The sequence below is a fragment of the Hesperophylax consimilis genome, chromosome 27 (assembly GCF_061612785.1).
Source record: "Hesperophylax consimilis isolate HC1 chromosome 27, BYU_Hcon_1.0, whole genome shotgun sequence".
Classification (NCBI taxonomy): domain Eukaryota; kingdom Metazoa; phylum Arthropoda; class Insecta; order Trichoptera; family Limnephilidae; genus Hesperophylax; species Hesperophylax consimilis.
Genome location: NC_142862.1, coordinates 27,491,734 through 27,608,531, shown reverse-complemented (window position 1 = coordinate 27,608,531; position 116,798 = coordinate 27,491,734). Strand labels below are relative to the sequence as shown.

Genomic DNA, 116,798 nt, shown 5'->3' with positions numbered 1-116,798 from the left:
TTTTTTTTAATAATAATAATGGTAAATACACAGTTCACAAAAAATAACCATTTGGCAAGCGATTTCAAAAACTTAAGCTGTGTTTGGGTTGAAATTTTTATTTGCATAATGTCCCTTTATACATCAAAATCTGAAGTAGTCTTTCTTCTGCTTGCAAAAACAGTATTTCATTTTGAGATATGTTAAAAAACAGCAATTCTAGTTAAAATTGAATATTTGGTGACATGATATTACTTCATCTATGCCCAAGGGGTCAGTACCAATCACTCCCATGGGTGAACCAATCCTATGTAATTTAAATGGCAACAAAAGCTCGTTATTTATAAAAACCAACCAAAATATGCTTTCCATCTATTTATCATTTATTATTTACATATTAAATTAACAATTTAAAATAACACATCGATTGAAAATACACAAGCCTAAATAATACTAACACAAAGATTTTAGTATTTCGCCGATCACAACTCATTGCTCACATAACTCCCTCATTCCGGCACATCGGAACGGTTGCAAGAACAAGAATTAATGATAATAATAGAATGAACTTATAACCAGAACAGTAAACAAATAAATCTTGCGTTTGTTATTCAGAATTATGCGGACAAAAGGTGTATAATATTTATCGTCGTTTTATTATTGCTTATTGGGTCTTCTTCCCCGGGATCCAGGGCTGTATCTTGGGTGCGGTGGTGCTGTAAGGTACGTATTGCGCCGTGGTTCCGGAGAAGTTCTCCGTGTGATCCGCCATCCACTTGTATTTGGGACGAGATCCATCCTGGAAAAAAAAAACATTGTAAAATCTCATCTTAACCTTACCTACGTGACTGGCACATGTGATCCATCGGTGGCTACGCCGGTAGACGGGTGTCACATGTGTGATCCACGTTGTTACGATATAATACATACATTGTGTCAAAACATGCCCCATGATGAAAATGCCAGCGTTGTAAAGGAATTGGAATAATCAAAATGATGGATTTTTTTCTTTTAACCACTCTGGCAACGTAGGACTATATCCGTCACTAAATGACACATCCTCATAAATCTCCTTATCTATAATGGTTAGACATATAACCAGTTGAACCATAGCTACCGATACGTAAGTTTCAAATTTAGATAGACGATTATTTTGAATTTATTTCGAAATTCCCTCAAACAGCTTAATTATGAAACCTAGAAATATGGGAAAAACGATGAAATATAGGTGGATTTATTGTTTCCATATTAACACACTTTGATCGGGATCGCTATATCTTCGGAAATAATGGAAATATTATAGTAAAAAATTTTAAATATAAACTAGGTTTCAATTTTATAAAATTATTATATTTTCACCAACCCCAAATCATTACAAAAACAAAAACAATTGCCACATCTCTAGTATCGTCAGAGTAACACATTATTACCCATTCAAATCCTACGTGTGCAATTGCCCCTCGCACGGTACAGCGGACCAAAACCATCGGAACGTGCTAATAATATTGGTTATTTTTTAAATAAAATAATCACTTAGCGTAGAATACTTCTCGTATTGCTCACGTAATATTGTTTATTGTTTTTCACCATACACTATGAGGTTTAAGTTTCTAATCACCTTTATATAATCAGTTACAGTTCACGTCTAAAACAAACATCTAATATTTCATTGTTCTTCCTCCATATCACTTTCTTCAGAATCACTGAACTGTAATGGCATCACTGACATTCTTCTCCTACAAGGAATTTCTTCACTTTCACTATGGAATTCAGGCAAATAATTACTAGAACAGGCAGATAAATTATCTGCGACGATTTCGTCATCACTTTTGTAATTTTCAGAATCCATTTTGAAAGGTTTGAAAAAGCAAATATAAATATTATCTCCTCGGAACACAACCGTAGGACAATTTGCTTTTTAAAAACTGGCATGCACTTGTAAATATTTATTGTGGTCCGCCTAACTGTGTTTGCCGATACCTACCTGCTTTTGTTAAATGCGCCCGACACTCTCCACTCGCTCGCACCTAGGAGTTGAGTGGGTGCGGAACAGAGATAGAGAGATTTGTTTCGGGTTTCATGGTCATAAAAACCCTCATTCCAGGAATTGAATTATTAGAATAACAGAATATGTTATCTAAATTACTTATTTCGTTGATCTTCAAACGCAATACTTATCAAGTGTCAGGGGTTCAATAATATAGGTCATTTTAGTTGAAATATCGATGTACACAAAAGACTCCAAGATAAATACAAAAAAAGACTTGCATTGCAATTTGATAATTATGTACATATAGTTGGGACCTTTACAGAGAGATTGGTATATAATATTCATATAAAAACATCGGATAATTTCTTCTTTTCTTTTTTTTTTTTTATTTTTATAGTGAATACCTCACAAGAGTCCCAACTGCTCCCGTCTGGAGCCAGTGAGACTATGGCATCCCCAATTGGGGGATGTTGTGAGGCTGAAGGCAAGTGGGGAAGGGAAAGAGGAAGGTGGGGAAGTACCTGGCTATTCAGATCTAGTCACTAAACACGGCTAAAGCCATTTGGAGCAACGTTTCAATTCTGAATGGTGGTCTTACACCAGGGCGATACTGGTAGTATCTTCCACTCTGGAACGTGCCGCAAATATACTAGTTGCGCGTTAGGTTTTAAAATTGAATAGCCTTAAATGTGTACCCTTCACCCCCCTTTGCCCCTTGTCCCCTTTCCGTGATCCGGGCCAGAGACAAGGAGTATTGTTATCAGTGTTATCGTTGCATCTTACCCGCGAACATTTTTGTGTCATTGAAACCCGCATATGTTGAACTCGGCTGTGATCATTTTGGAGCACAATCGTCCAGTGAAACGGTTTTACCCGCCGCAGTGAATTTCACTGTGTTTTTTTGTTTTGTGTTAAGTGTTAATGTTAATTGTATGCAAACTGATAAGAGAGCAGAACCAGCGGCTTAAGGAGAACGAGACCAGGGTAAGTCTTTGGCCTTTCCCACTCATTTTCCTCTTGCAAACACTAAGGCAATTCAATTCGTTTTTATTTGTCTTAGTCTATATCGCATCCGCAATACCGCAACCCCCCGCACAATTGCGTACGAAAGAGTTGCGCACAACCATATACTATATATTATTTTAATTAATTAATTGTGAAATAACACAAATTAATCAAATAAAATTTATTTGCGCACGCCGGGTTCGAACCCGCGACCTTCGGAATGGCAGTCCAATGCCTTACCACTGAACTATGCCGGCAGTCAAAACCATTTTCTGCCATTGAAATGAGGCTGGCGCAGAAGGTAGAAATACCCTTCCCGACGTTAAGCATCAATCGACCAAACGGGTAGAAATACCCTTCCCGATTGTGTTAATATTTCGAGGTATGATTTTTTGAATGAGCGTGGCCGTAACCGAATGAAACTCGCCACCGCTCAAAAGGCATTATTTTGTAAATAAATTTGAAATTCATCAGTGAGCGATTTTAAAAACTTTACCTGAATTGCAAATGTCCATTTGTAAAATCAAAATTTGGTTGTAAACACAAAAACCCTGATTAATGTTTATAATGTTACATAGTGAGGATGCAGAATTTCAAAGGCCTTTATCTCAGTTATATTTATTGAAAAATGGCAGTTTTTTACAATTTCTTTTTTTTACATGAACAAACTAAGTGGCCAAACGTAGCTTGCCACTTGGAGTGACCTATGACAGTGGTGTTGGTTATCCAATAAGTGGTTTCCGGGGTAATGTAAGTAGTAATGAATAGAAAATGTGTAGTTTACCTGATGTGGTAGTAAATCTGTCTTGTAGTGCATCCACCCGTACCATTCAGCGGGGATCTGCAAACAAACAAATGAACAACATGTTACAATAATAAATTAGGATATAACAGTGAGGTGATAAAGCTGGAAGGAATGGGAAAAAACACACCCAATGAGACAATCCAAGTGAATAAAACCCTAAAATTGAAATTCGACTCACTTCAACAGAATGTAATTTTCATGTATATACGAAGTGGCGGTTAGTGGTCATTCTCAATGGGGGTTCAATCAAAATTTATATAAATAATAATAAATGTAAATCTCATTTATATAATCTATTCAATATATTTTATCAATTTTATCAAATATTTGATGTCAAAATTGGGAAAAATTATAAAAACAGCAACAATATTCTTTTACTTAGAATGATAATGCAAAATTATTTTTTATATTCAGGCCGTGCTGTAGAAAATGAATTGACTGTTAAAGAGACCTGTTCTCGAACTTCTGCATTGGATTTAGTAGAGTTTGGTACTCCCTGCTATTAACCTATACTGCTATATGTATATTCTAATGCAGTGCAAAAGTCTGAAAACAGGTCTCTTTAACTGTTACTTCATTTTCTACAGCACGGCCTATATTAAAGATGGCTGTGGTTTTGTGCATCCAAAAATAATCTCTTTTTTTATTGTGTTTTGATTTTATCCGAGCTGCACACAAATATGACATTATTCCAAGGGTGACAGCTGGCTTATTTTATAAAAGCTTGGACAAGTAAATTTTATTTGATAGATTTGTTTTATTAAACGATTTAATCATTTAAAATAAACTGACTGCCTGAAGAGAACTGCTGTCTTTGGATGGGTGAAAGGCTCATGAAGAAGAAGACTGTTAGCTTACCTGACTGCCGTCGTAGCTCATGCCAACCTTAGGGGCGTACTCCACCCATCTGCTGCGTGCCACGAAGTACCGCGGGTTCTCAAAGTACTTGTTGCCGTACTTGTCCTCGCCCACGCAAACGCCGTCCTTCAGGTCGTCTTGCCTACAAACACACAACAATCAATGATACTAGTTATTTACCCGGCTCAGAACAGATATTGTCTAGTGAGTCGGGTAGCGCACATGATTTGTAAATAACCATTGATGTCAATAAACGACCGGGTTACCGGCAATAAAAAAATAAAAAAGTTCCTTGGAGCATCAATCAAATACCAGTAAAACCAAAGGCAGCATTACCATCAGATGAATGTTCTCTAAATATTGCAATATGTTTATTAAACTAAGGGAATGTATGAAACGGACAGTGTTATTCAAACAGTGTATTACTAAATAAAGAAAATTTTGCTACTTTGATTTAAGATTCTGATTATCAATAGCCAAACTTAGACTTTTAGAGCACAGGCGTATATAAAGGGGGGTATAGGGCTTCAACCCCCCCCCCCCCCCCCAGTATCAATTTAATCAATGTGATGTTAATAATAAGTTGTGGTAAGTAGAAGTCCCAAAAAAGTAATAAATTTTCCGATCCCCCCATATATATGCGTAGCTTAAAAAAATGCGCATTGTGAAGACTAAAGCTTAATAAAGATGAAAGCAATTAATTGGCATATTATTACTTGCATGAACTGTTAAAACCATGGCAATAGGTTTATGACTATTGAGTTGTACCTTGTTACACAAAGTTAACCTCTTTATAAAGAAGAATAATTTTCACTATTCATAACAAAGGTGACGTTATTTTGGAGATAATATCACGTATGAATGGTGGAATCCATTCCTCGTGACCGATAGCTTTGCATGGAACGAAGATCTGACAGTAAATACGCAAAATAAAATTATGTAATTGTCAAAAAGTGAACAAAATACTAACCTGTACAATTTGTACAGAGAGGCTCGGATACCTCCATGTTGCTTTATGATGTTAAATAATCGTACCCATTTATCGAGGGCCAGGTATTTAGCCATTTTTAGGATTTATTGTAATTTTCGGCAGTAATATGCCTGGTACAAAAACGTAATTTGACAGAAAAAATTAGGTGTTACCAGTGTAAAAAAACATTTCGTCCCATTTTTATCATATTTCTTTGGTTTTTAAAGCATTAAATATTTTTAATCCAAAACTATATATTTTATTATAAAAAAATCTATAATATTTTTTCTTATCAAAAGAGTATTAATGTAATGCTAGATAATTATCAAGCTTTTAAAAGTTCTTGTTTGTTTATTTGGTGGTCATGCTTTTGGCCACACCGAACATCTGCTCCTTATTTTTCAAAGGCCTTTTTGTTTTTTATCTTTCTACGCGTGCGGCATGCGTGTTCAACTTTAACTAAGGAGGGGTCGTTAAACTTTAATGGAATATTTATAATAACTCTTCTCAACTTAAAATTGTCTTATTTTACGGGTTTAAAAAGAGAGAAAAATAACATTATTCGACTTCCTCGATTTTTCCACAGTGCCACAACAACAAAAACGTAAATAAGTTGATAAGAGCGCCCATCGTATTCAATTTTCCGGTAGTATTTAATAGTTTTTTTATCGTACTATATTCTCGGTGTGACGGAAACTTAATAAATCACGGTTGATTTGGTAAATACTTTCTAAACTGCACTATTTACCATGATGCAACTAATTAATATGATCGGATGGAGTTTTAAGCTCTTAAATTAGTTCTAGTAAATTATTATTTTAATATCAGAGCGAATGAACGAAGAAAGGAGTGTAAGGAGAATATCTGAGACAAATGTGAATGGTAGAAGAAGTCAGGGACGCCCGAGGAAGACATGGCACAATCAAGTGAATCAAATACTTGAGTCGGGCCATATCAGGGTCAGAATAATAGAAGAGTATCTATGAGATGATGTATGAATGTGGATGAGGCAAGTTGTTTGGAGGTCCGTCCTCTCTGCCTACCCCTGCGGGGAAACGGCGTGATGGTTAGTTAGTTAGTTACTCTAGGGCATGCCTTCATTCCTGCAGGTCTCTCCCGTTTATATAGAGTATCCGGGGGTGCACCAATTTCTGGGGTGATTCTACATGATTTTAGAAGTAAAAAATAATTATAAAAAAAATTCTAAATTCCAATGTTTGAAGGTAGCTTTTAGGTAATAATAGTTGAATTGTTTGTAAGGGAAAATAAATATTCTTATATGGAAAATTATTTTTGTATAGGAAAACAAACATTGAATTTTCTAAAAATTTTTTTAATCTTTTTTACTTTTACCATCATGTAGAATCACCTCCCTAAGTTAGCGAAATTTACCCCCGGACACCCTGTATTTTAAGTTTACTGTTCGCCTCGACGTTCAGCCACGACAGCTTTCAAAGACGAAACTAATTTTAATTATTTCTTACAAATACAATGAATGAATGTGAATAAATCAACGAGTGTATGCCAAGAAGTTATGTTTAATTTTATTTACCTTCCTCTGCGGGAAGCGGCGTAGTGATTAGTGGTTTAGTTATAAAACTGTTGATAATTATTTTTTACTCTTCGGGCCCCGATGATGTCACGGGTAGCATTGTAATTGTAAGTAGTTACTATAAAATACAACTATTTAGGTCCGGGGAGACGGTAGAAGATGCAGTAAAGTTAAATTTTGCTGTCGATAAAAGTTTAAAAATTTCACGTGTTTTGGCTGTTTCAGCCATGTTTTTTTTCTTGTTTGAATTATTCGTACGCGTGTCCAGCTACTATAAAATTTTACCGAAATACCAATACGTAGGTACTTATTAATATTTATTATCATTTATTATCATTTTTAATTGCCCCCGGTTCCTAGATTTAATACCCGTTTTCTAATGTTAACAACAACTGCTCGTCATTTACTCAACCTGGGGCAGCAAAAAAGGAATAAATGGCCTTTATCCAACGCTTCACACAATATTAATACTTAAAAACACAACCATAAAGCCTATTTTAGCAAATCGATGTTGAGCGTAAACTGTTTTCAAAAATATTGTTATACTCAACATTATTTTGCCAAAAAAATCTTTATATTAATTACGTTTAAAGCTTAAGGTAGCAAGATCATTATTAGGCGTTTATGTCTTTTTTGAAATGAGTGCCTCATAGACATATTCGAAGCCAGGTAGATCGTCTTAGGGTGGTCTTCATTTAGACAAGTTTTTTTTCCAGTCGTAGAACACTTAGAAACAAATGATTATAAAGAAGTAAAAAGGTTAAGTCATTAAACAGAATGGTTGATACTTTTTTACTGTTGGTGTACAAAATTAACTGCCGTTTTGTGTAAATTTAGTTTGGCGTAGCTTAGGATCTGTAGTTTTGAAAGGAGCCGTATTTCTTTGCCTTCGCCAACTTCATTGTGTTCGACGTTTGAAATTTTTTCACACGAAATAAAATGTCAGTTTCTTCATTTCGCGAGCGGATCGAGTTCATTTCAGCGACAAATTAAACAGTAAACATTGTTATTTGGTTTAAAACGTGTTTGATTACAGTCGGATACAGTTAAAATATAATTAAAGTGCAATTTAAGTTTGTTTTGTGCCGTAATATTGCGAGACAGCCGCTGCAACAGGATGCTGTGTGTGTTGTTATGAAGTTGTTTCTTGAACTTTTGAAGAAAGTTTTTCAGCTTCCACAATACACAATGTTTTTGTGATAAAATCCTACTTAATTCAACTTTAAACTTGTTACTAAAACCTATCCACGTAATATTCACAAAATTTAGAGTGTAATTAGTGATTTTTTGTAGTGTAAAATTAAAAGATAAAACTCGCATTGATATTTGAGTTAGTTTTTCTTTTGAGATAGTACAATAGTTTTCAATTGTGTATTTTAAAGTTTTAGTTGAAAAATTGGTTTTAAAGTGTTTACTGGATATCTAATTACTGGATCATCAGTTATCTAAAGGGAGGAGTAACCCCGCGCTAGAAAACAGGTTTGTTTTGAAGTTTTATTGAAATATCTTCTAGCGATGAAACAGTTCAAACGACTCCCAAATATATTTGAATATTTGGGTACCTACATATCGACTTCTGGGAATGTGCAGTGTGCACGTGGTATTTGGATCAATAGGGTTTTACGTACTCCCATTATTGCTCTGGTGAAAGACCAACATTCAGAATGTAAACGTTGCGTTAAATGGCTTTAACCGTGTTTGGTGACCAAACCTAAATAGCTAGGTACTTTCTAACCAGCGTCTTTCAATCCGAATCACTTTTTATTATAAGGTAATAAAAATGAGAACCTGGCCGTTCCGATATAGTCACTGTCCCCTCAGTCACACATAAACATTTCATGCGGAAGATCAAACTAGGAAGTGAGAATGGGCTGGCTGTTCCGCTCTAGCCACTAAATGAATACAACTGCAATATGCAATTCAAACGACGTTAACTGTGTTTTTTAATGTTTTATTTATATTTCTCATGGCACTGTCTAGTGTCTAGTCGCAGCCAATACTTTCGCTAGACACAATAAAATTATAAATGACAGAAAAGGGTTGCTATGCGTAGATATCCCATGGTGAGCTATCACGTATGTACATAATGTTTTGTATAAGTACAAAATGCATTGATTTTAAATAGCCATTCATTCATCGATATCAGGACATTGAACTGTGGCGCTTGTAAATCTCTGAATTCCCCTTTAAACATACATAAGAATCCTTTAATCATTCCAATGCTTATCCCCAGGGGTAGATACGGAGGATAAACCACAATACACTCATGACTTTTTACCTATTCCTTGATTTATATTGGCAGGCAGTCAAAATAAGAAATGACAAAAGATATTTTGTTCGTTTAATCGGATGTCAGGGTCGGCACTGCCTAAATTGTACACAACTATTTATTTTGCTTGATGTACGGGCGCTAACAAATAAGTCGTCTTAATATTTTAAAGCATAACTTACAAAATGTGCATTTAAGTGAAAACATTAACTTAGAGCCATCTATGCGAGAGCAGATTATGAATTCTTTTATGTTTACCCTTGGCGAAGCACTACGACGTGGAACATTTGGAATCGGGCCACTAACAATAACACTCCTTGTGTAGAAGGCAATTAGGTTTAAATTCCCGCTCAGCACCAGCCACCTGTTTTGATTTTTGCAAGAAAAAAACATCGCCAAAAAGTACATTTTATTTTGCAAAGTTCAGGCACAAATATTTATATAATTTCGCAAAAGAACGGTGCTATATAAATTACGAAAAGGCTCAAGGGCTCTACATATTATTTGTATATATCGTGAAACTAATCAATGTATTCGGTTAACAATGTTACTTTCTAGGTAGGTACTTTAATGTTTCTATTAATATTCAGTAGCTATTCAAAAAATGTATTCCATTCGAATTCCATTCCAGAGTGAAATAGTTTAGCTGGCAACACTGTATAACAAAAAAATGGATTATGTGAAATATAAAAAAAGAACGATCCAATATAAATAAAACGTGTTTGAATTTGCAAGCGAGTACCATAGAAAATCTCCACCTGCGTAATAAAATACAAGAGCCACTAAATAGCGCCAATCACTGAAGTCAATATTAGCGACACAAACGCAAAATTTGAAACAGAAAAATCATATAACGATTCGGTCATTGCCGAGGCTTTGGTCTAGCCAGTCTAGCACTGAGCTGATCCGACCCTGTTCCCTTCGGTCATATTTTTAACTGTACTTCGACTAATAAACTATCTACATAATCTTAATTTTATTGCCTGCTATCTTGTATGATTGCAAGAGTCGCTTAGTAAAAGATCACCATTCAGAATCGAAACATAGCTTGACATGGCTTTACCCGTATTCGGAGACGAGATCTGAGTACTGGAGGTTATTCACAGCTTACCCGCCCTGGTATAAGTAACATATGGTTACTCCTTCAGGGCTCTCATAAGGACTCTTGTTTTTTTGGTTAAACGACTCTAAATTTATTATAAAAATAATCTAGACCCCCAATGTCCCTGCCTTTGATTATATAAATGTCTAGATTGAGCGTTCGAGAGACGAAACGCCAAAAAAAATATCAGCCAACTGTTGGCTGATAAGCTCGTTCAGTCCGCTCAGTTGCGAAACTATCGCTGTGCGGTAAACACGTGTTGTGTGACATTTGAAAATGACGATTTGCGCTATAACAGTGTGCAGAAATTACAAAGGACAATTGAAAATAACTAAAAATGTTACCTATCATAGGTAAGTTACCTTTTCAAAGCCATATAATAACCATTTAGTTAAAGAAACAATTCAGTTTTAATAGTTTAATTTAGTCTTACCATCGTCTTGACAACGCCATATTTTGACGCATTGTTTACAGGGTTGCCTGTTCTTCAAATTAAAATACCCACATAAGGTAAAAATTGCAAGGCGCAAATGACGCCGTTCTATTTATAAAGAACATTAACTTAAAATTCAGTAAATTTAAATGATTCATCTCTTTAAGAAATATAAGAATCTAGTAAATAAAAAAAAATCCCATGAGTGCGTTGTTAATTTTAATATAGGTTTTAATTAATAATTACCCAAAGTACACTATATATAATAATATTATAAATGTGAAAGTTGAAAATTTAAATTTAGACACAGCGATACCTGCCGGCCATTTGACAGCGTCTAGGAATGTATGTTTCTTATTTTCCGTATTTCTTGTTTATTTGTTAAAAATAATCAAATAAAAATAAATCTCTTTTAACAATGATTTTCTTTTCATTTATATCATTATATTTATGTAGAAAACTATCTTACTTAAATGAATTCAAAATTAAACGAATTATAGGTCCCGCAAAATCGAAACATATTTTTTCCCAACTTTTTTGGGAAATACTAGGGAGCTGGTATCACTCAATACGCCTACAGTGACGTTAAGCGCTTACGTCAACGATATAAGTTGCGTATACTTGTGTGCGTGACACGCACACAAATATTTCAAATCTGGCCTGTTCTTTCTGTCGGAATAACAGTGCGACACTCTATCTAGACATTTATATAATCAAAGGTCCCTGCATAGTGGTTAGGATGCATGATGCCTACAATCTGAATAGTCAGGTGCTTCCCTACCTACCTCTTTCTCCTCCCTACTCCATTCACGGAGAAAAATTACTAATATTGAATATTGCTAATTTATTAAGAATCTCTTCAATTTATTCGTAATCCGGTTAAAACGGGATTTCAGGTCCTTAACGAATGAATTTACAGGTTTCCTAATAAACTTTTATTAAAATACGAATATACTATCACGATTTCGGAACACGTGTTCATAAAAATCCTAATAATTTTACTACCCGCATTTCGTCATTGTGTATTATCAAGGCAAATGCAGGTGCATGAACAGGTGTTGCAAAATATTTGGAATTTATTAAAAGTTTATTAGGAAACGGCCTAAAATCCCGTTTTAAACCTGACTACCAATAATTTGAAGAGAAATTTAATTAACAATACTCATTTTTCTCCGTGTAATCTCACTGGTTCCAGACGGTTGGGAGCAGTTGGGACTCTTGTGCGATACTCACATTCATACTATTATATATTTACTTGAGTCGGGCAATGCCAAGAGTTACACGAACAGAAGAGCATGTATGACACAATGCATGAATGCGAATGAAATAAAAGAGTATGTTTCAAATCAGACAAGGAAACAACGTGAGGGTTAGTTTTTTTTGTGCTGATTTCAAAATTTTGAAAAAAAACTATTGCATTGCAGGTAGGTAGGTACCTTAAACTAATGCTCAGGTAGGATTTTTGTTCCTAGATACCTATTTTTACCTTTTATTGTTATCCTATGTTAGCCTTTCTTTTGTCTGGAATCATACCTGCTCGTTTCATATAAAATATATTGTTATCATTTTAACCTGCCAATGTCCTATTGTATTTATTTCTTTTATACAAATACTTACGATTTATTTTTTGCTGACAAATAAATACAATAAAAGATGCACCCTCGACAGTGCACAACTCGACCTTCGATTTAGTTAGTAAATAAAGTAAGATGTTAGTGAAGCTAGCGGGCCTAACGAAATACCTGCCCTAGTATTGCAGAGGTGCGCTGTAGAAATTGCTCCAATTTTGACGGAGCTTTTCAACATGTCCCTGAAATCTGGCTCTGTACCCTCTGGATGGAAAGAAGCGTTCATTCATCCTATTCCGAAGGGTGACCGCTCCGATCCGGCCAACTACCGCCCCATAGCGAACCCATCTATTATATGGAAGTGTGCTCAGCGACAAACTGCTCACATATCTCGAGAAGAACAAAATTATTATCGACCGTCAGTACGGATTCAGGCGGAACCGCTCGTGCGGTGATCTTCTCGCGTATACGGCCCATGTTTGGGAGCGGTGTCTGGAACGTTACGGTGAGACCCAAACGGTTGCACCTGACATTTCCAAGGCCTATGGCCGGGCTTGGCACCGAGGACTTTTCAACAAACTGCCTTCTTACGGACTTCCCGCATCCTTGTGTACGTGGATTGCTGACTTTTTGAGGGAAAGGTCGATTCAGACGGTTGCCGATGGCTCATACTCAATAAATGCTGGCGTCCCACAGGGATCGATTCTATCTCCGACTTTGTTTTTGTTGGTCATCAATGACCTTTTGTCATGTGCACCAATTCACTGTTACGCGGATGACAGTACAGTCGATGATAGCATTTGTTTGACAAGCCCCCAAAGGATACACAAACTCCAACAGCTCGGAGAGCTTTGAAGCAGACAATGGACGGTTACCTCGAGAGGGTTTCCTCTTGGGGTAAGAATAACCTAGTCGAATTTAATGTTCCAAAGACCCAATTATGTCTGATTACGTCTAAAAGGGATCGAAATGTATGTATGTATGGCGAGCCATATGCTGAAATAGGCGAAGCCATGATGCGTGTAGCGTAATGTATCGCCTACCTAACTCTAAGTGATCAGCTCAGGCAAGGAGGCTCCATCGAGGCCAGAGTCAAGCTAGCTTCACATAAGATGGGTGTACTGTACAGATACTTTAAAAGTATACAACCGCTGACCCTGTACAAATCGCGAGTGCGCCCCATTGTTGAATTTGGCAACCACCTCTGGTCCGAAGCCCCAAAATACCTGAAAAATTGACGTGCAGAAACGGGCGGTCCGTTTGATAGATTACTCTATCTCAACAGACGGATTGCTATCTTTAGAGCACAGGCGTCAGGTATTACAATGGATAGTCGCTTTTACGATTCGTTCTTGAGTTCAACAGCTCGACTGTGGAACGATTTGCCGGCTTTTGTATTTCCTCCCTCCTACAACATTGGTCTCTTCAAAATCCATTTTTACTCTTTCCTCTCCTCAAAAAGACCCTCCACACGGCATCCGAAATATGTACGGAAATTCTACCAGTATATTTAGAGTCGATATATTTTTGAAAGAAAAAAACGGAAAAAGCCTTTATATAATATTTTCATAGAAAAACGTGTGATGTGAATGAAAACTGAAGTCGCAAGTCTTTTGACTCCTAGGTCCTAGACAGATCAGTAAAATTAATCATTTGTTCAAGAAAGAGTTTCGGTATTTATAATATTTTCTTATCCATAGGGGATGAAGGTGGCTAGGGAATTTCGGGAAGAATAATTACCGACAATATTTTCAAACCCATGGGGGATAGAGGTGACTAGGGAATTTCAGGAAGAATAATTTCCCACAATATTTTCATATCCATGGGGGATGAAGGTGGCTAGGGAATTTCGGAAAGAATAATTCCCGACGATATTTTCAAACCCATGGGGGATAGAGGTGACTAGGGAATTTCAGGAAGAATAATTTCCCACAATATTTTCATATCCATGGGGGATGAAGATTGAAGGTGGCTAGGGAATTTCGGAAAGAATAATTCCCGACGATATTTTCAAACCCATGGGGGATAGAGGTGACTAGGGAATTTCAGGAAGAATAATTTCCCACAATATTTTCATATCCATGGGGGATGAAGGTGGCTAGGGAATTTCGGGAAGTTTAATACCCACAATATTTTCCAATCCATGGGGATGAAGGTGGCTAGGGAATTTACGGAAGAATAATTCCCCACAATATTTTCTAATCCATTGGGGATGAAGGTGGCTAGGGAATTTCGAGAAGAACAATTCCCCAAAATATGTTAAAATCCATTGGGGGTGAATGTGGCTAGGGAATTTCGGGAAGAACAATTCCCCAAAATATGTTAAAATCCATTGGGGGTGAATGTGGCTAGGGAATTTTGGGAAGAATAATTCCCCATAATATTTTCAGATCCATTGGGGTAATGAAGGTGGCTAGGGAATTTCGGGAATAATAATTCACCCGAAGACTTTCAAATCCATAGGGGATGAAGGTGGCTAGGGAATTTCGGGAAGAACAATTCCCCACAATATTTTCAAACCCGGGGTATAGAGGTGGCTAGGGAATTTTGGGAAGAATAATTCCCTACAATATCTTAATATCCATGGGGGATGAAGGTGAAGGTAAAAAAAACTTTTTTTACAACACAGAAAACACAATATCTTAGTAATTTATTAAATAACACGAAAAATGCGTCTTCTTTTATTTTATTTTATTACATTTACTCTGTGCCAGAGAATTTCGGGAAGAATGATTCCCCACAATATTTTCAAACCCATGGGGGATAGAGGTGGCTAGGGTATTTTGGGAAGAATAATTCCCCACAATATCTTAAAATCCATGGGGGATGAAGGTGGCTAGGGAATTTCGGGAATAATAATTCCCCAGAAGATTTTCGTATCCTTTACTACATTTCGGGCAATTTGTCAACATATCAGAAATTCCTTACGAAGCTCTGGTACAAGTTTGTTGCTACTGGTATCAATGTGCAAGTTCCACTATCGTGGATCCTATTTACATCTCATGGACCCCCAATTGTTTATTTCATAAACTGTGGGTTTCGATATAGACCACTTTGGGAATGACCGACCTAGGTATTTGATTTTGTTTTCGGGAATGAATGAATGCACATCTCGGAAGCGGAATGAACCCACCGACATCCGACAGCTGAAACTCGACAGAAAGTCTCCTTGTCGATGACGATTCATTCTATCTATTTAGTGGCAATCACACACACACACACGCGGACATATACGCATTTCTCTGAAATCGGATGACATTACAGCAGTTAATATACAAAATAAATGTCTGTCCTAAATAATCGGCATTTGGCGAGATCGGTAGAGTTATCCACTCCAGTTCTTGGGTAAGAAGGTTCAGTCATCAGTCAAACCATTTTTTTTAGTTTTCAAAAACATTATAAAAAAGGTACCTAAAGTATAAAAAGCTTACTTTTTATGTTTTTGCGGGTTATTTTTTTATATTTTTGAAGATGTATTTTGTGTTGAATCTCGACCAATTTTTATTCCTTGTTTTTTTTTGTGATATAAGTTTTGAAGTATTTTTACAATGTTTAATTTATATTCTTTTTTGCCATTTTCCATTTTCCATTTCTGCCATTCCGAAGGTCGCGGGTTCGAACCCGGCGTGCGCAAATAAATTTTATTTGATTAATTTGTGTTATTTCACAATTAATTAATTAAAATAATATATAGTATATTTGCGGCACGTTCCAGAGTGGAAGATACTACCAGTATCGCCCTGGTGTAAGACCACCATTCAGAATTGAAACGTTGCTCCAAATGGCTTTAGCCGTGTTTAGTGACTAGATCTGAATAGCCAGGTACTTCCCCACCTTCCTCTTTCCCTTCCCCACTTACCTTCAGCCTCACAACATCCCCCAATTGGGGATGCCATAGTCTCACTGGCTCCAGACGGGAGCAGTTGGGACTCTTGTGAGGTATTCACTATAAAAAAAAAAAATGTTTTTTTTTTAAATTTAATAAAACCTTTTGTTTAACAGAACTTTTGAGGCCCAATTTTCTTTCAAATGAAAATAACAATAACTATTGAAAAAATAACAAAAAACAATTTTTATTTCAAATAACTCTACCAAATCTAATTCAGGTATGAAAGGGTTAAATAAAACGAAAAAAGTGAGGTTTGTTTTGTAAAATTAAAAAATAATTTCAAATGGGAATATTCGATGATGTGATTTTTTTTTGTCTAGACTTGAGGGGTTAAATCATCATTTTACTCTCATTTCATCCTCATTTTCATCAATAAATTTATAAAGTTTTGACCAAAACCGCTTCCACGCCTTCACCTCTTCCTCGATTTTTTTCACTTGTCCAGTCTATTGCAGTCTTTGAAACCTACAGAATCCTACTATCTATCTATATAAATAAAAATGTTCGTTTGTTCAAAATCTTAAATCACCGAAGGTATGTCACCGATTGTTTTGAAATTTTGACACAACGTTGCATTCGAATACGCGTGTGTTTTTATATACCTATATTTTATATATTTCACCTGTGACTGGTAAAACCCCATGGCCCCATCTGTTCAAATATACTTTTTTTTAAAACAGCGCCATCTATTGGACGTTTAAGCAATACGCGTCAGACTGAGTCACAGCAACGGGTGGCGGGGTACAGCTAGTAATTTATTCACATTCACACGTAACCGTGTGAAAATACTGCATGATTACACCATTTCTGGATCGATTTTAACAAATAAAGACTATGTACGTGATCTCTGGGTTTTCTTGGACTCTAAACTTACCTTTGATAAACACGTTGATAACATTGTTATCAAAAAGTCTAGGTTTTGTACTGAGAACATGCAAAATTTTCAAAAATACTGAGACATATCTGACTCTCTACAATTCACATGTTCGTCCTCACCTGTTCACCGGTTTGGAACCCGCTCTATATTGTTTATGTTAACAGGTTAGAAAGAGTTCAGGAACGATTTTTCAAATTCCTCAATTTTAAATCATTTAACATATACAACTCTTACGACGAAATCGAGAGAAACATTTTCGAATCACGAAACTACTCAACAGGAGGATTGTCGCTGATCAGATGCTCTTGTATAAAATTATTAACTCTAAAGTTGACTGCCCAGAGTTGCTGAACAAAATAAATTTCCATGCGCCAATTCGATACAGCAGACAAAATACCCTTTTCTACATTGATAGATGCAATACCAATTCCAATCGAAATGAATTTATGCAAAGGACATGTAACTACTATAATAATAAATTTGCAAATATAGAAACTCGTGCTGACATATTCGCTGCTAGTTACTATCACTACAGAATTTCATTGTATCACATTCTAACTCATATTCACGACTGTTAAATTGATTGTACCTAATATTTTAATATTACTTGCGTGGCTTTTCCTTATCCCTCTCCTTCCCTTTCCCGTTCCAACCCAAGTCTATTTAAGTATAGTTATAATCACATTTATTTTATTGCTGTTTATTGTAGAATTTTCTTATTTGCTGCTTTATTCTGTTTTTTTTTTTCTATTTTTATTAAATATTCTAGTTTACAGGTTAGTTTTATGTTTCTGAATATCTATCTGTGAACATTAATAATTGGTCTGTTTTTTTGTTATCCTCTTATGCATATTGTATTGCTAAGACTGCTTATGTTCCTCAAATAAATAAATAAATAAGATTCTCGAGTTCATAGTTATTTTAATAATTTAGCGCATTCAATGAGTCAATTAGATTAATAATAGATAATGTATTGTGTTGTTGTTCAGCACCAGCATCAGCACCAGCGACGGCAGATATGATGGCAATGGCTGTCAAGTGATGGATGGTGCGCAGCTAACGGTAGCGAGAGCAGACAGCGGGAGCGGGAGCAGGGCGAGATGTCGCGCCGCGGGCCCTGCGCTGACTGCGACCCCTCCACCGCCTCCACCGCCAGCGTCTCCAGTGACCTGCACAAGGTACCCACCCACACATCCTTCATTCTTTTTTTTACATTCATTCTTTCTTTAATTCTTGTTCTATTAGTTTTTTGTCTTTCGTTCATTCGTTATTTAATTCATTCATTCATTCCTTCTCTCATTCTTGCTTTAGTTTTTTTTTTATTTTTTTTATTTTTTTTATTACAAGATAATACATTACAAAATGATAACAAAGTAATAATGTATTATTCCCAATGAGTTTATAAAACTCATTACGGGAAAGACAACATTAGAAAGGACAAGGCAAATAAATAAAATACATTAAAATAAATAAACGCAGATGTTATTATGGAGTTCCAGAGAAAGATTGTGTTAGTCATTTATGAAACTGCTAAAGAAATAGCTTTTAAGAGCTTTTGTCAATGTTTTTTTGTTCGTTGCCGGAAGTTTTAAGTTACTAGGTAATGCGTTATATTGTTTATGTGCAATGTATTGTAAGGAGTTAATTCCAAATTTGGTTGTGTAAGTAGATGACGATAAATGTATTTGATTTTGTGATTGTGTTTTGTGCTGGTGTATGTCAGAATTAAAGACTGGTTTAGTGTTGGTGTGTGAGGAGTGTTGAATTATTTGTAGAATGGCAGTTGTGATGTTATACTTTGGCAGGACTGTAAAAGGAAGTATTTGTGTCTGTGAGTATATATCTTTGACATGTGTATCCCATGGCAGATTATATATATTACGTACGGCTCTATTTTGAATTACTTGTATTTCGGAACTTTTTTTTTTGTTTTGGTTCCCCAGATACTAACTAGATAACTCAGGTGGGAGTGGATCATAGCATAATATGTTGCACGCAGTAAAGATGTGGGGAGTACACCTTGGAGTCGATAGAGTACACCGGTTATCGGGGAAATTTTGGATTTTACATTCTCGACATGGGAGTTCCACGAGTTCACAAGTTCTTTCTTTAATTTTCTTTCTTATTTTATTTTATTAATTCAGTCTTTCTTTCATTATTTGTTTAATTCACTATTTCTTTCTTTCATCATTAATTCATTTTTTTTTCATGCATTCTTTTTTTTTAAGGTTTTTTTATGTATTCAATAATATTATGATTCAATTGTCAAAAAAACAGTTAATTTAAAAACAAGTGCTGCTGTGTAATTAGCTACTATGATAAAGCCTTTAGATGGCGAAACAGCTGTCACGCATGATAATAACTACGCATCAGAACTTGTTTATAAATAAACTGTTTCTTTGGAAATTGAATAATAATATTAGAGAATATATATAAGAAATACTTAAGATTTCTATGTAAAACCTTTTCATAATAGAGATTTGTAAATAACTTGAATATTCAAATGCTAACGCAGTGTTTTACCATGGGAGCAGATGGAGTATTCATTGTCCGTATTGTGAAATATTATTGTTTTGGCCAGTTGTGTGATGATATATGTCCGTTCCAGTACCATGTGGCCTGCTCGTGCGGGGGCGCCCAGTACGCGGAGTGCGCCTCTGTCGGGGGGCCTCCGTCCCCGCAGCCTCCAGGGCCCGCCGCCGCCGGCAAGGAGCAGCGGCCCCCTGCTCTGCCTCCCCGGCCCCCACCACGCCCCCGCCCAAGACATGCCACTCAAGGTGACGGATTTATTTATTATTCTTAACAATCAAGTGATTTTTGTAAGTTTCAGAGAACTTCACTATCTAAAATGGAACATTTGGACAGCTTCCAAATTTTAACAATACTAACTATAATTTACTATTGTAACCCTTTCGCTTTATTGTTCCTCTTTCTCATAAAATGACACATTGATTTATTCAATGACATAGTCCAATTTACAAAAATCAGTTATACGAATCTTTACTTTCTACGCTGTCATCAGCTCGGAGAATTTGTGTGTATTTCCGCTTAGCAATAATATCCAAATAAATGGAATATATCTTTATTTTTTAGTGATAAACTAATGTTTACGAGACAAGGTTTTATGCATAGCATAAAGCATAACAAATAATTATAAGCAATAATTAGTTGCCTGAAATATCAATACAAATTCGACGCCATCTAGTGAGAAATTTATCACTAACAAAGCCTTTCCTACAAAAATAAAGTTGGTTGTTTAGAGGTGGAAAAAATATAATAAGCAGCAATTGTTGATTAAGGTACTAGTACATATTGAATCATTTGGCGGGTTGGAAATAAGCCGACATAGCTCAGTGGTTTCAGAGCACCTGACCGGACATCAGAAGGCACGGGTTCAATTCCCGTTGGCGGCATTTATTTTTACTGGGGGAATATATCTGAACGTAACCGAAAACTAAAAGCCCGTTTTTGAAAGGTTATGAAATTGTGTTATCTTGCCTTGAATTTCCTTGTTCTCTTAGATGACATAACTGTGTCCTTTCCGTATGAATTAATATCATTCTTTCCATTACTTTTGTCCGTTCAGGCGGCTCCACGCGCTCTGACCCCCCGGCCCCGTCGAGTGGCGCGGTGACGGCCGCCCCGGGCCCCCGCAAGTACGTGTGGTGGTGCCTGGGCATGGGCGCGACGGCGTGCCTGCTCGGGGGGCTGCTGCTGGCCGCTGCCATGCTGCTGAGGGCGCACACCGACAGTCTCCACCACCTGGAGACCATTCCCACACCGGTGCCGGCCGCTATGGTGAGACAGTGATAATTAATGTCCATTTTATGTTTCACCCAATGAAAAAGAGTATGAGTCTGTCTTACAATGGTTGGTATCTGTCTATCTACCTATCTATCTAACCATCACGCCTTTCTTCTTGGCCTACACTCCTTGCTTCATTCATATTCATACATTGTCTCTTACACTGACATCGCAATTAATAGACCCGCCCTATAGCCAAATTTGCATTCCATATTGACTGAAAAAAAAGGGATGGCTTGGAATTAGCTCACCATTGTAAAAAAGTTTGCTTTTTTCGCAAGATTCAGATTTCATTATCAAATACAAAAATTCTTGCAAATAACTAACTGCAATGTGAGATGCCTGCAGACTGACTAGATATATTTATTAGCAAATCACTGAAAGGTAGATATAATATATAATAAGTGTTTTATCATCTTATATTTCTGTAACAAATGTATGTAATGATATACCTCACTGGGATCTCCCGTGCTGAGGATTTCATTTGCATATTATTAAAATTTAGTAGTATTGATAATATATAAAAGTATTTATTAATACACTAGCTGACATTACTTAACTTACTATAAATATAATATCCATGTATTATTGTATATAAACCTTCCGTAAGAAATTCTCTAAATGATAGTGAAAATCCTATCAAACTCCGTTGCATAGTTCTTGTGCAGGGGCGCGCTTGGGGAAAAGTTTAGAAGAACTAAGCGCACAAACAGACAGATGCGGATAGTGACTTTGTTTTATTCCATTTATAGATTAAATAGTGTTTTTTCTGAAATAATTATAAATATATTACATGGTGTTTTTTTTGTTCAGTTGAGTGTTGGTTTGTTTGTTTGTTCATGCCCACAACCAACCCAGCGTCCTGCTCATGTTAGTTTGTTCCTGTCACCCCTATTGCATATCATACTTACTACCCGTGGCTATATCCCACTGACTTTCTTTTGGGTATGCTCGGAATGAACTATCTACGGGTCAGGAGAGATGGGCGCATTGCTACACATTTCTTTAGACTGATTCGTGGATGGTTTGAAAACTCGCCCATCATGGAGAGCATTCATTTCTATGTTCCCGATGGTTATCTACGTCACCGACAACATAGACTATTTTATCTCCCGGCCTGCAGAACTAACTTGCCTGCAGGTCATGCCTGTGGGGAGAGCAATCTTGCTGTTGAACAGAATCAGTTCGAATATCGACATGTTTAGCATCAATGAAGCTTCCTTTAAAAGGCAAGCTCTATTATCACTGGTATAGTTGATATACACACTGTTAATATTATTAATCTAAGAATTCTTATTACAATAATATTTTAAAAACGCATTGAAATTAACAATTTTGTAATGTTTTTGAAATGAATAATCAAAATTAAATTGAATTGAATTTGTTGTTTATTTAATCTGTAACCTACCCCATATGCCTTGCGCTATTACACCATGTGTATTTATATATTTATATATATGTATACATTTCAGTTGGTGGCTACCGGTCTTTGTATAATGAGTCTGGCAAGGAGGAGAAATCGCTACAGTTATTTGGTATGTACAAATCATTTTTCTGCTTCCCTTTTTCACTATAAGTTTAATTTCCAGGCAATGAATTGTTACAATATTACTGAATCGCCAGTGAGAAGATATCTGCAACATAATTATATTTCATTATTTAACTCCATATTTTCACGTCGGAAATCGTCATGGATCGCTGTGCTTTAAATCTTTTTTTTTAATGTCAACTCCACAAAGGAAGCCTTGAGAAAAGTAATTTCCCTCAGAGCCTACGATATCTTTGGCGATGTTGTGTGGAGAGTCTTTTTGTAGAAAGGAAGGAGTGAACCTGGGTCTTGAAGAGACCCATGTTATAGGAGGGAGGAAATATAGAGTTGACGAGTCGTAGAAAAGCCCGTTCTCATCTGACAAATGTCAACTGTGTACAAATGTTGGGCGTGCCTTTGACGGGTTTCCCGACTATGCACCGGTGCCGGATGATGTGATTCTAAAACATATATTTGATTATAAAAGATATATTTGATAATAAAACATAATATTTGATTATAAAAGATATATTTGATTATAAAATATATATTTGATTATAAACATATATTTGATTTTGAAAAATATATTTGATTATAAAAATATATTTGATTTTAAAAATATATTTGATTATAAACATATATTTGATTAAACAACATGTATTTGATTATAAAACATATATTTGATTATAAAACATATTTGATTTTGAAAAATATATTTGATTATAAACATATATTTGATTATAAAATATATGTTTGATTATAAATATATATTAGATTTTGAAAAATATATTTGATTATAAACATATATTTGATTTTGAAAAATATATATGTTTATAAACATATATTTGATTAAACAACATGTATTTGATTATAAAAAATATTTTTGATTATAAAACATATATTTGATTATAAACATATATTTGATTTTGAAAAATATATTTGATTATAAACATATATTTGATTAAACAACATGTATTTGATTATAAAACATATATTTGATTATTAAACACGTAATTTGAGATTTTCACGGCCAAAAGTATTTTAGTGATTAATTTTTGGGTTATTTTGCCATGTTGCCCTTCCTCATTCTTTAGCCAACTTTTCACTCAGCATTACAATGTTCCGAGGCAGATGTCTAGATTGTGGTGAAGTGTGTGTTTATGTATGTAGAAATGATACCATATTTCACGCGTCAATCAGATATTTCAGTATAATAACTAGTTAATGTGGTTTTCATCATTTAGTTTTAGCGTAGCCGTCAAGTACCGCATACCGAGAACTATTAAGCTAGCCTAATCATCTCTATTATGTACAAAATTTATATTTTTATTTTTATGATTGTGAATATCAAACATACTAATTTCGGTTGCGTGTCTGCCTGCCTGTTTAATTCTAGTTCAATGAACTCGGATTTGCTTTGAATTAATGTGTCATTTTCAAAATTTAAACTGATTGTGTACCTGTAATATAATATTTTAAGGGAAAATTATTTTATTTGTCATTTTTAAAATTGGAACTGATTTGTCAAGAATGTGTTTTTCACGGGTCTGCTCTGGTATGTAATAATGTAATATGTGTGATTTTCGTAAGTCCTGTAGTATAATGTGGCCATTGTGGATTGAGCAGGTTGAAACGTTGCAGATTAAGGTGGTCGGAGCGTGCTGCCTGGTGTGTGCACTCACCTGCGTCCTGGTCACCATCACCACCACCGTCATACACATGAACAGGTAACAGCGCTAATTATAATAATAAAAATTGGATTATTTATATAGCGCCGTTTTCGTGGAAAAATCACCTCAAGGGTACTTTTTGAATTAATTTAACCTTATTACTTAGATTTATAACTAATAACTTACAGCTAAGATTTATTACTAGTGACTTACATACAACTAAGATTTATAACTGGTGACTTACATACAACTAAGATTTATAACTGGTGACTTACATACAACTAAGATTTATAACTATGTAGTGACATAAAACTAATACATATTAATTTATGACCAAGGAGGTCTTAATACATACTACTATATATGACTTACTAAACTAACATACATACATATTGATATTCAACTGGTCAGTGGATTAGTTGTCATCGCTTTTGGGTTCCACCCTGGTGTGTTCAATTCCTCGGCTGGCTAAGCCTCCATCACAATACAAGCAAGATTTTCTGTTTATTGTGGTGGTAGTAGGAGATTTTCAAATATTGTCAGGTATTCGTAACCTATTGTTATGAATGTTGTTAAATATTTTTGTGTTACAGATTGCAGACACTGAGGAAGTGTGTGTACACAGAAAAGACCAGAACTTGCACCTGCTACTCCGCCCTCACAGATGGACAGAATCCCGCTGAAGATGAAGAAGGTATTCAATTTAATTTTACTAATACTAATATCGGAGCTATGACTGACTACTGCTGCTGCTTGCTATTTGGCAGTTAGGTATTACAATTAATTAAGAACATGACCAGTTGTTTTGGTTTGTATAAATAATATACTATACCTTAATAACTATATCTTCTTAAAATTTTCGGGGTCAGTGAACAACTGATCTAAGGGTTCAGCCACCCCTGTGGCATGTCATCTTTAGGGATGCTGTGCAGATGGTTTCATCTGTTTTATTACAAAATTAATGGTAAATTTTTACTGTTCAGACTCATTCTTAGTAACCTATTTTAGTTTTCTTTAAAATTACTTGCTGTACCCTGCCACGCGTTGCTTGGCTCGTTTTGTTTTTAAGTTAAACAGAAGGCGCTGTTTTTAAAAAAAGTCTGTTTTTACCTGTCACAGAAGACATCTACATAATTAATATAGGTATATAAAATGATACGCGTATTCGAACGCAACATTGTGTCAAAATTTCAAAGCTATCGGCGTAGAACTTTCAGAGATTTAAGATTTTGAAAAAAAAAATTCATTATTATTTATAAAATGAGCCTAAAAACAATATTTTAGGCTGGATAATTAAAAAAAAATAGATAAGGTTATGAGAATTCCGATACATTAGTACCTACTTAAAATGCATAAATCGTATACGATAGGCAACATGGCCGCAAACTGAAAACAGAAAATTATGTTTATATTAATTTTGAGAAAATTGGAGGTTAAATGCATTATTTTCCATTTCCTCCAACAAATAGTTTGTTACAGTAATTAAGTTGAAAGGAAGTGTTGTTTTAGGTAATTAGTATCCATATTAAGAATGAGTCTGAACAATAAAATTTAATTATGATTTCATGTTATGTAATGTACTTTTAATTTGCAGGCGTTAAGTGCGTGTTTGAGGCAGTAGTTGACTGTGGAACGGTACACGGGGCTCTCTACAAGTGCCTGGGCGCGGTATTCGGGCTCTCGGTGGCCGGGGTGCTGGTCTGCATATGCTCGGCAATGCTGGCCTATCAGCTTCTGAGGTACGTCATCATAACTCTTAGCATGACTGTTCACATGGCCTTGTCTTTATCTGAAGACCATTTTAATTTCAATCCTCCATTTGCACGGACCTAAAAATCCCTGGACAGAGCATTAGTACGGTTTTGTATGAATGGCATTGAAGCCAAATCAAGGGTGAGGGAAATTACCTGGCAGCCATCTTGTATGACTAACTTTTGAACTGATTTATATGCAAAGTGGTGCATAATGAGCTATTATTATTTTATTTTTGTATTGTTAATGAGTTATAACGGCTTATGATTTTTTTGGGGTATTTGATGAGACGAGGAATGGGATATGTAATTAAAAAAAAACATAGGTTTTGGTTTTTTCCAAACACTCCCTCTCCCTGTGGCTTCATATTTTTGTTGTTTCGATAGCTCTTGGAAATAACCGGATATATTTCCGGCCGCGAGTTTCTTCCTAAAGTATTGAATAGGAAAAGGGGAACGAAATGGATTGTTGAGAGGATGCCACCAGAATAATGAAAGTCCTACCTTGGTCCTGGTTTCCTCAATGCTCCTCTTTCTGCCAGCACGTAAAGAAACTCCACGGCGTATTGCGCTGAACTCGGAGTGCAACCTTTCAGAGACGGTGACAACTTTACCCTCCTGGTGACAACTTTACAAGGACGGCAAGGCAGGTATAATTATTGAAAATAACCATTGGTTATATGCCCGAACAGTTGACGAATTGCTCGGTCCAGGGTTTTTTAGATCCATGTCCATTTGGGAGGTTAGTGTTCTAGATCTATTACATTCACTGTAAAGAATTCCATTCTCTTGATTTTAAATATGCATAACTTTACTCTTTATTTGGTTTTCAAGAACATCAATGTGTCTAACTTACCCCTTACGTTCTATCGTATGTACGAAGGGATTTATATACTTGGAGGAATGGAAACATTTTGTTTTATATTAATATTGTTTGAATTTTTAGCCATGAACGAAAGAAAATGTACTGGGAACAATTGGAGCTAAGGTGCCGTTCTCTGTACCGCCCCGCCGGCACTGGCACCACCACCACCACCCAGGGGGGCACTACCCGGCCACATTCACAGCAACCACAGGTAATTGGTAACTGGTGACTTCCCGTTCGGGGGGGAGGCAAGCAGACATCTGATGTGCCTCCACTGCAAGTTTGAACTTGCTCAAAATATCACTGAACTGGTTTTTTTAGTTCTGAAAAAGAGTGAAGAGCAGCGTTTTGTGTCAGACTTAGGAAGAGTGTAACAGGCAACAGAAACTTTTGCAAATCTTCATCATGCCTATGGAGACGGAGATATTAGGAGACAGTCTAATACGGAATTAGTTTTGTTGTTCGCCATTGTAATGTATGGTAAAAAGTTGGGTATTCAAGCGATAGATGACACCAGTCAGAAAGCTTACTCCAGAGTCCGACAGATGTCGCTAGAGTGTAGCAATTGCCTGTGGGGTATCCTTGTCAGACCTCAAGCTTACAGAAACTGTTTAAATTAGGCTTAAGAACAAAAGGGTAGATTCCTCTTTAAATAAAACACTTTGTGGAAGTTGAAATTACACCGAATTTATTGTTGTTTTTTCCAAAGTTTATATTGCTACCGACACTCTGTGGAAATCACTCCACCAACGGAGAGCGAAATATATTTGTCACTTTGGGTTCCTTTAGCTAGAAACTATCCAAGAGAAGTGACTTCCCTAATCAAAATTGGGACTTAAATAACATAATTTGGCTGCCTTTAAAGAAGGTGTAAACTAGCGCCATCTGTATTCTAAATCAGTTACTTTATATAAATTATAATTGGTTTGAAACTCGGAGCAAATTCGAACAGAAACAGAGAAAATCCAGACTTATAATTATTGTAACGTAAATAAACAAATTATTGTAAAGAACCTTTTACTTAATCAAGAGTTCCCAACACACTAAATCTGCAAGTAAAGGCAGAGATATAACAGCCATGAAGTTGGGCTTGATGAAATTTGAGTGTAATATGGATTTTAACCTTAATGTTACTGTTTTTTATTATTTAAGTTTATTAAAACAAATTTCACTGGCGAACAACAAAACTAATTCCATATTAGACTGTCTCCTAATACAGGGCTTCCCAAACTTTTTTAAACTGTGACGCCCTTGGGAAGTTGCCATATTTTTGCGACGCCCCCCCCCCCACAATTTGTCAGAAAAACTCCAAATAGTATCTAAATTTTTTATTAGAAAATAAAGAACACAACATAAAAACAAAAATGGAAGCAAACAAAAAAGATAAATAAGCAATTTTTTTCTTTGGTATTAATGAGAACGATGTGCTTGCTTTTCCGAGCATAGTTTCTCAAAACGAGGCTGAAATCGCCACTCTCGTCTCTGTCTTTAAATTTATTTTTGATCTGTACTTATTCTTAATTACTGCAACTGCAGAGAAACCTGTCTCACACAAGTATGATGTCGCAAACGGTAATAAAACCGATGTGCTGATGGAACGATATTCTTGATAAACTGAGCTCCAAAATTCAAGTGGCTTATCCTTATTATATTGCAGCTTAAGGCTGGAGTCACAGGACAATTCTATTAACTGTTCTTCTTCTGCTGTCGAAAGTGTTGATGGTGAGGTCGACTGGAAAGGGTTTCTAACCCAGTCATATTGCTCCAGATTTTCGGGAAAATATTTTTCAAAATGTTCGCTCAATGATGACAAGTGCTGTGTAAATATTATTTTAAAAGAAGGATCGAGAATTTCTGTCGATTTTTCTTGTAGAATGTCTTGTAAAGCAGGGAACTTACTTGATCTTCTTCTAATTTTCGCTATAAAGATTGACTCACGACGCCCCTGAGATGATCCCGCGGCGCCCCGGGGCGTCGCGACTCACAGTTAGGGAAGCCCTGTCCTAATATAAATCTCCTTGTCTCCTGGGCATGATGAAAATTTGCAAAAGTTTATTTTGCTTGTTACACTCTGCCTAAGTCTGAAACAAAACGTTGCACCAAATTGCTCACTCTTTTGCAGAACTAGAAAAAACCGGTTCATGTAAATAAACAATATGGACCACGAAGTGGTTAATATGTACGCAACAGACAGCGGTTAACATAAATTATATTAAAAAATTACATAGAATGAATATCAACTGTTCAATAACGGTGTACAACAATATTTATATATTTACACATAAAACAATAAGCATGAATAATAAAACAAGTTGCAATAAAGTTTGAGTCAAGTGAAAATGAGAAAGATTCGTGAATTTTTTAAAGTTCTGAGTTCTGGGGGCTGTCGTTAAAATGTCCAGAATTTTGCCACTACAGTGGATATTGTATAGTCGACACAATCGCACAAGAGGTTGGGAGTTTGTTAAGTTGGTTCTTTGGAAAGGAATATGGAAAGTTGCGGTATTTCTTTGGCATAGGATAAGGCAAAATGAATTTGAATATGCACGTTAATACATACATTTTCCTATATTCAGGTTTGTGGTGAATGCTGTGCCGAGTGCAGAGCTGCTGCAGCCGTGTCTTGGGATCTGCAGCACCGGATTTGGGCATCAGGTAAGTTTATATAAATAGTCAAACCGTTGATAGCTATATTGTAACCCACTCCCTCTTTCAAGAATAGGAGAGGTTATTGAAAGTGAAATAGCACAAAAACGTGCTAAAATGAGATAATAACAGCTCTCAGCGACCATTTGCATTACTGAGAGCTAATTGAAATTTTTTATTTCTGTTTATATTATTAACCTTTCCGTTGCCAACAGGGGTGACTTGCAAGATCTCCAAAACTCAAAAAAAAAATCATCCTCCGAAGAAATCTTATGGTTTTGGTATTTTTTGTATTCTCACTTAACTTATAGACACATAATCTACCTTAAAAAAAATCACTGTCACAAATAATTTTTTTTGCACTCTGGAACCATACCACGATTGTTTCCACCATTATACACACACGGTGACTGCCTCGTGGGGGATGGGAGCCATCTCACTCGCTCGTGCTATTACCTAAGCTGCGTAAGAGGTAAGGTAACATCATCCATCGTCCATGGCCGGCCGTCAATGCTATAAATCAGTCCAACCCTGGCTATTGACCATTGGTGAATGAAGAGAATAAAAAATATTCATTGGTGAATATTTTTTATAAAACTATCTATATTATGCACCCTTGAGGTGATTTTTCACAAAAACGGCGCTATATAAATCAGCCAAATGTTAATGCACATTAAATGTGTAAAATGCATTGTTTAACGTGGAGTCACCCTTCATGGCAATACAAGTTTTGTTTTGCGTCTCGTCATGCCGAAGTTTAATAATTATTTATTTCTCTCCAGGTCGTGTTGGCAACTTGTATTCTCCGAACCCTGGCACCGGGAGACGAGTCTCACCCTGGAGCTGGTTTCCTTGGCCCAGGAATTCTAACCAAAGGTCAGTTCCTGTCTACTAACATCTGATACGATAATATATTTTGTATTTTCTTTGCCAACAAAAGACTATATGGTAGTCTATTGCATTCCCTGGTAATTAAATTTATAAACCATAAAATTAATATTGTCATGTATAATTTCAATGAAATAACCACTCGAGAGATTCATACCCAAGTTTGTGTAGGTGATTTTAATTAATTAAAATGTATTTATTTTGAACTTCTCGCAATAATCTAAAATATTAAGTCACTAGCTTGATTAAGCTTCTATCGAATGCCAAAAGATGTCACTTATGTTCCTCTCATGAAATGCATATTTTAGATAATGTCTTATATTACTATTATTGTTTTCTAAAAATTTAACATCTGTTTACATAATAAAAATTGCGTTGTCTGTGACTACATATAGACATTTCCAGTAGGCCATAGACAATATACGGAAATAGTAATACAGTAGAACCTCGTTAATTCGAAATCCACGGGACATCAAAAATCAAATTTCGAATTAACGAATTCCCACGTAATTCGAAATTTTATGAAAAAAAAAAAAAAAAAAAATGCCGAAAATCGATTTTCTCGGCCGCCTCTTCAAATCCGGGTGGTATTTTAGTTGTAAATTCGTATTAATACCAATTATTTCTTTATTTTCGCGGCCGATTACCGTAGCGGCGGGCACTTTAAATTCAGATATTCGCAATAAATTCGTAAAAATGCTAAATATTTACGCGTAAATCGAGATTTCGCTGCCGATTTCGGTCGCGGCCTACCCTTTAAATTAAGATATTCGTAAAAATACGATGTATTTCTGCGCAAATCGAGATTTCGCAGTAATTTTCCGTTGAGGCCGGCCCTTTATTTCAAATATCTGAATTTAAATTCGTAAAAATACGATATATTTCCGCATAAAATGAGAATTTACGGCCGTATTCCGTCGCAGTCGGCTCTTTTAATTCAGATATTCGAAATAAATTCGCAAAAATGCGATATATTTCCGTGTAAATCGAGAATGCGTGGCCGATTTCCGTCGTGGCCGACCCTTTAAATTCAGATATTTGATGTAAATTCGTAAAAATATGATATATTTCGGCGTAAATCGAATTTTATCGGCAGTTTTTCGTCGCGGCCGGCCCTTTTAAGTTCAGATATTTGAAGAAAATTCGTAAAAATATGTCATATTTCGGCGTGAATCGTAATTTTTCGGCCGATTTCCGTCGCGCCGTATTTTTTAACTCGGATATTTGAAGTAAAGTTAATAAAAATACGATATATTTCCGCGTAAATTGAAATTTCGCGTCTGATTTCCGTCGCAACGGGCCCTTTAAAATTCAGATATTCTAAATAAATTCGTAAAAATACGATATATTTACGCGTAAATCGAGATTTCGCCGCCGATTTCCGTCGCAGCGGGCCATTTAAATTCTAATATTCGAAATAAATTCATAAATATACTATACATTTACGCGTAAATCGAAATTTCGCATCGAGTTTCGTCGCGGCCGACCCTTTAAATTCAGATATTTGGTGTAAACTCGTAAAAATACGACATATATCCGCGTAAAACGTATTTTCTGGGCCCTTCAAACTCGGATATTCGAAATAAATTTGAAAAAGTACGACATTCCAGTGTAAATCGATTCAGATTTACAAAATAATAATACTTATTAGGACGATGTATAACCACGTAAAAATACATTTTTCGGCGTTTTACCGCCACGGCTGACTTTTAGATTCAGATTTACAAAACAATATGATTTATTTTCGCAAATATCAAATTTTTTCGAATTACATGAACAAATTTTCGTGCGCGGACAAAAATAAATTTCGAATTACGAATTAACGAATTTCGAATTAAAAAAAATTTTGTATGAAAAATTTTTTCAGCGGAAATTTTTTTGGCGAAAATTTCGAATTACGCGTTTTTTCGAATTATCGGGGTTCGAATTAACGGGGTTCTACTGTATTCAATATTGCCCCAAACAAGTACAAGGTAAGTAACATGCAGAATTCTCGTGTTTATAAATTTTATGATTTTTGAACTTTTTATAAAACCTATAAATATGGGATAGGCAGTGAAATATAGGTGGATTAATTGGCTTTAAACCACCACTGTGATCAGTTCATAATTTGTTTCTGTATTAATATTCGGAGGTATGATTTCTGGAATGATCGCGGATGAATCCAAAACCGAACATTCTAAAATCTCACAAATTATTTTTTTTAACACATTATGACTCGAGTGGTTATTTAAACAATATGTTCAGTTTCTTCAGTGCTAATATTTCATTTTTATATAAAAGTCTTAAATTATGGTTTTCCAAGTTGTAAAATTCAAATGTAACATTGTCATCAAATAGCCAATCAGCGCCATTTTAGTAAAACACAACTGTAACGTTGTTGCGCTTGTTAGCTGATCACTATTTGATATAAAGTTGAATTTGGCATTTAATAGAGACCTTTCAAATGTCTAAAAAACAAAATGGCGCTGATTGACCATTTGATGAGAATGTTACCTTTGAATTTCTGCAAAATACCAAAAACTTAATAATTTTTAGTTTTATTTCTTTAATCTATTAGAAAATCTCTTTATATGCTAAGATTTATTTATGTATGTATTTATTGGAAGTATGTATACATATTTATATGCATTATCTTTGCTTTATATTCTAGGGTGGGTGGTAGTTCTTCAGGTGATAGTGCTTACGGGTTTGGTGCCAATTCACCGGGGGGATACTGGCAGCTAGGGCCACCTCCCCCTTACACTCCTCACCACAGGTAAACAAACTAAATAATATACATTATTACACATTACACATTGTCTGTTATTGTATGTAATTAAATATCTACGTAGTTGTTATTCTTGGAGTTCTGTTTAAAGAACAAAAATCGTGGTGGCTACAACCCTTTGAAAAAATTGGCCGCTTCCTGTAAACACCTGCTTTTTATCTTCAGTTGTTTATGCCTGATGCTGCGGTATAAATACCGCAGTATCAGATGGTGTGGAGATAAATCTCCACACCATCCAGCCATCTAAGGCCTGTATAAGGTACAGGGATACGCAAGTATCTGATACTCGACAATTCAAGGATTTTGTCGACTACTGCCATACATCAGTCTGTCTCTCAGTGGGGTATTTACGGCGTGTACGAGATGGGCATTTTAATGTCAGTCACCTATCTTCTGGAGTAAGAGCTACCCGGAGCCGCCTCTCTCCTTCCACCCAGAATGGTTTTCGCGACTTTAGGCGGCATCCAGGGTGACCAATGGCATCATCATGCAAAGGAGATTGCGCTATTTTGTAGTGCTTTCTTGTATTCCCTCAGTGTTGCTGTGGCGTTGAGAGAACAATCCAGAATTGTCTCATTAATAATAAACAGCTCGACCTACTTAGGTACTTGCAAATTACTACCGAAAACGAATCGTAAACAACGCGACCTACCTACGACAATACGTCGCTGGTCGATCTGGCACATTACACCAACTCGCTAGAAGGTTCTAGCCAATCGCCTATGCGTAACAGCAGCGCCGCCGAAAGTTCCAGTAAGGCCCAGACTGAGCGAGTGTCTCCGTTTTATTTGCGATTCCGCCTACCTACTGTTGCCGTCGGCTGTACCGTATAAATAAGCTCGACGCAGCAAGCTGTCAGTCAGTTATCAATCAGCCGTCAACAATTTACAAGTCTCGCGAGTGATAACCCGCGCACCTTATTTGCGCGAAGGACGATATTCCCGGCTCCGCCCGGCTCAATCATGGACTCCATCGGGACATCATCATAGCGCCTTGGCCCCGGCCGCCGTCCCTGGCCAGCGCTACAACGGATCATAGCGCCCTGGTTCCAGCGCATCTGACCAGCGCTTCATCCATGCACCATGACCACCACGAGGACACGCAGCATCCTCACTGGTCTACGCACCTCCCGCTCAACCGCCTACAAGGTCCACCGCACCTTCGGCCTTCCCGTCAGCACTGGAGTACCTGAAGACCCACGTTCTTCGCCAGTGTCTGACCGTCATCGAGTTCCGGTCACCAGCGCCCGGCGTCGACTCACTGACCCGCGCTTGACCAGCCATCACAGCCTGCATCCGGAGAATACAACATCAGTCCTACGTCATCTCTCAACACGGCTACCTTAACTCACCAATAAACACTGTGACCTTCACGACACGTCTTTCATTTCGTGCCTCTCACTAGATCCCCAAATTGCAATATCTCGTCTGATATTTGGCGGGGTCATATTAGCAAGTACGGGTAGCCAAGGGAGAGGCGTAGATTTTAGAGTCTAGCTGATAGTCTGCATGGTAGCATTATGCTGAAAGTCGACCATGGAAGTACGGGAAAGTACTGGACAGGGACGCCTGGAGTCGCCTTGCTGAAGCGATGTTTAATTGAATTTTCTCCAACTGGAATAGGAGAAGAAGGTGATGAGGTCTGTTGAGCGAGGTGATGATATATTCTGTATGTTTTTTTGCAGATATCTCCACCACCACATGCAGCAGATGAGCCATCATCACCACTCCAGCCAACCCAACAGTGCCAGCACCACCACCCAGCAGAGGAGAGCTTGCCAACACGCACATAGGCCCACCGGTAAATATTATTCTCTTTAAATTCTTATTGGGCTTCATATTTCAACACTTCATCACAACTTGTTCAAGATACCACACGGCAGAACAGATGTTTTAGCACAGCCATAGCATGTTAAGAATATTTCCTATAAAATTTTTATCACAAAATATTTTAAAGATTATCATTTTAGTATTTACGTTTCTAATTGTAATTTTTAATGGTACCATCAATTGATAGGGACTGGAAAATTTCGCATTATTTTTTGGCGAATTTCAGGTAACTTTTTAGAAAAGCAGTGTTATTATTTATGAAAAGTGGTGGTATTTTGAAACAAAAGTGATGTTATGTAAATTTTTTGGTATTTTGGACCAAGAAAAGTGGTGGCTGGCTGTTTTTTTTTCTCCAAATTGAAAAAAGAATAATTTAGGTTCTTATTTTATAAAACCAGAAAATCGGTGATCAGATAACTCATTAAAATGACAATTCAACACACCTATAAAAAGTGTTATAAAGTTATGAAAAGTGATAAAACAAAAACTAGGTTAAATAGTTACATATGTAACCTTTTAATGACTTTAAATCACCTTTTAAAGGTGCGTGGAATTGTCATTTTGAGGAAAAATTACGAATTTCACTAGTTTACAAAGTAAATTTTATTTGATTGAGTTATAATATTTCACAATTTACTAATTTAAAATAATAACTAGTACATTTGGGGCACATTCCAAGGTGGAAGGTGGCATCATTCAGAGTTAAAAGGTTGCTTGAAATGACTTTAGCCGTGTTTAGTGAACATATCTGAATAGCCAGGTACTTCCTCACCTTCCTACTCCCCATCTCATCCAGATGCCATAGTCTCACTGGCTCCAGATGGTTGGTAGCAGTTGAGACTCTTGTGCAGTATTCACACATAAAAATAAAAATTTGATCATCTAAAAATTTCCAATATTTTTCTTAATATTATATTATACAGTAATGTCAAACCTTTTGTCCAGTTTCAGAAGACTTCTCCGAAGAATTGGAGGAAGTCCATCAGCACACTTGCCAGAAATATCAACATCCAGGTAAATGACACATTCTCACTTTATGTTGTATCGGTTGGTGCGGTTAGGCTTTGTATGCTAACATGGTATGTTTATATTAGTTCCAGAAGGAGTGGAAGAAACTGTGCTGCAGGGGGAGGAGAACCTGGCCTTCCAGTGCGAGAAACAGTCACCACAAAGGTAAGCACACATCAATACACCTTGTTATGTTTCTTTTACTGTAGAACCCCGTTAATCCATATTTCTAATCACGTATTTTTTTTATTTTTATGGTCGTAAAATTGTGTTCTGCGGCTGCCCCTTCAAATTCAGGTAGGTATTCTAAGGACGGGTTGTTTCGCAGAAATTGAATAATTCATAAAATTTCAACGTTGATTTTCAAGTTCTGTGAAAGATTTTTTCAAGTTCTGTTTTAATTTCAGTTTTGTCAATCAACTAGCCTATAATGATATAAAAACAGAACTTGAATAGGACTTTCACAGAACCCGGAAATGAACGTTGAAATTTGATGAATTGTTCAAATTCTCCAAAACAACCCGTCCTAAGTAAAATCGTAAAAAATTCAATATATTTCCGTGCAGATTGGAAAATCTTGGCCAATTACCGGCGCGGCCAGCCTGTGAAATTCAGAATTACGAAATAATAATACGAATTAGGATGATGTATAACCGCATAACTAGAAATTTTTTATCTCCACGGCCAGCCTGTCAGATTTAGATTTTCTAAATTTATATAATTAGTACAAAGTTTTCGTGCATGGGCCAAAATAAATTTCGAATTACGAATTCATAATTATTGTAAACTAGCTAATGAGTACCCGGCATTTCATTTTAGACTTTTCTCCACTTTCCATGAATATAATATGTATGTATTATATATATAAGCCTTCCAGATGAATTTCTCTAAATAATAGTGAAAACCCTATCAAAATCTGTTGCGTAGTTAAAAAGAACTAAGCGCACAAACAGACAGACGTGGATAGCGACTTTATTTTATACTATTTAGAGATTTTTGTTATTTGTTTTTGGGGTGTTATGGCGTGTTGCGCTAACTCCTTCTTTAGCCAACGTTTCAGACATAGAGAGTGGGAGAGATAACACATCTGCTCTGATGATGGACACTGCAATGTTGTCCGAAACGTTGGCTAAAGAAGGAGTTAGCGCAACACGCCATAACACCCCAAAAACAAATAACCAAATACTTTTGGCCGTGGAAATCTTAAATCATATTTATTTAAAGATGTTTAGATTATCAACAAATTTTAAATAAAATGAAAATATAAGAATTTATTGTTATGTTAACTTACAGGATATTGTTATTATTAACTTGCATGATATTCAATTTAAATATTTATTTATTTTGTAGACAACAACAGGCCAGGAGTGGAGAATCGGAGCTCTACTTTGCCGACGTATCCAGTTGCTGCAATGTTTCATTGAAGGTACACTAACTTATGAATTATCTTACAAAAACTCAAATCAAAGGCTGAAACTAGCCGAGTTGTGGTGCTCAAAGGTGGTGGGATTGAAACACCCTACCCACAATCGCAATCAAATATTAGTTCTTCAATGCGAGTTGCTTGTGGACCGTTGTATTAATTTATTAGCCAATCTCTGAAGGGGGGATGCACAAGTCCACCCCTCGCTCCTCATGTTGGTTTGTTCCACTCGTTCGTAACGGCACCTCTGGTATTTTTTACTCTTTGAATAGAACCCATTTCCAATCCCATTTTCTAAACATGATTTACTGTATTTTTTACACGGTATTCTGTGAGACGCATTTTCAGATGAACAGAATGAGGTGTATATAGATAGTGCAAGGGATTTGTGAATAAGTTTTCTTTTTATTGAACAGGCTCTGGAGTACTGCGGAGGAGGCATGGGTATCACCATGGACTCCCAGGGTGACTCCTCGTCGGACGAGTCGGAGGGAGTGGCGCAGGCCCAGGCTCGGAGCCACCGACACAAGCATCGACACAACATCAACGCAGAAGGTAACACATTTTACATTTAATCCAATAATATGTTAGAATTTTAATCCCTGCCCATTAATTGAATAACCAACACCCCTGCCATAGATCACCCCAAGTGATTCGCTAAGTTTTGTGACTTATCAAGGGTGCCCGGGTTTGTGGGGTGAGGTTTGTCCTCCATCGATTGCCTTGCACTGCAGTGGGAGGCATGGATTCATACCCGTCCCTCATCTTTTTCCTTTCCTTAAAAATACCCTGGTAAGGAAATAAAAAAGTTCTGGTATTTGCTACATTTTATAAAAGTTATGTTCAAAGATGCCATCTAAATTAACTTAACTCAACAGAACCTAAGGCCATGCGTACACAGAAAAATTTTGTCTGGCAATAGTTTCGTCGCTGTTTCAAAATCCATTGAAATCCGTATAAAGTCACCTTGTGTGCGTGCATACCTACATAATATATACTGCAATGGATTTTAAAGCAGAGACGAAACTGTTGCCGTAACAAAAGTCAACCGTGTGCGCCTGGGTTAAACTAACTAACGAAACATAAATTAAAAGTGACCTGGTTTTTTAAACTACTGAATTTAACATAAAAATTTATTTTATATTTTTAACTATCCTTATAGAGCTTTATGCTTTCAACCAGTAAAAATAACGGCAGGTAAAGTAGTTGTTGGATAATCAACCAACGGATTACCGAGAGAAGAAGTACTGTACATGCATACATTACGATCTGCATACAATTTAACAGCTTGGTAGAAATTGAACGATCTGTGACGTAAGTATTCATTCATCTGTACATAGCTGATTAAATTGTCTATTGTACCTATGTGGGTATTGGTAGAGAGAGGGAATGAGAGAATAGATGTTGATTCACTGTGTCTTTATTATGATCGGTAATAATGTTGTGGGAATAGATGACAAATAAAACAAGATATGAGATTCGATAAATAGACGGGCGCGGATCCGAGACGCGGTGTTTCGGCGCGTGGTCATTGTTGTTCTTCTTTTCATTTTTAACTATCGTACGTCGATACTTTCATATTGTCACAGCCAGTAGGCACACTGCTATATTAAATATCTGTTACTGTTTCAATTTTTAAAAAATGATCTCGATCACGTTAGCTATTCTGTTTGTGCAAACTTGCTGGTTTTTTTTTGCTCCATTTAAAAAAAATTTGCTTCCGCAATTTTTTGACTACGAGATAATACACTTTTTTTTGATAAATGTTTTCGGAATCCAATTTATTTTGGAGATACCAAACACGATCCAATACACGACAATACACGATGATCTGAACAGATATTGTTTGTCGATGCTTGGAAGTATTCTGGCTGCCCCTAGAAAACACTTACCTTCTTGTTGTGTCAATGTTTTAATTTTTTAATAATTTTACAGGAATGGCAGCTTGCAGTCAGAGTCCTCAGAGTAGGGGAAGGCAGAGAAACCCAAACAACACAGCTCACCAATCCAGAGAGGCCAACAACAGAGGAAGCAACATCAGAAGTTGCGACAATCCCGGAGTCAGCGGGAACAACGTTTGCCGATCCAACATCAGGAATAATCCCAACACCAGGAGTGACCTGCAATACTCCGAAAACGAGGAAGAAATGTGCCAGAACAATTCTGGAAACTTTTCACATTGCACTAATCCAGAGTGCACGCGGTTGCAAGACGAAAACTTAATACGAGGCAGCGAAATACTCAGACGCATCAGCGAAGATAACGGCGAGAATATCGCCGGTGTTTGCCATATGGGCGGCGGCGGCATGTGCCAAAACAGTGGGAACTTCAACAGTTGTAGTGGAAACATGGACCGGGCTAGCATGCGGGTCAGACAGAGCCCTAATCGCAGCAGCTTCATATGCCGGAGCCCCGTCAACCTGAGGGCAAACTGTGTCGGCTTGCCCAACAGTGACGAGGACTTTGTAGGCAACCTGAGACGGAGAGATGAACCCATTAACTATGGAGGCGCAACTTCGTCTCTTGCGCAGATTCGACGCCGAAATCTAGATGAACTGCAAGAAGAACAGTTTAACAGACGGCACACAATCGAAGAAGAGATTTTCAACGCCGCATTAGATAATGCGTGCGTCTCGTACAAGCGTAAAGCTATCGACGAAAACATGTTGAATGAAAATGCTATTGAGAATCATTTAACAATGCGTCGTCAAGTCATTGAAGATGCTATATTGAATAACTCTTTAGAAATGGTTGATGAAGCAACTTTAGCGTCCATGCGAAGAAACGCTTTAGAAGAATCAATTCTTAATTGTTCTGTCAATCAAACTATCGCCAGTTTGCGTATGAAAGATGAGAAGAATGAACAGATCATGAAGCGCAAAGCTATCGACGAATCAATGATCGATGAAAACATGTCATTTTCACCTATTAGACGGAAAAATTTAGACGACAGTAAGGATCAGAATAATGTTTCAATGTCGCCTTTGCGAAGACGCGTATTGGAAGACTCGTTAAACAATGAATTAAATTCTTCTTTTGCGTCCATGCGACGTAAAAACCTCGACGATTCAATTAATGATTCTCCGAATGCGTCAAGTTCTCCGATGCGACGTAAACGCATGGAAGATAACAACCTGGCGGAGCAAGCTGTTTCTTTATCGCAGCTGCGTAAAAAGGGACGTGAAGATTCAATAAGTTCCGACGAACAAAATGTCTCGTTGACTACACGCCGGAAAGTTAACAATGAAGATGTAGATCAAAACATGTCAATGTCGCCGTTGCGTAGAAAAATATTAGATGATAAAATTAACCAGGATGTATTAAACGTCTCGCTCACAAAAAAAGCCATCGAAGATTCAATGCTGACTAACGAAATCTTGCGTACGAAAGCATTAGAGGAATTGATAAGTGAACAAAACAACATTTCACGACGCGGCAATAAAAACATTGAGGAGATTTTAAACAATCACGGAGATCTTTCGTCAATTTCCAAATCGAATATAGCTCAAATGGTGCAAAATGGTAATTTCACCATCAATTTCAATAACAGCATCCACGAGAGTTTGGAGGAATCGTTAGCGGGAGAACTGGGCGGATCCCGTCGCGGGATTATCGAAGGAGTTTGCCTCGGACCGGATCTGCGGTACGAACCGGTGCAAGGGTTCGGAGAAGGCATGAATGCCGAAGAATCCAACGGAGAAGCAGGCACCAACAACCCGGTGCATCTCCGGTGCTGCAGCGATAGCAATACCATGGACTCTGGATGGCAGTCGGGGTCCGAGAAACACATTACCGATTAAAGCAATATTTAAACATAATAATTTAGAAGAATTTTAACCTAACCTGCATGTTATCTCTGTCAATACTCAATTTACCTAATTAAGATGCACAAAAGTATTCAAACTCGAGCGAGCGAACAATTTGAGATTATTTTCATTGTAACGAAGACGAATTTTTTAATTTTAAGCTTAGCAATAGAATAAAATTCTACGATTTAGAATAATTATCTTTTTAGTGATAATTTTTTCTTCTCAATACGAACAGTGTGATCACAGACTGGGAAACGTTACAAAATTTGATTTAACTGGAAATTGTTCAAAAGAATTTCATTAAACTGAGAAGTATGTATCGTGATTCATTTTGGGTTATTATACATTGTCGTGCTTCATGCTTCAGCCTATGTTTCGGACAGCATTACAGTGTCCATCATCAGAGCAGATGAGCAGATACAGTGTCGAGCGCGTTATTCTTCTTAGGGCTGGTATTTCAGTATAATAATTAGTTTTTGTTTAATCTTGCGGTGGTCTACATAGCAATGCGGTAAAATCCTGGGCACTGTGTCTACAAGTCGGTGGTTCTAAGCCCAGCGAAGTGCGAATAAAGATCCTTTTATGGGTTTGTTAAGTATTATGATTCATTTTTGAGTTATTATGCCGTGTAGCGCTTCATTCTTATTATGATAATATTTCGGACAGTGTTACAGTTTTCATCATTAGGGCTTATATATATATATATATATATATATATATTGGGGTGAAGTGATACAGTGTTCCACACGTTAATTGTGTGTCGGTATTTTAATATAATAATTAGTTAAATTACTGTGGTTTTGGGCTTTTAATTTTGTCTTACCCGTAAGTACCAGATACCAAGAACTGTTAAACTTAGCCCCGTCATCTCTACTAGTATTAATGGGGTTTTTGTGGACCACATCTACACATCTGCCCTAATAATGGACACTGTGCAAGCTGTGTAACACCGTGCAAGCATTGACTACAGTAGGTGGAACATGGCATAATGCCGTGGATACACATGCCAGTCAAAAAGCATGCTTATAAGGTCAGTATACACACGCTAGGTACTGGCATACTAGCTGACTGAAATGGAGGTCCCAGAAGAAATATGAAACGAACCGCAATTTTATTTTTGTAAAACAGTGAACCTGTATTCCACAAGCACAATAGTGCATATAAGAGTCTTAGTATCGCCCTATTGCGAGAATATCAGTTAGCTTTTTTGTAAAACAGTGCACGCACGTGTTCACTGGCAGAGACGTTCAGACGTGCCGCGCGTCCCCTCCATTCATCCCACCTCACACCGTGTGCCACTGGCACACGAAAAATCAATCACCATGAGATTGAATGGCATACGAGCTACTACCATGTGAGTTACTAGCTGCAACACAATACACATGCCACTGGCATGCTGAAGACCGCTACTGGCTTGCTTTTAAGTGAGTTACTTGCATTTTTTACGACTTAATAACCCAAAAATGATTCGCGTTTTATGTAAAAAAAAATTTCTCTTTTAATACTCTTGACCGTGAAAATCTCAAATCATATCGAACTGAGAATTGTCAGGGATTGTGATCACTCTGTAAACTAGTCCCAGTGATAGCTTGTCACCATCATCGACGTTCGCCCTTTTCCTTCTCACGCCTCTTGTTTGAAAGACATGTTCCAAAACGATGACGTCACATACAATCTCTCGCTGGCATTAGCATATCTCTGCTCCTTTCATAATAAATTATTTTTGTAAACATTTTTTTTACCTTTCTTCTTTATATTTACCATGACTGCATTGCTCACAATGGTAGGCAGATAATAAATAATGTCGCAAACCGCTGTATTTGATTTATGTAAACGAATGATATGTTTTTAGTAATTAAACTGTATAATTTTTTGATATATACAACATTATTTGATAAATCAATGGTATTTATATAATTTTAAATGTTGACAAATAATCTAACCTTATTCTTATGTTCATAAAATTTACTTTTTTGTTTAAAAGTAATGTCTTATCGACTGTTTACTTGATATTATAAAACTAACATGACAATATGTATTATTATGTAGTCATAAGTTGTAGCTATTTTATTTTTATTATTTAAGAAGCATTTCTGAAAATATTATTCAAATTTGTTGTAGGAAAGTGTTATTTTAATTGCCCTGTAAAAAAACTGCCATTATCATACGTATTTATATAACTGACAACATTTTTAGATTTTGCCGCTCAGCAAATTTCTACATTTAACACTTGGAATGTCAAGACATCTGTAGCGGATTTTTGACGATTGTAACTATTGCGTGCCAGCGTATCTAGGCTTACCTCGATTTTATGGTATCTTAAAAAATGCTCCTAGCAAACTAAAATATATTTTATTTGCTTGACAATGTATCTTAATATGTATTATTATAGCTTGTCTTTTCGTCACTTATTTTAACTGTCATAAATCCGATTTTCAATAGTAATAATACCTAGTACTGTATTATTTATTTACAGGAAAGCCTCATGGGATTATTTTTTGTGACAAATGCCTATTTATCTGGAAAATATAATGAAACTAGAGAAAGTTTTCGTATTTCTTCAAAATATTATAACATTAGAGAGAATTTTATTTGTCTCTGAATATAAGTAGTCTTTCTGGGAAAACTATACAGGATAGATGTATACAATTTTTATAAACGTTTAAGTATTATACTAGAGATGCAAGACATCTATCTATAGATAAACTGTGAAACTACTAAGTCAACTTTGTGAATATCAAAGTTACAAGCGGGAACTTTTGAAGTAATTCTTAAAAATGTTTTAATATATCTCATCAAATTGGCCACATTTTAGCCAACGTGCGCTTACAGGTGTTCGCAAATTGTGGCCAAAAATGATCCAGTGGATAACCACATTATCTGGTAAGGCGGTACAATTAAAAAAAACATAATTTTGTAAAAAACAAGTAAATTATTACGAAAACAGTGTCAGCCGGCGCACGGCGGGTAGCATTAGGTCGCGAAAGTCTGACATTCCAAGCGTTAATCAACTGACGAAATTGAGTTTAGCGTACGGTGCTCTACAAGGTGTAGTGCTAGGATTTATAAACTTTTCACCACTGAACAAAAAAATTTCTAGAAGTGTGATCTCCACCAATTTGTAAGAAAACTAGCATTGCTAATTTACTTAAGTCCTTTTGACTTCCAAGTTGCAGACGGTCAATAACAATTTCACCAAAGTAAGGAAAAATTGAGCTTATTCGGTCACACAGACACTCAACACACTTCTATCGGTTTATTCTTCAATGGTTTTCACATATTATTTTTTCAACAAACAAAAAAGTTAGTATGTATAATGTTATTTTTGAAAATTATTATTGTCAGGTTTTCTCATCTTATTGTTCCTTTCAAGATACAGATTCTTATTTATACATCATAGTTAATTTACGATGTGAAAAAATGAACATGATCATTCAAATTATGTTTTCCGTGGTAGTTATTTTTATTATAATTTTTTTTTTTTTTCTTCCTATTTTTATATTATTATTCCTAATTATGCATTTATAAGTAAATGAATTATTTACACAAATACAAATCTCTAGTTTAGGTATAATTATTGTCTATGCATGTAATGATACGCATGTGTTTATTGTGGGTCCAATACTTGCCAATATGTAAAATAAACTTTTTTATTTAGCATGTTTTTTCTTTTCTTCTTTGATTATATTTGATTACTCCAATCACTGCTATCTTTACTAATACAGGTCTAAACCCAGTGCAAGAAGTCCAAAAACAGGTCTCTTTAAAATGGTCAGTGCGTTTTCTACAGCACGGCTTGTATTAATAAAGATGGCGGTGCTCCAATCCATCAGTGATTTTCCACTGTACATCCTGTCTCCCACTTTGTCAGTGACCAGGAGTCTCTCCAAGTTTGAGTTCTCAGTTTGCCGAGCAACTTGTCCTAAATGGGAACCGCATATCGCTTGGATCGTCGAAAGAGTAAATTCAACATACTTAACCAGGAAAGCCTTCCTCGATCTAACACTCTCCTGTAAAATGCTTTCTAAACATGGAGTCCGTGTTTGCTAAGAATATAGATAGGTACAGAGATGATTCACATAAATACCAAGAGCTTCGAAAGACCAGCAATATGAAGATTGAAGAACTCAAGGCACTAAAATTACCAACATCAAAAAAAAGAAGAGAAGGAGATTAATTGAGGCTTTTAAATTTTATCTGGACATTATAGTCGAGTTAATTTCCGTGGACACAAAACAAAAATGAACAAAACACCTTTTGCATTCAATCCTAGAAAACTCTTCCTTGCAAACAGAGTAGTGTAAACATGGAACAAACTTCCACAACATATTCAAAACTCGATTGGATTCTCATTTGGAGAGAAGGAAGGATTGACTTATTGTGAAATTAGACATGCAACTAATAATAAAAATCTTAGGATATGTTGTACGTAGAGAGTTCTTAGTTAAGCCTATTGTGGATGTCTAGCTCTTCCAGAATGGATGGCAAAGACCATCTCAAATTCTATAGAATGTAAAACATCATCAACACCTGGATAATCCTGGAGCTACTTAATCCCGGGATTTGGTTTTATCCACAAATGCTGGCGGCGGTTCCTCGAAATTCGTCTCTGTCCTTCCCGTCTTGACCCGACCATCTCCCACGTAGTCTATTCACCTCTTCATCACTCGCTCAATCCAAAATTGGAATCGAAATATTCTGACGTCATATGATTGCCTAACTATATCCACCAATAAAAAACTCTGAAAGTCTATGGAATAAACTTTCAGAGTTTTTCATTGGTGTATAGCAAGGCTGCCCAACCCCAGGCCCGCGGGCCACATTGTGGCCCGTGAACGAATTATAAGTGGCCCGTGTGAACCATTTTCAAAATACCCGGGTTTTAAAATTACTTGGATCGAAAAATACTTTCGTATCATTGCATCGTCTACCAGGAGGCGTTGTGTGCAAAGGACATAAAGTTGAATGATATTGTGGTTATCGTGGTGTATAAATGAAAGATCTCTCCAACTCAGGTATAGCGTTTATTGATAAGTTGAAAGCTGATTTACAATCGCAATATTTCACGTTTATTTATGCACAATACTATGGAATGCTCGCGAAACTGGGTCAGAGTTACGGTAGGTAGTAGTGGTCGGCGATAGTAAATACTGAATACTAATAATATGCTCGCTGCGTCGGGGTTATTTATATTGTTCGGCTGGTGGCAGCAGTAGGTAGATAAATGGCAACTAAATCGAGGCCACTCGCTCGGTCTGGACCTTTCGTGAAGTTTCGGCGGCGCGGCAATTATGCCTATGCGGTAGACTCGAACCTTCTGGCGAGTTCTCGTAATGTGAAAGACGGCCTGTGACGTATTGTCGCCGGTAGACAAGTAGGTGCTTGTTTTGTTTACGATTCCGGTTGAGTAGCTCAGGAGTAGGTACTAAGTAGGTCGAGCGGTTTATTATTAATTATTCAATGGATTCTTTTCGACGCTACAATTTAATGGAGCTGGTAGTACGCTGCATAAATTACACACGTTCAAAAGCTCTTCACAGACGTCAATTCGTTTGAAGAAGAAATCAGCGAATTTGGAGAGTAACAACTGTATTGCGCTGTGTGATGGCTTTCAAGGGGCAACATGTTAAAACATTTCTTCATCTTGAGAGAGCAGGTGTTGGAATTTTTAGAAGAAAAAGTGGAAAAAGTGATTTACTCAAGAATAAGTACTGGTTGAGTGATCTTGCATTTCTTGTTGACATAACCAATTAACTTAATATTTTAAATCTCAAATTACAAGACAAAGATTGTTTACTTCCGACTATGTGTAGCCAACGAAAATATTGATTTGTTTCCCATACACAAAGATTTGAAAGAGAAGCTTGCCACCATAAACTGTACTAAGTACGAAGCTAAAATTAGATGCTTATTACAGTTGTTTGAAAACAGATTCCAGGACTTAGAAAGTACAAAACAAAATTTACAATTTTTTTCTTAATCCTTTCACAATCAGTGAAATAATTAGTTATACTGCCAAAATCCAATTAGAACTCACTGAAATGTAAAATCATTCTGCACTGAAAAACCTTATTGCAGAAAAAATATTTTCAAGAATTTGGCGATTTCTGGAAATTGGTGCCAAAGGAAGACTGGCGTTTCAATTTTGAAGTAGTTTTGGATCTCTGTATGTTTGTGAAAAGTTCTTTCTAATCTTTTATTAGATATTATTATTAATCAATTTAGTAAAAAATAAATACCGCACATCTCTAACTGAGCAACATAGGTATGTCTGATTTGTTGCTACTGTCAAGTGTAGAGTGGTTTATTTATGACTACAAACATAGGAGAATTATTAAAACAAAAACAATGTCAGAAATCACATTGATTGTACCAATAACTTGGATTTAGATTTTTGCTCCATAAAATGTTGTTTCGTTATTTGGCAGTAGATGCTATTTATTTTATTATTTTCATAAAAGACAATAAAATTTCAGTATTCTGGAGGAGGCCCACCACTTCCCCGCTCTGTTTTAGGTACTGATGGTACCCCTTCAGAGCTCTCGCAAGGACGCTAATTTTTTTGATATAACGAGTCTACATTTAAAGTTTCAAAACAAGACCTTGAAAATGTCCATGCATACAATGTTATTCGCAGTATCCAAGTGCTGCGTATTAGTAACTTGTTAGTAAGATCTATTCTATTTGATTAGTTTAACAGGTCATATATACAAGGTATCAACAATAAGAGGAAAAAATAATAATTTACAGCCACCTGCAAAAATGAAAAATTATGATACCAAAGAAAATGTTGAAATGTGCACCTCATTGTGTGGTGGGGGGAGAACAAAAATAGGAACTGTCAGTAGTCAGTGGCCCGCCAGTGACTTTTAAATCGTCAATTTTGCCCAACTGTTAAAAAGGTTGGGCAGCCTTGGTGTATAGTATAATAAGTAAGCTCCGAATGAGAATTGTACTGTCTATATATTGGAATATCTATGGTTTTTAGGACCAGTTTGTTTCATACATAAAGCCCGAGTGGTTTATTTATGGGGTCGCTTCTGCTGGGACACTCAAACATTTGTAATAATTGGTAGGGTAGAGGTAATAAAAACACACTTGAATAATAATATTTGATTTTATTGCATTGTAAAAAATGGACGGAATTATTTATATCACCTTTAAAATATATAAAAATATGTGATGATTGGTAAAATAATAGAATTATTTAGTTTTATCACAAATAAGCACTAATTATTGGGTACCTACTTAAAGTATTGAATTCATTCTAGAAAATTCCAATTTTAAAATAATATCATAGATGAAAATATTCATTGTAATTCAAAATATATATTATGGTATTTTTAATAAAATTGCACATTGGTACGGAATTTCTTACATTCTTAACTATTTTGGGTTTTTTTTTTACATTTTTAAAAGTTTATTGTAATATCTAAAATTATTCAAATAGTTTGTTTCGGTGTTGTTCCAGAATTTCATTGATTTATATATATATTTAAAGAATTATAATGGCTTCATTTCGTAAAAGACCTACCTAAAATAATACTAAAAATTATAATAAATATACTCGATGCCTCAAAAGTAGAAAAATGGCACATATTTTTAAAATTTGTTGCATATTATTTATTTAAGTAGAGAAAATGTATTGTAAGATCAATGAAATAATTATGAAACACACACCGACAACCATTTTGAATAATTATTCGTAAACCTAGCATAGTAATCAAATAGATATTCATATAAAAATAAAGAAGTTAAAAAATCATTATTTAAAATTTGGAGGTAAAAAGTTGTAGTCCATAGAAAAATATTTTCAATCTTCAAAAAGTCTATGGTCTGTTTTTTTTTTTAAATAAAAAATTGCTGTAAGTTATAAAACATACCAAGAAGTAAAATGTATAAGCACCCTCACCTTTTCAGATTTGAAAAGAAATAAAATAATAATTGATTGCTCTTTTGGCTAGTCGTAATTTAAACCCATTTAAATAGAATTTCCAACGAAAGATGCAATATTCATCTAACAAAATGGACAGTTGTCTTGTTGAGGGACGAACCATATATTTATGCGATGTAAATATGGCATCAAAACTAGAGCATTATTATAAGAAAAGTACAAAATAAATAATCCGCTAAACTTGAATGCCTATAATCCAACCTCTAATTAACCAACGCATTTTGTCAGCGGATAGGTTATGTTGAGGAAAATTTATCAAATTTATAGTTTGTCCCTCAAAACATCTGTGCCCCTGTGACATTTCTAGCTCTAGGGAACAGATATTGTCAATTTGAAACTCCCGTTTAACTCCAAATTACTACCCCCTTTCAATTCAACTCTCCACTCTTTCAATTTTTCCATCATCCAACTCTCTACTCTTTCAATTGTTCTATCTTTCAACTCCCCACTCTTTCTAATGATTTATCGTTCAACTCTACACTCTTTCAATTGTTCCATCGTTCAACTCCCGACTCTTTCAACACGTCCATCATTCAACTCTCCACTCTATTGCGTCGTCTAACTGTCATGAGAGTATCCCGTGTTGGTGTAGGGCCCGCTATAGATGGAGCTGCCCGTGTTGCTGACAGACTTGGTGCCTCTCCTTCTGGCCAGAATCACCAAGATGGCTGTTACCACGGCGAGCATGAGGATAAGACCGGCGATGCAAATGGCAATGGCGAAATTGCGCTGGGAAATGCAGATAGCATCCTCGGGATTCTTGAAACAAGGTTTTATTATTTAGGTAATACAAACTTAGAGAGTTTGGAGAAATGCCTCCTATTCTATTGATCTCCTAAACATATAATTCACTTAAATTTTGTTCAACATACCTTCTCCTTTGTAACAAAATCAGTGTCAGGCGTAGAGTCGGTGGCCTCGTTCACATACAGTCCAGAGAATACTTCTATCTTTGCGGGAGTCTCTTTCTCGTCAGCCTGGCGACGGGCTCGGATCTGGTTCTTGCCGCCGCATGCTGGCTCCTGGAATTAGATAAGGTTTTGAAGATATCATTAATTAGGAGTGAGGTTATGTTTTCATACACGAGGCAAACATGTGTTTTATTGCCATGATATAATTTACATATACATACATACATAATATTCTGAGAAGCCGGTAAGAGAAGATGAAAGACCTTCTGATTGCCTTAAACACTACCGAGTTAGTACTCATTCTACTGAACATGCGCGTAATCTTTGCGTCCAGTGTACAGCTAAGTATATAGACATATGGTGAGATTAGAAAGACACAGTTGTCTTACATAGTATAGAGTGAGACTACAATAGATGAGCCTTCATATAGAGAAACATAATCTCGCTCAGCCTCGTTCTATCCAAGTTAGACGTTAGTCCGCCATAATAGTATTTTTAAATCAGTGTATCAATCCAATAGAGAGGAAAGCGTGTAAAAATTGAAGAACTGTTTATATACCATACTACCTTACACTAAATAGTAAATAATATTGGCGCAGCCGGTATGACGCGTTACGATGACACACTTACACACTGCTTGGCATCCTTGGCGCCGCACAGCTTGACAGCGCACTGGTAGTACACGCTGGCCGTGTAAGGGAACTTGTGCGCCTGGAAAGTGACTGAGGCCTGGGAGCCATCCGCTGAGTAGTAGAACTTGCCCATGATCTCCGTGTCCAGCGGGCAGCTAAACAGAAGATAAAAAGTTTTTTAAATGCTCCTACGAGAGAAGCTAACAGAGTAACGCAGGTGTTTTTCTTTCATATTTTACCTCTGACCTCTTGTGTTTCACGAGGCGGATTGCTGTTCTTTATCCCTAGTTAAGGAATAGAGGTATAATCCTTAGCCAAGGATAAATAACGGGAATTATAAATTTATAGTTTAATTATTAGGGAAAATAAACGCCTGTTTAAGCATCTATTTGCAATGCACAAAGCTCCAAAGTAGTGAGGATTGCAGAACTGATAAACGCCAGGCGCTTTTTTAAATTTTACCTCATAATAATAATATTTGGATGGTCTACCAAACATATAATGTAACAAATTTTTAATTTCTCACTGTAATGAACTTTCTACAACACGTAATGCCTATCATATTATTAATTACTCATAAATAACCACAATAATGTACTGTGCACTCCTCTTCCAAACACAAGCTAACGCTTCTATGGAAGAGTAGCATTCAAATCTCTATGTAAAAACCCAATTAAATAAGATTTTGTATGAAATACTTTATTTCTTTATTAAAAAAAATAAATAATAATAATTCGTATAGTTCCGTTTTTGTGCAAAATCACCACAAGGGCGCTTCTTCGAGCTCTTGTGCTACTGGTGTAGTAAGTGTGATCTTGGGAATTTTAATAATAATTTTGTGTTTGCTTACCACTTCAGCATTATGTGCTTCTGGTATATTTTATTCTAAAATGTATCTAAGTGGGGGTCAAAAATTATTTTAAAAAGTACGAATTCAGTGGCATTTTGTGCTCCACAAAAAGCTTTCAGAGGTAGAGTTTTGTTCTTTGAAATTTGTGCTTTGAGCTTCTAGCTTTGAGTTTGGAGTTCAGAGCTCAAAAGAGCCACCAGTAGAAAACGTTCCAGAAGGAGTTATTTATTCGCGATTCTCGGATGAGCTGCATCTCTTCAACTCGTTTGCCTACTCGCATATCGTGTATCAAATATCTAAATTTATAACTTTGTTAATGCTAAATTTCCCACTAGATGGAAATTTCACAAACAAATGTAGATATAACATGTGTCGACGCCATCTAGTGGGAAATTTAGCACTAACAAAGCCTTTCCTACAAAAATAAAGTTGGTTGTTTACAGGTGAAAAAATATAATAAGCAGTAATTGTTGATTGAAGTACTAGTACATATTGAATTATTTGGCGGGTTGGAAATAAGCCGAGGTAGCTCAGTGGTCCAGAGCAGATATCAGAACTGATGTCCAAACCGGACATCAGAAGGTACAGATTCAATTCCCGTCGGCGGCATTTACCTTTACTCGGGAGATATTTTCAATTTGTATTGATATTTCAGGTGACTAATTATTGCTTATAATAATTTATTATCCTTTGTGTGCTATGCATAAAACCTTGTCTTATAAACATTAATTTATCATTAAAAATAATAATTTAATTTATCTCGATCTTAAAAATAAAACAAACTATAAATAACAATAAACCACCTTCTGAATTAGGGTTAATTTATTTTCACATTCCTCAGATACTATAATATTAAAGGTTTAACTATAAATAAATCCCTATAATTTTAGCCTCTGTTTCTCACCCATCATCATTGAGGAGATTCTGCGACGCCCACCCCAGTCCATCCTTGACTGTGCAGTCAGTAACCCTGATGCCGTGCTTGCCCAGTTCCTTATCAATGGAGATCACCAGGGTCAGAGGATCACCGATCTTCACGTTGGTGGCAATCTGCAATATCACTCAAACTTTTAGTCAGTCACTATGCATTGGTGCATCTATGCTGTATGGAGAGTTTGCACTTCGCATTCTGCAATTTCACAAACGTGTTGTATGAAACACTAACTGGTGACTTGCTGTGGTGTTTGCATGCATTGCACGGTTATGACAATATTTTATTTGTAATGTTCACAACAGTCAAAGGGTTTACATAACAAAATACAAATAATAAATATCAACCGTCCAAAATAATAGGTTTATAATATAACAGCAAGAATATAAAACAACAAAGACAAGAAACAATAAAGTTTGGGTAAAGTCAAGTCAATTGAAAACAAGAGATTTGAGAAATTTAGTAAAGTTCTGGGGGCTATTGCTAAATCATGTCCGGAATCTTGTCACTACAGTGAATGTTATTTAGTGGACACATTAGCACAAAAAGGTTACTTTGGTAAAGTTCGGAGTTTGTCAGTAGACGACGAATGATATTGATTTTGATTGGCACCAAGAGGGACGATTCTACATGGTTCATAATTTGGAAAATAATTTTGTTGTCATGTTTGTCACGATATTCGTATCATGTTTATAATTTCAAATATTCTAGGCGTTTCTTATGGTCGCTAGTGTGGACAATTAGCAGATCACATGATTGTTTTTACCTCTTTGAGAGCTGGATCTCCCTTGAAAATCTTCATGGAGTAAGCAGGTCGACCATCAGTGGACTGCGAGGAAACGCTGCAAAATAATCAGTAACATTAATCGCAATCATAATTATTTATTTACACAAAAATGTGTACAGAATTTCGAGTATACAACAGACAAAGTCAAGATCTCATAAAACTATAGACGCTTGAAATAAAAACACGGTTCTATCATAGCTACAACATCAAAAAATATAATTCCAACAAAGGGCTATGAAAATATACCCACAGTTGTTGCATTCAGCATAGGTTATGTACAGAGATGTGCAAAATGGGTAACCAAAACCATTTGAAATGCAAAATGGAAATGGGTCAAAACTTTTCCATTTGAAAATGCAAAATGCAAAATGGTTTTTAGAAAAGCATTTCAAATGCAAAATGCAAAATACCTATTTTCAAAATGGTTTCTCAGGTCAAACAATTAAAATAATTATAGAATTTTTAAACAACTTGGTCATTTAATAATGGACATCAATGTAGAACAAACATATTACATGATGGTAAATACAAAAAAACCACGACTACAGATTATGAAACCACAAAAAATTTGCACGGGACTAATGATGCCAACGTAAAAACATAGAAACTGCTATCTAACATTTAATATTACAGCGTCACACAGTGGGCTGAAAATCGCCTTTCATAGACATAGAGACTTGAATTTTCAAGGGTATTTTTTTTTTGGCTAGAAATGGATTCTGCTTATCATTACTATTCTATAAAATTTTGTATGAAGCAATTGCGTGTACAAATGAAGGCGTTATCATTTTTTTAAGATAAATTTGTATGGCACTGACATTAAAAGTGAGGCTATCTCTGGAATCATAAGGTTGGCCACTATATCCTTATTTATATTCTTATCCAAATTTTTCTTAAAATAATTATAACTCCTTCATTGCTTCATACGAAATTTTATAGCATAGTAATGATCAGCAGAATCCATTTCTAGTCAAAAAAGACCCTTGAAAATTCAAGTCTCTATGTCTATGAAAGGCGATTTTCAGCCCACTGTGCGTCATGACCCCGTGTTCAGTATTTGAATTAGTATTTTTTGTAATATTATCACTCAATTGCCAGGGCTCCTACCAGGGAGCAACTTGACAATTGTAAATTATCTCTCATAGCGAGGTTGAGGACCGACTGATATTTGGGGCTTATGAAAAAAAGATGAGTGGAGATAGTAGGAAGAATGTTGCAAAAAGCATTTAAAATGGAAAATGCATTGAGAAAAGCATTTAAAATGCAAAATGCAAAATGGTTTTTAGAAAAGCATTTAAAATGCAAAATGGAAATTACCCATTTTGCATTTCCATTTGAAATGGATTTATTTGAAATAAAGCACATCTCTGGTTATGTATCTCCTCCAAGAATTTGTTATTTTGGGTGTGCTATTTTATGAAAACAGTTATTTGAAAAAAATTATAGATGGCAGCACTTCCGTTTGTAGCTTGCACGTGGAGCGAGTGTGTTCGACAGACGTTAGCGTATGAATACCATCAGATGTCACATGTACATCTGCGTTACTTACTCAATGTCGTGGTGGTACTCCCTGACGTCGCTGAGGCGGGCCGCCTTGGGCTGGGAGTCCAGGGCGAGGGAGTGGGGAGGAGGGCGGCAAGTCACGTGGTGCGCGCGGCCCAGCCCCGTCACGAGGCGCGGGTGGGGCTGCACCATCAGGACGTTGCGGTATTCCACAGAGCCGTCGTCCTGGGGGCACAGAGGGACCAACGGTTCATTTGTTTATTGATCCTCAACCTTTATATGTACATGTCAGAGAAGCATGGAACCGACAGAGGAAGGAAGAAAGTAGACTGAATGCTGTACAAATGAAAACCCTGTGGCGTATGACAATGATGCAAATATGGAGATTCGGAAAGAATTTAAGGTTGATATATACGTAATGAATTAGTTCAAGTAAAGGACGCTTAGAAGGTTTGGGGATGTAGAGCGAATGATGGAAGAAATGGGTGTGAGGAGAATATATCATGACGCGAAAGCGAATGGCAGAAGAAGTCGGGGACGTGCCAGGAAGACCAAATTAATAAAATACTGGAGTCGGCCACGTCAAAGTCAATAGCCAGAATAACATAGTACTTAGTTAGAATAACAGAAAAGTTAGAATAGCAGAAGAGTCAAAATTACAGAAGAGTTAGAATAACAGAAGAGTCAAAATAACGGAAGAGTCAGAATACCAGAAGAGTCAGAATAACAAAAGAGTCAGAATAACATACGAATTAGAATAACAGAAGAGTCAGAAAAACAGAAGAGTCAAAAGTCAGAAGGTTTTATTTTACCATGTAATACTTATGTACATACTGATTAAATATAAACTGTCGATTTCCCAAAAATGAATAAATAAATAAATTAAAATGATTGGGTTCCTTTAAAAAAAATAACAGAAGAGACAGTATAACAGACAAATTAGAATAACTGAAGAGTCAGAATAACAGGAAAGAAAAAAATTTCAGAATAACATAAGAGTCGGATTAACAGAAGAGTCAGAATAACAGATTAATCAAAATAACAGAAGAGTCAGAATAACAGAATAGTCAAAATAATAGAAGTGACAAAATAACAGAAGAGTTAGAATAACAGAAGAGTCAAAATAACAGAAGAGTCAGAATAACACAAGAGTACAGAAGAGTAGTATGTGACGATGTGTGAATGAAGCAGGCAGTGTGTGATAAGTGACATATCCTCTCTGCCTACCATATTTATTATATTATGCAATATTATATTTACATTGTAACAAATCACCTTCAGAACAATTAGGGTAGGTCTGACACAAATTCATCACATGTTCCAAGGTAGCCATAACAACAAAAGTTCTACAGATAGGTACCATAAATCATTAAACTACCAATAAAATATCGACTCTTTTATTAGAACGGCAACCCTGTGTGCCTCAATTACAGAATATGGTACAAGACTACTAATGTCTGAATGCATTAATATATTTTTTAGTGGAAAATTATAAAACACATGGCTATTAACCTCCATAAACATAGGCGCTTTTCAACCGTAGAAATAGTCCATGAAGTGGAAATATATATATTTGCTGTAAGGTACCTACCCGTTCATATGGGTTTTATCGATGATTAAATAAAATACCCACATATTTATATGTGCAATGGGTTTAGTAAACTCCAGTCTATTTTAAATAGGAAATCAAGTAATAAATAACAATATATTTTTTTATAATTGATGAAGAAGATAATATAGGGTTTTCCAATAAGAGGTGTTATTTAGATATTCAAAGAAACTTTTCCCGTAAAAGATCAATGGTTTCGTTGCTTGTGTGGCACGTAGCGCCGTCTTGTTGAAAGTAAACGTTGTCCAGATCAATACCATTCAATTCCAACCATAAAAAATCATTAATCATCTCTCGATAGCGCAATCCATTCACCGTAACTGTTGCTCCAGCTTCATTTTAGAAAAAGTAAGGTCCAATGACTCCGCCGGACCATAAACCGCACAAAACAGTAACACGTTGAAGATAGAGAGACTTTTCAACAATAACTCTTGGGTTTTCCGAGCCCCAGATGCGACAATTTTGCTTGTTGACGAAGCCACCGAGGTGGAAATGGGCCTCATCACTCAAGATGATTTGCATTTGATTCACTCAAGTGAATTTTAATAATTTCAATGCGTTGTTGAAGCGTGTATCGTTCCATTTTTATTAATAACGTAGTTTCTACTTGTCAAATGTCAAAAAATAACAGCTTCAAAAGTAACATCTACCGAAATAGCGGGCTATTCAAAATAACACCTCTTATTGGAAAACCCTGTACCATTAAATCTAAACTAAACATAAAACAGAACAAGAAACAGAAAAATAAATAGATAGTCTCACCTGGGAATCGAACCCAAGATCTCTGTCTTACCGGGAAAATGCCCCTAACCACCCGGCCATTGAGACCTAATCATCTCATATTTAAAATTTAGAATTAACAGTATTATTCTTTACAATTTTTTGGCTGCTATTTTTGAATGATTAAAAAGTTCTAAAGATTTTTATTTGTTACCTAAATAGTGTCTCGGATAAACATATCCGATTTTTATTGTACACCTATTGACTTTTGCATTGTACCGGTAAGATAGAGATCGGGTTCGATTCCAAGTTGAGACCGTCACCTTTTAATGTTTCTGTATCTTGTGTTCTTATATCTCTATCTTCTTCAATGATATATTACATTGAAGTTATTCCAATACAATTTTTAAACTAATACCATTTGTTAAATATACAAAATACGAATGCGTAAAGGAGTCTGATGGCCCCGAAGATCCGCACCTGAACCAATATGACTATTAAATTTATTTCAGCTGCATCTGCTTCTATGTCTACATTTCCTAATGGTGAATCTATCAAATATTTCGTAATGTCTAACGTACTGTCGACAGTGAGATATAAAATTGTGAAGTCTTTTTTTCAAGGTCAATCATAAATATCGATTCGGGATATTATAAATACAACGCATTACCTAGTAACCTAAAACTTCCAGTAACAAACACAAAAAAACATTGGCAAAAGCTCCTTGCAGCTTTATTAGCCAATCTTTAAACAATCTTTCTTTGGGAACTCTCTAATTTATGTATGTATTTCTTAATAGGAAGCTACAAGCCAAAAATATGTATATTCTTGGTATACCTTATATTGTAGGTAATAGGCATTAAAATCGCTTGACAAACGGAGTCTAGAAACGTTTAATTTCAAGCAAAAAACTGGTTTTTATTTATTTTGTAAATAATTTTATAAGAAAGTAAAAAAGTTAATCACGTGAAACTGTTACAGATAATCTTAGCTATAATAATGTATTTTTTAAAAGTTGTTTCCTTTACGCGTTCATACATTTCTATTGGAAAAATATATTTTTTTAGTAGTTTATTTTTTTATTTGTATTCTACTCAAGCGAAGCGATAGAAAAACCTTCAATTTATCTAAAACATATTTTTTGGTATTCATAATGTACACCAACTCGTTATAAAGATTAATCAAAATAGTGATTTAGCATTAAACTTCGCCTTAAGGCCCGCATTCCCAATTTCTACCGATTTATAACAAGATTCCCTTAAACTCTAAGTTTTTAAGTTCTAAAAAAAATATTTGCTATTTCTGGAGATTATATCTATACACTTGTAATGCATTACCTTAATTATGTTATCAAGATCGAAAAATTACAAAAAAAATTATATACACCTAAACTAGGTTTAGGAAAAATGCAATGATTTAAAAAAAGCAAGAAATATGTTGAATTCGCAAAACATAATAAAGATTAAAGAAATTTTTTAAAATGATTTTTATATTAGGAATAATCATTGAGTTTTATCAAAGGTGATTTAAATAAATGGAAAAAATAATTGCATTTTAAGGCTAGTTTATTGACATAACAAACATGGTAAAAAAAATTAACACCTTTAATTTAAATTACGCCTTACCTTATAAAACATTTGACTAAGGCCCAATTGTTTCGCAGAATTTCAAACGTAAAATAGTAGATCTAATTCTATGCGCGTTTCAGCCTTCTATCAAATTGTAATAAGCTGACTAACTTAATAACACGATAGTTGTCCTCTTCTGCTGATCACAATTTTTTCAAAAGCTTAAACGTAATTAGAATCGGCATCTTTCAACTGTTAAAAAAAAACTAAATGGCACTGATTGACAATTTTACATTTGAATTTCTGCGAAACAACAACAAAATTTATTTATTAATTAATTGGTCATTTGGCGACCTTCATTGATTGATTCACACCGGCGATGTTAACCTTAGACCACACAGATTGTTAAAATCTCCTGCACGTCATATATTTCCAACTAAAAACAATTTTCAATGCAGTTGTGTTGCAACGTCAAATACATTTATCGTAAAATAAATGATTAGAACTAAAACGTGAATGCAACAGACTCCTACTCGATGAACTTTGCCGGTGTATTTTTAAACCAGTTTGATGGCCATCGCATCCCACTGGCAAATCAAATTTCAAATTTCAACAAAGAAAGATGTTTTCCACCAGGCGTTATTATTGAAATCGAATATCAGAAGGCCCTGAGAGTGTTTATACTTGTAAAATGTTTATTCTGTTTGTTTGGATCCGATGTTAGAGGTCAAATTGATTATAATTTCTGCTAAGTAAATTATTGAACAACCAAGTTATGACCTCAGCATCATTCAAGGCATCTTTACTGCGTACGAAACAAAGCCATTAGCTTTACAAATCTATGATTTCTTTACCTGTCTATTAGTACTGTTAATGTTTGTTTTTAAGGTCTCTTCAGTAAAAAAAACTCTCCTTTAAAATTCACTACTATGGAACAATCACACGATGATTTAAATCAGAGGATCCCAAAGTGGTCTATATGGACCCCCAGGGGTCGATATCGGCATGCCACGAAGTTCAAATGGGGGTACATACGAGCGGACCCCCATTTACCTCAAGTCAACATTTAGGAGTTCCGTAAATGACACAATAGACCTAACATAAATATAATAGACTGAAGAAATTAATTATTTCATATTTCGTAAAGTTGTTAACTGAGGTATATAAATAGAGTCTACCTTCCTTTTCTCGTTAGAATTAATATATTCAAACAAAACATTGCACATTGGAACCCGCGAATTTTCCTAGTTCCCCCCAACTTGTTTTTGAAAAACGTCCAGGGTTATAATGACGTTCAACATTTAAATGCACTTCACACAGACTTTAAAACTAAGTTTGAGAACATTTTCATTATGGTAATGCAACGTTGAAGAATCGGATATCATGTGACAAGAAGAACTGACCGGAATAAGCACTGACAAAGAACTTAAGGGGCAGTTCTGTAGGGCTAGCTACAGAAAGAAATTCCCGTTGCTTATCCTGCTTCATTTTCATTTGGTGTAATACCTCACAAGGGTGCCCCTGTCTGCACAATGTAAAGACAGAGCAACTTTACCGCCACCCAGTTGCTGGACAGGCAAGGGAAGGGAATATTTTTACTAAAAAAAATAAATGATTATCACATGGGACGTTAAAAGTTTTAGGATAATTCAAATTTCCGTTGCCTCTTAGATAGTCGGAAGGATCCTGCTTTCTCGGTGGTTGCTAATGGAAGAAGGACGTTAAACAAATCTGTTTTATTAAAAAAAGATGATTTTGAAAAGCTAGAGAGGTTTACAAAAAAATAATACTGCACAAGAGTCCAAACTGTCCTCAACTGCCCGGAGCTATTGTGTCACCATTTGGGATATGTCCTGAGGCTGACGGGAATGGGAAATAGGGAAGTTAGGAATTACCTGGCTATTCAGATCTGTTCACCAAACACGGCCAAAATCATTTCAAGAAATGAATTAATGGTGGCCTTTAATAACACAGTTTTTGCTTAGAACTGGTGTTGTATCGAAACATACTTAAAGTTTCGCTAGGCTGGCATGTCTGTGGGTAACTAACTAGCAATTGTATGACTAATTACTTCTCCTTATATATATTTTGATTTAAATGTAGGAAATGAATTAGCAAAATATAATATTATATAAATACGTAAGAGGAGTTTCGGACAAACAATGATAAACGTAGCTATTTTTTTGGAACAAATAATAAATACATCTGCGAAGATTCTCCGGTTTTCCAAGGACAATATTCTCGTTGTTTAGATGAGAACAATAATTACTCAGAAATCGTGAGAATCATTTTTTTCTACATCCCGTATTATGTAATTTTCCTATTTATTTGGCTCAGCTGTATACATCAGCTTTGCGTCGTGATTTTTGCATAGCCTTTTCGATCGGTGCATCATTTTAAAATAACAACGAACGAAGAAGTACGAACTGTGGCTTCATGAAATTAGCATAGCTTTATCTGCATAGAATTTGTAGACCAACCCAACTACTCGTAACATAATTTCCATCACGAACTATTGATCTTTAAAAAAAATGGTGAACGTCATATTAGCTACATTATTATAAGCAATAATTACTCGCCTGAAATATCAATACAAATTGAAAATATCGCCCGAGTAAAAATAAATGCTGCCGACGAGAACCTTGTCTTATAAACATTAGTTAGCTCGCTACATCATTTCCATCGTCCGCTATGTAGCTTTGAAATAACTTAAAGAACAGTGAGCTCTGACGTCATGAAATAAGCATACCTTTTTCTGCATTGAATTTATAGGTCAAATCAACTAGTTAAATAATTATAACATGAAAATTAAAAAAAAACTGTAAAACTTAAAAAAAATTCACTCTCATTAAATTTGTTCAATAAGAAAAAATATTTAAAAAAAACCAATACGTCAACATTGAATGTAGGACATAGTAGTATAGAGTGGACCTAGCTACCTATTTAAGAGAAAAAAATATAAAATAACGTGTTTTATTGATTTAAAAGATGTTTCGAGAAAGGTCTCTTGAAGTATCTTTCGTTTTAATCGACCTCCAAAATATATATTACATCCAATAAATAAAACTTCAAGGAAAAACTATTTTTAAACAACAACATATTTTGTTTCGGCAGTGTTTTCCTCTCTGAATGGTTTATTCAGAGATGTGACAGCAACAGTGGGTGGGCGATTACTCGTATAATGTGCCAGTACCGCCTCGGCTTCTAACTTGCTTCTCCATACACCTGAAGGTCAAACTACCTCCTAATACTTCCACTTCCTCCCACTGCTCTATCTGCCTTCAGGAACAAAGGATGTTTGAATGTGTTTATCGTGTATGTGGACAGAAACGTAATACAGGGTTTTCCAATAAGAGGTGTTATTTTGATATTAAATTCTAAAAGATCAATTGTTTCATTGCTTGTGTGGCACGTAGCGCCGTCTAGTTGAAAGTAAACGTTTTCTAAATCAATACCATCCAATTCCGGCCATAAAAAATCATTAATCATCTCTCGATAGCGCAATCCATTCACCGTAACTGTTGCTCCAGCCTCATTTTCGAAAAAGTAAGGTCCAATGACTCCGCCGGACCATAAACCGCATCAAAAAGTCACACGTTGAGGATAAAGAGGCTTTCCGAGCCCTACATGCGACAATTTTGCTTGTTGACGAAGCCACCGAGGTGGAAATGGGCCTCATCACTCAAGATGATTTGCATTTGATTCACTCAAGTGAATTTTAATAATTTCAATGCGTTGTTGAAGCGTGTGTCGTTCCATTTTTATTAATGGCGTAATTTCTACTTGTCAAATGTCAAAAAATGACAGCTTCAAAAGTAACATCTACCGAAATAGCGGGATATTCAAAATAACACCTCTTATTTGAAAACCCTATATTTATAACTTCTGGATGCAGGGCCGCTGGTAATAATAACTCCAATATTCATGTTGATAAGTTTAATCATATAGCTTACGTGTACCCAGTGTTGCTGGGGGTTATCCTTAGGAGATATATCATCGCGGACTTTTCTCTACACCTTTTAAAGATATATAATTCCTTAGTACATTATTTTGATGTATCTCATAAGGTTTAGCCTGCGTTAGTAATGTAAGCGCCCGAAAATATTTTTTACGACTTGATTACAAAATTGTGACTTTTCTCTACTTTCTATAAATATAATATGCATGTATTACATACATAAATCTTCGGAAAAAAATCTCTAAGTGATAGTGAAAACACTATAAAAATCCATTTTGCGGTTTAATAGGACTAAGCGCACAAACAGACATACGTGAATAGCGACTGTGTTTTACACTTTATATAGATTATTATACGTAAAATTTATAAAATGTCATTTAAAAATGAATAGAACACCATCACATTAAAACACAACGTTTGGTTGGTACGACTGAATCTGCTGATTCTGACATCACCACCAGTCTACGTGAGGAATATATCTATGGGTTATAATGTATTTTTCTTTCATAGTAATGGTGATAATTTTAAACACCGGTAAATTATTTGTCAGGTGTTTCCATGGATGTATTTTTGCGCTTTGGTTCAATACGATAACATTGATGACAAGATGCTAACATGTTTACTAGCGTTCTTCAATGTAAAGTTTTATTTTTAAGGTAGGTAATCTTAAAATTAAAATTAAAACGTCTCAACTCCCATACAAAACACAGCACCGGTTGAAAAAGTACGCTTTTTGATATTGGTGACCGGTAACGTCACACGTTTGATTTGGTTCGATTTTGGGAGACCCGAAAAATTTTAACTTTGAACATTATATCATATCGCTGTTAAAACTACACAACTAAAACAATAAAAAATACTGGTATTTAAGTTAGAAGGTCATTATTGATAAAAATAGATTATTGCCGACTTGCCAAGGCGCCAAAGAGTCAAGGATACAAGGAGCTGATAATACCTACATAGTAGTATAGCGCCAGGCACCCGTTTAGCTCAAGGCCGACCCTGCCTTTAAGGTAAAAATCACCCAAAGCAGGGGTCACTGGGCTCCCCCTTTCATCACGGAGCGATCGTATAATCTTAATATTCATTTTTCACTTACCAGTAAAACTCCATTATTAGTTACCACATAACTACCGTTTTAACTGCACATCGTCCATCTTCACTCAGCAAAAGAGGTAAAAGAGAGTGGGAAAATCCCGAATACATATCGACTGTGGTTTAGTAAAAAAACTCCAGGCCACAAATGAAAACTTTGCGGGAGACGATATAAACGAATATTTACGGATTCGTTACTTAATCAAACATCTTAAAGTTTATATGGAACTGGTTACTATTGATAACCAACATCTCTGCTATAGGTTACCCCAAGTGGTTTACTATTGGTGATTATTTGGGAGGGGTGCCCGGGTTCATCGGGGAGGTGTGTTCAGGATACGCTTGCACACCAGCTGCGTGGCATGCCAGATAGAGAGAGGCTGGTTTGGGAAGATCCTTTGACCTCTACAACTTGTCTCTAGACCCATCGGCTTGCGCCGCAGTAGGAAGGATATTTTCATTCGTTCTTCACTCCTGAACACACTGATTCCTAATTTATAATAATAAAATTCCTACCCACCCGTCATACTCGTTGCTTGTAGGCAGCGAGATTTAAAAGAAATACTTCTTCTAGAATTACCTAAATTATAGACTACTTATAGTGTGAAGTTTCTACTCATCTACTTTGAGTTCTACATCTGTTAAATATATTAATCTATTGTATTTTCCAATACCAAAATAAAAGCATGCGGGCTTCAAAAGATATATATTTACTATAATTTATTTACATAGCAATGTCCTCACCACATTTGCCAATAAGTCTGGCAAGGTCATAAAAACCCACAAATATTTGACACCTACGAAAACAATGGACAATGCGAATGAATATCAGACATTTTCCACGACAGAAAAATGCAGGTTTTGAATAATTCAACGAAGCCGAAATTCTTGGTAATCCGTAATTCTTCAGTACATTTATTTAAAAAAAAATGTCCAAATATTTTTCTTATTATTTTGCGTTAAGTCCGGTAATGAAGGTCAAAACAATATGAAATTATCGACACATGTTAGATACAGCATTATTTATTAGACACAATACTATTTCTGTTTTTTTTAAAATGTTTGGTTTTGAAATGACAATATGCATAGTTCCTACCTATCTCCAAGCACCTTGATGGAAAAGGATTTGAAATTTAGAACAGTGACATTGTTCTGCAAACTTCGAGTGCATTTTTTTGGAAAAGACGAGAACCAGAATTGAACTATTGGAAGCAAGTCGTAGATGTTTGTCGTGTGTATAATCTTTGAAAAGGAGGAATAAAACTATATTGAAAGAGCTTATACATTAGTTGTGTTGTGGCCACAGTTATTACCTCGTGGTATCGCGGTGGAACTCATGTGATTGTGTTGTGCATGATCTAACTATATTGTGTTGTGTGCTGCTTCGTGGTAACTTATTGGTCTCCCTTTCTTTCATACATTGTTTCATCCCTACACATATTATCACCCAATGAGAGGAAAAAAATGAGAGCTTCAAAAGTAACATCTACAGAAATAGCGGGCTATTCAAAATAACACCTCTTATTGGTAGTATAAAATAAAGTCGTTATCCGCTTCTATCTGTTTGTTCGCTTAGTTCTTCTAAACTAAGCAACGGATTTTGATAAGGTTTTCACTATCATTTAGAAATTTTCTTCCGAAAGGTTTATATATATAATACATGCATATTATATTTATAAAAGTAGAGAAAAGTCTATGTTTTGTAATCAAGTCGTAAAAAATTTCGGGCACTATATTGCTAACGCGGGCTAAACCTTATGAGATGCATCAAAATGATGTAGTACGGAATTGTATATCTTAAAAAGGCCTACAGAAAAGTCTCAGATGGTATATGTCTATTTCCTAAGGATAACCCCTAGTAACGCCGGTTACGCGTCACCTAGTATTTTATAAAACACTCCTAAGTTGCACAAGGCCGGACACAGCTGATAGAAATCGCCTTTTGTCATTTCACAATCGAACTGTGTGACATTCAAGTTGCCATTCGCCATTATCCACCATCGACGGACATAACATTATGTAGGTGTAAATAATTATAAATGAAGTTAACATAATCAATTTTATTATAATATGATCGATGAAAGAAATATTATTGTGTTTAAGGCAATGCCATACGTAGTAATGCAAAATCATGTGTTTTTGGTTTGAAAATTTGGTCGCCTAGAAATGTTTCAGATGCTTTAATTAAATACTGCGAGTAGAATACATATTGGCCTTTGAAATCATCGAGTATTTTTTAGATAAGTCTTTTTATAAGCCCAGAAAAAAATAATGTAAAGGCCTATGAAAACTGCTTTAAAGTTCAAAATCTCCTACTTACGAACCCATTTTTGGTTATGATTTTATTGTATAATGTGTCAAATTAAGTTATTTATAAAATGATCAAAAAAATTAAATATTTATGCCTCCTTTGCATCCACAAAATAAAATAAAATGCACTTTTTGGCTATGTTTTTTTTTTGCACAAATCAAAACAGGCGGATGTTGTTAAGCGGGAATTTAAAGCTTATCGCCATCTACGTAAGGGTTGTTATTGATAGCGGCTCAATTTAAAATATTACACGACGTAGTGCATCGCCTTAATTAATTCAGAAATGTTGTGTTGTTTATCTCTCTCACCTTATCCTTCTTAAATCGTTTCGATCTATAGTTTCTATTAGAGACTTAAAATCTCAAAAAGAAAAACGAATTGAAAAAAACTGCTACTATTGTTGTTTACATTAACTCCACACACAAGGCCCTGATGAAAATAATGTCCCTCGGGGATTTGTCATCTTTTAGGATGCTGTATAGTGGGTCTCTTTGAGGAGAGGAAGGAGTGAACATGGGTCTCTTCAAGACTCATTTTATACGAGGGAGGAACCACAGAGGCTGGCAAATCGTTCCACAGCCGAGCTGTTGATACATATTATGTTGGGCACGCGTTTGGCGTGTTTCCCGACTATGCACCGGTGCCGAAGGGATCAATGACGCTAGTTCCTCGGAACATCTTCCATTTTAATACCGGTAGAACAACGACAGCATACCTAGTTGACGCCTGTGCTCTAGAGTTTGGAAATGTATCAAATGCATAGATATCTTTCACAACAAATACACACAGATACATCTTAACTTTAGCTTGATACAGCGCCCTTGAGGGGATTTTTCACAAAAACGGCGATACACAAATTATCAATTCATTATTATTTAACCTTTTATGTGAACAGAAGAAAAAGGAAAATTAATATTGCAAAGACCTTTGTATAACATAATAATATATAAATAGGTAAGTAACTGTAATGTCAATGTAAGATTTCTGCAAGAGACGTAAGCAAGTTGTTTCTGCCCATCGCTATGTGTTGAGGAATATATCAGATCTATTTATTATGATTGCATGTAGCTAATGACACAACTCCGTCTGCAGACCAATAAGGACCTATCGGGTGGGTGCCACAGCCACAATCAGTCGATATGACGTCATGGGCGAAAGTGTCACCATTACCTAATCATTGGCGACATCTACAATAAACTTTTTTCTTCTAAGAATTATGTTTAAATATAATGTTTATTATAATTGAGGAGATAATTCATGAATAGCATGTGGCTGAAATTTGCACATTACGTAAAATCTATCACGAATCTGAATGAATTAAATTCAAATTAGTTAAACGGTGTTTTAGTTACACATTGAATAAAGACTACAATACAAGCTCAGATTTGATTTGGTACGTTACTTAATTAATTTTATTATTATTATTTACTAATTAAAAGATGTCCAACTGTGCTCCAAAAGAGCTGGTAACGTTGTATTTCAGCAGACTGACACCTGAAATTCCCGTCTTGAAAAGTGAGGTTATTTCGGACAAATTATTTTTTAATTGACTGTTACCGCATGAGTTTAATAAGAATTCTATAAAAGTGATGTTTTTTAATAATATACATGAGACGGAAATATAAATCTTAGAAATCAACATTTATATTGAGAAAACAAACAATGTAATTTTTTTTAAAGTTATTCTCTGGGAATTATTATACTATTTTTTAATTGTATAAACGAGATATAAAATTAAGTGACAATTTTCTTGAAGATTCCCTTAACGTTTGGAGAACAATTAGGTGTTTTTTTATTTTTATTTCAATACTTTTTCAGGTTTGAAATCAATATATAAAAGTATATTTCAAATACGGAAATCTAAAAGGCATCTTTATCTACTTTCTAAAATGGTATTTTTTTTACGACATTTTCAAAATATATATATATATATATATATATATAGCGCAGTTAAAATACCTTGGGCATATGAGATGAGAAATTTCAAGTTCAAACAACAGATAAACAACCCTCTTTGGCTGTGTAAACATTTTCATGAACTATTTTATGTAAGTTTCTATTAGTAAGGTCTTCACGTACACGGTTGTTTATCAATTGAATAGAATTTTCTCCATGTTTATTAGTAATTAGGTAATTACTCCCGATGCCGTGTACTGGCTGGATAATCTCAGCCAGCGTCCCAATTTAACCTCCAGTACCTAACTCTCTTTCACCATATGAAGAAGAAAAAAAAACACCTTTACATGAAATCGTTGTGGTGTATACTAATATAGAAAAGAAATACATAAGGTAATCACAAAAAGTATGTTACCATAAAAATATTGCTACACCCTGAGGCAGCATAGAAGATGGACAAACAAAAAAACGATTTCTGACTCAAAAATTTCAATCCTTTACTCTTTTTTATCCGAATGATTAATTTGTAAGCTACGAGTATATTTGAGTGCTGATCGCTTTGAAAATTCTGTAACTTGGGATTCCTGAAGGGCAATTTCGCATCTACTAAAGGCTAATGAATTGTCATTAATCTTAAAATTAATTATCTCTGAACTGAAATTGCAGATAACGAAAAAGTCGTTAATTTTAAGGTTAAGGACAATTTTGCTGTCATCTGAGAGAACTGGACCGCAGCTTAAGTAAAAATAGTTAATAACTTTAAGGTTAAAGACAATGCCTTAAGTTGAAATGTAATCTCCCCCTGGACATATTGGTTAGCATTACAGCAAACGATGTTTCGGATTCGATAGCGAACAAGGTTTGTCCTCTCATAAATCACATCATCTCCCTCTCGGCACAACGTTTGCCCATTGAAAGGAACCTCAGCAACCTAATCTAACATACATAATGAGAATAAGGACTCACCATAGTGTAGGGCATGGTGTTGCAGGCCCTAAGAGGCAGCCTGTATGTTACTGGCCCTGGGGCCTGGCGGTACTTGGTCAGGCAGCCCCCGGCACGCCCGAGCCCCCGCGGGTAGATGGATCCGCTGAAGCCCGAGCTCTCTCTGCAACGTAAACATTACATCAAACATTATTTAATGACAATGTATCATGGGGGTAACATTGATAGATCGTAACTTTGAGGGAAGCTGCGTGAGAGTTAATCGTTTCTTCGACTCGACAACATGCAAAACGACACGTATGATCCTGTCCCATTTTAAACTTTATGTTATTAGAAGTTTGGTTTCTTAGAAAGAGTAACAGATCAGCACGGAGTAATGAATGAGTTATCAGCCCAGCAAATAACTTTTGTCCCTCATTCAATAAGTATCACTTCATAATCATACCCCTTTCTGCATTCGTCGCCAAAGGTATTGGTGATACTACAGTTCTCCTTATTGTTCACAATACAGATAAAGCAGCTCTTGTGGGGTATCAGCAAAAGTAAGATCAATGCGAGCAAATTCCTTACTTGGAGTAGATGTCGTTGTCCAGGAAGGACACCCCAGAGGCCTTGGGGCTGACGGAGATGATCATGTCGTCCTGCGTACAGTCCACCGTCACAGTGTGCTCCTGCCATCCTGGGGACTCCAGCCCCTCACTCAGGGAGGTGGCTGCAACAAACAAACAAACAGTTAAGGCTAAATATTAACACCGCGGTGCACCGCTAGAAAGTCTGCTTCAGGCACTACTCAGTGGTAGATGGTGTAAACCTTAGATGTGGAAAACAAGCACCTTGTTGCGGACCTATTTATTAAACCCACCAGACTAATTTCTTCGCTTTTGGGAATAGCTCATATGGTCTTTACTATGGTCCTTACTAGCATAGTTAGAAATATGAACTAGGTATAAGGTATAATACTATGTTAGAAAGAAAAAACACAAATCAAATGTAGATGTTAACCACAGAAGAATTTAAATGTACAACTTTATGAAATCAAAGTTTCCAACCGCAATTTGAGAAAAAATCTATGAAACTTCGTGAATGTTTTATGAATTATTTTTATACTCGTATGAATCGAAAAAAAGTGAGGTGATAGTGATATTTATAATACCTGACAAAACGTTTAAAAAATTTTGTTCAGTGTTTAGACTAAAAAGGTAAGGTGAGCCATTTTTTAAAAAATTTTATGTTTGCACTAAAAAAGTAAATATTTTAAAAATGACTTTTATTTCATCACGTTTCTAATACAGTTTTTTGTTTGCGGATAAGTTCAGATTATTCCATTATTTGGATTTTATTGCAAAGCGGAAATATTCCGATTTTCAGACAGAATATGTCAGAGGCCTGAGGATTAAGCTGTCAGGGTTCTCTTTCCTTCGGAAAACAAGGACCTCACTAAACTGCATCAGATGAAGTCACAGTCGCTGTTCGTGTGATGCAGAAATGGGGCCGGAAGGATTAAAGGCCAAACAGCAGAACACGTTACAGAAAAATGTCCCCTTTACCAGCTTCCCGGGAGCACATCTGTGTTAAACCAAGTGACTCCCGATACCGTGACTGCCTGAATAACCTCAACATCCAACTATGACCTGAACCAAGATTACTCCACCACACGAAGTAGAAGAAACAGTGCAATGCATTTCGTATTTCATTAAATCCCACTCCAAGGCGACCTTGCGACGTCTTGGACTTTTGGCCTGAAGGCGCAAGTCTCTTTCGATCACCACGTTCTCCCGAGGATTCAGAGCTCAATGGAAGGCCCTGGCGTGAAAAGGAACCACCTTGTTTTGGATCCAACTTTTAAAACTGCCAAATTTCTCTCCCCTTAACAAGTCGTATCCAGTACTTGATTACACTACGGAGTCGATGTACGTACATAATTATGTTGCTTTATCGTCATTAATATATCATTCTTCAATGCGTATTATTGCAATTCTTAAATCACGTGTTGGAAAAACATGAATAATTGTCTGCTCCATAATTTGTCTAAAACGAGATTGGAATACCAATATGTGTGACTGAATAATGAAATGGTTCGTGGCTTTTTTTTTTTTTTTTTTTTTTTACAGTATTACCGCACAAGAGTCCCAACTGCTCCCGTCTGGAGCCAGTGAGACTATGGCATCCCCAATTGGGGTATGATGTGAGGCTGAGGGTATTGGGGAGGGGAGGGAGATGGGGGAGAGGAAGGTGGGGAAGTACCTGGCTATTCAGATCTGGTCACCAAACACGGCTAAAGCCATTTCAAGCAACGTTTCAATTCTGAATGGTGGTCTTACACCAGGGCGATACTGAGAGTATCTTCCACTCTGGAACGTGCCGCAAATATACTATATATTATTTTAATTAATTAATTGTGAAATAACACAAATTTATCAAATAAAATTTATTTGCGCACGCCGGGTTCGAACCCGCGACCTTCGGATCTGTAGTCAAAAGCGTATACCACTAGACCACGCCGGCCGTCATAAATAACATTCTCCAATGGTTGGTGATCGAGGTGCGATTTGACCCAATAACATTTGCGAAGGCCAGAAGAAAATAAGTTCAATATTCAAAGTGAAAATAACAATGCACCATAACTCACAATTGCGAAACTGGAAATAATCTAAAGAGATCTATAGTTTATCTTTAGCGATATTGCGTCGAGTTGCCTTTTCGTTTTGTTGAGTCAACTTTTCAGACAACTTTACAGTGTTCATCATCAAGAATTCAAAATCAATATCAATCAGCTTCTACTAAGAAACCCCGAAACTTTCAAATTTCCTATCGAAAGAACCAATTAACTGCCATCCTCTTGTGTGAATGTATCAATTGTATAATATAAATTTAAGGGCAAGATTCCGGACATATTTAGAAATATAATTTTTTTTTGATTCTCTTGTTTTCACTTGCCTTGCTGTGGTCATTATTTGGGAAGATGTCTCAGATTGACACTTCCGGGTCTTACAATTTTTGTTGTTGTTTGTTTTACATTAACTCCACACAGGAAAATAATTTCTCTCAGGGCCTATGTCATCTTTGAGTGTCCTGTTCTCATGTGACAAATGTCAACCGTGTACAACATAACCCATGTTGTAGAAGGGAGGAACCATAGAGCAGGGCAAATCGTTCCACAGCCGAGCTGTTGAACTGTCAATCGTATACATACGTTGAGCGCGCGTTTGTTGTGTTTCCCGACTACAAACTAGTGCCCATTGGATCAATTATCAGTTACTTGGATTATCTTCCATTGTAATTCTGTTAGAACAAGGACAGCATACCTACCTCGCGTCTGTGCTCTAAGAGGGATCTATCAAACGGATCGCCTGTTTCTGCACAGAGTCTAGGGTTTTTTAAGGTATTTAGGGACTAGACTAGAGGCGGTTGCCAAATTCAACAGTGGGGAGCACTTGCGATTTGTACAGGGTCAGCAGTTGTGTACTAGTAAAGTATCTGTGAGCCCTGCACACTGTACAGTACGCCCAGCTTCTGAGAGGCTATCTTGCCTCTGGCTTCGATGGAGCCCCCGTACCTGAGCTGGTCACTTAGAGTTGCACCAAGCATATCAATGAAAAAGGCCCGTTGGAAAGATTGCTTCCGTTGAAGGAGCCTGCAATGTTGGGTTGTTTTAGATGCTCGTCACATTTAACCAATATAATACGCCAAATATTACGTGAATTTGAAGCGCTCGTACCTAATTTAGTTCAGCGTAAATTGGCGGAAATTAGATGCAATCAGATTTGAGTTGAGTTATGCCTTAGTTCAATCCACTTTACAATACGCTATTATTAGTTGGGGATCAGCGTATAAATGTAATCTTCTTCCAATTGAAATTATACAAGAACAATTATTAAAATTATATTAAAAAAATCCTTTGACTACCCAACAGAACGCCTGTTTGAAGAATTTCAAGTACCTACATTTAAAGACCTATATATTAAAAACTCATTAATCCAAATTATAAAAGAAAAAGATAAATATCAATTTTTAATTGAAAACAGAACGCGACTTAGACATGTTTTTCTATGCCCAAAACTAAATACGTCTTTTGCACAACATCATTATACTTACCAGGGAAGAACTTTTTTCAATCGTCTACCAGAAGAAATCAGAAGCATTAATGATAAAACCCGAATACTGCTCTCTGTCAAGAGACACTTTAAAAATATTCTGAAAAAAAAAACTACTGTCAATTAATTAATCTCACAAATATCCTTAGTTTTCCATAACTTCCTTTCTTTTTTAAAATTTATTATATTAATATATTATCCTTCACTACTATCAAAAAAATACTACAGCAAACATACATTTATGTACAATTAATTATGTACTAACTAACAACAACATTTATGTACACTCCCCTTCCATACACAAGCAAATGCTTTCAATGGAAGAGTAGTAAAAAAAACCCAAGATGTAAAATGAATTATGTACCATGTAAACATATTATTAAAAATAAAAAAATAATTATAAAAATAAAAAAAACTTATTTATTGTTGCAAAGCGATTTTAAAAACAAAAGCGCATTTGTCTCTCATGGATGATTACAAGACGCGGATTGGGCATTCTCGTAATGCAAACCAATTAACGTGGGAACTGCTCAAAAGATAACAAGATGTAACATTACACGTTAATTACAATTTCAATTACTTGTGAAGCTAGAAACTAGTGCAAGACATTTATAAAATTGGTAATCGTCGAAAAGAGTGCGAAATCAAATTGAAGAATTGGAGTGAAAAGAGAATAACTCCATAACGTAATATACAACACCATTGTCAAATAAGTAGTCGCATATATTTTAGTATTTTTCTTAATATTTAACTCCAGGAGTTATAGGACCTATGTTTTCTTTGAGTATGCTGCGTGGAAGGTCTTTTTGAGGAAAGGAAGGAGTCTTGAAGATATCCATGTTGTAGGATAGAGGAAACACAGATGGAAGCTTGCCGATCCGACTGTCGCCGAGCTACGATCAAACTGCAAAGATACGCGTTTGGTGTGTAGGTAGAAACAGAGGTGGGGCGCCGCTATGAGTATATGCGAACATCGGTAGTATCTGGAATTATTATTATTAATATCAAACATATATGTATAAGATTGATAAAAATTACGGATTGTAATTCGGTTTGACGGCCTCCGTGTTAGAGGAGTGAGGCTCTCGACTAGCAAGCTGGAAGTTGCGGATTCAAATCAAATTGTGCGCAAGTAAATTTTTTTAAATTCATTTGTTTGACTTCACAATTTAATCATTTGAAATAATATGTAATATATTTGCGGCACGTTCCAGAGTGGAAGATACTCTCAGTATCGCCCTGGTGCAAGACCACCATTCAGAATTGAAACGATGCATAAAATGGCTTTGGCCGTGTTTGGTGACCAGATCTGAATAGCCAATTACTTCCCCACCTTCGTCTTCCCCATCTCCTTCCCAGTACCTACAACCTCACAACATACCCCAATTGGGGATGCCATAGTCTCACTGGCACCAGAAGGTTAGGAGCAGTTGAGATTCTTGTTCGGTTTCACATAAAAAGGTGGCAATAACTCAATTGGTATAGGTAACCAGTCCCGGTAAGAATAATATCTGTGTTCAAGTCACATATCCATTTCATATTTTCATTGATAATAATAGTTGGTAATATTACTGTTCTTCTCTCTTAGCCGTTGGATTACCTTTATCTACTTTACAGAACTTCAAACAATGGTTTGTATAGCATGTCACAAACATGTAAACCCTTCCAAAGCAACAGAACATAGCACAATGGCAATATGGCAATAATACAATGAAAACATCTGGGCGTTTTTACACAACCAGAAATGATTATGTCGCCATAGTTTAAATGTTAATATTTACATTTAGAGCTTAGAGCCCACGCGCCGTGTTTGATTGGTGCTATTTCCTTTCACAATCAATGGATGTTACAATTTACATCTCACTGAACTCTTACGTGAAGAAAGTGACAGAGAAGATTAGAATAAATGAATCAAAGATCGAGATGTTACAACTTGACATATTTATCTTTGCAGGCGGCCAAAAGATGAAGTAATAATTATTAATTAATTATTTTACGGGCAACGAACATTCACTTATCTTGCAAATAAAATTGCACCACAGAATTTAAAATATGTTCAATAGATCAAGATTTTCATATTGATATTGTTTATAAATACGTTAGTATCCATGTAATTGTATAAATATGCATGTGAGTGTGTTTAAGTATGTGTGTGCCTTGGAGTGTGTGTATGTCGGTAAGTATGTTGACTGTGTTATATCTATATGTCTATGTATTTTGTGCCTTTGAATGTTATTCTTTTTTTAAATCTATTTACTTTATTGTGGCTTCTGGTTATATGTGTGCTTCAGTGTTATAATTAATATTGTGAATTTGACCTGCTAACAAACTTTTTATTATTTTTATTATAGTGAATATTTAAACATTGTACATACAAAATATGATATTAAATATATATATATATATATATATATATATAGTAAGTTGTATTTCTTAGTTCTCCACACTATGTCGTTTTTAATATTTTTTTCATTAATCTCTTTCAGCAAGATTTTTTTTCATGATTTGTAATCATTAAAATTTTATATTCGCTTTATATCAGGGGGAAGGATGTTGTGGAGTTTTGTCGTAAAATAAATGTAGTTTCACTGTCGGAATGTGGTTTTATGTCCTAGAATATTTTTTATTTCTAGTTTGTAGTTTGATGAATACGCAGGATTGTAAAGGATTCAGTATTTTGAATGGTTTCAATAGTATATTTTTAGCATATATTTGTTGTAGATTTGGTGCATCAAAACTATTGAAAATTTCCCGCTAAACGAAGAAGTAGTTTAGCGGGTGCTAATAAATAAATGAATTATTCTTTTTCAAATGAAACATTTTTTGAATAAACCTTTTAAAGTTCAGCAATCGCCATGAATCAGCAAAAATTCAACTACAAAACCCAGAAAGTGTATTTATTTTTTTCTAAGCAAACACCTACATACAATGATATTATTTAAATTACGTTTGACCAATTTGCAAATCACAAAAAATCTATCTCAATATTTCGTCATTCATATCCCACGATTGGTATTTCCTTCTCATTTCCGCCCGGCGATTCGCATTGGGCGTGAGAGAGACTGCCTTAATTATGTAAAATGCTATTTCTCTATCCCATTGTTTTGACAGGTATTTGCGCGGCAAATAATAGCGGCCATGATGCTTTCACTTTTTCACACGAGAACCTGTTTATTTTGGCGAAATTTAAGAGGTTTTAGCAGTGTTTTTGGCAAGCATTGCGGACATATTGGTTATTTATGTTAATTGACGTGAATTGTTTGAGAAGTACTTTCAAATATTGTCATGTATGGAAGATGAGACGTGAGACATTGTAACACATCTTATGTATAAATAAAAATGGTGAGAAATGATGATATTTGTTTTCTTTAATGAGTTTGTTAAACGTGAATACCGCACAAGAGTCCCAATTGCCACTGACACTATGTAGCTGAACACTACCTCATAGTTAAACGCGGTAGCAAGAGAACGATTCATTTCTCAGACTAGTCTTTTTGTAAAACATATTGACGCAATGTAGAACTATCTAAAGCCATTTTTCCCGTTGCTTTAATTCAGGCCTCTTCAATACCGGTATTGACAAATCCTCATAGCCCCTTCCTCAACCGGCGTCACAGCGTCGGCCAACCGGTTGGCAATAAGACCATTTTCAGAGTTTATTCCAACTCATTGGGATTATATTGTAAGTATCACGAATTGATTAGGAAAAATAATATTATGTACGGTTTTTTTAGTGTGGCAATACTTGTTTCGATATCTTTCTTTGACGATTGGTCAAAACTAGTCGGTATATTACGTGTGACCCCAAATATACTAAAATACATAACTGGGCACTGAACAGATAAATTGATAGAAATGTGTGGTGGGCGTGTCCATGCGCCAAAGCAAGCTCAGTTTTTCTCTACTACAATATTTCAAAGATCGAAATTTTTTCTTAAAAATAAATTCATTTCATTGGTCTGTTTAACTAACTAACTATACCCCGCAGGGATAAGCAGAGAGGACGGATCGCCAAAAACAAATTGGTCTTGGCACACACTCTTTGCTTCAGTCACATTCATACATCGTCTCATAGATGCCCTTCTGTTATTCCAACTCAAGTATTTGGTTCACTTGATCGTGCCATGTCTTCCTCGAACATTCCCGACTTCTTCTACCATTCACATTCGCATCAAATATTCTCCTTTCTTAGTTCATCCGCTCTATACGCACAAACCATCGAAGCGTCCATTTCTTAATCTTTGTCATAGATCAGCCTTGCATTACAAGATTTTTATTTATTTATTTTTTTGTGTTATCAAGTTTAATTTTTCATGTTGTCTTTTGTATATTCGATTAACGAAAAGAGAGTTTATATATAAATAACTTGACGACCTAAGTGGTTGAGGAGTAAGGTTCTAGACTGGCAATCCTGATGTCGCGGTTTCAAATCCGATTAAGATCATCTCAATTAAGCAAGTCTATTCTAAAACAATACTACTTTACATTCATAAATACAAAACACAAGAAATAACACATATATTAGAAATACTAGATCTCAAGGTCATAAACATATCCAACAAGCAACTACAACATACAACATTTGCGCTAAAAAGCTTTCTACACTATGGTATTAAACTCTACAGCAAAATCCCATTTAAAAAACATTTAAATTTCAAATATAAACTGTATACAAAACAGAGGGAAATGAGAAATAGAAAATATACACTTAATACAGACTGAAAACGAAACCACTCAACTGAGCAAAAAACAACCATATGTACTTTAATAATTATTTAAAAAAAAAACTAGATTTTAATAATGTGAAAATGAAATCCTCGGCACCGTAGATAGATCACAGTGAGGATATCATTATCTCTAATTGTTACAAACAAGGAAGATAATAAAACACCTATTATTATTATTATAGATAATATGTAATTGGCGTCATCGGTTTTCCTTCACATTGTTATAGATATCATTTCTATTCATTCTCTATTCAGTGTAACTGGGTTACTCGTATTTGCAATTTAGTTAAAAGTTGAATTAATCCGTTGAAACTGTTTTTATTGACGTTTTTAAAAGCATAATATGCAGCGGTACTGGTTTGATGACTGATTTGAGTCGGGGTCAACCGGTGATTTGCAAAAAAAGGGTGTGTCTGATACTGCCAAGAATACAAAAGACACCAATAAACAAATGGTCCAAATCCTCAATATATAACACATCACTTCAAGCCGGCGAAAATGGGGTCCTGTTGGAGAAAATGGATTTTGCTTTGAGCCGCTATATCTTTGAAAATAATACGTATATTTTATTGATTTTTTTACATAGTACTCACCAAACCCCAACTATAAAAGAACTGCCAGAAATTTATTTATTTATTTAATATGTAATTTACATATATATATATATATATGTAAATTACAAACAATACATAACAAAATAAACCTTTGTCTGTCCAACTGGGAAGGATTCCCGTTTCAGGACAGCCAAATTGTGTATTTAGTACATAATATTCTTACAATGGAATGGCGATGCTGTCAAAACAAATTTTGGGAACATTTTTGATTGCATTCGAAGTGACAGGATGGTTTCTTTATCCTTGAAAAAATCGCAAAGATGTAATTTATTACCGGGGTCAATTTGGATAACATTATTAATTGCATTCAGAACAGATGAATGGTTTCTTTCGGGACATCACAAGTCTGAGATTCTTTCCAGGGCATTTTGGAGAACATTTGCAATTGTATAGTTAGAATTTCCACATTTATAAATCAGTATAAGACATATGAATCCTATAGTATTATATTTTTAGAATTTCTTAGGTGATAGAAATTACACATCACTAGACCAGAATATATGCCGTATGACATATGAATTTCCAATTTTGAAATTTCGAATCTTTATTTATTAAATGGCTAGTCATTATTATACAGTAATCGTACTATACAGATTCGTAAATTTAAATAATAACAACAATGAAGATCAAGTATTAGGAACAAAAATAACAATTTTTAAACTTGAAATAAAAAGTGACTTTAGAACCTTATCTCTCATAAGTATAAAATAGCCTTTTGGAATATAAAAAAATATAACATAATATTATCAACGCTATTATATTTTTTCTATCTAAGTAAAATAAGTACTAAATTTTTTTTTTTCATTAAACATTTATTAGTTAATGATTTATAATTGAATAACAAAGTAATGCCTACTTTGTAATACGACGCCATAAACTGAAGTTAATGTCGTTATTGGGCCATTTATGTGGAAAAAATGTACGTAGGTACGCGTATTTTATTACATTACAAAAAAATGATTTTCATTTAATAAAATATTGATTTACACTTTCATTTAATATTCATCAACACAAGATGGGAGAAGATAAAAAAATAGGAGACTTTTATCTCATTGTTTAGGGGGAGGTCCTACAGTACCGGCCGGCCTCTAGTACCAGCCAGTTACAATTTCCGAGATTCTACAACAGATGGCTCTGAGACAGTTCATGCAATACACGCAGTATGGTATCCCATGAAGATGCCCCGCTCGGCGGCGACAAGTTTCAACTAGCTTCGTGTCAGTGTTAAGATATCTGTTGGAAAGAGCGGACGTTCGCCGCACGATTAAAGTTCGGTGTGTTATTTCTATAGTTTTGAGGACGACTTCTAAAGAAGTCAAACTTGGTATGTATTGAGTGTTTATATAGCTGTTATAAAATACATTTAAAATAAATCTTTATTCGCACAGTGTCACGCTATGTCGAAATAATATTTTACTCCGTTCCCTGCAGTACCGGCCACAAAATTGTCCTCCAGTACTGGCCACTATTTAAATTAATGTTTGTGTGATTAATTTTACTTTGAGGTACACAAAGATGCCAGACCAGGAAGATATTAGTCAGACGAAGAAGAAAAAGGGGACCTGGGATCCTAACAATTTGCGAAAAGCCGTGGAAAAGGTGCTGAGTAAATGAATATGCTGGAACAGAAAAAGGCAGATAAAATGTGTGCTGAATCAGTTAAGCGAGGCAAGCGTTTGCTTTCAGGAAAAGATGTTGCCAAAAATAGTACAAAAAACAAAAAAAATTGTCAACAGTCTCCCAATACACCAACTCAAGAAGATACAGTCTGCCCATTGTGTCTAGAGTCTCATGACGAAGACTGGATTCAATGCGGAAATTGTAAGATCTGGATACACGAGGCCTGCGCCAACGTTTCAGAGACATCAGCTATATATATTTGCGATTATTGTCTTGCATAAATTTAATGTTTCATTTTTTTGCTATTATTTTTTATGTTTAGCGATTATTACCTTGGATAAATATTGAATTTTTAGCTGGCCGGTACTGGAGGCCAATTTTTTAAATGTCGTTTTTTCATGTTCTTACAATTTTATTAATAAAGTTGACTGTTTCTAAATATACCGATATTTTATTATTTCTATTTATAGTAAAAGAGTTCCTTTACACATTTCACTAGGTATTTTGCACATAAGCGAAAGGATTTTTATTTCATTACAAATAATCCTTAAGGTGACGGTACTAGAGGACCTCCCCCTATACATATTTATAGTTGGGGACCCTTATAAAAAGATTAAAATATAATATTCAGATAGAATTATCTGAAACAATGCCCTTACAGCTATTCAAGTAGGACCGGCGTAAAATATAGAACTAACCTTTCCATAGGAAGTTTGTTAATATTTTTTTCTCATGTATAAGCTAATTTATCCATAGTTTTGGCATACGTGAAAAATTAGCTTACGTAAGTGTTTGAACTAAGATTCCATCTAGCGACAACCTTTTGAACGAATCAATTTAATCAGAAACCATAACATTATTGCACGAGGACAAAAAGATCACAGATGTTAAAAAGAAAAAGGATCACCGTAACATTACATTCATGTTGGATTATTTTTTTGTATCGGCAATTCAATACAATATTGTATTGTATTATTTAAAAAGGTGTGCAATATAGTTGTGAATGAACAATACTTGGAGCAGGTGGATGATTTGTTTGTTTATGGAGTATGTTCTAGAGAGATGGGAAGGCTGACAGAGATATTGAAAGAAGGGTAAATGCAGGTAACTCAATTAATGGAAGACTTTTTTGCCCAAAATTTTGCCCAAAGAAGCGATGTTAGCAGTACACAATGGAGTGCTGGTACCTAACCTGATGTACTGAAGTGAGGCATGGAATTGGCAGAGAAAGTATGAAAGTAGACTGAATGCTGTTGAAATGAGATCCCCGAGGCGTATGTGTGGTAATACCATGTATGATCGTGTGAGAAATGTTGAGATCCACAAATAGTAATGTAAGCGTAATGTGTAAGATTAAGAAATAGACGCTTAGATGGTTTGGCATGTAGAGCAAATGAGCGAAGAAAGGAGTGTAAGGAGGATATATGATGCAAATGCGAATGGTAGCAGAAGTCGGGGACTCCCGAGGAAGACATGGCACGATCAAGTGAATCAGATACTCGAGTCGGGCCATGTCAAGAGTCAGAATAATATAAGATTACGTATGAGACGATGTATGAATGTGAATGAGGCAAGGAGTGTGTGGTATGACCGAGTTGTTTGGCGGTCTCTGCCTATTCCTGCGGGGAAACGGCGTGATGGTTAGTTTGTTAAAAGTGATATAAAGTCATGAAAAGTGATGAAACAAAAACTAGGTTAAATAGGTTACGTAGGTTAGGTTTATACATTAGTGTTTTTATCTCTTTTTAAATGTGTCTTATATAGGATATTATGGAACCTTCATATATAAAGGCTGGTTAGTTAGTTCTACATTCTCTAAATATTTCTACAGGTAACTTCAAGCGAGATCCGCGGTCCCATACACGTGGTTAGTTCGTTGTTACACAATCATAAATTCTCAAACACACCGTACCTAGTATCTTGCAATAGAAAAACGTGCATGAAATAATAATTAGTTATTCCAGTTTTGTGACCCGCTCTATTGGTAATAAAACCATTTTTGGTTTGAGAAAACACCTGACCTGGTGCTTGTTTAGTATGGAAAAAAACATTAATTTCACTAAACGGCCTTCGTGGCGTGATGGTTCATACATTTGCATTAAGTTGGAAGGTTACGGATTAGAATTTTTATTCGCAAAGTCACATCACAAAAATATTTCGAAATATTTTCATAATTTTTGCTGATTCATATATATATATATTTTATAATTATTGTAAGTGTATAATTTGCGTGAAGCTAAAAGTCAGAAACGAGTCCCGGTACGATTAAGGAAGTTATATGGTGTGGTAGCCCTCTATCCCCCATCCATTAAGAAGGTTCCCGTTTTTACCTGAAGGGCGTGCTTTTGAAGATATAAGGACTGAATGTTTCGCCCTCTTGAAATTTCTAGAACAGTCCAGAATATTCGAGAGTATTCGAGAACATTCTGTAATGTTATGGAATGTTTGGGAATAGTCTGGAACCTTCGAGAATATCCCGGAACATCCCAGATCATAATGAACTAAAAACGGGATTACAGGCCATTTCCTGATAAACTTTTAGAAAATTCGTAATAGTGGCAATTCATTGGTATCTTTAAATAGTATAAAACAAAGTCACTATCAGCGTCTGTCTGTTTGTGCGCTTAGTTCTTCTAAACTGTGGAAAGGAGTTTGATAGGGTTTTCACTATAATTTAGAGAATTTGTTTCGGAAGGTTTATATACATGTAATAATTGTATACATTATATTTATTGAAAGTAGAGAAAAGTCGATACACGTCAGCTCGTTTTAGAATAAAGACGAAATCTGTTTGTTCGTCTTATCAAAAACTCTTTAACGGTACGCTCTGGAATCGTGAAATTTGCGCAGCATTTTCTATCTGCAACTATTTTGAGCTCTCAGGGTCATTTCTGTTTTTCAATATGCTCCTTTAAAGAGATACATATTAAGCTATTACCGTGATTATCTTTTGGGTTATTATGCCGTGTTGCGCTTCCTCCTTCTTTTCAGATGTCTAGATGTCCAGGGCAGATGTATAGATTGTGGTGAAATGTGTTTTTATGTATTTAGAAGTGTTACCGTGTTGCAAACGTTAATCCACTTAGGATCGATCGGTAATTCAGTATAATAGTTACTGAGATTATTGTGGTTTTCGGCGTTAAGTTTTGGTGTAACCATATAATAGTTTGTACCATATTTTTCTTTAAGTAAATAAATATTGGATGTAAATTTGTTTTACTTAATAAACTGTCAGTATCGCCCTGATCATCCGTTTTTATGTATGTTATACCAACATTCAGGTACAGGTACCCTACGTACATTGCATCCCACACAAATGAACACATCGAATGTTGTGAGGAGTTAGGAGAAGAGGAGGAGGAAGAAGAAGGCCTGGAAGTACCTACCTTGGTATTCAGATGTAGTTACTAACCATATTTGCATCCATTGAAGAGAAAAATCGACAAAAGTGTGTTGTTCGAAGAAAGTCTAACTTTTCCATCGTTCTTTGTGTATTTATTTAAGCCTTTTTATGGATTTTTACGTAGGAATAGTAATAAAAATACATTTATTTAAATAAATAAAAAATAAACTGCCTCAGTAACAATCTTTTGTATTTCTTTAGTGATAGATTGAAGATATCCACAACTTGGCATACTTATTTCCCTCCATAAGTACTCTGGGCAATGAGGAATACATATAGTAGTTAGTCCCAGAATTACTACACTGAAATAAATTCCGACTTCTAGTATTACGTAGTGGAATCCGAAAACTTATCAATGCAAGCAATTCTAGACTACCAAATACATTAGAACTTTATATACAAATACCAAGTCTGTAAAAATCCTTCTGTCCGACAATTTAAGCATTTTCATTTCTTTTAAAACAGTTTTGTGTGTAGTTCGACAAAATTGCTAGAATACCCATCTTAAAACTTAGAAAACATAAGAATTTATTCGTGTATTCTTTCAATAGCTTGTACATGAATATTTTAATGTGGTTGCAGACGGGAAAATTGTACTCAAATTTACTTCTAACAAAGGATAAATATGACACTTTAATACACTTAATATTGTTGAAATTTCTAGTTAACCCAGTTATAAATCCCCAACAGTCTTTGTTAGAGAATTCCGTTATATATGAACAAATGATTTCTGGTGTAATTGATAAAATATAAGATAAAGATAACTTCGCTTCTTTGGACAATTTTGTTGTTAGTGCCAAATGCGTTCAGTCCTCCATTAATGGAGTTACCAGTTAGTGCTGGTACCTACCCTGATGTACGGAAGTCAGGCATGGAACTGGCAGAGAAAGGATGAAAGTAGATTGAATGCTATAGAAATGAGATCCCTGAGGCGGATGTGTGGTAATGTAATAAATGTGGAGATCCGCAAAGAGTGCAAGGCTGATGTAAGCGTAATGAGTAAGATCAAGAAAGTTTGGTCATGTGTTGCGAGTGGTGCAAATGTGAATGGTAGCAGAAGTCGGGAACGCCCGAGGAAGACATGGCACGATCAAGTGAATCAGATACTTGAGTCGGGCCATGTCAAGAGTCAGAATAATAGAAGATTACGTATGAGACGATGTATGAATGTGAATGAGGCAAGGAGTGTGTCCCAAGACCGAGGTTTGGCGGTCCGTCCTCTCTGCCTACCCCTGTGGGCAAACGGCGTGATGGTTTGCCCTGTATGAGGCCTAGAAGTCAAGAGGTATTTATGACCGGAAAATAAATTGTCATCCGTTATTTCTATCAACTAAAAACGTTGCGAATCTAATTTAATGGTAATCTTCCACCAGATATGTTATCTTACAATCTGTTGGTAGATAGATCTGATATGAAGTGATATAAGAGTGGAAAGGCGTATGGTATCTTCACAACATGCCAATGCCTAATGCCAAGTCCTGAGGTCATGCCAAACATGGAAGTCACGACCACGACTCGCGAACATTTAGCAGTCGGGTTCCGATCATTAATGACGTTACTGCTGACTGGTAAAGGCTGGTCAAACAACCAATATCCAACTACTTATCTCATGGGTGCCTTACACGATACTGATTCCCACATGGAAACTATAGCTGGACTCTTGTTCATACCAATTCTCATATGGAAACCATATCGGGAAGAATATATATTTTTTTGTTTCACATTATTCTTTTTTTATACCGATCCCCGCATGGAAACTATATCGGGATCCATATGAAAACTATTTGCTTTACCGGATCATTATTTTCTTCATTAGAAAGGAAATAATATTTCGGGACCGATCTAAGTCGCCAAAAATGGCAATACCTTGAACACAATCATAGATTACATTATGAAAGCATCTGACATTTGCCTTTGCCGTTGACATCAACAATAAACACAAATTTTATCAATGCTTTAAATATAAAATTAAATAAACACTTCCACATAATATAGTAACATAAAGCAATGGATGATAAAACAAAAGGGTAGATGTCAAATAATGTCCGCCATCTTAAACTGTACGAAAATCAATACCCAAATAGAACATTCTTTTTCCGTATGGAAACTGGACGAAAAAAAAAGGATCGTATAAAAGGACCATTCCCGCGATGAGATTACTAAAGTATGTAATATTCAATCTTTTAGCACGTGAATGTTTAAATTTATCAGGAAAGGGGTTGGTATATTAAAAAAAAACTAAAGATATGGCATGGAAGCCTGCCGACTGTCGCCGAGCCACGACCGAACTGCACGGTCTATCATCAAAGTGGCTCTGCAATAAAAGCTCTGCGATTGGTATGTAGGTAGAAACTTGATTTGGCTTCACTTGCAGTGCGCGCGTTTTCATCTCCCTTGTTTCTATTATATATTATGGTTTAGTATGATGTATAAAGGTTTAGTAAATTACCATGGGTCGCTCTCAACTGCGCTGGATAGACGCTCGTGAGGCACAGCGCTAGGAGCAGCAGGGTGGGAGCCAAAACTCCATGGTGTCTCTTTGGCGTCATGCTGAGACCTGAGGACAATAAATATTAGCATGAATACAATGAAAACTGAAAACTGAGCTAGTTTGATATGAATTAATACACGTATTTAACAATGTACCTACAAGTGTAAACAAAGACCCTGTGGGTGGCCAAATTATTAGTTACACTAGAGTTTTTTTCTTACGATCCACCCTAGCGATTTATGGAATATTTTAAAACGTTTTAGCAAAATCCCAAATGTATAGAACCTAAAAATATGGGATAAACGGCGAAATCTAGGTAGATTCATTGTCTTTAAACCGTAGTTGCAGTTCGTAAGTTTCTATATTAATATTTTGAGGAATGATTTATTAATTAAATAAAATGGTAAATGTTTTCATATATACAACTCATCAACTCAAGTGGTTTTAAAAATTAAGAGATTTTAATGCACACATAAATTTATTGCTGATTTGCCTAAAAAACTACAGTATAAAATCCCTCTATTTAAAAATATTATGCAACTTCAAACTGATAAAGTCATGAGCAACCAAACGCCAAAATATTTTAAGGATGAAATTGTTTCTAATAGACATGTTCAGAATTACGAAACCAGAAATGTAAATATAATTAGATTGCCACATATGAAGAAATCAAATTCACAGAACTGCCTAATGTACAAAGGACTAAAGATGTATGATGAAATGCCTAAAAGTCTGAAGAATGAATGTATTTAAAAAGAAATGTTATGTTTATTGAAAAAATATTTAAAGTTAAAAAAAGAAATATTATCTTGTTTATATTACTTTGTATTAAAATTTTGTATAAACTAACTCAATAAATAATATTAAAAAATAATAATGTGATTTTTACACATGATGGGCTGTTTAACAGAATTTGAACAATTCATTAAAATTTTTTGTTCATTTTCGGGTTCTGTGAAAAAAAAAATTTTTGTTTATTAATAATTTTCTTTTTTTACATGCATAAAAATATAATTACAAAAATCAAGTATTACAAAAACAAGTGTTACATTATTAAAATTATTATAGTATTACAAAAAGCATTTCATTCACAGGTAAAGAAGGTACTATAAAAAATAAAAAAAAGGTAGCTTTAAGATAAGAAAAATAAAATGATACAATTAAATAAAAAATATAATAGAATAGTATGCATATATACCAAAAAAAAAATCCCACAAAGGCATCGCCAGTTCGTGGGTATACTTATTTTGTTTACTGCAGTTTATAAAACAAATAATTCCGTTTTTACAAAATTATAATTAAGAAAAAAAGGTTAAAAAATAGAAAAAGTAAGGATTTGTAAATTTACAAAAGGTAGGATGTTATAGCAGGTAAGTATTTGTGTCAATGGTAGAGATCCAAGTCTTTATTACATATTTGTATATGCTGTAAGACGATATATTTTTAGATCTAATTTCTATAGTCTGATAGAGTGCACTGTAGATTTTTGGGGCAATGAAAAAAGCATGTCTCTGCGCAAGCCTAGTTTTGCATAGTGGAACCTCGTATGCATTATTTACTCTACTGCTAGAACGATTTTCGTTTTTTGTAAAATGTACATTTCGTGAAAATATATATTTCAGACATTGCATAAAGTAAATTTTTCTTATATCTAAGAGTTTAGCTTCTAGAAACAATTGCAAGGAGGGGTAGGTAACATCTTTTTGCAACATTATTTTTAGTATTAATTTTTGAGCTATTTCTAGCGGCTTAATGTGGTTATTATAGATACCCCCCCCCCCATACAATTATTCCATAAGATATTGATGATTGTACCAATGCATGATAAACCAGTTTCATTCTTTTGATATCAACTATGTTATTTAATCGTTTAAAAATGTAAGTTAAATACCTAAGTTTATTTACAAGCTTTTCTACGTGATTTGCTATGAAATCCTATTCAAGTTTTGTTATTATATCATTATAGGCTAGTTGCTTGGCAGAACTGAAATAATAACAGAACCTAGTAAAAAGTGTTTCACAGAACTTGAAAATTAACATTGAAATTTGAAGAATTGTTCAAATTCTCCGAAAGAACCCGTACTTAACTAATAATTTGGCCACCTACTGTAGGTAATCAAAGAATAAAAACATAAAACAAATTATTAACACATCAACAGTCAAAAGTTGACTCCATTCTCATGTCTACCAATAACTAAGGTACCTACCTACTACCTCTACCTACGTGTATAGGAAAATTAGGAAAACAATAAATATTTAATCGTGTATAAAAAAGATTTTTACTACAAATGATACAATTTTTTGGAATAAAAAAATAATATCTGGATGAAGAATATTTTTAAACATGCTGGCATGCGAGGCAGTCTATAATTAAAATTACGGAAAACATTCTGACTTATAACACAACATCTTACCTACCCTAATTTATTTTGTACGTTTTTATTCATTTATAAATAATATCTAATATAAATTTTTTTAAATTCTTTCTATGACATTAAGGATACTTTAAAATACATCTAAAACTAATTCTTTTAGTATTTATGCATAGCCCACGAAAAGCAGCAAGGCTTTTAGCATCTTTAACATCTGTCGGTAGCTCATTAAAAATCTTATATCCTTTGAAATAGAAACAAATTTGTTTTTGGAACTCTAAAATCTCCACAGTTTCTCGTGGGGTAGATAGTTTTAGTATTGCGAAATCTCCACAGTTTCTCGTGGGGTAGATAGTTTTAGTATTGCGAAATAAAAATGAACATTATTAAACATGTATTTCGGGAGCATCTTATTTTTTAGCTTAAATATAAATATTAGGGTATTGTAAATTATTCGCTGTCTCACACTTAACATTCCTAGTTTTTTCTGCATAGTTATCTTAATTATCTTAGGACGGGTTGTTTCGGAGAATTTTAACAATTCTTCAAATTTCAAAGTTAATTTTCAGGTTCTGTGAAAGATTTTTTCAAGTTCTGTTTTTATTTCAGTTCTGTCAAGCAACTACCCTATGCTGATATAATAACAGAACTTGTATAGGACTTTCACAGAACCCGAAAATCAACATTGAAATTTGATGAATTGTTCAAATCCTCCGAAACAACCCGTCCTTAGAATACCTACTACAATTACAACTACAAGAAAGAATACATAGGTTGGGCAATGAACTAAGTGTCACTGACATATTTAATTTAAACTTCAATAAATTTAAAGCCAAATTAGTCCACCACTTTTTAAATGTAAATAATGTATGAGAAATCATTATATTTTATTTCGATTTTGTATTGTTTGTTTTATACTGTTGCCAAAAACGAAATTTGTAATTGTTATGTACTTAAAAGCCCAATAGGGCGTCAATAAATAAATAAATAAAGAAATAAATTCAATACGGGTCGCATGCCTCTATTTTGAATTATTTGAAATTTCTTTATCTGTGTTTGATTGCACAAGAAAAGGACACTAGAGCAATAATTTAAATGAGATGCTACTATACTATTATAAAATTGGTTCGAGTAGTAACAAGAATTCCACAAGTGTAATAAATATTCAGTTAGATAGAATAGACAGTTCAGCGGTTAAAATTAACGTAACTACAAAGGAAAAATATTTTGGAGGTCTGTCCTTCGGGCCGACTTTATAAAGGGCGTTGCCCGTAAGTATAGCTTCTAAGTAAAATAAATAGTTGTTTAAAACACCGGCGCATCAGATATGCAGCGAAGCATTACGCGTACACACATAACGTTGCAAGTGTCGAATGTGTAATCTGGGGTCATTATATCCATAAGTTTCGGACGTTTGAAACCATCCCACTACGTAGCAAGACTATGGGCCGAGAGAGTCCGCCTGAGGTCAAAGGGTCTGTCTCAACCAGTCTCTTCAAATCTGGCCCTCCACGCATTTCGTGTGCAGATGCATCCACCGGCAAGTACCTTGGACAAACCTCACTCCACAAACCCAGGCACCCCAGCTAAGCATCAAATATAACGAACCACTTGAGGTGATCTGTCGAACATAAATTCCAGACATTAAAATAATAGATCTGTGATAGTTTTGCGTATGCGAGTTTTAATTGACACATCAGATCTCCGTTTTTTTATAATTTGTCTTTGGCACTAACACTTCTATGCAGCGGCGGACACGAAACATTATGTCATATGAATATTAGCGTTGAATTAACCCAATTGTTTGTAATAAATACGGACATGTGAATAATTTGACGTAATATTAGTTTAGCAAGTAGCCAGCCACTACCGACACGGCTTTCCTGTCTGTTTCCGATACGGAAATAAGTTTGTCTTTAGGTTGGTTTTCAAAGAGTCGCCGAAAAGGTAGGTTGTAGGTAAAAAAAATCAATAAGTTAAAATAATTTGAGATTTTATTGTAATTATTTTTTGGGTTATTATACCGTGTTTTGCTTCATCCTTCTTTTCTGCCAACGTTTTAGAGAGCGTTACATCGTCCATCATACCTATGTGTAGATTGTGTTATGTGTTTATTTATGTATGTTGAAGTGATATATTCCAAGCTTTAATCCTCAATAATAATTTTACTGAAAATCAAATTAATTTGGCGGTCGGCGTTTAGTTTTGGTATACATAATATACGACAGACTCAGCTTAATAGCTCTTGGTATCCGGTACACCGAAACGAAACGCCGAAAACCACATTAAATTGAATAATTATAATAATGAAATACCGTCCGTTAGAGGATTAACATAGCAACAGGGTATCACTTCTACATACCACAATCTTGACTTTTGTCTTGATGATGAACACTGTAACACTGTTTGAAACGTTGGCTAGGGAGGGGGAAACGCAACACGGAATAATGACTTTAAAATCGATTGATGATTGATTTACAGTAATGTTGATGTAAATTAGATACTAGTTAACCATTACACCAAATCTCCGAGTAGACAGGCAGATAGAATGAAACGCCACAACACTCCTTGTTTCAAACATCCTTTAAATATCATCCTTCTGTTATTTCGACTAATGGCCCGACTCGATCATTTGATCGACTTTGTGTCAAATTTTTATGAGGCGTCTGCCCCAATTCCTCATCCATCATCATCCTTACTGTATATTGGTGTCACAACGATTAGAATTCCGATCCATTATAACCTCGTGTTACAATAAGCTTTAAGGCAATCGTAATTGCCGATTATTTCCATTTGTGGGATCGGAATACTTTTATTGGTGTAAGCTACTTAAAGAAAAATTGGGATCAAATAATAACAAAAATCTTTTCCAAAAACCCAATCGATATTTGGCCTCCGTGGTCGTAGCTCATAGCTCCAAACATGAGGCCCAGAGGAAAATAATTTCCCTCAGGGCCTATGTCATCTTTGGGGATGGATCTTTTAAAGGAAATAAAGTACAAGAAGTTTTGGGAAGGAAACAGGTATAAGGGGTGGATAGGAATCTGGGGGTTCAGGAGTAACCGACGTAATAATCAACAGACATAGGAATTAATAGACGAGAAGATAATGGCGAGGGGTAAAATCAACTGTTGAAGAACGAAGGGGGTTAAGCTGACTGTGATTCGTCAATAAATCAATCTGACAGTAAATAGGCATCTCGCATTATAATATCACCATTTAGTTCTTAAAAGTAAAATCTGCTTTTGAATGAATAGACATTTTTACATGGGAGCGCAAATTACTCGCCACGTTATGAACTAATTTGCGAAGTCCAAATTCGGCAAAGTAAATTTCTTCTGTTTGCAGAGTCGTAGTTAGTTTCAGAGTATTTAGTTAAGACACTTTTACAAATGTTTCATAATTTACTTACCCCAGTAAACAACGATGAGCACACTTGAGAATCGCTACATTGTGATGTGATAGTATATGTTTCTAAAACTGATCCATATAATACGGTGTGAATAAGCTTAAAATAAAGTAAAATAATGCTTACTTATGGAATGTAATACGACAATTGGGTTTATTCTCTTTTTCACATCTATTTTTACAAGTTTTCATATCACAAGTCAACATTTTGCCGTGTTATTTCGTAAAATGAACCGATGATGCCTCGACCATAGTTCGCACAAGAATGATGACGTCACGTTTTCAAATTTCACTTGAGGCCATACGCGAGCCCAGCCGGCTCCAATGGAACCGGTATGGGGAGTGGGGATAATACGCTTTTAATCACTTAGGGCAGGTCTACTAATATTCATATGTCTATGTAATAATCCATTTCTCCCACTGCGGTACAGTCGATAATGATGTTGGAGAGGTCAAAGGGTCTGCCTCAACCAGCATCTCCCTGGCACTATGCTGGCCTGGCACGCAGCAGGTGCCAAGACCTAGACAAACCACCCCCAGTGAACTCGTGCACCTTTGCTAAGTCAGTAAACGTAGCGAACCACTTGGAGTTGAATATGGAAGAGGTGTTGGTCATCCAATAAATATTACTATCCATACTCAATACGTGGTTAGGTTAGGTCAGGGGTTAACATTATTTGCTTGTCAATTTTGTTTTAGTAGCCAGTATTTTTGTGCACTGGAAAGAGAATCGATCCCACGACCTCCGGAACAAAAGTAGTGACTCTACACCAAAACGGCTTTCCCCTTAGCCACTCAATAGTGCATTCACCCAGTAGGCTATGATGACATTACTGCGTTAATAAGTTTGGAAAAGTAAAAGCCTCGTCTCCTAGCGCTGTGGAGAGATTCCGTCATGAAGTCATCTTCATCTAAATGCGAAATTTATGATAATTACTAATTACTACTGGTGGTAAGATAGCTGAGAGATCTTTGTCTCAATACAGGTTTAAAGTACTGCGCAGTGTTCAAATATTGACTGTAATATTTGTTCATTACATGTACAAATCGTTACTTCCTGAGAAAAGTTAGGTTGGGCCTCGGAACAGGAATTCCTGGTGAGGAGGACTATCAATATAAAAACTTAACAAATTAATATAAACAATATACTCGCCTGAAAAGCCCATACAAATTGAAAAAATATCTGGGAAAGAATAAATGCCGTTGACGGGAATCGAACCCGCAGCCTTCTGATTGCCGGATATCCTGAAAAACTTTTAGCAAATTATGGATATATCACCACGATGTCTAAATACGTGTTCATAAAACATCTAATTTATTTTTTTTAAATTATTGAAGCTAATATTATCTATCTTAAACAAAAATTTGAAACACACAAGTGTCACAAGTGTCCCGGCAAGACAAGGGTCCTGGGTTCGAGTCCTAGATGTGACCGTATCCTTTTCTGATTTTTCTGTTTCAGATTTTCGTTTAGAAATCGCTAATATTGTCTTCAATAATTGAGTAATTACTCATTAAGCTATTCCAAAAAAAATAAGTAATAGAATATTTTATTTATAACGTATTTTTCTTTCCATCGTCATGTCAAGAAAAAATTATAAAAACATTTTTAAATTGATGTTTTATTAATAAGGGCCTGTTAATTTATCGTTAGGGAAAAAATCGATTTCTCTTCGTGCACAGGACGTAAGACTGTTTAGAAAATATCCTGTAAACTACAAGTATCGAAAAACTTACCAAGAAACGAAACCATATATTTTTAAGAGTTTAAAAAAATATGGTGCATATTTGAAAAGTTTTGGTCATTACTCAGGTACCGTACAAAAAGCGCCCCAGGGCTTTATGAATAAAATTATTTTCACTGGTAAAATGCGGTTTAGGGGCGTGTGAACTTTCTCAATCAACAATCATCTATTGAATCTACTATGTGATAGCCAGCTTATAATTTGCTCTACGTTTAACTTAATAGATAGTGTGTCATATAGCATTCAAGTTCACACGCATTAATCAACTACATTTCATATATTTCTGTTGTATTATTGACATAAAATAAAACAAAAGTTTTTTTTAGTATTACTAAATATATCTGCAGTATTACTAAAAAATATACAAAAATTGAACAGCCTGTCTAATTTTTTGGATATTTCACAATTCAACGATGCGGATTTAAAAAAAGCCAAAAAATTTACACGCAAATTGTCGCTTCAAGAGATTTTCTGAAGTTTCATAACACAAAGATTTTAAGATTTAAACTCGTTGTTTCGTTATGCTATTGTATGTATTTATCTATTGTATGGTTTCGAATAATATAATCATGCAAAAACTGCATTTATTTACTTATTTATAATAGTTTTTTGTCATTTGCAATACATCGTGTAGGTACAAATATTGAAATTTTTTTAATTTTTTATTTATTAAATTTAATATAATTACATTTAATACAATATAAGATATGGGTAGTCCCACAAAGCTGTGACAATCAGCTTGTCTGTAGGTTTTACCATTTAATGTTATAACATAATACACATTAGCTTAAGTTTAAATATTAATAGGTACCAAATATAATGTTTAGGATAGATGAACGTTTTGTTCATTTATTAACCACTTTTTTGTCAGTTTAGGGCAGGGTTCCTCATTATTTTTCAAGTTAAAGTTTTCGTTAAATTTGTTATAAATCACAGGTATCAAATAGTCAAGTGTTCTGCCACCACACTTATTTGATATTAGTGGAATTTTTAGGCCTTTTTTTCAGTAAATCTTGTTTTGTGACTATGCACCAATGACTTTTTGTACGCATTTTCTCCCGCATTATCCATAATTATAAGGCTGGCCGCATACATACGTTTTCCGTATTCGATTTCCGAATTCGTTTTCCGTATTCGGAATTCCGTGAGACTAGCGCAAACGTTCGTTTTTCTTCATTCGGAATGTATAAACGTCAGTACCAGTGTTGCCAACAAGGGCGATATATCGCCATTTAGGCTACTCAGAGCGAGAATCGGCGCCGAAAAAATCTAAAAGGCGACTGGTCGCCAATTAAGCTACTTCAAAAACATCAATTTTAAACATGTCCCGAAATTCTCTCTCTAGCCACCCCCTCCCTCATGAAATTTATTTTTCTGGGGACAAATTTTATATTTTCTTGAAATTCTCTAGCCACCCTCCCGATGAATTTTTTTTTATTTTTACGTAAAAACATCAATTTTAAACTTAATTTTTAAAAATTCGGCTACTTTACGCTACCTTATGTATGAGAAACGGCGATATTAGATCAAGATCCGTTGGCAACACTGAATTACGAACGGAAATTTCCGTACGTTTGCGTCGGCACAAACAAACTGTATGCAATAGCTGCGTTCCACATGACGTCATTAGGTTTTTTCCATTCGGTTTCTCCGAACGCGCCGGCTCGCATTCGGAACGTGCGTAAGGAATTTGTTCCGTTCGGAACTAAAACGAACGTGTGCGGCAGTTAATGTATTTTTTACTGATTCCGTGCATTCGGATGTTCGAATACGGAAAACGAATTCGGAAATCGAATACGGAAAACGCATGTATGCGGCCAGCCTTATAAGCCAGAGAAGCCCTTTAATTGGGAGTAGGCCCTCAGAGCCATACAGTAATTTTAAGTTGTTTCTTTGTTTGTAAATGCTAGGTTTAACAATTTTTTTTTAATTATAGCAGTTTGTAGATTTTGAATGTATTTAATATTAATATTACTCGAGTGTCCCCAAGTTCGAATTCCATATCTAAGTATTGATTCGACCATAGAATGATATATAAGTTTGAGAGTACATCGAGGCAATACAAATATTAATTTATAAAAATTACTCGCCAAACATCGGAGCTGGTTACAAATTTTGATCACACTTTTGTCCCATTTAAAGTTATTGTCTACCATTATGCCAAGGTAAGTATATTCGTTTGCAAAATCAATTTTTTCACAGCAGCAAATATTATCCATTTTTTTATGTATACAATCAAAATTATGTGCAGTTATTTTAGGTAAGTTCCACATTTTCAAGCTCGGTGATCTTATATACATGCATTTAGTTTTTTTGACATTAATAATTAATCCTACATCATGAGACCATTTAAGTAGCTCGTTAAAGTCAATTTGTAATTCTTGAATAGCTATTTCAGGGTTTTCATTAGAGACAACTAGTGCAGTATCATCAGCAAAAATAAATCTACGGGCTATTTTAAAAAGTTTAGACATGGCGATTACATATATAATGTATAATTTTGGAATTAAATTAATGAATGAATTAATGAAACTATATTGAATATACGAACTTACGAATTTTTATTGTTTATACTTAAATGTACGACTGTTTCATTCTTAAATAATATTATTCATTGCTAAGCGATTTTCACCAAAAATTATATCATAAAACAATTAAATTATAATCTATTATCTAATTTTTTAAATTAATTTGAAAACAGCAAAATCGGAAAAAAAATCGGTCGCATCTAAGAATTGAACCCAGGACCTCAGCCTTGCCGGGGCGCTGCTCTACCACTGAGCTAATCGGACCTTATCTTCTTCGGTCATATTTAACTGTATCATACTTTGACTAAGAACTACCAACATGATCTGCATTTTTAATGCTTCTTTTTTCTACTACTTTATAAAACTGAAACTAAATTCAATCTGCATAGTGTCTTAGATAAATATATCCGTTTTTATTTTTACGTGCGACATCTATTGACTTTTTTGCAAGTCTAGGATGAATATTTTTAATATTTGAAATAACTTGATGATTAAAAAATCAAATTGTAATATTTAATAAATGAACACAATATTAGCAATTCGAAAACGAATTTTTTAAAAAGAAAACCCAGAAAAAGATACGGTGGTATGAGTAACGTTAATATTGTCTCAATAATTAAATATTAAAATTTGAGGTTTTACTCATTAAGTTATTCCAAAGTATAATATTTTATTTTTCCTTAGGTCAGGTCCGTAATTAACAAAAAGTGAAAAACAAAAATTTCTATGTCTCTCCTTTTAAAGAAACTTCCTTTTGCAAGTGGGAAGTAACCATTGTCCAATTTAGTAAATTATAAAAAAATACAGTGATATTTTAGAAAGGACTTTGCCTAACGGACTAAATTTAGACGGACACCTCATAAATTGAATATACGTGAATTGTAGGTACAAACTCAAGTAGATACACAGTTTACACTGTCATTGCTGACGTAGACGTGCAGACCTTTCACTGCAAAGTGCTTTAGTGTTGTGAAAAAATAATAAACGTACGATTTAATATGTATGGCCCCATTTGTGGGATTGTTTTTAGAGATAAATTGTGAAGCACGAAATTTATTGCGTCCATACCACGTATGGGAACACGACTGACCACATTTTGACAGGTTTGTAAATAATAAATTTCAACGCAGTAATGCAAGATCATGTGTTTTTGGTTTGAAAATTTGATCGCTTGGAAATCTTTTTGATGCTTCAATTAAATACTGCGAGTAGAACACATCTTGGCCTTTGAAATAATCGAGGGGTTTTTTTGATCCGTCTTTTAGAAGCCCAGAAAAATAAACAATCAGGTCCATATTATATTATTTTATGTTCAAAATCTCCTACTTACGAATCCATTTTCGATATGGTTTTATTGTATTATGTGGAAACTTAATTTCATTAGAAAATGATCGTAAAACATTGAAATATTTGTATCTGAGCTTTGAAAAATAAAATAAAACACTTCTTTGCACAAATCAGATACATTTCGACATTGTAAAGCTGTCTTAAAACTTGACTAAAGGAAGAAGCGCAATACGGCACAATAACCCAAAAATTATCACGATTAAACTTTTGGTAGTGAAAATATCAAATCATATCTGGCACTAGATGCCACGCATGAATGTTGCTTTTCCATTCTCTTTTCAAAATTCTTTTCCTACAAATTTAATATAAATTCCTTTTTTTACCAGATATCGGCAGTGTGTGTAGATCTAAGTTATTATTATCCAGTTAATGCAGTTTTAAGATTTTTTCCATAGATGGTGGTACTTACACCATTTGACAGAGATGACATGTCGATTATACCCGAATAGTTACGATACTAACCGATCCCCAGGTAGAAGGCTGACTTCCAGTTACCATGCTCATTAGGATAACTTATAGTCTCAGATAGAACGGACGTTTGTTCTGCTAAACATTCAGTGTAATTATCTTACTCATAAAGTACCAACTCGTAATCTTTGACGAACCAAAGCATTTATTGAATACTCCCGTTCTCAAGTATATTACTAAGAGGATAATTATACAGTACACCAGTACATTAAACTATTAAATACATAAACAAAACAACTGCCCGTTGTTGTTATGATGGTCAATGACAAAATGCAATCATATCCCGCAAAGGCCGAAGACCCCGTTAAACCGCAAACTTCTAAAATAATTGCGTCCACGATATTCGACAGGTAATGATGAGTGGTATTTTTTTACAGATATATGGAATAGTGGACGACCACTGACAGTTCCGTAATAATATTTAGGTTGTAAATACTCTCAGTATCCTCCCGGTAAAAGACAAAAATGCGTACCTACCATACACCATACCATAATATATATGTTGTATTTTATAAAATTATTAAATGGGGGTCTCAGCACGGATAGTACACATTACCAAATAATGATAACGTATTAATTAATACAAAATAAAAAAGACCACAATTCAAAATCCAAATGTTGCTCGAAATGACTTCAGTCGTGTTTGGTGACCAGATCTGAATAACCAGTTACTCCTCACCTTCCTCTTCCCAATCTACTATCCTCCCCCCCTACCTTCAGCCTCACCACATACCCCAATTGGGAATGCCATAATTCTACTGGCTCCTGACTGTTGGGAGCAAGTAAATTTTTAAAAAGTGGATACGAATGAATGTAAGGCTAATGAAAGTAATTACGAGTATAATGAACAAGATTAATGTTATATCTGCCTTTACTATGCAGACTTCGGTGTTGGGAGCTCTTTAAAAACAGTAAAAGGTTATTTATATAAATGTGTTCATTTACGTTACAATAACCTGTCTGACTAGCTAGAACTGATCGTTACCCGAGGGTAGGTAAAACTGTGCTCCCCAGGAACTTGCGATGCATGGTAATAAGTTGAGTATTTAAGCGATAGATGACGCTAGTCATAAAGCTTACTCTAGAGTCCGACAGATGTCGCTAGAGTGTAGCAATTGCCTGTGGGATATTATTGACAGACAACAAGCTTTTAGTAACAAAGAATTACCAACCCTCGGGTAATGAACAGTGTAGCTAAATCCAGGCCTTTTATTTGTAACGTAAATAAACACAATTATAAGTAGAAAATTTTACTTTTTCAAAAGAGTTCCCAACACTGAAATCTGCAAAGTAAGGCAGATATAACACTCTATAATCTCGCAAGTACCTGTTACAACTTAGCGACGTCTGACGGACTCTGGCGTAAGCTTTATACCTACCGCCATCTATCGATTAAATACTCTACCTTATTACCATACATCACAATTAAAAATGGGAAACTTAGATTATTTGGACATGTATAAAGGATAATTACGCGAAAGTGTATATGAGAAGAAGTTGGGGATGCCCAAGGAAGTGGTACGATCAATTGAATCAAATACTTTTAATCGTATCATTTACAAATCCAGAATAACGGAAGAGTGTGCTAGAGACGATCAGTCGTTGTGTGATTGTGGAAGAAGCAAAGGAAGTGCGCCAGGACAAGGTTGTGCGGTAGTCCACCCTATCTGCCTTCTCGGAAAAACAGTGAGATGCTTAATTAGATAGATATTACAACTGAATTAAGTACGAATGAGAACATCCGAAAGACAGGGACTCTTACATTTTGGACATGTGTAACACATTGTAATATCCTTGATATTGGTGTACGGACTTACCCAAATAGCTTAGTCTACTAGGTTACCCGTAGATGACGTTGGCTGTCAAGAATAATAGGATAATGGTGATAACCTCAAGGTCGGAGTCCATATTATTCCAACTGCTTACTAATTACGATATCAGAGCTTTTGTCAATCTATCAACTGTCGAGTGTTTTGTTTAAGCCGGAGTTTTATTGATTAAGATAATTTGTGAGAAAACCCAGGAGATACAACAGATATGATGGGCAAATGGATGGAAGAAAATTTCTGTGATGCCCGAGGAAGTTGTAGTGCTCACACAAAATTGAAGCTTTCTGTACAACACGAACACAAAACGGTATTGCAGTATAATGTATCTTGTCACGTGCCATTTTTTTAAATAAAAAATTTCCTCCAAACGTCCATAAAAATAAGAGTATGAAACTGCAAAACCAAAACTCTATAATTATATTTATGTTCAACCACTATTTTGTATGTAATTTAAGTAATTGCAGGTCATCGATTTTATGCAAGAATGCGTTCTTGTATTTTGATCAAATCGCATTGAAAATATACATATTCACCATGAAAAAATATTTCTGAATTCCTAGCAAAAGTTGGAAGAGTTTGTATGGAGTTTGCAGACTTGGGCGTCGATTTTATTGAAGAATAAGTTTATGAATTTCGATCACGCTGCATTAAAAAAGTTACACAATCAATTTGTATAAACATTTTTGCACGTCTTAGCAGAAGTTAATTTGAATTTGTTAATTTGTATAGATTTTGCTAGTTTGGTGGTCGATTTTACCGGTGAGTGGGATTTTGTATTTCAGATTTATCCATTTAGTACTGGGAGACACCGACGTCCGGTCAGAGCCAAAACCGGAGAGTTCAACGCACAGGCGAACGCGAAACTCGGGAACGCCAACTAAGTTTCCCAAACGTTAGGAAAATAATACCAACATTTAAAATATACGGCGTTTATGGTTAAGAACTACATATATGTAGAAGAAAATAATAGCGATCAGAAAAATATAAGTCCGCATCTTGGAATTGAACCTAACCTTTACCGGGCTCTGCTCTATCACTGAGCTAATCCGACCTTATTTCCTCCGGTCATATTTAACTGTATCATACTTCCACTAAGAACTACCAACATTATCTTCATTTTCTTAACGTATTTATTGACTGTTGTCTTTAGGAATGATCGCAATATTCTTCCCAAACTAAATGCAATCTAAATAAGGTCTTGGATAATTATATAAAATCATTTCTAACTAACACGTTACTAAAATAAATATTTCCCTAAAGACCATCTGTGGAGAGTTAAAATGCACGATTATGAAAGTTATTCTCTAACCAGGGCGATACTGAGATTATTGTTCACCACTGTAACGATGTACCTAATATGTGAAATAAAAATATTATTATATAATTCAATATTAACAATAGCATTCTGTGATCTGTGGTCAGTAAATACTGCAAATATGAGATTTCCCAGGAGAACTTTTGGAAACTTTTAAATTCACTTGCACTGTAATACCTATGGGGTGACTTTGTCGTCGCGCATATCTGCAAAATTCATTCAGAAATATCTCCTTTCTTTTTAATTTTGTTTGAGACAAATGACGATTCGAAAATAAGTTAACTAGTTAAATTTAATCAAACATACCGTCGCGTCGGTTTAATTTTGAAGATGTAATTCATTTTATAAATACTTCAGTCTATAAATAACTAGGTATATATGTATGACGATATAGGTAAAATGACTACTTGAATATTCGAACTCGCGTTTTTTATTTATTTTAATTTTAATTAACGTATCATTTTAGTAAGATTGTGAAAAATGTACCTCTATGAAAGTCACCTCACTCCGAAAGGTAATTTTGATTACCATGATTTTGCCTCCTCAAACATAGAAGCTATTTACAAATACATTTGATAGTTTAAACATGTATGTGGTAGTTTAAACATGTATGAGATAGTTTAAACATGTATATTATAGTTTAAACATGTATGTATTATATAGTTTAAACATGTATGTGATAGTTTAAACATTTATGTCATAGTTGAGACGATATATGAATGTGAATGAGGCGAGAAGTGTATACAAAGACCTATTTGGTTGGCGGTCTGTCTTTTCTACCTACCACTGCGGGGAAACGACGTGATGTTTATTAGTTGGTTATTTATCAAGATGTTATAAAGATCCTTTTTTTTGCATTTCGTCATAATGTAATATATAATCAGGTGCATGAACACATGTTCCGGTATATTAGAAATTTACTAAAAGTTTATCAGGCCTGTAATCCCGTTTTTAACCGGATTACCGATAATTGGAAAAGATTCTTAATAAAATAGCGATTTCGAAATGCTCAATCGCCTTCCGAGGAGTTTAATGCTCTTCCAGGAAGACCATAAAAACAAACATAAAATAAATTTAAAAAAAAATTTATTCTGCATCCCACATGTTTAGAACCGCTGTAAATTCTCCACCCATCCCTGTCTATCACGCCTGATGATGCTATCAATAACAACGATCCTTCGTCGTCCGTCTCGCTCTGCCACAATGGCGTCCCCCATACCAGCACATTACAACAGCACCGGATAGACAAAACATTGAAGACCGGGGAACCGGTTTCGCTGCGGATGGTAACAATAAGTTTGCACGGAATTATTCATGATGTCACTGAAGAGGATGATGCTGCGAAGAGAACTCAATACCCACTTTATCTGGTATGAAATGTTGAGTCATATGATAATATAATAGAGTATTCAAAAGAAACGAAACTATAAATTACATTTCCAAATTAAACTCATCATATTTGGACTTTAATTTGCAATCAGCCCGTCTCAAAACCACACTAAATGTATAATTATTTTTCTAAAAAAATTACGATTCCAGCAGCAAATAAAAATAAAGAAAATAATAATAACCTAGCTCTCTTATTCAAAATTTAGGCGTATTAGATCTATCAAAGAATTTATATACAAAAATGCAAAAATCCGTCATATTAAATACATGTAGGATTACGAAAGACTTTTTAAATATTTATATTGAGGGATCAGTAGGATTTATAGGCCCTGTTAGAAGATCTACCGAGCCGAACCCTCTGATATGAAAATATACCGCACAAGAGTCCCAACCACCTGAGCCAGTGAGACTATGATATTCCCAATTGGGTATGTTTTGAGGCTGAAGGTAGTAGGGAGGCAAAGGAGAAGAAAAGAGGAAGGTGGCGAAGTACCTGGCTATTCAGATCTGGTCATCAAACTCTGCCAAAGCCATTTCAAGCAACGTTTTAATTTAGAATGTCTATCTTATACCAGGGCGATACTGAGTATTTTCCACTCTGGAACCTACCATATATCATTCTAAATCGTGAAATAACCAGTATTAATCAAATAAAATGTACTTGTGCACGCTGGGAAATGAACCCGCGACCTCCAGATTGCAAGTTGAAAGCCTTACCACTCGACTACGGAGTCCGTCAAAATCTGATCTGTCTTCATTCCCACCAGGCGTTGCGGGTTTCTGCTGGGTAAGTCCTACATCATTGCACAAGAAATATTTTACCGTTTCTAATACCACAGTTACTCAAAATAGTTCCTACACTCTTTTAACGGCTGTTCCTTCTGAGATAGCATTTTTCACTTCTCCTTTCATAACCATTTGTGGTATGGTATGAAGTGCAGCTCTACACTTGTCGCTTCGTAACCGAGTCAAGTGACTAAGGTATGCTGTTTTTATTTTCCTTATTATAAATACCCTTCCTTAGCTCGATCTTTTTGTCGTACTACCTTAGAACAAGAACCTGCTGTGATTCGATAGTGACTAATGTATTTTTATTAATTATAAATTCTTCAGTGTTGCCCGAGCTTTTTGGAAATCAGATGTAGACATTAATAATTTTCCTCGTATTTTGAACGGCAATAAACGTGCTAAATTTCATCAAGAATTATCAAATTTCTGCTTGATGAGAAGGCATTTTTCTTATTTTGAAGGTCAAATGTACAAAATTTCATCAATTTCAGCCACCCACAGACTTATTTTTTATTTATTATATAGATTATTTATTAAAACTAGCTTTAGCCCGCCACGCGTTTCTGTAGCTCAGTTTGTCTGTGCAGATAGAGAAACAATAGCTAGTGTTGATTTTACGTCCAACAGATGGTGCTCTTTAAAAAAAACATGTTTTTACATCAGATGGCGCTGTTATTTAAAAAAAAACATGTTTTTACATCAGATGGCGCTGTTATTAAAAAAAAACATGTTTTTACATCAGATGGCGCTGTTATTTAAAAAAAACAACATGTTTTTACATCAAATGGCGCTGTTATTAAAAAAAAATGTTTTTACCTGGTTTTATAGGTGACATATATATGATATAGGTACCTATATAAAAACAAACGCGTATTCGAATGCAAATTTGCGTCAAAATTTTATAGCAATCGGTGAAGAATTGTCAGAGATTTTAGATTTTGAACAAACGAACATTTACATTTTTAATTATATAGATTCTGATTGTCACTTTTTTCTTTTTGTAATTTTACGTGAATACCACACAAGATTCCTAACTGCTCCCATCTGTCTGGAGCCCAAGGGCGGATCCAGCTTTGGCGCCAGGGGGGGGTCACGTAGTCGTGGTCAAGTTTTTTTTTTTTTTTTTAAAGAAAGACAAACATTCCCGGGTTACGAATAACCCAACAATAACTCCTACCACCACCACAGAAAGCCGAAAATGCTTGCTTGTGTTGTGATGGAGGACTTAGGTCCGGTCAGTTACAGTTACAAGAAGTTATAATTTAATTTTGATAATAATATATACAAGTAAAAAGTAGGTATTGTTGGATATGGTAACACTAGGTATATCATTAAGATTGTCTTTTGCTCCGCAAGCCCGGGCGGCACCGGGCGGCGTAGGCTCGTGTAATGTCAATTGTCAACCAATACAGTACAGATTACAATTATTAATCGTGTTCTTATTTCACCACAATATAACACGGTGTCAGGTGTGTCTTCAACATAGTATTGTGTGTAGGAATCTTGCAACTTTTTGAATTTCCTTTTCCTCGTTGTAGTTATTCGCCATCATATATAAAAGAAATGATTGCTTAAAACGTTTCCACTCGCCAACCATATCCGTAGCATTCTGCATTTGCAGAATTTGACTCGACATTATTATTGTAACACTTTGCTTGTCACGACAAAATAGACAAATAATAACAGCTTGTTGACCGTTATTTCTTTGCTTCCTGGTAAAGAATTTGAATCGTTCCACTGTAATATTCACTGTAGGTATGAAGTGTCTATCCAGTCTATCGAAGAGTAGAATAATGCCTTCCAGCGTGCTCTTCTCAATAGTGAGGCCGAATGAATTAAAAATTTGAACTCCTTTAGGACCAATCGTGTGCAGCAAATGTTATTAATAAATGTAAGTACTGTACTTCCATATTTAAGAGGAATATAAATGCTGGAAATATTTCGATTCTTGTGCTTTATAAATTTTAAAACCGAGCGCCTTGCACCGTCATATTTTGGCCTGATTTGCACGAGGCAAGTAATTTGAAATAAATATTGTTGCCATGACGCGGTGCTTGCAATACGTAAGAAGCGCCCAGCGAGATCTCCGTTCGCCGATGCTTCCATACGCTTGTTAATACCTTGTTACCTGGTGGATGAATACCGTCCATTCTATTTTGCCAGCAGCGGCCGAGCCGGCAGCGTAGTCAATATTATCGACAATCCTCAAACTATGGGGAACGCTAATAAAAGTAAATATTTATAAAATTTGAATTGATTTTATTTATTTACAATCCAAACAAAAATATTCTGAAAGTGAATTATTAATAGGTACATATAAATATTAATAAAAAGAAACTTGATTAAGTTAAATATAATATGTATATATATTAACAAAATGTAACTAATACGTTCTTTTACAAAACTAGGTATATGTACTTTTATCAAATTTACATACACTTTATCAAATTTCCACATCTAAAATTTTTGTAAAATTTATTTACAAATAAATTTTTTGGAAACAAATCAACAAACCAATCTCAATATTAGAAATGATGATGGAACAACTCACAGCTAGGTTTAAATATATTCTACAATAGATGCATCAATTTATGGATACATACACTTAAAAAAAAGGTTAAAATAAATAACTTGCATCTAGCTATTCTGAATTTATCCTAAAAGAGCATAATTAAAACAAATACAATAGATATCGCGGGTTCGAACCCCGGCAAACAAATCTCAGTATTAGACATTTTCAAGGAACAGCTCACAGCTACATATATTTAAAAATTATTCTTATAAAATATTAACTCTGATCTACCAATACTGAATTTAAGCATTATATTCGTCAACCTAAAATTTCTCAAATGAAAATATTCTACATTAGATACATCAATTTATGGATACATAGACTTCCGTCAAAGGCGACAATTAATTTCGTTTTATCCGAATGACAGCTACCTACCTGACATCTGCTGACGGCAACCGGCTTCGTATTCAAAATTTCAAATACGTAAATGTTAAAAACAGAAACATTAGGATTAGAAAGGATTGGACCGATAATAGGCCACATGCATCACATTTAAAAAAAAATCCGGTTTAGGCAAATATTCTAAGACGTTCCGTATTTTTTTTAATCGTATTTTTGAAACCCTGGTGATTTTTTTAAAATATCAACTCGAAAAATCAGACCATTTTTTATAAACCGGAAAGACGGGACATAATTTTATATGTGCAAAAAAACGGTAATTAACTAGCCGAAAGTCATTTAAAAAAGAACGTTTTCCACACGAATGTCACAAAAATGGCATGAAATTGTACGGAGTTCTGCTCATAACATCTGTCAAAACACCGCCATCTTTAGCAAAAAGCATAAATATACCAAACCACCTACTCATGCAAAAAGTCAAATCAAAGGTTAAGTGGTTAAGTTCGCAGAGAACAAACAATAAATCTAGTGAACGTTAAACGTCAAATTCAAAAATTCGCCGGATATCAAAGTGTTGCCGTATAAAAAAAATAATCAGTGTGGAATTTTACAAAATTAAGGGAACATATTCGGAGACGGAACATTTTCATGTAAATCATTCAAAATCCATCATTAAAAATAATACTATGCATTTCTAAAAAAAAATACTAACGTTTTCGTAATCTTAGTAAAAAAATCTATCCACACTTTTAGCCTTCATTTTAATTGATTCTGAAGAATTTGTTACAAATATTAAAAATGTGTCCACTTCCGAAGTTATTAATTCATCATCTAGAAAAATAAAATCTGGTACTTACCGCTAAGTCCGCTAACTTTATAGTTATACACGGGTTATAAAGTTTTAAAATCGTTGAACGTAAAATATATTAATTGTAAGGTATTGTATTATTAATCTAAAATATAAATAACTTGCATCCCTCGTGCGGCATAATTTTATTTTTTTTAAATTCAATTATAATTTCGCCGAAATAAATTAAAATGTTAGCCTTGGGCAAAACCTCGATGAACGAGGTTGTGTCTCGCCTTAAGAATTGCTTTAGGAAGTATAGGAAGGCTGGTAATTCGCGCGGGCGCGTTAGACCTGTCCAGACCTGTCAAAAAACTTCCGAAAGAATAAGTTCTGTAACTTACTAAAATTACGTTAAGTGACTTTTGGTGTCGTTTACATTGGGAATTTGGCCAAACTCGCCTTCAAGAGCGATTTACAGGAAAAAAACTTACGAGTCTAACCCCAGCCTTAGAACATTAACAAATAACATTTGAGTTTAAACACACATACACTGGCATAATGAAGAAACTGATTAGATTACTTACCATTTCATGTAATGAATTGAATTTGCAGCAACAATTTTTAAGAACACTATTACTTATATTGGAACTTATTTTTTTTAACTTAGTAAACAAATAAAAGTAAACACTTTATTAATAAAGTTTAGTCGTTCCGATTGAGGTTAGGTTTTGCTAGACGCTAGACGTTAGTCGAAACAAAGCGCGCGCAAGCGTCACACGTGGTTACACGAAATGTGTCATAATAATATGAAAGGTGGCGGCCGAAGCGCGCGCCGGTGGCGGTGCGCGGTGACGCGGTAACATTCGAATTTTCGATGCGTTCGTTCCCGAATAATGCGTTTGCCGTCAAACAAAGTATTATATTAAATTAATTAAATATTGAAAGTACTTAAATAAAATTTATATTGTGACAAAAAATATATAAAAACATTATGTTTAACAATTTTAATTAGTGGTCCACCTAGGTCCTGGATGACCACCGTGACCCCCCCCCCTGGATCCGCCACTGCTGGAGCCAGTGGTACTATGGCATCCCCAATAAATTGGGGTAGGTGTTAGGTATGTTGTGAAATGCGGAAGACATTGGAGAAGGAACACCAAACACGGCTAAAGCCATTTCAATCAACGCGTAACGTTACGATTTTGAATCAATGGTAGTCTTTCATTAGACCGATTTTTAAAGGAGCTATTTATCTGTCGCTATCGGATGGAATACAATGTAGTACTGTAGTGTTGTTATAACGAGTTCGGTGTGTGGAAGAGCGACGGGTGACAGTCCGACGCATGCGCAGGCTGGAGATTAAAATAATGGGGGTTAAACTGGATAATGTGTTTAGCGTCGCTTTTGAGAAAAATCACCCCAAGCGCGCTGTAAGTGGTTTTGTAAGTCCATTTACTTCAATAAAGGGGATGTACAAAAGATTTATTGTAATTAATTAAAATAAAATACGATGAATTGATTAATTGCAGTAACTATTATTTCATGGCTAAAAATCCCCACAACGGAAGATACCATAATTTATAGAATTATACGAATGACGTGATCAAGGCATCGGCAATCTTCAGAAATTTACAACAATAAATCTGCAAACCAACTATCCATTGTATTAAATGTGTGTCCTTGATGGTCTCATGACAATACGTGTACCATATATTAAAGCAGACAATGAGTAGGACACGAAGAAGATGGATGAAGACGATGTAAATCGCACTGGAACCGACAATAACCGAGCTTTGCGAGTTAACAAAGCGACGGATCAACATTTATCTCATTGTAATGTCTGACCAACATGTTCACATTGAAGGATTGAAGCTAAGGTCACATTTAGTATGGTGTGTGTAGCAGTGGTGTTAGGGAAATAATGAACAGATGCTGCTAATTGTTTCATTAAGGATGTGGTGATAAGGTAAACAAATTGAATTAACTTGTAATAGAGATGGACTTTATTGTTTAACCACTTATGTTTTATGTGTCATCGTTTTCTTAAAAATCTAACAGTTATCAGAAATGTATTAATGCTCAGTCTGTCTATGCAGATAAGAAAACAACAACGCATGTTGCCTTTACTTCCAACAGATGGCGCTGTTTTTCAAAATAGCATGTTTTTACCTGTCATCCCCGATCCGGCCTGCCACGCAGATGGTAGGCAGACATATCTGCCACCAAGGCTTGGACAAACCTTACGTAGATTGCCACTTGGGGTCACCTATGACTGTGGTGTTGGTTATCCCATAAATGGTTCCCGGGGCGGCGGTACACGTACCCACCTCTCAAATCTCAATCTCCACGCTATTTATTTCAGCCTTACAATATTCCCCAAATCTGAGAAAACTTGGGTCAGTAATAATATTCAATACGGTGAACCAACAGCTTGATTGGCACTTATCTACTTTCAACCAAAACCTGAAAATAAATGCATACATTTTAGCTATTGTAATATATTATATCATGTATCTATACTATCATATATTTCAATCAATACTAATCTAACCTAGTCTACCTATAAGTTTTGCATGTACTTGTATCTCTAACTTTTTATATCCATCTAGAGTTTCTGTTGATTGTATATTTTCTGATGTCACTGTTTATAATTTACCTATATGGTATATTTTATACCGTTGATATTAAAATAAATAAATCGACAATGCGATAATCTTGCCAGCTTCGCATAATAAAAACTTCATAGCAAACAAGGAACAAACAACTTCTTTTTGTGACGAGACCAAAATCAATCAAAATCTAAAATCACCCATTCACGACCTTTAAAAACGAATTTGCAAGTAGGAAGAGGTTTTTTTTAAGATATCCCGTGGGTGTTGACCAGGTTCGTTGCTCCAGAGTTAGTCATACCATGATGGCCAGTTCTAGCAGAATTACCACAGTGTGGGTTGTCCATATGTAACTAACTTCTCACTTCTAACATCTATCCGGGCTGCATTCATACGCCTCTCCGTCTGTTAAGTGCCCGCCAGCGGCTATGGGAGACTGAATTTGCAACCAATTATTTCATTTGGGTGTTTCCACCAACCTTGGAAAAAATCATTATCATGGCACGTATTGCTGGATTCCTAATTTTGCAGGTTATCAATAGAACTAAGAACTTAAGTAGGTGGATAACTAATTTAAATAGTTTTTGTTATATTGTACTGAATTGTATTGTAGATATTTAATTGTTTTTTGCTTGAGCATTTTTTAAATACATCTATGAATGTAAATCTAGGAAGCGGAAATTAACCCACTTCCCGACATCCGATCGAGCTGGACCTCGGCAGATAGACTCGTTGTCGATGACAATACATTCTACCAACTTTTGGTGGCAATCACTTACACACACGCGGAAATACACGCGTTATAGCAATAAATGTCGGTCCTACCCAATCAATATTTGGCGAGGTTGATAGAGTTGTTAACTCCAGTTCCTTGGTAACCAAAAAATACATATATTTTTAAGTTCAATTTGTTTTTCTTAAATATGTGTATGTTAGATTGTATATATTGATAACTTTTTAAACACGGGTTGAGTTTTTAAAATTTATATTTAGGAATTTTCTCAGAGTTGGAGTGCAAAAATAATCAACCTTTTCTCCCTTTAAACTCCAGTCAGAAGACCGCGTCAATGCTTGTCATCTTTGAGCAAGCTGTGCGGATTTAAAAAAACATTATTAATCAATTCATGAGAGGAAATGCAAAAATCGCTCATCACTTTTCATCCGGGAAAGAAAACCGCGTTCAAATTGTAGGAACAAGGTTGCATATAAATAACAAAATTTCAGATCAAAAACATCAGTTTTTTGTGAACTTCCTTCCTGTAAATATATGGGTATAGCATACACAGTATTCTCTCATGTTATCTACATTCTAAAGATTGCAATTTTTTTAGTTGAGATCCAAGCTACAATTCCCACATTTCATGGAATCCATACAACTCTCAGTTTCGCCATGGCGAAACCACCATGAAAAATGTATTTAGCTGAGTTTTGTGACAAAATCTGAACAGGTCTGTGCTTCCCAACCTTCAAATTTTCCATCTCGTTCCCTCCCCACTACCTTCAGCCTCACAAAATACCCCTATAATTGGAGATGCCAAAGTCTCACAGGCTCCAAACGGTTGGGAGTAGTTGAGACTTTGGTTTGGAATTGGTATGCATCGATTCAACGATGCGTGGTGTTCTACCCTCTATGCCTACATCTGCAGAACAGCTGTGGACATCTTGAATACCACCTGATTTACATTAACCTCCAGTAATTCCCACGACAATCACAATGGTGCGTCATATTTCATAATGTGTGGATATTCCAAAATACCAGTTTCCTTTTCGGGCAATCCTCTCTTCACCCGTTCCAACAAGTAATAAAGATGCAAACACAAATCCACCGTTCCGACAAAATGTCACGCGTTCACATATATAATGTACTTGTTGTACTTATGTGTGAGGAAATCAGTGGTGCAATCTAGAAGCTGAACAAATAAAATTTTGCTTAAATAAGAACTCACCATCATTCCCGAAGGAGTAGGCAGAAAAAGAGAAACGTTACTCTGTCCTGGGATACAATCCTTGTAAACGGAGAAAAATAAGGATAAAATTTATTGATAATTTACCTCTTCAAATGATTCGTTATCCGGTTAAAAACTGGATTGCAGGCCCTTAAAGAATAGATTGATAGATTTCATGTTAACCGGATCGCCAATGATATTTATTTTTTATTTTATTTTTATTTATTTTTTTTTTTGATATTTTTTTTTTGATTTGAAGAGATTCTTAATAAATTGGCAATAGCCATTTTTCTCCGTGTATCATCCATATTCATAGACACTTAGTTACTGACATGACCCTACTTAAGCGTCTGATTTCGTAATATATCTTCCCCGCACGTCCTCGACTTTTTATAATGCTAACTTGCGCATAATCTATTTCAAGGTGCCTTTTCCTTATTCTCTTTCATTATTCTTTCATATCAGGCTTGCATTTTTATTAAATCCTTCAATCAGGAGTCTATACCGAATGCGAATTTTCCTTTTTTATTGTTTCTTGGCGTGTTTGAATCCTGAAGGATTCTAATATGATACTAATGACATTTTAAATAAGTAAATAATACCTGCAAACAGTTGCAAGAGTCAGGACGCAATCGGGAGCTGTAGAACTTTGAAATATCCATTAAATTTTCAATAAATAAGACGTCATGTCAAATCGTTTATTCCATAATTTCTTCTCTATAGTGAGGGAACCAAAGCTTTATTTAAAGCAGTGTTGTAATGACTGTAGTGCACAAAAATTGAAACAATGTTAACAAGTAGTTCTGTGAACAGTATACCTCGCGTCAAAAAAGAAAATTAATAATTTTCTTATTTAATAAATTAAAATAGGATTGGTAAGTAGGTACTTAAATACCCAGGTACCTACTTAATTATAAACCATAAATATTATACGTTATTTTTTTTACCATTTTTTTTTCAAATTTTCTTCAGACCTACCATAATATGATTTATTTCAATTTGAAAGATTGCGGTGGGAACCGCGATCATGCGAACTCTGGCGGGATAAAAAGGAAGTATCCAAAAAGACCACCAGGAAATTTACTAACAGATTAAAAACTAAATGGTCGAGTTACAACAGGACTTCGATACGCGATGTTTTTCGAATAAATGCGTTATAATGATTAAATTGTAATTCTAATTTTTAGCACATATATAAAAATGTACATACCTTATTTTATTATTTTCCTAGTAGAGGATTCCTAGATAGTTCTCGCTGAATATTTCCCACAGTAGAAGCACCACTCATAGAGGCGTCAGGCTCACTATTTCACTGTTTTGTAAAATTCAAAACTCTTTTATAAAAAGGACCTCTTTACTTTGCGGAATTTTTGTCGTTTTTCGTTAATCATCATTCGTAAAAGGGTTTAAATTGGTTCGTCAAATGTGTTATTACATTATTTATTCTAAGCTGCAAATAAGTGGAGAGAAAAATAAAACAAAATAAAAAAATGAGTTTTTTGAAAAATCTAACCTAACTCAACAATTTCAGATATGTAAGTACATATATAAAAAAAGTTATTCTCATTTGAAAGATTTAGTTGAGCACTCTGTTCCACCAGTTGCTAATCGAGCATCCTACCCAATGAGCTATCGATCACCTTTACATATTGCACTTTATGTGTGTTTTGTGAATCGTGTGTAGAATTTGAAGAATCGATTATTCGGTTAGTGTTCGTACAAGCTGCATTTAGAAAAAATCTAATTTAAAAAAAGTAATTTACAAAAAAAATAGTAAAGTTATTAATATTCTAGTAAAGGTATAATCTTAAGATACAGATGAATTAATTGGTTAATGTGAGTTATTTTTATTATTTAATATAGATTCAGATTTGAATCCACCCATGTCGAATGGCCTATGACATCACCGGGTGGCCGTCAAATGCACTTTTTGCTACAACCGTCAACAGATATACCCCTAAAAGCTACAAAATCTAACAAAATACATATTAAATGTCTGTAATAATTCACGCACAACACAACTGATGTTATTTTAAAGAGTTTAAAAGAAACAATGGTTTAAAACTGGTTAATTTGAGCAAATTACAATACTCGACAGCCAAATGGCACTCCGCCGCGAAATGTCAAACGACTCGAACTCGACTGGCGACTTTAAAATGGCTAAAGTTCTTTGCGGTGACTTTAAACTACGAAAAAACAACTAAACACCAAACAAAACATGTGCACATCATCAAAAAGTACCAAACAACTTCATAAATGCGAATAATAATCTCATGAATCCGAAAATACCTTTTGTTTTAAGCGCCATTTTGCTTGTTTTCCTTTCCCTCTCAAACTATTCGTAAACTTTGTATTTTCCTCTGAAACATTTTCGTACAGTTTTTTAACTCCTAGAATAAGGTTGAAGTATTTGTATGGTATTGCATGGCGTTTTAAGAACAAATGATATGATTTTTTGGTGAATGTGTGAGTTTTGATTTCTGTTAATGGTTTTTGAGGTGTAAGGTGTTGTCTCAGCTGTGTAGGAAGCCAAGATGGCGGCTGGAGGTTGTGTTCTGGAAACTGCGACGGATCAAGTTTTTACTTTCAGTAGAGTATTTTTTGTTACATAACAAGGCCCGCGGTAAAGATGATTTTAATTATAGATTTGTACAATGTATAAAAACCTTTGTATTTTGATATTAAAGAACCTTGTGGTGGAAAATTATTGAGCTGTATTTGTACGATAACTAGGTATTTACCTCTCTAAAAAAGTAAATTAATTTTAAACTTCGTGCATAATACGAATCAATATTTATTTATTGATTATTAAGGAACATTTACAAACTATTAACATGAAAAAAAAATCATTAGATAAGCACTGCAAAAAACGTATATGTCAACAGTCCACTTAAAAATGTTCACATCATGCACAGTTTAAGTGTTATTATACACTATGTATTAACAATATAAACAGCAAAACGTGAGTAAAGGCAAAAAAGAGATATCAAAAACAAAACATACAAATCAATATATGATACAAAAAACAAAAGCAACAAAAATTTGTGTTAGTTTTAACTACCCTGGTAGAAAATTTTCAGATCCATTTTGAATTTTATGAGGATGACTGAGTTTAAATATACCTGACTTACTTAGGTACTGACTGACTTTAAATATACCTATTTAAAATTTCACTGTACGGTTATTGAATGCCAAACGCTTGGACAAGAGATGCAATAGATTGATTTGAAATATTGGACTTGATCAAATTTAGCAAGACCACAAAATACAGTAGGATCAAGCAGCATTATACAAATTTATGCGTATGTTTCTTTCTTTCCTCTTCCAATTCCATGCCTCACTGCCATACATCAGTGTAGGTACCAGCACGCCATTGTGGACTGATAGATTCGCTTCTTTGGATAGTTTTTTGTTAACGCCAAACGCGTTCGGTCCTCTATTGATGATTGATTCGGTGAGTTCTCTGTTTTATGTATTTGGTGACTGGATGATAATTTGTTACGCGGCCTGCAGAGTGAATTTTTGTAATCAACTTTTTTTTCATAGGCAATTATTTAATTTCCTGATGGTCTGTGTGGCTTACAATCCAAACCATCACCAACGTCATTTTTGTCGATCTCATATTTCAAATTCAGAATTAACAATATTTATATATTACATTGAAATGTATAACTTTAAAACTTTTAACTCAAAACTTACTTAAGAAAAGTTGTTCCAATAAAAAATAATGAATAATTCTTTGTAGGTACTTTTGAAAATAGCCATAACTTTGTGTTTTCACTATAAATAAATTAAACAAATTAACTTGGTTTGAACCACTATATATTAACCGGTCAGCGTTTACTATTTAAAAAAAAGTAGATATACCCCGCCACGCATTGCTGTGGCTTAGCTGTCTGTACAGATAGAGAAACAATAGCGCGTGTTGCTTTTGCATCCAACAGATGGCGCTGTATTTCAGAAATATCATGTTTTTACCTGTCACAGGTGACATCTATAGGTGAATAATAATAAATGTAGGTATATAAAACACAAGCGTATTTGAATGCAACATTGTGTCAAAATTTCGAAACATTCGGTGAAGAACTTTGAGAAATTTAAGATTTTGAACAAACAAACTATTTCAAACTTAGTTAAATTGTTTCATTTATTTATACGTACTTTCATTTAACGAAAATGCTTTGAAGAAATTAATAATTAATAAATATTGATTCGTTGCACGACTCAGGTAACCATTGGTTACCTTATATGACCACAGAGGTTACCTGTCCTGTTCCCGTCTCGCTCTGACCACACGAACCTATCATAAGTTTATCTCTTTCGCCGCATAACAGGGATCCATAAACGTTTTTTTAGTTTGGTTTAAAAAAGAATGAGAATCTAATGAGAAACCTTTATCATTAAGTATTTAAAAAAATAAGAATCGAGGTGGCCGGTAAATGCAGTAAAACTAGCGATAAAACATTTATGGAGATTGGGTTCGTTTCCCGAGCAAATTAAAAAATACAATAAGTGTTTTTTTTTTTAATATTCAGATCTAAGAAGTAAAATGCTATAAAATACTAGCAGCCTTACTAAATCGTGGTGAAAATTTTATACAATTGATAAACCACCGTGTATATGAAAATCTTACTTACAGAAACTGACATACAATACAATAGTTCATGGAAAGATATATACATTACATATCATACATACCAAAGCGGGTTATTTATCTTGTATAAACATGAAACATCCCATCGAATTTCTGATTATTTTTAAATGTGCTATATATTTCTTATTTTTGAAGATATCGTAAAAACAAATACCATTTTAGAAACTAACTGAAATTACCTTTTAGATGTTTTTATTTGATATATTCTTTAATATTTGTAAAACTGAAACTGGAAAACACATATTTTTACTCTAAAGGTCGAAAAATTGCAGAAAATACGAAATTAAGAAAACACTTTCCTTTTATTTAGTGAATCTGCAAAAATACTGTAACTTCACTTTTCATCTAGTTAATACAATAAAAAATAAAATGAATTCCCAGATAATTTCAAACAAAAAAACATCGTTTGTGCAAATGTTGAATTCTAGGATTTATGTTTACCTTCACACGTATGTTATAAAAAAAACATCGCTTTCATAGAATTCTTCTTAAATTCACCAGGTAACAGTCAGTTAATAAAATATATGTCCGAAATAATTTCACCTTTTCAAGACAGGAATTTCATGGGTCAGTCTATTGAAATGCAACATTGCCAGCTCTTTCGGGGCACAGTTAAAAACAATTTTTTTGTATCAAATAGAATCTGAGCTTCTTCAGTGTTTATTCAAAATGTACATAAAGCACCGTTTAACCGTTGGGAAGTGTTTTTATTATTAGTAAAGCTGTAGAGCATAAATATCAAATGTTTAAACTTTCCAAAAGAAATCGGTCCCAAAAACAACCCGTTTCCT

At 35.1% G+C, this 116,798-nt stretch overlaps 3 protein-coding genes across 6 annotated transcripts; 1 reads left to right on the top strand and 2 right to left on the bottom strand.

Moving 5' to 3' along the window:
• Positions 1-344: 344 nt before the first annotated feature.
• Positions 345-5,788, bottom strand: ND-B17.2 (NADH dehydrogenase (ubiquinone) B17.2 subunit). Its single transcript, XM_089647765.1, has 4 exons — positions 5,608-5,788; positions 4,638-4,779; positions 3,759-3,815; positions 345-778 (listed from the first exon to the last, which is right to left on the bottom strand). Exons 1-4 carry the CDS (start codon positions 5,700-5,702, stop codon positions 644-646), a joined length of 429 nt encoding a protein of 142 aa, XP_089503891.1. The 5' UTR covers positions 5,703-5,788; the 3' UTR covers positions 345-643.
• A 2,267-nt stretch (positions 5,789-8,055) lies between these two features.
• LOC149410876 (uncharacterized) lies at positions 8,056-41,990 on the top strand. 2 transcript variants are annotated; one of them, XM_089648418.1, is made up of 19 exons: positions 8,056-8,155; positions 8,453-8,638; positions 18,287-18,475; positions 19,906-20,074; positions 20,884-21,095; positions 22,574-22,636; positions 24,271-24,356; positions 24,893-24,993; positions 25,894-26,038; positions 26,997-27,126; positions 29,492-29,570; positions 30,344-30,437; positions 33,103-33,207; positions 34,904-35,019; positions 35,994-36,062; positions 36,143-36,221; positions 37,407-37,482; positions 37,896-38,034; positions 39,415-41,990. In XM_089648418.1, exons 3-19 carry the CDS (start codon positions 18,398-18,400, stop codon positions 41,277-41,279), a joined length of 3,606 nt encoding a protein of 1,201 aa, XP_089504544.1. In that variant the 5' UTR covers positions 8,056-8,155; positions 8,453-8,638; positions 18,287-18,397; the 3' UTR covers positions 41,280-41,990. The 2 variants fall into 2 exon arrangements, with proteins under 2 accessions (XP_089504544.1, XP_089504543.1); XM_089648417.1 differs by having other exon boundaries at positions 8,071-8,638.
• Positions 41,991-48,446: 6,456 nt separating this feature from the next.
• Positions 48,447-113,503, bottom strand: pio (zona pellucida domain-containing protein piopio). Of its 3 annotated transcripts, none has more exons than XM_089647767.1 (11): positions 113,440-113,503; positions 112,564-112,803; positions 85,866-85,973; positions 69,529-69,670; positions 68,980-69,121; positions 54,903-55,081; positions 53,333-53,408; positions 52,540-52,685; positions 50,784-50,940; positions 50,115-50,264; positions 48,447-50,001 (listed from the first exon to the last, which is right to left on the bottom strand). In XM_089647767.1, the coding sequence occupies exons 3-11, from the start codon at positions 85,963-85,965 to the stop codon at positions 49,801-49,803; spliced, it is 1,293 nt and encodes a 430-aa protein (XP_089503893.1). In that variant the 5' UTR covers positions 85,966-85,973; positions 112,564-112,803; positions 113,440-113,503; the 3' UTR covers positions 48,447-49,800. The 3 variants fall into 3 exon arrangements, with proteins under 3 accessions (XP_089503893.1, XP_089503894.1, XP_089503895.1); XM_089647768.1 differs by having other exon boundaries at positions 113,368-113,496; XM_089647769.1 differs by having other exon boundaries at positions 113,445-113,496.
• Between the last annotated feature and the right edge of the window lie 3,295 nt (positions 113,504-116,798).

Excerpts from the sequence above, each read along its gene's own strand:
- LOC149410876 (XM_089648418.1), top strand. The coding sequence starts at position 18,398 with ATGTCGCGCCGCGGGCCCTGCGCTGACTGCGACCCCTCCACCGCCTCC. Across the intron at positions 33,208-34,903 it reads CCTTACACTCCTCACCACAG|ATATCTCCACCACCACATGC; the intron begins GTAAACAAACTA and ends GTTTTTTTGCAG. Across the intron at positions 35,020-35,993 it reads ACACGCACATAGGCCCACCG|TTTCAGAAGACTTCTCCGAA; the intron begins GTAAATATTATT and ends CCTTTTGTCCAG.
- ND-B17.2 (XM_089647765.1), bottom strand. The coding sequence starts at position 5,702 with ATGGCTAAATACCTGGCCCTCGATAAATGGGTACGATTATTTAACATC. Across the intron at positions 3,816-4,637 it reads TGAGCTACGACGGCAGTCAG|ATCCCCGCTGAATGGTACGG; the intron begins GTAAGCTAACAG and ends GTTTGTTTGCAG. Across the intron at positions 779-3,758 it reads CAGATTTACTACCACATCAG|GATGGATCTCGTCCCAAATA; the intron begins GTAAACTACACA and ends TTTTTTTTCCAG.
- pio (XM_089647767.1), bottom strand. The coding sequence starts at position 85,965 with ATGACGCCAAAGAGACACCATGGAGTTTTGGCTCCCACCCTGCTGCTC. Across the intron at positions 50,941-52,539 it reads AATCTCCTCAATGATGATGG|CTGCCCGCTGGACACGGAGA; the intron begins GTGAGAAACAGA and ends TCTTCTGTTTAG. Across the intron at positions 50,265-50,783 it reads CCAAGGATGCCAAGCAGTGT|GAGCCAGCATGCGGCGGCAA; the intron begins GTAAGTGTGTCA and ends ATCTAATTCCAG.